The 116,339-nt window shown below is 30.9% G+C and overlaps 2 protein-coding genes across 4 annotated transcripts; one reads left to right on the top strand and one right to left on the bottom strand.

Annotated features, from left to right (window-relative positions):
* Window positions 1–2,133: 2,133 nt before the first annotated feature.
* Window positions 2,134–64,972, bottom strand: LOC107451748 (UDP-N-acetylglucosamine transporter). 2 transcript variants are annotated; one of them, XM_071185463.2, is made up of 8 exons: window positions 64,817–64,972; window positions 17,804–17,990; window positions 13,268–13,422; window positions 10,858–10,980; window positions 9,858–10,032; window positions 7,777–7,895; window positions 6,245–6,378; window positions 2,134–4,670 (listed from the first exon to the last, which is right to left on the bottom strand). In XM_071185463.2, the coding sequence occupies exons 1-8, from the start codon at window positions 64,880–64,882 to the stop codon at window positions 4,553–4,555; spliced, it is 1,077 nt and encodes a 358-aa protein (XP_071041564.1). In that variant the 5' UTR covers window positions 64,883–64,972; the 3' UTR covers window positions 2,134–4,552. The 2 variants fall into 2 exon arrangements, with proteins under 2 accessions (XP_071041564.1, XP_042900054.1); XM_043044120.3 differs by lacking the exon at window positions 64,817–64,972 and adding an exon at window positions 19,792–20,014.
* LOC107451747 (no mechanoreceptor potential A) lies at window positions 41,761–113,882 on the top strand. 2 transcript variants are annotated; one of them, XM_043044121.3, is made up of 19 exons: window positions 41,761–41,900; window positions 50,550–50,629; window positions 73,013–73,119; window positions 74,204–74,501; window positions 76,585–76,863; window positions 83,907–84,203; window positions 85,878–86,129; window positions 88,664–88,906; window positions 90,469–90,747; window positions 92,217–92,454; window positions 95,131–95,273; window positions 98,911–99,089; window positions 100,377–100,525; window positions 102,695–102,840; window positions 103,159–103,252; window positions 104,621–104,768; window positions 107,892–108,099; window positions 110,623–110,759; window positions 111,632–113,882. In XM_043044121.3, the coding sequence occupies exons 2-19, from the start codon at window positions 50,563–50,565 to the stop codon at window positions 111,824–111,826; spliced, it is 3,459 nt and encodes a 1,152-aa protein (XP_042900055.2). In that variant the 5' UTR covers window positions 41,761–41,900; window positions 50,550–50,562; the 3' UTR covers window positions 111,827–113,882. The 2 variants fall into 2 exon arrangements, with proteins under 2 accessions (XP_042900055.2, XP_042900056.2); XM_043044122.3 differs by lacking the exon at window positions 85,878–86,129.
* The last annotated feature ends 2,457 nt before the right edge of the window (window positions 113,883–116,339 follow it).

Genomic DNA, 116,339 nt, shown 5'->3' on the forward strand with positions numbered 1-116,339 from the left:
CATATGTATGGTATTTTGCGTATGCATGCCCTTATGCGTAGTATAATCTATTAAAGCCCTAGGTGAACATACTTTTCCTGTGCATGGTATAATCGATGCATGCCGTTTACCAGAAGCGAAGGCCAAAGCAGTGTGTTGGGGTACCAGGATACCCCTCAACTATCATCCCTTTATCCAGGAACATGGGTCTCCACGCACAGCGAACACATGGGTGGTCTCTTCCCATCAGGTTCCGATACAACAGGGTGGTAAACGAACACAGATGAAAAGCCCTCATCTTTAAATTAGGCAACCAAGACAAGGGGAAGAAAAAAGGGGAAAGTAGGAGTAAAGGGAGGGGAAAACAAAAGAAGGACAGATCACTAGGGTACCCTGGGTGAGTGATTCCCAGTGTTTACCTTAAGAAGGTAAACCCCCTGAGGGGTATTCAACATAATAAATGAACAGAATATTTCTGATTGTTTGTAATAAATAAAATATTTAAACAATAGACTGTTCTTTAATGTGAGAGAAAAAGAATGAAATAATTCGATTTTGTCACATCTAATACAAAAACGTTGGATGCTTCACTTTCTAAAGACGGAGGAAAAACACTATTGCCAAATTTAGTTCTTTTCCCTCTTCATCGCTAGGAAATGTTTTTTTCGACAGATCAATAATAGATGCATTTAAGTTTTATATTCAATATGTATTCAAAAAAGATGCTCTAACTTGTAAAAATTTCAAGATTTTTTTGAGCTCTAAGCTAATGAACAGTATCCATAAATCACAAATTTTTTTCCATTAAAAAATCAATGCATTTTTTATTTTTATCATTTTCTGGTTTATTCAACATGCAATGATCAAATTTGAAAAGTCATTAATAGATAAAAACATGTACGTACAACTAATGCACATAATACAATAAGTATACGTAAAAATATACACAATAAAACATTTATGCGTACATATTAAATCACAGCATATAACTATGCATATAATTTTAACGTAGATAAATCATGACAAAATTAGTAGTAGACTAGATTAAATGAAAAAATGTCTCAATTGGTATTGAAAGAACATAATCATACAAAAATAAGGTATAGAAAACAATTTCAGGCAGAACATAGTATACCTGAAAATTAAAATATAGAATACAATTCACATTATTAAACAACTATTTTTTTTATTGTAAAATCTTTTATAAGTCGCTAAGATATAAATATTTTTATTTAGATTAAAAAATTTCCTTGATGAAAGATTACTTTATGCAAATTATTATGGATTGTTTTTTTTATTTTTTATCAGACAACTACATATTAAATCAAACAGCATATAACTATGCATACAATTTTAAAGTTGATAAATCATAAAAAAAATGAGTAGTAATTTAAATGAAAAAAATGTCTCAACAATTAAAAGTGAAAGAGCATAATCATTCAAAAATAAGGTATTGAAAAAGATTTCAGGCAGAACATAGTATACCAGAAAATTAAAATTTAGAATACAATTTTGATTATTAAACAACTATTTCTTTTATTGTAAAATCTTTTATTTGTTGTTAAGATATAAATATCTTTATGTAGATTAAAAAATTTCCTTGATGAAAGATTACTTTATGCAAATTATTATGGATTGTTTTTTTATTTTTTTATCAGACAACTACATATTAAATCAAACAGCATATAACTATGCATACAATTTTAAAGTTAATAAATCATAACAAAATGAGTAGTAATCTAGATTAAATGAAAAAAATGTCTCAACAATTAAAAGTGAAAGAGCATAATCATTCAAAAATAAGGTATTGAAAAAGATTTCCGGCAGAACATAGTATACCTGAAAATTAAAATTTAGAATACAATTCACATTATTAAACAACTATTTTCTTTTACTGTAAAATCTTTTATTTGTGGTTGAGATACATATAGAATAGAAAATTTCTTTGATTAAAGATTACTTTATGTAAATTATTATGGATTGTTTTTATTTTATCAGTCATGCATTTATTTAATTTAATTATGATAGTTTGATGTTATCCTAAACAAAACAATTTGCTTCTTTCTAAATTGACCAGCTGAATATGATAGACACTTAAAAAAATAAATTTTAGCATTTAATTTTGTACACATTAACATTTAGTTTTGCAGCCTGTATTAATTTCAAAATTTTAGAGAAATTAATACAGAATAAATGGAAATTTAAACAAATTAAATATACATCATTTAATATAATTAATAAACATAATATTAAGAAACCAGAACCAACACTTAAAACTTTGATAAAACTGTAATAATTTCTTATTAACACAAGATTTTTAAGTTGATTATAGCCTCATTAAGTAATATACTTAAGTAACATAAAAATAATAAAATATTAAATTGTCATAAATAAAAACATATATTATTTATAAAATACCTTTTTGAAGAATTGGAAAGATTTTTCTCAGTTTATATATATGCATTAGAAGTGAAAAATTCAAAGTATTAGTATTATTATTTCATTAATCAACAACAATATAAAATGATATTATTTAATATCTTATAACTTTCATTGCCAATGTATTGATAGAATGTAATTTGCTTTAAAATGACAGAGAATTATGATCTGAAAATTATATATATTTATGTTTAAATAATGTAGGACAAACCTTTCACAGAAATCATAATAAATATTAGGAGAAACAGTTAGGATTCTAAATGTGATCAAATTACATTTTTCAATATTGCTTTTAATTTAAAATATATTATTTTTAAAGTTGCATGTTTAATTTCATTTATTTATTTTTTAAAAATTAAAGAAGTTTATTTGTTCCACTTTAACAACAATTCTATAAAAAAAAAAGCTCCACTAATTTACATTCAAGTAATATAGTTTTTTTTAGGAAATAATAGTTAAATAATATACTGAAGAAAAAAAACTGATTCGGGCTAAATTTTATAGATTATGAGGGAACAACACAGTAAATTTAAAAAAAAAAAAAAAAATGAAAAGCAATTTATATTGCATTTTTGGATAATTTATACTTTTGAGATTATTGCATTCATTTTTGTAAAACTGTAAAAGTTACAGCATAATATGTCGAGCATGGTGCAGGATGCACTGCAACATATATAAACAGAGGAACATGTGTGTATAAATTTATGCACTCCTATCAAAGAATTTTAGTAAAATACTATCTTTTTAACATTATTGAAATATTTTACGAAAATTTACGCAAGAAAAAAAAATTAATGATACTTTCATTATAAATAATTTAAATTGCAGCTTATTTAGATGTAATAATTTTTAATGAAGATTGCAAACGGTTATTGGCAGTTTTGGAACACCTTAGAAATAAATGTTGGCCCAGAACTCTGAGAATAGGCTCAAAATAAAAATGACTGCAAAATTTCAGCTGCTACTCTAAAAACATATGAGGTGTCACATCAGGGTAGATCAATAAGAAAAAGAGCAAGACTAGCACTTAGAACTGTTAAAAACAATGGTGAAGAAGTCAGTTATGGATTTGGTATTCATGCATTCATAGTTATTTTTTTAAAAATCCTATGCACAACAAAAACTACATTTATGTAGTTTAAAAAAGAAATCAAGTGTTGGTGTTTTATTTAAACTTATGAGTACAGAAAGTTATAGATAATATAGATGAGTTTTAAAAATTGTATTAAATACGCACTAATTTTTAAATTTTTTTTTGTATTAGTCACATTGTAAACTGAATACTAAAATATATACAATAAGATAATTAAAAAAAGTGTATTAAGTTTATCACAATCGTTTTAGATTCATTAAAAAATTGTTCTCTTTTTCAGGCTTCTACTGTGCTGCTCCCGTTTAATGTAAAATGTGTTCAAAATTTTAAAACAATAAAACTTTTTTTTTATTGCATTATTATAAATTTTCTTACATAAATCTCCAGAGCTAGAAATTGTAGCCGAAAAACTATTTACATTCTATAATTGTACGAAAATTAAAAAAAAAAATTATCGATTAATAACTTACTACATACATAGCTTAGGTTAAACTGTATCTTAAATGCAATATAAAATATATTTCATTTTAAAGGATAGTTAGTTAATTTTTATGATTATATCCCCTTTCTTTTAATTAACAGAAAATATACCACTATGAAATTAAACTTACATGTATATGATACATAATAAATGCTCTTAAAAACTATAGTTAAATTAAATAATAATACTTTAATCAAACATATTCCAACAAAATGTTTAGTAAAATTATGTGTTTAATCTTTGTTTTGCTAACTTATTAGCATGGAATTTTTTAAATTGCTACTTTAATCTTATTTTTAACAAATACAAGAAAAAAAATATAACTTTTATATTTATCAGAATAAAATAATATTATTCCTTACAACAACATTGAGTCTTCTTAAGATTGTGGAAATAAATTAAAAAAATTGTCTCCTTAATAAAATGACTTTTAAGAAATCAATAACAATAAATAACAACTCACAACAAAAATAAATAATATTAAGTATGGGGTCATGACTTATAAGAGTCGAGTTATCCGAATATTTAAAACTTTGGCCTTTAAAAATAAAGTAAGGGGATCATCTTCCAATTGTTTTTTCACGTGGTGTCAAAGTTGAGCATTTTTCTAACTTCTTTGCAGGGTATCCATACAATAATGTGGCAATTATAACAATTGTTGCTCCAACAAAAAACGTACTGAAATAAAAATGTAAAATCAACAAAAAGGAAATTGCAAAATAATTACACACTGAATATTTTATATATTTATTTTTATATTATTCAGAAGTTGTTTACTACGAATATTTACAAGCCTTTATACAACAAGACTAATAATTACAATCGCTTTTGATAATAATATTATTAAAATTTTTATACTGAAATAGTTTTAACTAAAAAAAAAAAAAACCTGATAAAATCTTGCAAACTACAACAGCCATCATTTTTTGCTTTTGCAATGACTATAGAAAATGTAAGAGAAAAGATTTAATGACAGTGACCTTTATCTTAAGTTTATTTCGAACATTTAAAAATAATTTAAAGATAAATTTACACATTAATTGTAAGTGTATTTTTTACGTTTTCTTTCACAGTTATGTGATGTTTAAGTTAAGCTATATTTTTTTTTCTTACTTAATAAAAGTTCTTTATAAGTTCAAAGATTAGTTTTTCTTTATGCTTGGTCAGCATTGACCACTATGCACTCAACTATCCCAGTAAAACGACAGATTGCGATTTCGCCGGATTATAAGTTTTTGACTTGCAGAAGTCCATGCACCAATGGTCTTGAAATATACAAAATTCGAGGAAAAATCACCTGCCTTACACTTGCAGGGTTGCAACAGAAAATATAGTTGCTTTTTGTAGCTTAAAGCATGAAAATAGTTGCCGAAAAGTATGAAAATAGTTGCTTTAATAAGAACAAAAATATGACTATAATTTTTTTTAAATTATCATATACCATGATCCATTTAGTCAAGTGGGTAGCAAAAATGAAAATTTTTATATAAACGTTAGTGTTTCTAGAACTAAATTTTTACATCAAAAAAATTAGTATATATGCAGAAAATTGAATATTTTCGATTATTAGAAATCATTCAAAAAAATATTGTTTCATTAAAAAAAAAAAAAACATACTTTTTCTAAAAAATTTTCAGTTTAACCAATAATTGATTTAGCAAATATATGTTGTGAAAAGTGATTATTCAAATTCGAAATTCACACATCTTAATACTGCATTAATTAGGTTTTTTAAAATCATGCAGGATTTCAATAACCGTTGAAAAGGCACCCGAGAAATAAAATAGATTTACAATGGAATCTGTGCAAATTGAGAGCATTAATAAATGATGACTCAAATTTGCAATTCAAAATTGTTTATTTTTTAAGAAAAAAAAAGTCATTGTGTTCAAAAGCTACCGCAGGGCGGAGGTTGTCAACCCGATTTATGCTAAAAAAAAAAAAAAAAAAAAAAAACATCGCTAGGAGCACAGAAAAGTCTCCCAATAGTCTCTTTTTCTAGAAAATAGTTGCTTTTTTTTTAGCCCTTTCAGGTCAAAAAAAAGTTGCCATAGTCGCCTCAGGTCGAAAAAAGTTGCAGTTCAGTCGCCAGTGTCAACCCTGCTCTTAATTTCCAGATTCGGATGGATGATACGAAAAGCCCGGAATGCAATCACTCGTTATCATTAATGTTTCAATAAAAACTTTTTTTTTAAATGAAATTTATTCAATCTAAGATCAAGGTAAATAAAAAGGCTTTCTGTAAAACTTACTGAGTAGGTTGAAAATCCCCCAATAAATAATATGAACATATAGTTGAAACTACAATTGAAACAGAAGTTGCAAATCCTTTTAAAATATTATCAGCATACTTAATCACAGTTGAAACAACTAATCCTCCAAAAGCCTACAAACAAAAGAAAAAAGTTACCTTAAAAAATAAATAAATATCTATAAAGCAACTATAATTTAGTTTCAGGTCATTATAATACAACACTAACATTTAAATTTTTCATATTTATACATTTTATGCAATATTATTTTGTAAAAATAAAAAACAAAACTAACTTTGCTAGAGAAATATCATAAAAATATATATTTGTTACAAAAAAAAAAAAAGATATTTGAGAATCTATAGCATGATTTTAAGTACAATTTTAACAAATTTAATTTGTACTTTGTCCGTAAATTATTCTAGGGAGTTGCTAGGAGGCAAATTCGGGCACCATTTTCATCCCTTCAAGTTATGCTTTGTTTATACATTATTTTTAGTTCAGAGTCACAAATTCAAAAAGATTTCTACCCTGATAATTTGTCCTGCAGTGGACTGATCGGAAAGACACGGTTCTCGGTAGAACACCTAAGTCAAGTATCACTGGCTGCGGTCAGTAAGCGGGTGGGTGACCACTTTGATCAGCCTGTGTAGGGCCTGAGGGTGCGCAGTATCGGTCCCTCAGGGATGTTTCCCAGACCGTCGCCAATAGCCCAGAGTGCACTCTAGTGTGACGTAAATATAGTACCTACCCTGATAATTTGAACTTAAAATATTCATACCACAAAATCTGAGACATACCGCTAAAGGCATCACTTTTCATTGTATGGCATAACACATAAGAGTCTATTACTGTTTTACGATATCCGGCCAAGTAAAATACATTGCTAAAGCATGCATGCTTTCTTATTCACTGATATAATAGCATTTATTTTAGGTCTAATACAGTTTTATCGTTCATAAAAATGACACGCGGGACAAGCACTCACACAATTTATCAAATCATACTGATAAATTTTTTCCCATTTGCTTTTTCACTTAATCTTCAATTTTTCTCAGAAAATTATTGCTGATAAGTTTTTATAATAGTAAATGATATTAAAAATATCACAAGTAAAATTTTTTATTTACCACTATAACTCCAACAGTTAATAACATTCTATAAACATAGATGGTTTTTATATATATTATATAACATAGATTAAAGAGTTTGTTTTAAAAAACTGTAATGAAAATCATTTTTAATTCTTTCATTTTTATAATTTTTTTAAAGTTTTATTTTTTATTCCTTTTTACAAGAAGCACAATTTATTACAATTGACGGAAATTTCCTTTCTTCTGGTTTAGTGTACAATATCAAGGAAGTAAAAACGTAACAATCTGGCAATGCTCCAATTATTCCCTTGTAATATTTTTCATTTTGTTCAGCGTGATGTTACTTAATGAAATACTGCTTTAAGCGCCGAGTAACTAAACTTAAACCAATTGACCAGTGTAGTTAATATGCTTTGTAAAAACAAAATCGTAACATACCTGCAAAAAAATGAGTATCCAAGTTGTTGTATAATATCCTTGAAAAATACCATTCTGAGAAACAGCTTCATAATCTTGAAAAATTACAGCTCCAATACCAAGGAAGACACTAAAGATAGCTGAAAAATGAGATAGAATTTATAATTAAAAAGTATGTCTCTCATTGTGGAAACTACATGGTCATTAGCCAGATTTTTCAACAAAAAATAAGCTCCTTTTAAGTACTTTTCAAGCACTCAAAAATTATTTGTAATCACTTTCCAAAAAAAATCATAATTAGGTTTTGTGCAGTAATAAAATTATTTTTTTTCTATCGTTTAAAGTTTAAACGATAAGTTATCAAAATCATAACATAGTCATGGTAAAACTAACTAGTTTCTGATAAATATCGCAGAGAAAATTGTGAAAATTATGAATTTTTTGTAACTTAGAACGACAATTGAAAAGGTAAAGAAAAAAATCTCTCTTTAAGTGATAGAAAAGCATTTTTAACTAACTTTGAATAAAAAAAGCATCTTTAAGGGCTTTTAAAAACGTAAATCAAAAATAACCACCTTGAAGCACTTTTTAAAAACACTATGCATCCTGCTTTCATTTTTTCCAAACCCCGTGATAGAATTCTGGCGACACAGCGACATTGCTGCAGAACGATACCGAGTTCTTGCAGAAAGATTTTCTGAAAGCCTTTCATCAGAATTATATTCAAAACATGCCTTTCTTACGCATCGGAGAGGCAAAAAATGCTTATAATTTATCTATTTTTATTTAAGAATAATGAAAAATAAAGAATAATGAAGTAATAACTATTGATTTCCACATAGTTTTTAAAATCTTATATTTTGAATACGATATTATTTACTATAACAACTGAATCTCAAAATGAAAACATGCATTTAGTTACCCCTTCTTGAAGCGTCCACTTTGCAAGATTTCGTCATTGATCTTTTTTTTCCCCGTAATTTCAGCTACGGATTTCACAATTTATTGTTATAACTTTTTTAATGTGTTAAAGATATACAAAATGGAAAAAAAGAAAATAATTAGTGTGTTTTCCCCCTACAAAATACGAGACCGTCGCCAATAATATAAGAACAAAAAAACATAACATATTCAATTAAAAAAATTATTTTATTTTATCTAAAAAGTGTTTATTATTTTTTTTTATGTTTCTGTCCTTTCTGTTACTTAAAATTAGTAACATATGTATTTGTTATTATTAAAAGTATCTAGCAGAAAGATATTAGTACTAAAGAAGTATGTCGCAGAAAGCCCAAAAAAATTCCGCCATAGGGTTTCCAATATTAAAAAAATTGAGTTGAAAATTTGAATTAATAACGCAATTTAAAATATATTGGAGATAAAACAGTAAACACTATATTCAGGTAGAAACAAGTCGACAATAACAACCGAAAAGTTTATTTTTAGAAAGTTAAGAATAGGTAAAATAAAAATCATATTTTATTTAAAAAATAACATTGGATTCTTAAAGCAGTGGCAAATATTAAGTTTGAAAATATTTCCACATTGAGAAATATATTTGCAGAAACATACAGAAATACGGCAATAAGGTCATCTATACAACTTTTTAAAACAGGGTTCCCACCCAATTTCAGACGGGGAAAAAATTAATTTTATCAAAATTAGTCTTTTAATATGGAAAAATTCAATTTCACAGACCATTCCTGATTCCATACAGATTTTTTTAGAGTGGAAATAAACCTTATTTTCCTATCTGGGATTTATACAGAAACCAAGAAACATATTTCTAGATACCTTGCAACAACCAATACCAAAATACAATATGTCAAGATTACAATATGACAAGGTTAAAGAGCATATTTTAAAAATTTTTAGTAGCACTATGATTTTCAAGAGCTTTAGTAGATTCATTGCATGGGAAATATGAAAGCTATTTTCTGATTATTTCTATATAGTTTGATGTTGGTCGCACAAACTGACTATAGTTTAGACATTTTTAGAACTATTACAAAACCTTTTTCTGAAAGATGACAGTCTTTCATTTAAGAGATTTATGGTTGAAATTGCTATTTGATAATGAGCATTTTCAAATATAAGCTTACCAAGTTGAATGTTTCTAATCCATAAAGACTGGGCTGAGCTTTTTAAAAGCTTTTCAAAATAAACCCCACTGAATCCACTTGAGAAACAGGCTATTAATACTACAAACAAACCCAGGAAATGTGATGACATACTTCTTTCAGAAGGAGAATTTACATTGGAATCTGATGAAGGCATCTAATGAAACAGAAATAGAACTTAAACTTTTTATTCTTTACAAGATTTTATCACATTAACAAATAATTAAGACAGAAATTAAATTCAAAATAAGGCATGAACTATACTTTAAAATAATTTGCAAGTAATATTTCTGGCACCTCAATTTCAACAAAATTATTTAGAAACAAATATAAGACATGAGCTGCATTATTTCGATAAAATTATTTTACTTTCAGTTTTTTTTAAAAATTTTACTATCATTAAAAACAATTAAAAAAATTGTTTTGTATTTAAAATTTATTTGCTAATTGAATATTGATACATAAACATTAATGCAAAAATAGTACAAAATTAAAGAAAAATAGTATTTATTTTTTTGAAAAAATTAATTATTAAAAATACTTCTAAAGCCAATTTATTATATAATAAAAAAATAACAATAAAAAAAAACATTAATGTAAAAACAATGAATAAAAATTAATTATAAGAAAATAAAATTGGAGGCAATGTATCACAAAATAAAAAACAATAAAAAAAATCGTTTCGTATTTAAAATTAATTTGCTATATTGAATATAGATAAGAAAACACTAATGCAAAGACAGTACAAAATTAAAGAAAAATAGTTTGTCTTTTTTAAAATTAATTATTAAAAAAATTAATCATTTATTATTAAAAAAATAGATAAAAAAAACATTAATGCAAAAACAGTACAAAATGTAAGGATTTTTTTTTTCTCCAGAGAAATAAACAATAAAAAAAAATACTTTTGATGAACCTTACAAAAGAATCCCCCTTACAAAAGATCCTAAACTTATTGATCTTATAAAATAAAGTTCCAAACCTGTACAAGAATGACACCAATCATAAGTAGAACAAGAGCCAACCATTGGGTAGGTACTAATCTTTTATGAAGTATCATAACAGAAAACATAGCTGTGGTTAAAATTTTAAGCTGATAAGTCACCTAATGAAAAGAAACATTTATATTATATTTATAACTATAAAATATATTATTCCCCGTAATAAACATACATTCAAAAACTATTTTTATGTAATTTGTATAAAAGAAAAGTACAGCAAGTAAAGTCAGAATGGTATTTCATCCAGATGGAACCTATTTTTCACACAGAAAAAAAAAAATTCAAAATGTAAGAAACTAAAAATTATCAATAAAACTAATTAAAACATAAGTATTATAGAAAATGTGTAAATTAAAGTGATATAGTACTGAAAAGTTAAAAGTTTTGCACATATAATTTTTTAAAATAATAACTATTTTTATATACAGTGGAGCATCGTTTATACGTTTATACTCAATTTTAAGGAATTTTTAAAAATGTACAAAAACTAGGACAATTTTAATTAACTCAGTTTAACAGGAGAAACAGACAAAATCCAGTAAAGTTTGCAGCAATGTTTTAGCTTTCACTTATTTAAAAAATAATGAACAAAATAACTCGGAAATTAATACTATTTCTTTATAAAATATGTTGCAAGGCGCACATTGTTAAAAAGAAAAAAATTATAACATTTGATACTTCTTTTAGAAAAATAGTATTTTCCATTTCTTTCACTTTGGTTTGAAAGAAAGTCTATTTATTCTAAAATAGTTTCTTCCATATTTTTTTTGCACTGTTGAAGAAACCCTGTATTAAGTAATTGAATCAAGCTTATACCTCCTTAATAAAACATATCTGACTAAATCTGTAAAATAAAGTTACTTCAAGTAAAGTAATAAAATTTATTATTTTACAAAATATATTATTTTACAAAATATATTATTTTTGTAAATAAACCTATTCTATTGATAAAGCTAAACAAAGTGAATAAAGCACAAATATTAAAAATTTTTAGAATAAGATAACAACTTAAAGTCATTATTATTTTTTAAATCAAAAAAAGGGTTGAATCAACTATGCATTAATTCACTTCCCATAATAAACTAAACTAAACTCAGCAGTGCGTTAGCCCACAGAGGGCCAAGGCCTACTGTGCCCATCTAAATTATCTTGACCTTTGGGCTCTGGGGTGCAGGAGCAGATGTTCCGGTTAGGTGGTCAGCCGAATGCGAAACCCCCAGTGTTTAGTTCCCAAGCATGCTTGGTACTCATTTATCGACCCACTGAAGGGATGAAAGGCTGAGTCGAACCAGGGACCTGTGGCACGACAGCGTGAAGCGCTACCGCTCAGCCACCGGGCGTCACTTTCCGTAACAGTATTTAATTTTATATTTCATTGTCGAACAGCTAATCTAATTTTAAGTTCACAACTAGAAAGAAATGTTCAACTTTGTAGCCTTTTAATTTTGATCCCAATACAGAAGACAAGGGAACACCAGGATCAAGAATTGCGAGAAATTCGCCTTAGTGGAGGACTTTTTGATGGAGCCAGCATTTGCATTATATGAAGAGGAAAACCATGAAAACCTTCCATAGTTATTCTAATTGCAAGACAACTCTATGATCGTCTATCACAGAGGATATTTTATGTCAATAATGCCAGCCATGTGTGGAAGAGTCACCTCATAGGAAGATGAGCCCTTTATCTCCTGAGCCACCAGAGCTCCAATAATAGTATTTTATTTTATAATCGTTGTATAATATAATTTATAATTTTCGGGTTTACAATACCATGTTCCACTCTGTAGCATTGTAATTTTGAACCTAATCCAGAAGACAAAGGAACACCTGAATCTAGTATTGGGAGAAAGTTTGCCTTTGTGGAAGGCTTTTTTTTATATAACTAATCCACATGTGCATCACGAGGAGAGAAAAACCTCCCACAGTTAGCCTGACAGCAAGGGGATTTTAACCCATGATCCATCTACCACTGAGGATATTTTATATCAGCACTGTGGTCGGTGCGGAAATTGTATCGACCAGCCATTGCTGGGATTCAAACTGGGTTCATATTATTGGGAGGCAAAAGGTCTAGCTCCTGAGCCACCACGGCTCCCTATAATAGTATTTGAAAATTCTTCTATGACATTACTAATGTATTCTAAATATTTTGCAGGATTTGCAATGATAAGTAAATGCCAGGACAATATTGTAGACTCATTCCAGGAAGCAATTTTTTTCCCTTCAAAATGTGATTAGGATTCCAAGGACTTGGTAACACAATAACATTATAAAAGCCTAAACAAGACTCTCAGTTTCATAATAAGGTGGGTTTAAAATAATTAATACATTAAAAAGTTCAATTTATCTCAGTTGAATTAAATATCAATATTAAATAATAAGGCATATTACTTGATAAGTAGCAGCATCTAAGACAGACAATGCAATAAATAATAAATTATTTTGCAATGTATATAAACTTGCTGGTATAAGTAGCTTCAAAGTTTCGACTGGTTTCTTAAAAATTTCTTGAAAAAGTAGTAATTTTAAATGAGACAAAGACCAACCTAGAAAAAACACAAAAGAAAAGTAAGTTTTATACTACTAATAATAAATTGTTAAAGCATGTGTTTTCTATAGATGTATATTTAAAACCTTTAAGTTCTAACTAGATAGCTCAATCTACAAAAAAGTGGACTACAAGGAAGAAAATTTTGAAGTCCTTAAATATGTTCGAAATTTTGTTTATTAACAGTACCAATTCATATTTTAAAATTTTAACTTAGTTAACCCTTTTTAAAGCCGTGGTAAGTATACTTATCACCAATTTTCAAAGTCCATGGTGAACATTTTTACCACTTTTGATTTAGGTTTTCATTTGTTAATAACTTTAGCTTTCTTGAAGTGTGTTTGAATAAAATTCGCAACTACAGTAAACCTTGTGTAAGTTGACCACTTGTGGTGCATTGTTTTAGTGGTCAACTTATAGAGGGGGTGGGCCATTGTTTACTTTTTCGTTTCCTATATTAAGTTGCTATATATATATTTTTTTTTTTTACTTGACTTAAAAATTTTATTCAGAAAATATGCAAATGAATATCGTAAGAAATGTGTTTAAACCTGAATGAACTTCAATTTGACACACATAATTCTAATATTTAACTAATTAAAAAAAAAAAAATTATTTCGTTAGTTATGCATGCGAAGTGTTTAATAAATATAATTTCTTAAAATATCAGAACACGAAAACATGTAATTTGAAAACTTTAACAAAATAAAATTATTTGAACACTTCAAAATTTATTTACTACACTTAAAGATCAAAGACCATAAATAAAGGATCAAAGCATATTTCAGAGCATTCATTTTTTCAAATGCTCACTATTGCAACTGGAAGAGCAACTTTTCAACTAACACACCTGTTTTCAATGAACGGATGAAAGAACTGGTCAAAAGCTGACGCCTTACAGTTTTCCCTGATGGTCAACTCACAAAAGGATTTAGATTAGCTTTTTACACTATTTCACAAAACAAGTGAAATTGTAACATACATTGCCAAAATGACAGAAAATTTTCTGAATTTTTTTTCCTGGTCAACTTATGAGGGTTTTAGAATAGAATTTCATAATACTCCTAGATAAAATTGACTTATTTCAGTGGTCAACATACAAGATGGACAGGTGGTCAAGTTACAAATGTTTTGCTTCTGTATATTATATAGGAAAAATTCCGTTCTTGATAGTTGAGGTCAACTTATGCAGGTGCCCAACTAACAAGGGTGGTCAACTTGGCAGGTTACACTGTATTTGTTAATTTAAGAAAACATATAAAAGTTATAAAATACACAATTCTTTTTGAAGATTGTAGCATTTATAAAATGTATTTTATAAATAAAGAAAAGTAAAAGTCAATAAGTTCCTAAAAAGTCGTGTTAAATATACTTACCACCAAAAAAATGTCATTTTTATAAACTAAATGAGTTTTTTTTGCTTATATTAATTACTATTTTTATAACAATTTTAATTCCATAAATAATAAAATTTATCTTCACTAGAAATAAATGGCCCATAAAAGGGTTAAATATGTTTGAAATTTTGAATGTTAACTGCAAAAGTGTAAACCAATTCATATTTCAATAAATAAGATTGAAAATTTTGTCATTAACTTGCTTATTCTAATTCATAAAGTGACACTATGTCTGAGTAAAAAGATTGCACCAAAAATCTTTGTTTCATGGTCTTGTATAACTGAACAAGTAATTCAGAAAATCTTTAAACATTTAAATATATATAATCGGAGGGGGTATTATTCAGTGTTTTTGCCCGCAGAAAAGTGTTTCTCAAATCTTTGTAACAAAAGGTAAGTATATTTAATTTTATCCTTAATTATTGTCACATCCACAAGAGAAAGTATAAAAAAAAATAATTCAAATTAAAGTTATCAAATGTTGCGGTTTCGACATGTTCTTATTCTAGGAGTAACATTTTTTTTAAGTCCCACCAGCAACATCATTTTAATTGAACACAAATGCAATTTAAACTAACTATAAAAAAAGTTAATGCAAAAAAAATATATGCTGAAAAATATATAAATGGCAACAGTACTATACCCTTTGATCTAGTTGTGTGAATCCCAGTTAATATATAATTATGAATATTATTTCAGCATGAGGCATTATGTACAATTGTTTATTAATTCAGTTTGGACTGAAAAGTTACAGCTTTTTCAGGAAAATCTTTTCGTAAATGATAATATGATTAAGAAAATGAATTAAAAGGTAAGAATTTTGTTGAAATTAAAAGAAAGAAAAAAAACATGATTTTAGAATTTTTTTTCCTCATATAAAGCATAATTTTGTTATTTTATAGCAATTTCTCTATTTTTTAAAATAAATATAATATTAAGAGCAGATTTCTGGTCTAATTTTACTTTAATCAAATAAAAAGAAGGGAATAAAAGAAAAAAAGAATAATTGAAATTGATATTTACATTTTTATAAAGTTAGTATAAAATGTAGATACTGAGTTTGAAATTAAGTAAAATTTAGCAATTAACTTTTTCTACAATAAAATTTTTTAAATCACATAAAAAAAATATATTTGTACTTTGTTAAAGATATATTTTTGGACTTCTAGTGCTAGGTTTAGTCAATTAATACAAAAATTTATTTTTCAGAATAGGGAATAATACAGAACAATCCTGAAATCCTCAGAAAAGAGATTATAGAAAACACCTTTAAATATGCAGAGAGGGGAAGAGACATAAACAATGAGGAAGAAAAAAAAAAAGCCAAGAAGGAAAAATAATTACAACGACAAAAGCAGAATGAGAAGCAAATATTATTACTATATCATTCATGATATTATTACTGTTCATTAATATACTAATTAAATAAAATCTGCTTTGTAAATATTTGTATACGTCATTATTTCATTGATCATACATACAAGTCACACCTACAACAAAAACTTTGAATATTTCTTACAGTAAGAATTAAAAAAGTAATTTAATTTTTTATAGAATACTTATTTAAACATTACTGTCTAACATGAAAAAATACAGTTTTTATAATTAATAGAATTTTGAGTTTTTGTAAACTAAACTCAGCGGCGCGACAGCTCAAGACCTACTGTGCCCATCCCAGTTTTCTTGACCTTGGGCTCTGGGGTGCAGGAGCAGATGTTTCGGTCAGGTGGTCAGCCGAACGCAGAACCCCCAGTGTTTAGTTCCCAAGCATGCTTGATACTCATTTATCGACCCACTGAAGGGATGAAAGGCTGAGTCAACCTTGCCCGTCCAAAGGATCGAACCAGGGACCTGTGGCACGACAGTGCTACCGCTCAGCCATCGTCTCAGTTTTTGTACTGAGAGATAAAAAATGTGTCTCTTTCATTTGCCAAAAATTATTTTTTAGAGAAACAAATAAAATACAGGGTAGATTGCAGATTTGTATTAAAATTTTTGTGAATGGTCAACGTTGAAATCCATAACAATTTGCACTAATGCTTTGATGTATAGTAATTAATTGCCAATTTAGTTTGTGTAAATGTTACATTCCCTATTTTAGATTAGGGGTAAAAAGCAAAGTAAGTTCAAGAAGTAAAAAATTAATTACTTATTCATATAAAAACGTGGAAGGACTGCAGAAATGCTGTTTTGTTTGTTAAAAATAGTCTGTGTATTAAAAGGAGTTTAATGGAACAAAATTGAAGAAAAAAGAAAACAAACAAACATATACACACATTATGTCAAAAACAAGTTTCAAAACTAATCAGAAAAAAGAGAAAAATATAAATAGTGTTAGACAAAATAAGACTTCTGACATGTCTGTCAAGACCATAGATGTCTCTTAATCTTCGATTTGCATACTATTTAAAACTAGAGTAAACTTAGACTTAAAAGTATTTTTGATCACATTTTACAGATAAACCTCAAAAGCTAATTAAATTTCAAGAATTAAAGCAAGTCTCAATACAAATTAAAAAACTACTGTACTTAAAAAGGACTAAAAAAAACAAAGAACTATAAAATTTAATAATAAAAAAAAGCTAATACAAAAAAAAAAAGTGTCAATGAAATTTATGAAGTAAAATTTTAAGACTTTTGCAGATTAATTAAAGAATTAATTTCATTTCCTGGAAACTTAAGGATGATTTATAATACCCTCTTTGCTAGTGCTTTACAATCTTTTGTCGACTGGTCCTAATGACTGCTTTCGGGGATTTAAATTTATGTTAAAGGGTCACAAAATAGCAGACCACAAATGATTTTGCATGCAAATACAGTATAAACATTTCTTCTTCTTCGTCAGCACTACAGCCTAGTGCAGGCCAAGGCTTTCTCAATTAGCTGGCCTCCAGGCAGGGCGACTTTGAGCTAGATTTAATTTAAACATTTAGAGTACATAAATATTAGAAAATTATATAAATAGATTGAAAAATACCATACCACATTCAATGCATAAAACAGCTAGGCAGGCAAGTATTTTTAAAATTTCAGATATAACAATCGTAGTTGAAGCAAGATATCTTGGTCCTGCTTGAGGAACTGTCCTTGAATATCTCAGAAGTAAAACAAGTGCAGTTGTTTGTAAAACTAGCACAGTTAGAGAAACATATTTTAAATGAGAAGACATCTAAAAATAAGAAATTCTATAAATAATAAGGGATAAAAATTATTCTATATTATAATTACCATAATAAGAAACTGTTATTATAAACAGCGTTCTGACTTTTAAAAAATTAATAAATGTAGGTAAACTTAAAATTGTGCTCAATAAAAATAAATTTAAAACTGTTTATTTTTTTTTTTTTTAAACTAGTAGTTTTATTCCATTATTTTTTTCATTAGGAAAAGTTTAAAAATAAATGTTTTAAGATCAGAACATTTTTAACAGATTTATTAAAACAAAGTACAGATTTGAGCTTATTTCATATAACTTAATACCGAAAAAACTGTACTTCCAAAGCTGTATTACACAATTCCGATTTCCAACTTGTGTTTAAAGCAGTAAATGTTTTAAATGTTATTTATTAATATTATTTTTTATTTATATTACTATTTTTATTTTGGCTTTTTATTTTTATAATGACTGGACCCTATAACTGATAAAAACCAAGGACATAAAAATACTAGTTCTAGAAAAATGCAATATTCTAACATAAAGTTTTTTTAAATTAAAAATTTAGGTACACTTTTATTCGAACCCTATTAATTTATAAGATTATGTGAAAATACAACAGATCACTGAATTTTTGTTATTAATACTGCAATCAACCTGTTTTGAAATGAATGAATTTTTTAAAAAAAATGGTGGAATTTTAACAAAAATGCTACTAATTATAACATTTAAATTGGTCCTCTACTGTTATGTTTTTTATTGTTTCTTACAGGTCACTGCCTGGAAATTGCTTAAACTTGCTTGGTGATTATTTTGGTATAGATTCTAATATGGAAATATTATACATGGTAGTTATAATTAGCAGGTCACTATTTACAAAGAAACTAAACAAGACAGGCTTTTTATACTATCTTCCTCAATTTAAAAATCATTAACTTATGAATCTTGAAAAATCATTGACTCTTGAACAAATCATTAACTTATTAAAACATCACCTTACTGAATACACTATTTTAATTAAGAAAAATGTAAACATCTGGAGGGATTTAAGCTTTTGTCGCACCAACTACAATCACTAAAGCTCGAAATAGATTTTAAATTAGAATTTTTTTTAAAAAAAAAGCAAGGTTTTCCGAGGGGTGGATTCGAGTTAGATCAAGACAGGCTTATTGTAAACCTCTAGAGTAAATCCTCCTTCTTTGATGTTTTTTTTTCTTTTCTTTTTAGTATCTCGCGGGCCACTGCGTGGAAGTTGTCAGTGTTAGGTGATAATTCAGCCGCAGATCACAATACAAAAATCTTCTCTAACACGATAGTGATGATCTTAATATGTTAAAAACAGTCCCAGCAAATGAAGATACAAAAGTATCACTAGTTATGAGGGGGAGATGAACATAAAATATCAATGCAATAAAGGAAAATCTTATACAAAATATCATGATAAAAAAAATTTACTTTTTTTATTCATTGCAAAGCGTTTGTTTTAAAACTATTAAATTTTCTATACTTTTTTCAAACAAAAAATTTCATGCCTGCCAACTTTTATTCTCATGATTTTTCCAACTGGTAGTAATGTGACAAGCAAATGACAATTTAAGGCAGGAATATTTTTATATTATTCTAGAGCTTAATCGCACCATGGTTTATTATTATTTATCACATTAAACCTAATAATTAAATAGAGAAAAATAAACTTTGCTACCGTTTTAAATGCAAAAATAAAATCTTCCGGATTAAGCGGAAGAGTTGACAACTATGAAATTTTTTAAAAATAATATCAAAACATAAAATATATGATAATTATATCAACCCGTACCGTTTGTTGTGGGAATTATTGTTTACCAGATATTAATGAGGAAGAAGGAAAATTCAAATCGAAAGCAACGAGCATTCTGATTGGATGCAGAACTTTTGTATTTGATTCAAATATTCAGCAATATAAAGTTAAACTTATCATTTAGAAGATGGTAATTTCCATATTTTTATTTAGCCTGACCCCTGTTTACTTCTTTTAACAATAGGTGACGGTTACCTACTTCAGTAATTAACTGCTGCAAGCAATAATGTAATTTCTGTGAGTTGGCATTTCGCAGCGGTGATCCACAGCTTATATCAGTTACATTCTTGCTTTATACATGATCAGCGCAGACTGAGACTTATTGAACCGCGCTGGAGGATCTTGTTACAATTTGACATTTTAAAGTTTTTTTTTAATACTATTATTTTTATAGTTTTATATCTTTTTAAAACAGCTTTCTAACAGCAGCTTTTACTCGTTTTCTAAAAAATTTTGTTTAAAATTTAATGTTGTAAGAAATACAAATTTAATACAAATACAGAATTGCTATAAAAATAAGGAAAAAATGGAATAAAAGAAAATTTGATGTAAAAAAAAAATTCTTAAAAAAATTATTTTTGTAATTGCAAATAATAATTGGATGTTTCCCAGACCGTCGCCAATAGCCCATTGTGCAGCTCTAGTGCGACGTAAATTAACAACAACAGCAAATAATAATTATCAATATTAAAAAAAATTTTTTTTAATAATTTAAGTGTAAGGAAAGATTAAAAAAAAGTCATAAATTAACCAAACTCAATCCAGGAAGATAAAATTAAGGAAAAGTTTAAAAGGATTTTAATCTCTATAAATAAAATGTTAAAAATTCATTATTGTAATTTTGAGTTGCAATTGCTAATGTAATGTTTGACTTGCTCTAAAGCCCGTATCCTGCTCTGCTTGTCAACAATAAAAATCTTAAGCAAAATCTTGGTGAATTTCTACACGAAAAAAAATAAGGATTCTTTCTTTAGCAGATTAAAAACAGACCATACATACTGACAAATTTTGCAAAGCCTGAGTTTTTCCGAGAGGATAATTGCTAAATAGACTTGACACTAAGAAAATTCAGGACAGCAAAATAATAGTTAACCATAGCTACCAGTTATAAACGGCTGCTACTTTTTAAGAAAAAAAAAATAAATAAATTAAAAAAATAAAAAGAAACGAATTTCGAATGGAAATTTAAGATAAGCAGAGGACATTTGTAAGTGGAACTATAAACAGTTCCTTCTCGCAGCCGTCTACTTTCTACGCCTTATAGGGAAAATTTTTCCAGTGGCAGCTAAGTTGACGTTTTAATGTATAATTCCTTATTCTGTAAATTTGATTATATGTTATTTTCCACACCACTACCTATAAATGATTCAAAAGTTCATATGAAAACGCCACTTTGTTCCAGTTTCTTAGTGGTGAGACTTTTAAAATGTTGGCAAAATTTCCATACATTCTGAAAAATTTAGTTGTCTATTATTCTATATAATATTTTGCAAAAAGCGTAGTTAGTAGTTGATAGCCAAACATTTTCACGGAGCATTTTGAGGCTGAATCAAATGACGTAGAGTTTAAAGTGCTTCAATGGGGTGATATAATCACAGTAACTTTTCATAACCATTCAATTATTAATTTTTCAAACTAAAGTTTAAGTCCATTTTTATTAATAGTAAGACTTACGTTTAAAAAATTTAAATTTCAAAGTATATAAAAATTTGTATGCCTTACAATTCTAAAATGTTTACTTCATTAACAAATTGAATTGAATTATTGAATTTATCCAAATTCCTCATTATATTTCTTTTTTGTTTTTGTGCCAAGGGCTTATAGTTTTTATGAAAGAATTATTAAAATGTAACGAATCAATCAAAACATACAAAGAAAAATGTGACAAATTGAAGTAGCATTAGAGTAACAAACATTTGAAGCATTATAGCAGTTAAACATTTGAAAGCCATCTTTTCAAAACTTCGTCTACCCCTTCCTTTAGTTTGGGCTGATAATGTACTGATAATGATCAGATGGCAAAAAACACGTTACTTCAGAAAAAGTGCGTCTTCTTAGTCAAAATAAGCAAACTCTTAGCTCGTATGACCCTTAGAAAAAGTTAAAAGTGGTTCTAATATTCCAATAAAGAAGTTACAAATTTGTTTTTATTAGCTTTCATTTTAAAATTAAAGTTTCGCTACTCGTAATTCCGTATTGATCTGGAAATATTAAACAAAGTGGTGAATACAAACGTACAAAAATAGTTATTATTTTTTTAATCTTGATGTCGCTTTTTAAATTTTCCAAGGACCGTTACAGTTAACTTTTACTTATAATTTAAGAGTTTTCTTTCTTTCTTTGAGAAATCACTATAACATTTTACAGAATGGAATAAAAATCTGACCAACCTTTCGAAAGTTATAAGGGTGATCCTTTGCTTTTTCCTTTTTTTTTCTTACTTCATATAATAAATTGTCTCTAAATCTCGAGTTTTTACATTGCAATGATTATGGATAGTAACGTTATAAAAGAAATGTTAGTTTATTTAGTTGACATTCGTATAAATTAAGTCAGCAGCCACTTAATTCTTAAATGTTTTTAGTTAACCGATTACAAATCTAAATTAGAAATATAGTGATGCCAGCAGCTCTGCTTAGAGCAAAAGTTTAAGTAAGTATAAAACTTGTAGAATAAGGGTTTACAGGGTTCCCACGACCTGGAAAAATAAATGATTGGTTGCTAGGATTTTCCAAGACCACCGAAATTTGCTTAGATTTATCTTTCATTTGTGAATTACGAAATTATTCTAGAATTATCTTTTGCCTCCACATATATTCCCTTTAAATTAAATTTTTATTGATAGTTTAAAACATCTAGACACTTTAAAAGAATTTACAGACAGTGTGAACCCTGGCTGGAAATTCGCCAATGATTTCGACAACTCGTTTAAACTCTCCTCACGATATAATTACAACAAAATTTGATTCTATATGAGGCTTCGAATTTGAATTTTTGATACGCAGTGGTGAAAAAATAAATTAAAATAAAATTTACTAAATTAAAACTTCCCTACCACTAGATAATGTCGATTTAGAAACGGAGCAAGTAGTCGTAGCTTTATCTAACTTACCTGTCCCGCACTCTTCATCGTTTTATAAGTTAAAGGATATCAGAAAATATTAGTGCTACCAGTTGTTATCTTTTTAATTATTGTATTCAACCCTAGATAGATACGGGATCAACCGTGCGAAGATTGATTTCTGTCTTTGAAAGCATATTTCTATCAAAGTAAAAAAAAAAGCGCTGAATGCTTAATTTTTTTTTATTTCAATACGTATAGGTGAAGAAGTGAACTTAAAAAAAAAAAAAAAAAAAAAAAAAAAAATATATATATATATATATATATATATATATATATACAATGGGATAAATTTTTCGCCACTTCAAATAATTGAAAATTTCTTTTTTCAGTTTTTATATTTATTTAGAAACTACATAATTAAATATAACAGATATAAAAAAAATACAACAGAAATCAAAATTGTAAGAAGTGGTATAAACCAGTGATTCTTAACCTTTTTAAGCCGCGACCCAAATTTGAGAAATATGTTCATGTCGCGACCCAAAAAAAAGTCAAAATTAGGCTGAGTAAGCCACAATGACTTCTTTTAGGAGGTGTTGGTATTACTTATTATTTGGTGTATAACTAACTTTTTTGGTTCGACTCAGCGCGACCCAAGAAATATGCTTCGCGACCCAATTTTGGATCGCGACCCATAGGTTAAGAACAGCTGGTATAAACCAACGCCTCTTATTACTTAAGACTCCACACTGTTACTTATATTAGTTTGTCTAAAGTAAGAACTCCACTAGCCATTCGTCTGGACCAGTGGCGGTGACTATGGTAACAATATATAACTATTTCAAGTAGGGGTGTGGGGTCATTGTTTAGGACAAGTTCTGGCTTGGGACGGTGAGTGAAAGGTAATATTTTTCTCCGGTCTATTATGTTAGCCCTAGAGTGAAAAGAAGCTACCTTCTCTAAAATGCGCTATTCTTGTTTCCATAGCAGCTGACGGCCTCGGACTTTGGGGAGGGGGTTCTTACCGTAGACAAACTATAGGCAGTCCAATCAGTACAAAGAAGGCAAACAACTTTACGAAAGAGCCATTTAAAAAAAATAGTAAAAAAAAAAGAAAGTGGTAGCAAATATATGCCTAAAAATTTGTTTAATTTATGAATATTACTGGTTTGTCTTATTTACTTGTCAACCACTACAGATTCAATTCTCAAATATATAAGATAAATTGCTCTCAATTACTTTTAAATAGAATTTCGGATCATGCGCACAACTGGTTCACTTTTTAAATAGTCTGCGCAGACTGTGTGGAGGCTTTCCGATGTAGTAGGTGATGTATAAACTCAATTCATTACTTATTTATTTAATTGTTCTATCGTAACTTTCATTATGACTAATGCATTGTAAATTATTCATAATTATAGTTTGCAAAAAACTTCAATAGTAAACTGAAAGAAATATGCTAGAAAAAGACGCTAATTTTAAATATCTTTTAATTGCTTTTGCTTTTGAATAATCACCCCTTTTTATATCTTTAGTTTTTTCTTTCAAGGAAAAAAAAATAATTAAAAAACCAGGAATGAGAGACAGCTTTGTTTCGGATATACTATATAGATTGATCCTTTTGTGTTGAGGTGAATTAGTTCGAAACGCTTTTTTAATAAAAGACACCATATGGAAATAAATTAATTTTTTTTATTTATTACATATAAAAAGAAATTGTAAGTAGTAATAGTAATGTTCATTCACTTGTCACAATGTCGGAAAGGAAAACATTTCCGTATTCCGGTCAGTTTTTGTTCTACCGAGACCGGAAATTCTAATGGAAAATAATGGAAGCTAAATGCTTTGAATGTTGGCCGGACATCGGCCTATGAACGATGTTTTGTAATATAAACACTAATTTTCATGCTTGTCCTGTATTTCAGCTATTCTCCACAGGCTATTTATCAAAACATTGTGTTTTAAAATATGTAATTTTTAGTATTCGATTTTTCATAACTATCAACTTTTAGCTCTCAAGGCACCATGAACTACCTTCCGCACTCTGAGTGTTAAAATTTTTGCGCTTTAATGCTTAATAACCACTTTATACAATGGTTTTCTGTGGTAAATGAGAAAACTGTAAAGTATTAATGACTTCGTCCATTTTTTTATTATAGAAGGAAACTCGAGTTCAAAAGTTTAAAATTTAACACGAAACCCAATTTAGATCGAACGAAAGGGTTTGGATAGCCTGGTTGATAGGCAGTTGGAACCATATACAAAAAGTTATGAGTTCGATCCCCGAAGGCCATAAAACTTCCCCTGTAATAAATGGTGACTGGTGCACGTTAAATCTATCGAGTCACAAAGTCCTCCTTGTTCCCATAACAAATCAATACCTTCGTGGATACTGAATTGGAGATTGGTCGTTCTTTGGTTGAGGTCAAATTACGATCCGCCCTTAACGAGTTGTGACGTGTGTGTGGTTGAAGTCGCATTCATGGCTATGGATGGCGAGGCTGAATAACAAAAAACGTACCCTCTGCCATAAATTCACTTGGATTCACCAAGCAGGCTTGATGGTATTGACAAGTGGCATTAGGAACAACAACAAAAAAGCAAGCGAAATATTAACTTTATACAGAGGAATTTCTCCAACCTGGCAATTTGCATGAAAGGGAACTCTGAAGTGATAAATCAGATATTAGTTAGCGTAGGAGATCTGCAGAAATTCTTGCATAATCTTGGCAGAAAAATAGAAATTTTGCTGAACACATTTGCTGAATAACATTGACAAAATGGTATGCATATTTTAGCAGTGCGATGCACAGTATGCACAAAGAAATAACAAAAAAAAAAAAAAAAAAAAAAAAATTAAAAAAAAAAAGAAAAAAAAGAAAAAAATCCCAATATTTTTGATCTAATAATGATCGGTTTTCAGCGGACTGGAACTAAATTTTAATGGTTCGAGGGAGAGACTTTAAATATGCTAATTAGTTAGCACGGACGATATTTTAAGTTACGAAATCAGATACAAAAACGCATTTTCTCTGATTTTTGATCTCCGGAATACAGCCGCGTTCTGGGAAATATGGCTCCCATAGTTTGGATAGGAGAGCTGTCCAAAGTTAGGACCCTTTAATGCTAATTTTGCTTTTTTGCGTATTTCGCCATATCTCGAAAATTTTACAAGCGAATTAAAAATTTTTACCCACAGATATAAAATTCGTTTATCCAAAGATAATTCCATGCAAAATATAACTTTTAATTAATTGTTTATTATTTTATTTAATAATCGCCATATCTCGAAAATTTTACAAGCGAATTAAAAATTTTTACCCACAGATATAAAATTCGTTTATCCAAAGATAATTCCATGCAAAATATAACTTTTAATTAATTGTTTATTATTTTATTTAATAATCGCCATATCTCGAAAATTTTACAAGCGAATTAAAAATTTTTTACCCACAGATATAAAATTCGTTTATCCAAAGATAATTCCATGCAAAACATAACTTTTAATTAATTGTTTATTATTTTATTTAATAATAGTCGAAAATATTTTGAATTGTTAGGAATATAAATTTTTACATCATTTTAAAGAATGTATTTTTCTAAGGCAAAATATAAAATTTGAAAGAAATCGCTCATAGCATTCTTGAGAAATCGAGTTTTAAACATACAATTTCTAATAATAGTAGATAAATAAATTTTCTGGAGCGATATAATTATACTGGAAGTATTTATTGAATTAAAAGTTTGAATTCAATCTGTATAATTTCTTTTGTTTAATTATTTATATGTGCTTTTTATATGGATTTAAGCCCTCTTCTTTTTTAAGTATAATTTTATATGTTTCAAATTTAATTTAACCAACATACATTTGTGTGCAAATGTTGCACACAGAAGTCTTAAATACAGGTGGTTATCAAAATAATGGAAACACCCCAGATTTTGAAGGAATCCTTTATTAATATGGCGTAGGACCGCCTTTTGCATGCCAAACAGCTTGGATTCGCCTAGGAATCGAATCATACAAATTCTGAATAGTGTTTAGAGGAATATTGTACCATTCTTCATGGAGATATTGTGAAAGTTCCGTGAGAGATGCCGGTGGAGGATATCGATTCCGGATTGAAAGCTCTAAAATAGACCACAACGGTTCGATTATATTGAGGTCTGGGGACTGTGCTGGCCAAGGTAGATGTTCCACTTCATCCTCATGTTCATCAAACCATGATTGGACAACTCTGGCTGCATGAATAGGGACATTATCATCCTGGAAAATTCCATCTCCTGCAGGAAACAAAATTTGCATCATAGGATGAACCTGGTCAGCTAAAATTTCTCTATACTTCTTCCCAGTGATCCTTCCTTTCAGGGTTACCATTGGGCCAGCAGAAAACCATGACACGGCTGCCCATACCATGACCGATCCACCTCCATGCTTGACAGTTGGATGGAGGCAATCAGGATCATACGCTTGTGCAGGTATTCTCCAGACATGTCCCCGTCCTGTTGTGGGGAAAAGTGTGAACGACGATTCGTCTGACCATATAACAGTCTTCCACTTATCAATCGACCAGGTTTTGTGGTTGTGGCACCACTCTACACGACGTTTTGCATTAGCATCAGTGACAAGAGGCTTGGGAATTGCTGTTCTGCCGTAAATGTTCTCTTTATGAAGGTATCTCCTAACTGTAATTGTTGACACTGGAGAATCCAGATGCTGATTGAGCTCTGCGGTCACTTTGGCTGCAGTTGTTTTCTTTTTAGACATTACAATCCGCTTCAATACCCGTCGGTCTCTTTCACTCAGCTTCTCCTTCCGTCCACTATTTTGCTTTGATGAGCTTGTCTTTCCGCGCTGTGTGTATGCTGTCATGACTTTAGACACCGTACCTCTAGAAACGCCTAAAAGCTGGGATGTTTCGGTCACTGTTGCTCCAACTAGTCGGGCTCCTACAATTTGGCCTCTCTGAAAATCTGTGAGGTCTGACATTTCACGCTTCTGACAAAAAAATTCAAAACGTAGACAACTCTGTTAAAGCTCTCTCATATTACCTAATATATGTACTTTTTATATTAAAAAATACTGGTAGCTAAGATTATATTTTAATGCTTATGAAGCGAATTCTTAAATGTCCCTTTTATTCACAAGTGTTTCCATTATTTTGATAATCACCTGTAGGTTGATAATAAAAAAGTAAAACTCAACTTCTTTTTTATATTTTTGGCTAATGTTGCATCATTGCATCCCTCTTGCATGGTTCTATGCCTTTTAGGAAAATTTTCTCAAGTGGTTTTTGTTTTACTATATTATTCTTGAGCCGTGATGGCTCAGGGGATAGAGCGTTTGCCTTCCAATGAGGTTAACTGGGTTCGAATCTCAGCGATGGCTGGTCGATACGAATTCCTCATGTGGCTTGCACCGACCAAAATGCTGACATAAAATATCCTTAATAGTAGACAGATTATGGGTTAGAGTCCCCTTGCCGTCAGACTAACCGAAGGAGATTTTCGTGGTTTTTCTTTTCTCTCCATGTAACGCAGATGCAGGTTAGTTCCATCAAAAAGTCCTCCACGAAGGCAAATTTCTCCCAAAACTTGATCCAGGAGTTCTCTTGCCTTCTGTATTGGGTTCAAAATTACAAGTCTACGGAGTTAAACATTGGTAGTCGTATACCCAAGAAATTGGGTGGACTGTTCAACGACGGTTATAAAATAAAATATGTTATTTTTCGTTTTACAAATTTAATTTAACGTTATTTATCACACCACTACATGTAAATTACAAGCCAACACGTACTGCATGTAGAAATTTAGGTGAAAACCACTTACTCAGTTCTCTCATGGTGAAGCTTTTAGAATATTTGCAAAACTTCCAAAACTTCTGAAAGCTTTAGGTTTAAATTGTCTACCACTCGAAAATAAATTGCTGTTGTACTACTGGTCAAACTATATATTATATGCATAATTGCCAGCTTTTACGACTTTTGTTATCGATTTTTAGCAGTGGTAATAAAAGAGCGAAGTCAAAGTATAACAGTAATTCAGAAAATTTTCAATTTTCGAAATAAGAACCATGGTGTTTGTGACTCAGGGAATAGAGCGCTCGCCTCCAAATGAGCTGCCCCGGGTTCGACTCCCATTCATGGCTGGTTGCACTCGGCTGCACCGAGACCATAGCGCTGAAGAAAAAATGTTCCCAGTGGTAGACGGATCATGGGTTTGAATCTCCCTACCATTAAACTAACCATGGGAATTTTTCGTGGTTTTCCACTCTATTTAAAGCAAATGGTGGGTTAGTTCCATCAAAAAGTATCCACGAAGGCATATTTCTCTCAATTCTTGATTTAGGAGTTCACTTGTCTTCTGGATTGGGTTCGAAAATGAAAGGAGGCTACGAAGTAGAACATTAGTAATATGTAAACTCTAACATGGGTCTATATGTGATAAGTCTCTCTCTCTGTATATATATATATATATATATATATATATATATATATATATATATATGCTCCATTCTCAAAAAAAAGTTTTAACAACTCTTCTCGAAAAATTCTATTATTATAAAGCATACAGCTTGCTACCTGTCGGACTTTCGTAAAATTCGTTAAAGTTCTCAATTCAATTGGCAATTTGTCAATTCAATATTATTTCTTAACAACCCCTAAAGACATTGTTTTACTGTGACCGTATGAATTCGTGCCCATGCGCTGAAAATTGAAGCAATTATGAATATATAAGACTCTTATTCAAGAGAAGGAAAGCAAAAAAAAAAAAAACCGAACGAACCCGTATTCAGAATTATGTGTCTAGGTTATGAGGTAATTTATACTAACAGTGATACGGGTTTGTTCTATATTTATTGCGTAACTATAGTGTTCTAATGGCAGATTGCTTCAGATGTAGAGGAGTTGATATCATTTTTTCTTCAGGGCAACGAAAACGTAAGTATGTTTCCTTTATCTGATTAGTATATAAATTCACGAAATATTAAATCTTTGTCATTAAATAGCATAAATCGAATTATAATCAACATCAGCTTAGACCATTCGCGGCATTAACTGATTCGTCGGAATTTTGAGATATATAATGGAGGAATGTGTGAAGTGGAAATAGAATTGGGGGAAGAGGGGTTTGCCTAGCACCAAATGGTAGAGTCAAGAGTGAGAAACCAGTCGGTTAAACACATGATGAAATTCAGTTTAGACAAAGGCTGAAAACCTCTATACAGTATAGCCCCGCTATAGGGAACACGGTTAATAGTGAACTCTCGGATATAGTAAACGAAATGTTCGCTCCCGTGCCTTGCTAAACACGTATAATGTTATTTTTCGTGGATATAAAACTCAGCGGTGCGACAGCCCGTAGAGTGCCAAGGCCTACTGTGCCCATCTCAGTTTTCTTAACCTTAGGCTCTGGGGTGCAGGAGCAGATGCTCCGGTCAGGTGGTCACCCGAACTCGGAACCCCCAGTGTTTAGTTCCCAAGCATGCTTGGTACTCATTTATCGACCCACTGAAGGGATGAAAGGTTGAGTCAACCTTGCCCGGCCCGAGGTTCGAACCTGGGACCTGTGGCACGACAGAGCGAAGCGTTTCGTGGGTATAGTGAACCGAAAAAAGATAGGAAGTTGGATATTATGAACTTTTTTCCTTCTTCGACTTCTTCATTTTTTGTAATAATTTTGAAATTTCTTCTTCAAAATAAATACATATACCGATTTTTAAAACCATCTACAGCATGGAATGTAGCAATAAGCATTTTTTTTCGTGTTTGTTTCATTATTGAATAGCATTATTGAATTGGTTCAGCATTCAAACAAGTCGCAATCTTCCAGTATCTGGACAAGTGCCTCAAGTCAAAGCCAATGAATTTGCTAAGCAATTTGGTGAAATTGCTTTCATGTGCACGAATGGCTGGTTAGACAGGTTTAAAAAAGCGGAGTAACATAAATTCAGGAAAAATTATCGGAGAGTCGGGAAGCGTTTCTATATCTGATGATGAGGATTGCTCATCAGTTAAAGATTACTAATTTTTTGGTACGCAAGAGAAGGGGCCTCCGTGGGCGGTTATATATGTATATATTGCTCATCTGCTGGGGGAGTTCTTCTTGTGACGATAAGTCAATACTTAATAGCAGTGACTTATTGATGGTAAGAAAATAAGTTAATACTGCTAAGTTATTTAGATGACGTTTTGTTGAGAGCACGTAGTTTTAAACATGTCTTTGTTTCATCCCGTACTGGCAAGTTCAGTGAAAAATAAAACTCAGATAAATATATTTTCAGTTTATTTATCGAAGCGTTGAATATCGTTGTTTAAAGTTGAAGGATAACTCAACCATTTGTTTTGGGTCAATCAACACGTGGTGCGTGGAAATGGTGTGATAGCTTTAGAATAACGGGATGTTGGAACAATTTCGGAGCAACAGAAATGTGAAAAGAATAACACGCTTTTTTTAACTAATATTATTTTTTTAAAAAGAGGATGATGGCGTAAGACTTTGTCAAGGTCTCAAGAGTTAGTAATAGCTAGTTAATCTCTTTGCCATCTCATGATGAAAGTGTACATGAAATCGAATTCCGGGAGGTTTTTTGGCAACTCTATTATGGTTTTTGGAGAAATAAATCAGAAGAGGCCGTGATCACGTATAAGTTTGAAGGTTATTTCTGATGGGGCAGTGTCTGCGTTGCATCCAGAATACAGATGCTAATGAAAATCGGGGTCAAATAAAGTATAAAAAATGCGCCACTATTCAGAAGTGTTAAAATTGTGTAATTTCGTCCATTTTGTGAGATTAAAAAGTTTTCAACAAAGTGCATTGATGTCTGATAATGTGTGTATAATTCGAAATAATGCATACATACAGGCCAGCCATCTACAACGTTTTTTTTTTTTTTTTGCTAAATATTTTATAGAGTGGTAGACATTAAAAAGCCAAAAACTTCATAATTTTTGGTAAAAATTCCGAATTTGGTCTTAAGTTTAAAAAAATCGGCAATTGGTTTGAGTATGAAATGTTGCTTAAATTCATATTAGTATATTAATAGTGGTTAAAAGTTTTTTTTTTCGATCTAGATAAAAGAAATTATAAGAAACTAAAAAAATACTTCTTTTAATTTAAAAATTATATTTATTTTTAAATTTCTTTGAGTTACAATATTTCAAAAATATCATATTTAAATGTCTATTGAAAGCTGTTTTAAGTGATTTATATTATATTTTTAACTTTTATCGTGCACGCAGGACGTCATAGTGTTTTTTTCCTTCAAATAGTATAGTATCTCTAATTCGGTACCCCCAGGGGTATAATTTGTTATGGGAACATGGAGAACTTCATGATTTGTCAGACTTAACGTGCACCAGTCACCATTTACTACAAGGGGAGTCTTTGACCGGCTGGATTCGAACTCCCATTCTCACGAACGTGAGTCTAGAGCCCTGCCAACTAGGCCATCCCGACCCTGGCTGGCATCTCCGAAACAGCGTTTTAACTCGGAATGCAAAAATTTAATCATTTGTTTAAGAATTAAAAAGAAAAACTCCCATATTTTAAAGAATACGCAAAACTTAATCAGGCACATTGTCCTCAATATATTTGACTTTCCCTTTTTTAAAACTATGCGTTTGATTTTTAAAATGTTTTTCTAATAACCTTCATTGCGTTTTTAGCAACAGATTTTTTAAAAAAAAATTTCTTACAACAGTGCAGCTATTTTCTTAATTTTACAGGATTCCGTTTTTTTTAAAAATTTTATTACTTGTAAAAAAAAAATTTTTTTTTTAACCAAGATTAGATAAAACTGTTATAAGTAGGATCAATTGTTTTTTTTCTTCTTAGTTAATTCATAATCAGTTATTGTTTTGAATTAAATGATAATAAAATATTCAAAGAAACCGGAATATAAAGTGTTAATGTTAGGAAGGGAAGTACTTTTCTTTTCTACGTAGTCCTCAACTGTCACTCTTTTTTCTAAAAGAAAATGTTTCTCATTCAAACCATTTGAGTTCTTTGATAATGAAGAATGTCAGGATAAAAATTAACAATAAAACATTAGTAATAGGAAAATTATGTAGTCATGTTCATGAATGATAGCAAAAATAAATAAATTTCTCCAGCATTGATGGAATTTAGTCATGAAACTGCCACAAAATTAATATTAAAAATTCAAAAATTGGCAATTTTTTCGTATAAAATATACAACTGTATCAAGCACAATACTCTATGTTTGTAAATATGGTCAAGAATTTCAATGGTGAATTAAATAGCAGCTGTCGCTGAAAAAATAATAATCCTCTGAGAAAGTACAATGCAAGTCAGAAAGTACAAAAATATAATAAGCCTCTTAGAAAGTACAGTGCAAGGGGTACTCATGAAGATGTCCTTTTAGCTTCAATGGTATATTAAATAGAGGCCGTTGCTAAAAATATAATAATCCCCATAGAAAGTACGATGCAAGGGATACTCACGAAGATGTCTTTTCAGCTTCAATGGTAAATTATATAGAGGCCGTTGCTAAAAATATAATAATCCCCATAGAAAGTACGATGCAAGGGATACTCACGAAGTTGTCTTTTCAGCTTCAATGGTAAATTATATAGAGGCCGTTTGCTAAAAATATAATAATCCTCTTAGAAAGTACAATGCAAGGGGTACTCACGAAGATGTCTTTTCAGCTTCAATGGTAAATTATATAGAGGCCGTTGCTAAAAATATAATAATCCCCATAGAAAGTACGATGCAAGGGATACTCACGAAGTTGTCTTTTCAGCTTCAATGGTAAATTATATAGAGGCCGTTTGCTAAAAATATAATAATCCCCATAGAAAGTACGATGCAAGGGATACTCACGAAGTTGTCTTTTCAGCTTCAATGGTAAATTATATAGAGGCCGTTTGCTAAAAATATAATAATCCCCATAGAAAGTACGATGCAAGGGATACTCACGAAGATGTCTTTTCAGCTTCAATGGTAAATTATATAGAGGCCGTTGCTAAAAATATAATAATCCTCTTAGAAAGTACAATGCAAGGGGTACTCACGAAGATGTCTTTTCAGCTTCAATGGCAAATTATACAGAGGCCGTTGCTAAAAATATAATAATCCTCTTAGAAAGTACAAAGCAAGGGGTACTCACGAAGATGTATTTTCATCTTCAATGGTAAATTATATAGAGGCCGTTGCTAAAAATATAATAATCCTCTTAGAAAGTACAATGCAAGGGGTACTCACGAAGATGTCTTTTCAGCTTCAATGGCAAATTATACAGAGGCCGTTGCTAAAAATATAATAATCCTCTTAGAAAGTACAAAGCAAGGGGTACTCACGAAGATGTATTTTCATCTTCAATGGTAAATTATATAGAGGCCGTTGCTAAAAATATAATAATCCTCTTAGAAAGTACAATGCAAGGGGTACTCACGAAGATGTCTTTTCAGCTTCAATGGCAAATTATACAGAGGCCGTTGCTAAAAATATAATAATCCTCTTAGAAAGTACAAAGCAAGGGGTACTCACGAAGATGTATTTTCATCTTCAATGGTAAATTATATAGAGGCCGTTGCTAAAAATATAATAATCCTCTTAGAAAGTACAATGCAAGGGGTACTCACGAAGATGTCTTTTCAGCTTCAATGGCAAATTATACAGAGGCCGTTGCTAAAAATATAATAATCCTCTTAGAAAGTACAAAGCAAGGGGTACTCACGAAGATGTATTTTCATCTTCAATGGTAAATTATATAGAGGCCGTTGCTAAAAATATAATAATCCTCTTAGAAAGTACATAGCAAGGGGTCTCATGAAGATTTTCTTTTAGCTTCAATGGTCGAAATCCCTTACACTGATACAAAATGGTTAGAGATCCCACTAATTGAAAATAGCGAAAGAACGGAAAAACATATTGATATATCTTAAGAATTTATCAAAAAACTATTTTAAGACCTATTCAGAATCTGATCTAAAACAAACTGTCAGACATTAAGTAAATTTTATATGTCTTAGATTCATCAGACTGTCATCAATATCTTTTCTTAAAGAATTGAACAAAGCGCTTGGTCTTTTAAATTACATTTATATTCATTTTCTTCTGACTACCATTTTGCTGTTTTAATTGTTTGTAGTGAGGCATTTAATAATTATCTTTTCGTCTCTTGTTATGAACAATTGCTAAACATGAAAATCAAATGTTATGCAAATTAGTTTTATCAAAAATTTTTATATTTTCTTACTTATTACCACTGATTTCACAAAGAGTTCAGCAAATTTTTCGAATTTAGAAAGGATAAATCAGATGAAAAGATCCTAAAATACTGGACCAAGATAAAAGCAAAAGTTTTTACATTTAACCATTTCAAAAAATTTGCACTGACGAGCAAGTAGCGTACAGTCCTGTCATTACGAGAACTGCTCCTGACTGAAAATTTTAGTATGCCATTTTTTGTTCTGTTTCAGCCAGATCAGTCGTATGCCTCCTATAATTAAAAGCATCCACACGGTTTCTAATAGATAGTACGATCAGACCACTATGAAGGTAAATCAGTTAACAAAAGAGTCATTTAATTAAAAATCAATTAAAAAAAAGAAAGTGGTAGCAAATATATGTCTAAAAATTTGTTCAATTTATGAATATTATTGGTTTATCTTATTTACTTGTCAGCCACTACAGATTCAACTCTCAAATATAGACGATACATTTTTCTCTCTTACTTTTAAAATAGAATTTGGGTTCATGCGCACAACTGGTTCTCTTTTTAAATAATCTGCGCAGACTTCTTATAAAATACTGAGTGGAGGTTTTCTGATGTAGGACGTGATGGTTAACCGCGGGTGTTTCAGATTTTTCTGCTCATAATAATATTAGAAACAAAAAACTATGCGGATTACATGCAGACTTGTGGGGATCTCAACTTTTTTTATTTAGAAGTTATATCAGTCCTACATATTGAATAGCCGTCCTTGAAATAACTGTATTTAACACAGTGATAAAACGAATCAGTTACAATACAATATGAATCACAATAGACCGAGGTTAAGCCTCACATATCAATAGAATTTAGAGGATTATTACATGGAAAAAAACATCATGGTGTCACATTCAGTGGAGATATGAAAACATTTGTCATTGACACGGTTCATGACAAAAAAAATAATAAATTTACTTTTTTTCGAATATCACTTTCGAATTTTAATAAAGAGCGGAAGATAGATAAGGAAAGTAGATAGAGCGTTTCGATTCAAATCCCTATTTTTACTTTCTTGATTTGAACTTTTATATTATGCAATGCTCAACATTATTGATGCATATTATCTTATTTATTTTGGCTTCCATGTAGAGTACATTATTTTATATCAATTACGAAACTTAAACAATCCTGTGAGTATGCTGTGCCCACTAAAAAATTAAAAAGCTGTGGAACATTGCATTTTCGTCAATTTTTAGGAAGAATGCAATGGACGCAGCACATCAAATTTACCTTAAATTTGTTCTGTTTTAGTCTCTAATTTATTTTCAAAAAAATATCACCGCTTCAGAATTAAATATAATGAATTAAAATATTAACTTACGAGGAGGCTTCGCCCCCTGCTCGCTGGCGCTCGCCAACCCCCGGAACTGCTTTCGCAGTTCATTCCAGATTGCTTCACAATCCGATGCTCGCTTTGCTCGCTCATTGGATACGTTCTTAACGTCTAGCTTTTGTATACTTTTTTGAACACTGAAGTTCCGAAAACTTTTCACTGTAGAAAATTCTAAGCCTGCGCATTTCAATATTAATTTGAAATTGCAAACAGTTCACATATTTTTCTTAATCACACTATTCTAAATTTCAGTCAATTGTTTTAAAATCTTTCCCACCAGAGGGCTAAAACCATGTGTTGTAAAACAATATGAAATAGTACTGAACGCCGGATGTAAAGCATCGGCTTCGATGAAGATAATTTTGTGAGAATTTTTTTGATAATTCGGTGAGAATTCACCCGATTAGACATATGATACTCACTACGTGCTCTTGCGCGCCGAAGCCATTATTTATTCTTATAAATTTGACCTGAAGTTATTTTTCGGACCACTATTTGAAAACGATTCGAAACCTTACATACTAAGTCACGTAGCTCCAACCCTTTCGTTGTGAAGCTTTGAAAATATTTGCAAAACTACGGAAAATTTTGCAAGCTTGAGTTTTTAATAGTCTACCACTCAAAAAGTATTTTGCAAAAAGCGTCGTAGTTAGCAACATGGCAACAATAAGGTGGCGCTTCACATAAGCATTTTAATTATTTCGAAGTGGAGGTGAGTAAAAAATTCTATAAATCGATTTAACTAACCAAGAATCATGCATTAAAGCACTACCACTCGAAAATATTTATTTGCAGTCCGGAGCAAGTTAGCATCTCTGTGATTCCGTCAAACAAAGGAAGAAAAATGTCCCAGTTTTCCAAGAATTTTTTATGCTTATTTTTCATAAGAAACAGCTATCACACTAATTTTAGCAACCAGTACGTGCTAAAATTAACTAATTCTATCTAGTTCTGTAACTTTTAAATGTGTAGTCTTTAAACCAGAGTGCTTAGAGACTAACTTGTACGGTCCTTGAAAAAAATCTTTCTTTCAGTGGTAGCAACATTTAAATCCAATTTTCGTTCGTTCGTTCGTTCGTGTAGTGGAACTGGGAGTCTGAGGTCATTACGGCCCTTTTCCCATTCATCCTGAAATTAGACTAAGAAACATACATGACAAAATAAAGTTTGGGGAGCAAAATGGAGTTCGTAAGAGGCAACAAAAAAATGGCACTTTGCCATTATTAGGTAATTACAAAATTACAAGTAATAAAAAAGTACCTGAAAAATGGTTAATCTTTTTTATTTTTATTTTTAATGGCGGGCACTTGGAGCTATTGTCCATTGGCCACAGAAAGTGTCAGAACTGCTAATTCTCTTTTCGTTACCCAGTGGGCACCTGTGGCGAAGTCACGGCGGTGGAACAGCGTCGCCCACGTCACACTACCACAACCCGTTTATAGGGCGGGTCACATTCACACATTCACACACAAAGGAGAAAGGACATAGAACACAGATAGAGGGAAAGAAACATCCATGCCTTGCCCGGGATTCGAACCCAGAACCTTTCTGATGCAAGGACAGTTCCCTGCCCCCTACACAGATTGGTCGGCAAGGTTAAATTAAAATTAATAATTAAGTACATTGAGAAAATAAACACTAATCAATATTTACAGTTTGGGAATAAAAAAAAGGGGGGGGGGACGAGTTAAAGAAATGTGAAGATGTGTGTATATGCGTAAGTAAGTGTGGCTTTCCCGGCCGTCTTGGTCATTACCACTCGAGCCGGGTAGCTCTCTACACTTAAGTTACAGGGATTAGCTCACCCCTGATCAGACCCCGAGATGTTGTATATCTAATTTTTGAAGCAAATTCCTTAATTGTTTTACATACTGTCACAATCAATATAAAAACTCGGACAAATATGTTTTAATCCTAAACTGAATCTTGGGAATCATGTATGTCCTAATTTTTTCTAAAAACAAATTAGAATGAAAGGATTTTGTTACCAGTTTTAGCTCTCTTTCGTTCTGATATATATTCTATCGTGAATGACCGAAATCAAGAAAAGAGGATCAATTACTAGAAGTCGAAAACTGGTGCAGGAAATGGAAAACAGCAGACAACGCAGAAAAATCACAAATCCTTATCATTCAAAAACGAAGAATAAAAATCCAGCCAAACTGCAAACTGAAACTATTCAATACCCCCATTCCAATTGTAAAGAAAGCTACATATCTTGGTTTAGTAATAAATAGCAAACTCTCCTGGGCAGACCACATTAAACATATAACAGATAAAGCAATAGCAGCAGCAAATATTATTCAACCACTTATACAAAATCCAAACATATCCTTGAATCTACGAAGACTCCTCTATACCAGTATGATCCAGCCTATTTTAACTTATGTTTCTCCTGCCTGGGCAACAATACCGGCACATCTAATGAAAAAACTAAATCAATGCCAAAACAAAATACTCAGAAAAATCACCCGCGCCCGTTGGTTCATTAGAAATAGAAATATCCATCAAGACCTCAAAATTCCTCTCCTCTCCGAATACATCAACAAATTAAATGCAGATTTCTACAAAAAAGCCGAAAAATGCCATACCGCCAACTTCAACCAGATCCTATCCTATGAAAACTATAAAAAAGATTGCCATCTCCGACCTATTGCAGCCTTCTATACATCTGATGCCTCATTTCATCATCAGCAACAGAAATAGAAGTAAACAGTCATAGCCGAATGGATAAAGCACCCGCATACAACCACAAAGATCCCAGGTTCGACCCCAACTGATATCACTTTTTCTAAATATCATCAGAATCATCCATCCTTTCAGCATATCGTCAAATCATTAGAAACAGCATAGTGCACAGCATCATCGATCGCAGTAAAAATAATCAACTTTCCAATGCATCCGGAGCTACATCAATCTCATGTGTCATCTTGCAGTCTATTCTGAGCAGCTGAAAATAAAAATCAAAAACACAAACTCTGAACATTTAACAGAACTTTAAAAAATCCATTATTATTAAAATCTAGAAACCTACTGTAAAAATTATTAAATAACATATTCCAATAGGACTGACAAATATGTAATCTACAAACAATGCCTGTAATTTCTGTTCTTTTTATATTTTCTTTTTTCTTATTTCCTGTCTTTTTAATCTTGCCACCACAATGTTGCATAACATAAAATGTTTTCAAACAATGTAAATTATTTCATGATGAATGGGTTAGGGGCTGCTGCGCGGCCCAGGCACCCACCTTGATTTAAATAAAGAAAGAAAAAGAAATTAAGAGAAGGGTCGTAAGGCCTCAGACGCCCAGTTCCATTACAACGAACGAACGAAATCAAGAGAATGTTGACTTTCACCGGCGATTCATCATTGAAATTTCTTTAAATTACAAAATCAATTATTTATAATATTTTGAATATGAATGAAATAAGAAATTTCAAACTGCTTTTTTAGATTTTATATTTCAGTACAAATATACTGTCCCATCTGAGTCAAATGGTTAAATTTGTAATTTTCTAACTAATCCCTCTAGCTATATAGATTACACGTTAGTTTGGGGAAATCCAATCAATAATTAAAAGTTACAGCACTGTGCAAACATTTTTACTTTTAAAACACATTGCACGCCACTGCATTTGCCATTAGTCCCGTTTATTTCTGGGTTAAAACCTTTCATTAACGGGTAAAAAGCCATAACTGATTGAAAAATTTATTTACTTAGATCGGAGGAATCCAAAAACAGAAACTCAAATGAAAGAAAAATGCTATAAAATATTTCCACTTGCATTTTGAACTATCATACAATTTTTAAACTATCTTACAATAGTATTTTCTCTTTCAATATAGTACAGTAATTTAAAATACAGCCGGACCTCTATTTAATGCAGTCGCTATATGGAAAATTCATTAAATCGAAATGACCTTTTGAAGAACTTACAACGCAAAACAGGTTTTAAATTCATAAACACTACACATAATTAAAATAGCAATTAATACACCTTTATCTTGTATATTAATATTTACTATTTATTTTAAAAATCTAAGTCATAAAAGAAATCTGCATGGGAAAGTTAAAATTGAGTAAGACATTATCCAATGTCATACTATCATGCTACATACTTTTTCAACTAAAAAAAGCTAAATTAATGTCTAAAATTAAAGCTGCATATATTATAAAAGTAATTTTAAACATACATTACCACATGCGTTATTAACCTTTTCGAGACGGGAGAGTCATATATGCATTCTCAGGGTGGCGATAATCAGGGTAAAAAAGATAAAACTGGTAGCACAACTATTTTATAGCAATTTATTTGTAATGATCGTTTGCTTTATTTAATTCACCACTTAGTTCGTATTAAAAATTGTATAGTTACACTTTCAACACAAGTGGATTGAATGTGTTAGATTTAAAGTGAAAGCAAAAAAATGTCTATCAAATTAGCCATGCCCAAACTTAAGCTACCACTTTTTTATTTTTTAACATCCTGATACTGATTCTTTACGAATACATTTATGACTCTCCCATCCCGAAAGGGTTAAGTTAAATTGCTACTGATAAAATTCGGTTAATTTTGTCTGAGTTTTTCGTTTGAAATGCAAACAAAAAGGGAAAGGGATTTTGCTGCTTTCTCTAAAAGTTAAGTGGTTTCGAATATCAATTCGAGGTCATTTCCCCCATAAAATGCGTTAACAAGTTTGAACTTGTGGACCTCAAAGAAAATTTCGTTAAATAGAAAATTCACTTCGCTATTTAGAAGATATTTAACGAAGAAATTTTCAAAATGTTCTTGGTTCCTCGGAAAAAATCGCAAAAAGAGAGAAGTTCGCAAAATGGAAGTTCGTTAAATAGATGTCCGACTGAATACTGAAAGAGAAAATAGTTTTCTATGGAAAATACAGGTTGAACATGCAGGTTGAGCAAAGAGTAAAACGCAGAGATCGTTGATTTAAGTCAAACGCTATATAGGTCATAGGAGGTTGGTAGAGAAATATTGTGTCATTCCTCAAAAATACAGACAGACTTATTTGTATCAGAATTCTTTTTATTCCATTTGAAAAAATTGTTCCAAAATTGAGTGAAACATTTCTCCCGAACAAAGAATTGCAAATTAGTCACGCTGACACGTTCACAAACTACGGAAACAGAATCCGTACTTTGTGTTAATGGACGTTGGGACAATAAAAGTTTGACCAGTGGTCAAAGCGTGTGTGATGACTTTCTGTTCCGAAGGACATCTGCTTTTTTGTTGAGGGTTGATGTTGACAGAGGGAAATGGGACGATCGTCCATCAGTGTTTGTCTTGGTCTGGAATTTCGGGATGTGCCACCGCCCGATTTGTACCTAACACAAAAACTACCGCGATTAGAAAAGGCAAGGACTAATACATTGATAGTAGAGGATATAGTAAACTACATGTTTTACTAGATCGTCGCGTGTCTCCTTTTGGTAAGTTCAATTTTTAAATGAGTCCTCTAAATTCGTGTGCATTAAAAAGTGATATTTCTATAAGTAAGAATACTGTTAAAGATAACTTACTAATAATATATAACTTACTATTAATATAACTTATTATTAATATAATTTACTATTTGAGATAACTTAAGTTATGTTGGGAATTTAATAATTATTACGCATTTTAAAAAATCCAACCGTTAATTTCTTAAGTTTAATTTATTTGCCCAATCAGACATACTGTTGTGAACATGCAATATGTTACAGTTATATTGAAAACTTTGTATTTATTCCGTATTTTTTAAAAAAAATCTATGTACAAAATTTTATAATTCCCGTATTTAATCCGTATTTTTAAAAAAAAATCTATATACAAAATTTTATAATTCCTGTTTTTAATCCGCATTTTTTAAAAAAAAATCTATGTACAAAATTTTATAATTCCTGTATTTGATCCGTATTTTAAAAACAATCTATATGCAAAATTTTATAATTCCGTTCTAATGAGGGAATACCAATATTTCAACAGAGTACGTTGCGAAAACGGAACATTTGCAAAAGTAAAAATTACATCGGTTACACAAAGTGAAATGTTATATTTTCGAGAATTGTATGCAACTTAAGTTTTAAAATAGTGGGCTCAACCCTCTAATTACAACCCCCAAAAGATTGATATGCAATATTTTTTGGCGTGCTTTGCAAACCAGTTAACTATGCAGTTTTGTAATTTTGATCCCAATCCAGAACACAAGGGAACTCCTGAACAATGTTTCGTGGGAAACTTACCTTCGTGGAGAACATTTTAATGGAACTAACCCGCATTTGTGTTACACGGAGAGGAAAACTACGAAATCCTCTCCCAGTTAGCCTAACGGCAAGAAAGACTCTTATTCATGATCCGTCTACCACTGAGGATATTTTACGTACTGTAAACCAGTACTAAGTTAAACCCATTTGAAATGATTTCCAGCGTAAGTTCTTAAAAATTTTAATAAATTATTAAAAATCTTTAAAAAAATTTAAAATTTTTAGTCAATAATAAGTAACAGGAATAAAAATTTTAAATTTTAAACAAAACAATATTCATACTTTAAAAAAAACGTGTATTTCAGCACGTCTCCTAGGCATTCTTTCAATGTTACGTCCTTCATAACTGTTATCAACGCTTTCTTCTGCTCTTCGAGCACGATTTGTTTAATTGTACATAAAAAGCAGAAAAGCATGACGCATTTATCGATAAATAACAATAACAATAAATAAAATTATATTATTGAACCCATATAAGTATAATTAAAAAATAAAGTGTATCATTTTGCTGGAGCTATTCGCTTTTAACATTTCTATTATTCCTAACTTATCGCTCAGTTTGTTGCAGTCCGCTTTTTTGCTGTCCTCTCGAGAAAGAAATTTTTATTCATAAATTTGTTAACATGTACGTTTACGCCTTCAAGCTAATGACAAGCTAATTACCCGTTTGATATCCAAATTCTTTGTTGCCAATTTGAAAAAGAAATAAGAACTAAATGTGTGACCGTGTAAAATATATATATATATGTACTGAAACCTGTGGCCAGTAGCGCGACAGCCCATAGACGGCCAAAGCCTACTGTGCCCATCTCAGTTTTCTTGACCTTGGGCTCTGGGGTGCAGGAGCAGACGTTCTGGTTAGGTGGTCAGCCGAACGCGGAACCCCCAGTGTTTAGTTCCCAAGCATGCTTGGTATACATATAATATATTTAGTGAGGTGACAACAAAAGTCACGACTAGTCAATTTAAAATTTTTGTAACTTAAATCTTCATCTCTATATTATTCTATGATTATTAGTTGTCATAGATTAATAGTGCATCATTCATTATAAATAAATTATTGCTTGCATTAACCGTTTACCATCCGAACTATTGTTTTGCTGTATGAAAAAAGTTGCAGCAGGTTCGTATATAAACTAGAGGGAGTATTTCCCCGAATAGTTACTAAATTGGTTGAAAAACATAACTGCATGATTTCAGAACAAGACATAATTTTTTACATTATCCCTTAGGACCAGAAGCAATTTGAAAGCACTTATTTTTTCTTGTATAAATAACTCAAAAGTGCTGAGAAAGTTATTTTGTTATGAACATTATTTTAAGAGATTAAGGATAATTTACTAGAAAACATAATTAAGTTTAGAGAGAGGCCCAAGGTGACTAAAAATATAAAAGGTGGTGGTTAATAAAAAGTAATAAACTATTTAAAGAGATGCAACTTTTTTAAAAATATTTTTTTTCAGTTTACTAATAAAATATTTGCAAAGAATTTTTTCGTTTTAAATATGAATAATTTGCAATGTATACCTTTGTGGCAGTAACGATTTAATAATTACGTAAGTTAAATAAATAAATTAATAAAATGGGAATTAAGTTTTTACCTCTTTATACATTTTTTGTCACCTGTGGCATCTATGAGTTAAGAAACAATTTTACGCTAGTATTGGACATTTTTTAAATATTAAAATAGTAGCTTTAAGAGAGAAAAATTTTACTCACATTAAAATTTTTAAAATATTTTTATTTGCATTTTCGCAAATGGTGTTTTACAAAAAAAATTTTTTTTTTGTTTTAAAATATTTTTCAAACCAAAAAATAAATTTTTTTGGTACTCCTATATTGTTATTTTTTCCGAAAAACGATAGAAATAAAAAATTCTTTTGACCATTTTTTTAAAAAAATTTCAGAATAAGTAGTAGACTATGCACACATTGGGTTAAGTACCTCGCTCAATCATGCAAGCTGGCTCTTAAGTGTTTATTAAAGATATTTTCATCAACTTTTATTAAACGTGTATCAAACACAAATGGAATTTTTTATTAACATATATTTCGTACTTTTTCATGATTTTGTATTAATTTAGGTCAAAATAAGTGAAAAATATAATATTTAGTATTTTATTAATTTATGGTTTCTAAATACAGAATAAATCAACGGAATTTTTTTTTCCTACGATAAAGTTAAAATCTTCCAAACAATAATTTTTCCAATATACACATATTTGAACCGCGATGGCTCAGGGGATAGAGCGTTCGCCTTCCAATGAGGCGAACCGGGTTCGAATCCCAGTCGATACGAATTCCGCTTCCAGCTTGCACCGATCACAGTGCTGATGTGAAATATCCTCAGTGTAGACGGATCATGGGTTAGAGTCCCCTTGCCGTCAGGCTAACCGTGGGATGTTCTCGTGGTCTTCCTCTCCATGTAACGCAAATGCGGATTAGATCCATCAAAAAGTCCTCCACGAAGGCATATTTCTCCCAATACTCTATCCAGGAGTTCCCTTGTCTTCTGGATTGGATTCAAAATTACAAGGCTACGGAGTTGAACATTAGTAGTCGTAAACCCATAAAATTGGGTCGGCTGTTCAACGACGGTTATAAAATAAAATGAAATAAAATATACACTTATTTGTAGTTATTTAGATCTAAGAGAAACAGTTATTTATCATTGAAATTTCTTTAATTTACAAAATCAATTATTGCTTAATTCTTCAATATGAAATTGAAAAAAAAAATTTGTACATTTTTCGGATTTTATGATTTAGTACAAACATAATTCCGATAATTCAAAAGATTTTTTAAGTAACTATTTGACTGTTTTTTATAATAGAAAAATTTAAAAATATATTTTTGCTTGCAACTAGAGCGTCAGGAAAAAAAAGTACTATATAGAAAAGGGATACCAGTGTCCCTTCTGAGTCAAATGGTCAAAGGATTAAAAACAGATTTTGGTTAATATCAATGTTTTGCTTTGCTATTTGAAAGTGCTAAGAACGAAAGACTTGAGTCACTAGTCCTTAATGTTTGGAAGAAAAAAAAAAGAACTGTTCCAAAAATAGAACATTGGCATATAAGCTGTTAATTTAAATAGCATTTTAAAATACTCAGAGTATAAAAAATTAATTCTTTAACGCTGAGCTTTGTCATGAATTAGTTTTATGTATGATTGTTTTGCTTTTATGGGTAGGTTTGCAATATATTAATTCATTTAATTTTAATCATCCATTTCTGTCTTCAAAAGCTTAAATGCGTCATAATCTTTTCGAAGGTGCCATTTCTAAATTTAAAGCAAAAATATAAAAAAAAGATTAAAAAAGCACTGGCGCTCACTTTGTTTCAACTGCGTGTTTAGTTGTATAATTGGGTACTTGAAACTCGAAAAGAAGTGAAGTGATTACGCCTGATCATGTGATTTAAAGCAGAATTAATTGGATACCTATAAGCGTCGTCAGCCTGTGTGTCGAACCTGATTGGCTCCTGAATCGACAAATGCAACGAATTATCTATCATGACGTCACTTGCAGGTATCCGACTAGTAGATTAAAAAATAACTAGGAGGCTCCGCCCCCTGCTCGCTAACGCTCGCCAACCCCCGAGAATTGCTACGCAATCCTATGTGGTTCACGCCGTGAACCATGGCTCGCTGCGCTCGCTCGCCAATGAACACAATGTTCTAGCACAAAGACATAATATATTATCATCAAAGACATAGTATTTTATCATCAAAGACATAGTATTGTACTTATGTAGATGAATTCTACCAATGTTCTTATTGGCTTTTAAAAAAGTTTATTAGCTATTTAGATTGTACATGGTGAAAAAATCAAAACATTAGCTAAGTAAGAAGCATATTAGCAAAACAAATTATCAAATATTGCTTCACTAATATTCTGCATTTTAAAGCGGGAAAATTCAATGCATAAATAAACGCGAAATATAAAAAAATTCAATGCATTCAATACAAACACTTAAACTTTTTTTAGACGTTTAGGTAGCTCCCAGTAGAAAAATATCAATTCAACAGCGGCCTTTTGAAGCATTCTCACTTCAATTAATTAATTAATTCCTAATTGAGTTTAAATTAAATATTGTCATGTTTTTAGTGCATGAATCTGAATTGAACAACCTGATAATGCTCACTCTGGTTATTGTTATCTGGTTGCTCACTACGTGCTCTTGCGCGCCGAATCCAATCAATTAAAAATGAAAACTGTTGCCAGCGCGAGAAAAGAAATATCATCGGTTTTATTGATACATACGTACGTATTAGCGTTTTATATAATATAGATAGATTATTTTATTTCCGTTTTCAGTGTGGTTTTGAATAGCTTCACACACCTAAATCAAATTGGACGAGATTTTTTTTTAATCTTATCCCTCTTTTTTAAAATTTTATTTGTGTTTTATTCTTTTTTTAAAAACAATTTAATTCGTATGTCTTGTATAACATAACAAAAAAAAATAATGTTTAGCGATTTCTTTTAGTTACTTCATGCTCAAATAAAAAGTATAATGACTGTATATAATCTGACAAAATGTGGAAAAAAAATTAAAACAAATAAAATATAAAATTTAAAAATTTTTTTAAATTGGCTTTGAAATTTTTTTTTTCTTTGCTCAATTTCTGAGAGAAAAATAATAAATCGATTTATTCGATGACTAAAAATAATCAAGATTAATTAAACGAACAAAAATCGAAAGACTAAATGAAAGCTAAAATAACAAAATCATGCATATTATGTTCTAAATGATTTTTTTATTCTAATAAAATCGGTTATTTTATATAATCTCCAACATAAGAAGAGTTTTGAATTTATAGAAAGGCAAAAAATATTAAAATATTGTACTTGATATTATTGTTTGTTTTGTCTCAAAAATCTCACTGTTGCTAATTTTGGCGGTAGAAGATAGTTTCCTGCGGTAGTTGCTGAATAAAGCTTCCTTAATTCAACAGAAGGTCATTTATTTTTGACATTTATTGTAAACACAAACACTTTAACTACTAGGAAATTTCCGTAGTTTCAGGAAATATTTTCTCAAATAGTAACAAACATGAAGTATTAATTTTTTAATAAATTAGAATTTTGTCCACCAATGCATGTGCATCAATAATTTAATCAGATATTTAAAGAGGCATTCCATCAATATGGCATATTGTATAGATATGAAAAAACCATGAAAGTGTTTTTCGCTTTAAAATTTCTGCTTTTGTACTGGAAAAATTATTTCGCTAGCTCAAATATTTAAGGGTATGTAAACATTTATACATTTTTATTTCTATGCATAGTTGATTTATTTATGAGCTCTAGTGGTCACAATCTTTTTCCATATCGCTTTCCTCAGCTATCGCATTATTCTTTACCAATAATTTTTTGTGTCGTGATGATAACCCTAAATTAAGAGTCATGGTGGCTCAGGTGATAAAGCGCTCTCTTTCCAATAACGTTACCCCGGTTTCGAATCTCAGCTATATGACTGGTCAATACGAATTCCGCACCCGGCTGGTACCGACCACAGTGCTGACGTAAAATATACTCAGTGGTAGACGGATCATGGTTTATTAGAGACTTCTTGCCGTCAGAATAATCATGGGAGGATTTCGTGGTTTTCCTCACCATGTTACGCGAATGCGGGTTGGTTCCCGCAAAAAGCCCTCCTCGAACGCAATTTTTTCCCAAAAACTTGATCCAGTATTTCCCTCGTCTTCTGGATCGGGTTCAAAACTGCAAGGCTACAAAGGTGAACATTGGTAGTCGTGAACTCAAAAATTGGACCGGCCGTTAAACGACGGTTATAAAAAAAAAAAAAAGTAAATTTTGAAAAGAATTAAAAATTCTCGGATTAAAAGATCTCAATATATATTTCATTGTATTTACACACATCTGTCGTACAGTTGAAAAAAATAAGTGCTTCAAAATAGATTTTCGAGAAAAGTAGTGTATATATAGTGTACTGTATATAATTTCATGTTAATTGAAGGTATAGTCGCACCTTGTGTATAATTTCATGTTGATAGAAGAAACAGTCTCGCATTGTATATAATGTTAATTGAAGGTATAACCTCACATTGTGAATAGTTTTATGTTAATAGAAGCATATTGGATCAGGTTACGGTGATTCGAAGCATATAAAACGGTTTTAAGTTTAGATCGGTTTTAAAAATTACTCGCCGCACCTTGCTTATAATATCATGTTAATTAAAGGTATAACCGCACCTTCCATATAATTTCATGTTAATAGAAGGCATAGCAGCACTTTGTGAATAATTTACGCTAAATAGAAGTATATTAGATCATATTAAGTTAATTAGAAACATGTTAAATAGGTATCTGATTATAAATATATTAAATGGGTATCTAATTCACATAATATTTTCAGGAGTTAATAGATCGGTTCTAAACATTAATAGCTTCACCTTGTATATGATTTCATGTTAATTGAAGGTATTAAGGAAGTTAATTGGAAACATGTTAAATAGGTATCTGATTATAAACATATTAAATGGATATATAATTCACATAATATTTTCAGGAGTTAATAGATCGGTTCTAAGCATTAATAGCTTCAACTTGTATATGATTTCATGTTAATTGAAGGTATTAAGGAAGTTAATTGGAAACATGTTAAATAGGTATCTGATTATAAATATATTAAATGGGTAGATATCTAATTCACATAATATTTTCAGGAGTTAATAGATCGGTTCTAAACATTAATAGCTTCACCTTGTATATGATTTCATGTTAATTGAAGGTATTAAGGAAGTTAATTGGAAACATGTTAAATAGGTATCTGATTATAAACATATTAAATGGATATATAATTCACATAATATTTTCAGGAGTTAATAGATCGGTTCTAAGCATTAATAGCTTCACCTTGTTTACGATTTCATGTTAATTGAAGGTATTAAGGAAGTTAATTGGAAACATGTTAAATAGGTATCTGATTATAAACATATTAAATGGATATATAATTCATATAATATTTTCTGGAGTTAATCGATCAGTTCGAAACATTATTAGCTTCACCTTGTATACGATGTCATGTTAATTGAAGGTATCAATGACTATGCATTTTAATGTGCACCAGCAAAGATTTTTTTTTTAAATTTGTATACTGATATTTAATTACAATCAATGCATTAGTCATGCATGAAGTTTTTAGATGGTCAATGTTGGCGACATTTTTTTTCTTCTTAAAACGTAGAGAAATTTGATTCATGAAAAACGATCTCCATCTTTTGTCCATCCAACGGATGCAGTGTAAGGGAACCAATTCGATTTTCCTTTCACAAGCAGCACTCCTACACCCTTTTGGACTAAGCTGTGTTTAAAATTCTGCCCCACTGACCTCAATGTATCGCTATTTTTTTTTCTGGCATTCTGTGTTTTTATTTCATTCGAAATCCATGAGAACTTCATCCCGATTGGTGGACAACTGTCCCCGTTATTTCCAACAACAAACAAACAAATCCATGTTTAAAAAAAAAAGAAAAAAATCAGCAACGTCATGAGTCCATCGACGAATACCGGTGTTGCTTTTGCTCAATCCTCTCTCAACATCCGGAAGTAGAAAACTATGAAATAAAAATACATTTAAAAAAAATCTAGTTCGTTCACCCATGGAACATCATCCGGGAAAACGATTTCGGAACTCAATTTGAATCGTCCCCACAATGAAATAATTGTTGAATTTAGCAAAAATCCAAACCCCTCAGACCAATGGTCAGGCATGCCCAAGCACCGTAACGACGTTGGTGGACAGTGGACATCGGGTTTCATGCATAGCAACCTTTGGCAAGCAATGAGCCAACATGTTTTTCTTCATGTAGGTGGGACCACAAGATGGTGATTAGCCGGAAGATGGTGCCACTGGTGTCATTTTTGGCTGCTCTTCGCATCCTTACTGAGGGTAAGTCAAACGTCTTGGCTATTTCTTTGCAGGATCTGTGCGCCAAATGGATTACTACCTGTTTGGATTCACTTGGATTAAATAATTTTAAAATAATCACTCAATTTCTTGGAGTCAAGGTCATGTAACCTTAGACCTCTAAGGCGCCCTTGATCATAACCCCAAGCCCCCTATTTCGTATCTCAGACATTTCAAGGATATTATGAAATGGAAGATATTTTTTTAAACAAAATGACAATTAGTTACATTTCATTCGATTAAGCAAACATTTTTTTTCTTCAAATATGACTTATAGAATTTAAAAGAAAATGGGACTTTTCAATTTTGACCTTAGATGACTTTTAAAGTTGCAGTTTAGTGTAAATTGCTACAAAGAAAACTCAGCAATGTTTAAGCGCAAACGTAGTTAAAGTAGTAAATTCGTATGAAATATTTGTTGGTGGAGTTGAGTTAGCTATTTCAGGAGGGAATTTTATGTACTTTAGTAAATAAATTTTACCTGGAATAATTTCAACACATGCAACGCATTTTATTTTAAAGTTGGTGATGTTAGTTACACAAAACATAATAAATTTACATCGAAATCGCTACACAAGGACTCTGCGAAGTTTCACTTTTTTCTAAGAATATTTTCTCAAGTAGCTCTAAAATAACATTTCAATTTCTATTGTAAGGAAAAAATTTTGCTATATTTTTTTCCTTGTGAGAGAGTTAATACAACATTGGAAAATCCGGCATTTACAAAAATGTTCAAATTATTTACAAGTAGTGGTGCCCAAAATCTTTATACATTAAATTTATAAATACAAGAATTAAAGAGAAAATGAAAACCTAAATTTTTCTACCACTTAAGATTTGACAATAAATTTTATGAAAAACTCCGCAAGAGTTGGCAACTACGCGGGAGTGTTACTCTTCCTTTTAAAAATTAGAATGAGCAGTTTAAACCAATAGCAGTAAAAGTTATGGAGTTTTAGGATTTCCTTTACTTTTTATAAAATCTCGTCAAAAGATAAATTTTTTTAATGAAAATACAAGTTTTCACATTAGTTTAGTTCAAATGGATAATCTGTTTATCCTGAAAACAAATCTGTAATTAAATAATTTCGTAACTATTTTTTGATATTTTTCTGGCTAAGTAGTATACAAAAGTTTAATCTTTTCATATTATTTATTTTCAGCTGAAGCCAAATTCATCATAAATCAAATTTATTAAACAACAAAAAAATAATAAATCAATAAAAATAAATAAATAAAGGCAGTAAACTTAGTTACCATTTCAGATATTTTAGAAAAATTGCCTTTCAAAGACGGAAAAAGTTGATAACTCATATAAATGTTCACTTAGATGAATTAAGTTTTTTGAAACACATAAATTATAAAGATCTTGGTCAAAGCAAAAACAGAGAAATGGTGAGCAGCGTTTCAGAGCCTGTTTAGATTTTTCTCCCCCCCCCTACACATTAAAACAACAAAACCAAGAAATTAGCATTTACCAAGTAATTTCTTGAAAATATTTTTGATTTTTCACCTTTTCTTTTCTTTTTTTTAATCCCTTGGGGACGGGTGATTCAGAAAAACATTCGTACAAAATCAGGATCAGGACGTAATTAAATAAAAAAACGGTAACTTAAATGTAGTCGTTTCTAATTTGACAGACTTACTTTGCTTTTACTTTAATTATTGTTAGTTTAATCATAGATATAATCAATGTTAATTCAAAGTATAACTAAATAGTTTTATTTTGAACAAAGTAATGGTGAATTAAATAAATCAAACAATTATAACTCCGCCCACAAATAAACTGCTAAAGAAATACTTTGATTACCAGTTTTATCTTTTTACCCTGGTTGATACGGTTTTATGCTGGCACGTATTTGTGACAGTCGGCGCGAAAGGGTTAAAGGAGAAAAAGATTACCTTTTCGTTAATTTAAAAAATAATTGTAGCGAATATAAAATTTCCTTTTCATCGATTTAAATTAAAGTAAAAATGCATTTGATTCAGGAGAATTTCAAAAATGCTAGTAAGCTCTGCTCTTTGGATATATCTTTACAAGTGGTAGTTTTATTAACAGTTGTGTTGCCCTCCACTACATTTAACTAATTCAAATATTTTTAAGAAACCTATTTAGAAGAGTAGTTTCAGAAAAGTTATTTATCTGCGCTCTTCGGAAATAAGTTTTCAAGTACAGTAGTTTTGTTAACAGCTGTGGTGCGCCCTCCACTACATTTAACTAATTTAAATATTCTTAAAAGAACTATTTAGAAGAGTGAAATGCTGCTTAGTTTAGCTCTATGGAAATAAGTTTTCAATTAGTATTTTTATTAACAGTTGTGTTGCCCTCCACTACATTTAACTAATTCATTCTTAAGAAAGCTATTCAGGAGAGTTTCAGAAATGCTATTTATCTGCGCTCTTTGGATATAGGTTTACAAGTGATAGTTTTGTTAACAGTTGTGTTGCTCTCCACTACATTTAACTAATTCATTCTTAATAGAGCTATTCAGGAGAGTTTCAGAAATACTGCTTATCTGCGCTCTTCGGAAATAAGTTTTCAAGTAGTAGTTTTGTTAACAGCTGTGCTGCTCTCCACTACATTTAACTAATTCATTCTTAAGAGAGCTATTCAGGAGAGTTTCAGAAATGTTAATTAGCTGCTCTATTTGGAAATAGGTTTTAATGTAGCAATTTGGGTTTTGAAAAGTCTACCATCCTAGAAAATATTCTGCAAAATGCGTAGTAGCTGGAAGGCCTGCTTATATAAGGATACACCATCTGATGGGAAGTAATTATTTCTGAATTACAATATGTGAAAAAGTCAAATAAGATAATTATCTTTAAATTTAAAAACATACTATCTGAAGGAAATGATCGTGTGTCAATATTTTTGGTCTGGTGACTTCTAAAATCATTCACTAAATTTTTGGTCTTTACCCTTCCAACCAGCGGAGATTACTTTGTTTTTTGTTACATCTTATAAATACAAAGTACTAAAAATGCTACACTGACCCAATTTATTTACCACAATTACCGAGAGAAATAATGAATTTATTAGATATTTCCGCAAAATGGTATATCTCACCATTCATTGCAAACAAATTTGGTTGCCATAAATTTACACAGTGATACAGTACAACAGCTTCGCCTTGTTCAATGACAAAAAAACAAGAATATTTACCATATCTTTTGTCACAGTAACATCTGATAGGATGTCGGATAAAATAATTTACATATAGGGACAATTCGATGCGTTAAGTATTTGTTTGGTTATTAAGCATTGTTTGTTTTTTAGATTAAATAGGAAGGAAGGAAATAATTATTAAAAATCGAAGGTCAAGTACGTGAATAGATTTTAAAGACAAAATAGTTTAGAGCTTATACTTTTTCATCAACAAATTTCAATCGAAGGAAGCAAAAATATCATTTGCACTCGAAAAATAGATATATTAAACATTCTGTCCTCCAGGAAGGCTCATAGTATTAAGAGATCTACAAAAATTAATTTTTTAGATGGTCTAATACATAACATAACAAATATACTTGTATAATCTTGTAATCTTAACTTAAATTAAAATTTATATGTATTATTTAATTATAATTTATATGTATATTATTCTCTTTTAAGTAAAAAATAGAGGTAGATTTAAAAAAGTAAATATTTTACTTTTGTCATTGTTGATTTGTCTATTTCAGTGTGAAATATAATTTTTACGCTTCTAGTATTTTTTTAAGTTTTGAAATGAGTCAGTTCAGATCGTGCAGACAAGCGAGAAGGTCAAAATCTACAGATTTATGATTTATTTAAATTTTATAACCGTGTTCTTAGATCTAAAATAATGCAAATAAGTGCACAATTTAAAAAATTTTGTTTGGAAATAAGCCGAGCTTGGAAGATTTTACCTTAACTCAGAAAAATATCGGTATTTCCTGCTGAGTTTTATAACCATAAATTATTAAAAGGCTAAATATAATATTTTTCACTTATTTTAACCTAAAATAATACAACTGCAGTTTACTCTCGATATCTCAAAATCGAAGGTACTCTGAAAAAAAAATTGAGATACCGAGTTTTCGAGATAACAAGTTCAGAGCTAAATATGGTCTTAAAAGTAGAAAAAATATTCTAAAATATGACTCTAAAAAGTAGAGTCATGATACATGGTTGGTGAACAGGGGTGGCCAAGCTGCTTGATAGTCGAGCCATATTTCAAAATTTGAAATTTTTCGCGAGCCGCAATTAAAAACGTATTTAAAAGGTATGCAAAAGAGGTATTAAAATTTTTTTTACAGACATTATATTTATTGAAAACATATAAATAAAAGTACAAAATATATGCATTGAATTTGAATATCAAAAATTAAACACATTTATTTTACTTCTCTTGATAATTCCTTAAAATTTGGTGAACAATTGGTGACAGCACTTCGCAGTAATTCTTTGAGATGCTGGTTAGTTAATACTGATCGGTGTTTGGATTTCACGAATTTTAAAGTGGAAAAAAATGATTCCCATAAGTACGTTGTTCCGAATATTGAAATAATTCGACAAGCAACCTTTTTTAATTCAGGATACTTCGATTCTGGTACAAATTTCCAAAATTCAGCAATCGACGCCGACTTATATTTTAATTGTAGAGCTTAATCTTTTTGCATCTCTATCAATTCTAATTCTCCAGATGCTTTTTTGGATCATAATTATATTGGAAATGGAAAACTCACCTTGAATTATGTTAATTTCAAATGGATTCAGAAAAAAATCAAGAGACGATTTAAAATATTTCAAGTCTTGAATTCTCTTTTGGAATTTCGTCAATATCCATCTAGCTTTTTTAAATACTAGTTGAGTTTTTCGTGTTTAATCTGGGAACAATTTTTTTTTATTCTAGGAAAATGACAAAATATTTTATTTTTAATGTCCTTTTGAAAAAGTTGTAATTTAGTTTGAAAACTAAATATACACTGTGAGAAGTCAGATATTATTTCATCTTTCCCCTGCAATTAAAAATTGGTTTGGAAACAAATTCAAAATCGGTCTGGAGTCAGTCGATTACACCACTGTTTATGTTCGATCGAGCAGTTTTCGATGAGTCATATCATTCTTAACTTGGACGGAAATGAAATTTGTTACAACTTTGCACTTATTCTTTCATATTTGTTGTCAGTAATTTAAAAGACATTTTGAAACACATACGGAACGATAATAATTTTTTAAAATATAATAGCCCAAAAATGAAAAGAGAACTCAGGTACATTTATCGAGAGCCACAAATAATCCTTCAAAGAGCCGCATGTGGCTAGCGAGCCGCAGGTTGCCCCCCCCCCCCTGATATATAAGAATACCTACTTATAAATATGCATGTAATGATAGCTGACTATAAATATGTAAATACAACAATCATAATTTAATTTTTAAAAGTAAGACGAAAATAATTATGCATTAAATAGAAGGGAATTAGCTTACAATAAACTTACATTGTGATTTTTCTGAAAAAATTCTTTTTCTATTAAAAGAAAAAAAAATTTAAGCATAGCAAAGTTTTAAGAAGAAACTTTTCGACGCAGGCATTCAAATTAACATTAGGTGGATTTATAATACTCAGGAGAAAAATATTTTTTGGACATAACAAGAATTTTGAGAACATACTATAATTAACCCTTTTTAAGGCCGTGGTAAGTATACTTACCACCACGTTTTACCACTTTTAACTTAGGTTTCCATTTTTCAATAACTTCAGCTTTCTTGAAGTGAGTTTGAATAAAATTGGTAACCATTTGTCACTTTTAAAAAACGTATAAAATTTTTAAAATACATAATTCCTTTTGAAGTTTGTAGCATTTAAGGAATTTATTTTATAAATAAAGAAAAATAAAAGTCAGTAAGTTCCTAATAGGTCATGTTAAATATATTCACCACCAAAAAAATGGCATTTCTATAAACTAAATGAATTTTTTTTATATCAATTACTGTTCTTAAAACAATTTCAATTCCAAAAATACTTTAATTTACCTTTACTAGAAATAAAGGGCCCGTAAAAGGGCTAAAAAGCGTGAAAAATATGTCGAAAAAAAGTGGTTTTAATAGTGTAAGGAAGTCGTTTTAAATATCTTTTCATTAGCTTCTTTAAAATGAAAAATTCTATTCATAATATTTCGCCACAATATATATTTATTTAGAAGTCTCAAGCAAAGTGGTGAATAATAACTTATTAAAATACATTTTATATTCATAATTTTGATGACACATTTTTTATTACGAATCGTGCTTTTAAAAACCGTAGTATTAAATCGTTGCCCTAACAAAGCATTAAAAGTCACCATTTCGAAAGTTGACAATTTTATATCTTAACTTCAATGTTGTTTTTTAAATCTAAAAATTTTGTTTCGAAATCATGCTGTTTTTTGAAAACGATTGAAAGATAAAACCTTAAGATTTTTATAGGTTAAAATCTAATTTAACCTACCAATTAATAAATCGCTGCTGTCACGACAACTTTTTCCCTTTCAACCCAAAAACATATTTCTATTGTAACATAACCTTCTGGGTTATTAATACTTTTATACCTTTGACGCAGAATTTTTATTAAACATATTTTCATACTTTTTCATTATTTTGTAGGTCAAAATAAGTGAAAAATATTATGTTTAGCATTTTAATAATTTAAAGTTAGGAAATACGGTATGAAACACCTGTGTCTTTTTCTGGGTTAAAGGTAAAATCTTCTAAACACAGCTCACTTCCGAACAATAATTCTTTATATTTGCACTTATTTTCAGTTATTTAGATGATCAAAGAGAAACTCTTATTCATTATTGAAATTTCTTTAATTTACACAATCAATTATTGATGAATTTTTGAATATGAATGAAAAACGAAATTTTTCAAACGACTTTTTTTTGGATATTGTATTTTAGTACAAATGTAATTCCGATTATCTAACAGAATTTTTTATTAACTATTAGACTTTTTTTTAATAATTGAAAATACCAAAATATATTTTTGCTTGTAGTTAAAGCGTCAAAAAATATGCATAAAAGGAATTGTGCCCCTTCTGCGTCGAAGGATTAGGAACTTCTAAAAAAGATGGAAACGCTTCTATACAAACAACACGTAGAAAGTTTTTCTATCGGCAACAACAGTTTTGGGAGATTTTACATGGAAAAATTACTGGCACAATTTGGAGAGATCATGCTTGAAGCTTTTGGCAATGGTATCATTTTTACCCATGTAAATTCGGATCCACCAAAATGAGGAGATGATTCTAGTTTCATTGCAACAATTTTGAAATCATTCTATATGATTGTACAACTTATAATAAAATGCTATATTTTTACTTATTGTAGAAAAGGAAAGAAACTTTAAACTTCATACGCTCATTTTGGGATGCAAATTTTGCATAACCACCACATTTCTAAAAGCTTCTAGCATGATATTTCCAACTGGGTATACAGTTTTGCCAAAACAAATGGAAAACAACCCTAGTATTGGTTTACAAGCATCGAATTCGAACGCTATTTATGAACAAAAATGTAATAAATGATTAAAATGTTACTGTCGAATTTAAAACATTATAGAGTAATAGTTTACGAAAAAGTAAAATATTGACATGATTAAATGAAAGTTAGGGTTCGAATAAAATTAAAGGAATTTTGTTACAAAGGTACGAAGCGAAAGTGAATATCACAAGGACTTTCTCAATAATGAAATAATAATAAAACCATAGCTTGCTCAATTGAAAACGATAGTCATAAGAATTTTTTTAATGACTTAATTAAATGAAATTAAATCATAAAATATGAAGGTTAGTATTAGAATAAAATTAAAGGAGTCGAATTACAGGCTTTCAGCGAAAGCGAATATTACAAGGACTTCCATAAAAATGAAATAAATAACAATAAAATTATCGCTTGCTTAATTAAGAACGATAATCATAAGACTTTTAACTAAAATTTGTAAAATAATTTAATGATTTAATAAGGTAAAATTAAATTATAAAATATTATATTAATATTGGAATAAAATTAACGAAATCGAAATACAGATGGGAAGCGAAAGCGAATATCACGAGAACTTCCGCAAAAATCAAGTAAATAATAATAAAATCATAGCGTGTTCAATTGAAAACGATATCATGAGATTAAAAAGAGAAATCGTTTTAAATAAGTTTTAGCGTGTTTGAAAACAAAAAAATATATCGTTTGCATTCCTGAAACATATCAAATATGAAGTATAAAGCTTTCAATGCAATCCACAACATTTCTGAATATAAAGCGCAGAATAGCGGATTGTTGTTTACGCGTGACAAATGATAAAAAAAGAGATGCGAGCGTTGAAAAGAAGACGGCTAGGTGCTCATTCATGCGTCTATAACGGATGCTAACGTGGGTATATGGAAGAGCAATGCCCGGTTTGTATCGGCACCAAATATAGATTTGGAAACTAATGGAAGAAAGGAAAAATAATAATAATGTTAGATTTCTCCTATTTTGGAGTTATTTTTTGTCACGTGAGAAAAGGAAAAAAATAATAAAATAAATAAAAAGGTTCGGTATTTGGTTTTATTCTCTTGCAAAAAGACTGATTTTAAAATCGCACTAATATAAAGAGAAGTATTGTAGAAACGAACAAGGTATGCTGTTAGGGGAACTCTTGGTTAGGTCAGTGCTCGGTAAATTTTGCTCCAAAACGTCGCTGGTAGGCCCTACAATCCAAATATAAACCTCCTTATCGAAACGCAACAATATCACATCTGGCTCGCTAGCTATAGTTTAACGCGTGAGTTAAGTAAAAGGTATGAAATACCCTGGTGATCGAAATCCGAGCTGTGCAGATTATCACAAAATTTGCATATTATTTTCAATTGTTTTTTTTTTTTTTTAAATGGAGAAAGAATTGCAAGCTTAAAAAACCGTGGGGACAATTTAAAATAATACGAAATGATTTCTCATCTTATATAATCTATCTTCTTTTCATCTTATAAAAATATATAATTTTGAAATTTCTAGAGTTCGATACCAGAAAACAATTGGGTATAATATAAAAAAAAAACACAACTACTTCCACTTAGTAGGAATAACATTTACCATGACGCAATGCTAAATTCTATGCCACTATCCACATAAATGCCACTGTCCACATAAATCAATTATTAATCAAAAATCGAATATCAATTACTTTTCCTTAAAATGCAATAAAATCTGGCGAGCAGATATTTAAACGATCAAACACTTCGCTTGTTTATTTGTGGCTTGAAGTTAGGCTCGCAGAAAATGCCGTTCATGGGTTAAATTTAGTAGGAATAACACAACCTGTGACGTAGACTATAGTATACCCAATTGATTTTGTTAAATTTTCATTTTCCTGGTTATCGTTTTATTTGTCTAAGTACCTGTGAGGTATGGTAATGAGTTTCATAAGAAGAAACTTTAAATAGCTGCAGATTAAAACACCATGTATTACTATTCCGTTCATTTCTTTCTGTATAAAGATAATATTTTATTTTAACATTATCACTGCAATTAAAATTCTCTTTCTGATTCAACTCAAAAGTTTTTAACTACGCGTGTTGCTAGTGATCTTTGCAAAGGGAATTTTACGAAGTGGAAGCATGATAATAATTGAGATATAAAACTTTTGCACTTTGAGTTCTTTAAAATACAGAAATGTCATCCTACTCCAAACAGCGGATAAATATTTCAAAGTGGTAATCTTTCCGCTTGCTTTAGTAATTTCGATTTAATGGATCACCACTACTTCTTAGTAATTAAAGGCTTGTATAATACACCACTACGCAATTAAGCCTTTTAGAAAGTTGCCAGTATTAACCAAAAATTGGCTAATTTTAGTTTGTTGTTCTCTAAAATTCTTTCAAATATTTTACATAAAAAATGACCCCCCTATAAAAAACGACAGCGAAAATAAGTCTTTATGAACATTTGAAAGTGAAATTTCCGAATTCATCATAATATAATAACAACTTAGCATACTTCGATTTGACGCATGAGATTTTAATAAGTCTTGAACTCCAAATTTGCGTAAAGTGATCACTTCTCCAAAATTAAAAACAGAGCTCATGCTGCAGTATTTATACCCCAGTTTAGATCTAATTTGGAGTTGAAAGTGAGAAAGCTTTATTTGTCCATGATAAAACTAATCCTTACCTATGCTTTGCCTGACTGGTCAATTTATCACCTGCTGAGCTCGAAAAATTGACACGATGCAAAAATAAGATTCTACCATAATTGCTTAAAGTCAGATGGACATTATAGCGATCTAAAAATTGTCTTCCCAAACATATAGCAAAATTAAACTTTTAACTTCTTTATCAGGGCCATCGTAATAGCATGCAGGGCTCCCTGGCCCAATGTTTTAGACCTCCATAACTAGCCATGATGTTTAAAAACGACCTAAATAACTTCACATACATAAAATAAATCATTTTTAATATATACAATAATTTTAACAAATGTAACCTTATTTTGATCACCGCAAAAATTCAAAAAAGATCCCAAAAATGGTTTTTATTTTTATATGGTTATGTTATATAAAAACATGCAGCACTGTTTTTTTAAGGTAAGCACAAAAGAATGAGAAGGAACGAGAAAGGTAATTATTAAAATCAACAAAAAATTTGTGATCACCTTTTTAGGATCACTGGTTACCCATTGGTCAAATGCTTTTTCTTTCTGGATTGACTCCGTTAAACGCCGCAACATTTAAATATCATGGGTTGCAAAAACTGTCCTCATTGATGTTTGTCGTCGGATTCATATCCAGCCTATGTACGTGTCTCAAGACTTCGCAAAATACATTTCCTTCTTCAGCATTCATATTTATATCAAAATCACCGTCAAGACAGTAATTATAGGTTAATAATAAAAAGAATATAAAAATACTTGAATTATTATTATGATGTAAATACATTAAAAATGCCTGCTAGTGAAAATAAAAACAGCAGCGGTCACCATAGTAACGCATGCAGTGACGCCGCATGCGCACTGTTTACTATTACTCTTGAGCACAGTTAAAAAGTGTGTGGACGCCATCAAATCCAAATCAAGACCCATTTTGCCAATGGCTGAAAAAAGCATTTTTAAACCATGGATAATTTTTTTTATAAAAAATTGAGCTGTTAACGAGTTGTAATCCTCAAATAATAAAATAATTTTAAAAACCATGGAAGCTAATTAAAATAATTAAATTGAATAAACACAAAGGTACAACAAATCAAAACAAAATTCACAATATATGAATTATTTTGTCATAATGAACAGTTTCAATGCCATGGTAGCTAAAACTTTCATTGGAACGTAGAAAAATAGATTTCAGTTGCCTTAAGTTTTCTTGGTGATAAACTATTCAAATTATTGTTGTTTGCATGCTAATCAATCACTACTTGTAGAAAAAAATTCGCACTTTATTCAATAGAATATATTTATTTAAAAAAATATGTAAGGTAATGTTGTTTATTATTGTCTTTTTTTAATGCAATTCATAAAAAATAAGATTCTCAGGGATCCCTTGAGTGCCTAGGGTCCCCAGGCACTGCCCGATTGTGCCCATGAGCAAAGAGAGTACCGTTCTTTAGGCAAGTCCAAACAAGCATGGAAGTTGAAGTTAATAACTTTCCTTTCGATATACTATTTTCATATGACCGACAGCAGCTTACTTTTGTTGAGATGGGCATCTACAAATAATATATATATTTTTTTAAAAGTAATATCTTCACTTTGAATATTGTGGTAAAATGCTCCATTTGCGTTTAATTACATTAATAATTCTCACTCCATAGTTAGAAGTCCATGATGAAGGGAAATAGCAGGGCTCGTAGTGTCCTTGAAAAATTATGAAATATTAGAAAATAAAATGTATTTTTTATAAATTCGTGTCCACACTACGATAATTCCCCCCCCCCCCAAATAAACATATCTGAGCCGCGATGGCTTAGGGGATAGAGCGTTCGCCTTCCAATGAGGTGAACCGGGTTCGCATCCCAGTCGATACGAATTCCGCATACGGCTTGCACCGACCACAGTGCTGACGAGAAATATCCTCAGTGGTAGACGGATCATGGGTTAGAGTCCCCTTGCCGCCAGGCAAATCGGGGAAGGTTCTCGTGGTCTTCCTCTCCATGCAACGCAAATGCGGGTTAGCTCCTTCAAAAAGTCCTCCCCGAAGACAAATTTCCCCCAATACTCGATCCAGGAGTTCCCTTGTCTTCTGGATTGGGTTCAAAATGACAAGGTTACGGAGTTGAACATTAGTAGTCGTAAACCCAAAAATTGGGTCGGCTGTTCAACAACGGTTATTTTTTTGAAATAAATAAATAAATATATAAAAAAAACATATCTAGTAACAAAATTGCAGTTTTCGTATTTTGAATATTAAATTGAGAGCTAATAAAATTAAATTTTTTACATTTTAATTTCTTTAAGGACAGTTTGAGCCCTGAAATGCGGTCCGCGTGTAATCGTAGGCACTCTGTTGAAGAATTAGGAATATTTATATAAAATTTATGTAATCTAAAGCAGTAAATAACTATTTAGTCAGAGGCAAATAAGCAAACATTTTTGCTGTGGCACCGCGTTTCCATTATGGAATAAGATTTAGTCGATAGATAGAGGGTTAACTCTGCAAACATTTATATCAATAGGACTTTTTTACATTTATTAAATTATTTAAGAATAGTAATTGTCAAAATCAATAAAAAACCATTTTGCAAAACTAGAATAAAAAAAAAATACTAATGTAATTTTTTTAAAACTCTTTCAAGTAAAAAGCAATCTGCTGAGGAAAATCAGAAGATTCCACTTCATTGCCTTTAGCTTTAGGCAATAACTTCAGATTCAAATGTCAAATTCAGATTCAAATGTCAAATTCAGATTCAAATGTCAAATTCAGATTCAAATGTCAAATTCAGATTCAAATGTCAAATTCAGATTCAAATGTCAAATTCAGATTCAAATTTATATGATTGATATATTATGGCACTGTCTTGTTTCAACAAAATAATAATAAATCATTTGTATTAAAAAAAAAATTTTGTTTTCAAAAAATGGAACTGTTTCTTTTCAAGAACGCTAAGCATAAATGGATTATTAAAATAAATTATTCAGATGCTAAATTGTAAAATTATTCTATTTAGACGTTAACGTAAAAAATTAATCAAATAGCAATAACGAAAAAATTCGATTCGACATAGTAACCCCAATATTAATGGTAATTTTATATTGCATTAAGTAGGATTGTAAAACGAGTGGTAGATAATTAATGCACAAATCAAGAGGGAATTTTCTTACGTTAGCTACAAATTAGTAGCTTACAACTATTTAGTAGCTTACAACAACAACTTATGTGTTACTTGCCAAGCAGATGTAATGGATTCATTAATGTTTGTAATTAATTAATGTTCAAATCAAGTGGGAATTTCCTTACGTTAGCTACTACTTGGTAACTTACAGCTACAATGTACGTTAACTACTTGACAAGTGGATCTAATAGGTTCGTAGTTCACTAATGTTTAAATCAAGCTGGAATTTTCTTATCTCATCTACAACTAGGTAACTTACAAATACTTAGTAACTTACAACTACAATTTACGTTAGCTACTTGACAAGCGGATGTAATGGGTTCATTGATGACTGTAATTCATTAATGTTTAAGTCAAGCGGGAATTATCTTATGTTAGCTGTAACTTATTAGCTAACAACTACTAAGTAACTTACAACTACAACTTACGTTAGCTACTTCCCAAGCGGATGTAATAAGTTCATTGATGTTTGTAGTTCATAAATGTTTAAATCTAGCGAGAATTATCTTACGTTAGTTGCAACTTAGCAACTTACTACTACGACTTACATTAGCTACTTGATAAAAGGATGTAATGGGTACATTAATTTTTGTAATTCATTCTAGTTTAAATTACGCAGGAATTATCTTACGTTAGCAGCAACTTAGTAACTTACAACTACAACTTACCTTAGCAACAACTTAGTAATTTACATCTACAGCTTATGTTAGCTACTTGACAAGCGGATGTAATAAGTTCATTGATGTTTGCAGTTCATAAATGTTTAAATCTAACGAGAATTGTTTTACGTTAGCTCCAACTTAGTAACTTACAACTGCAACTTACGTTAGTTACTTGCCAAGCTGATGTAATAAGTTAAAAAAGCAAGTTAATTTACCTTTTCTTCACTTTTAGAGGATTTCTCGACGATTTGCTTTACATTTATACGACGTGTGCACTCCATTATAAATGCACAGGAAAAACGTGATGAATATTTTTTTTTTTTTACACTGGAGAACAATGTAATTAAATTTCGCGAAACGAGTATACTCACGATCTGATTTTCGTAGAATAACTAAGGCTCTAGGAATGAAAGATGTTTTAATTGTTTATACAGCTGCCATCGAATCTTGCGCCAATCTGAGCTATTGAAAGACCGAGTCGTTAAATTACCTATCAAAAACTATCGATTTATTTATTTATTTGAGAGATATATTTTAATATTTTTTATCACTATTTTTACGAGTTGGGGTGAAGAAGTAATAAATGGTTGTTATGTTGTCATATTTGATACCCTAAAAGTAATAATACGTGAGCCTAAAAATGTAAAGAAGTGGTGAGCAATAGAAGCTGAAAATCTAGAAAAGATTAAATCAGTATTAATCTTTTACATACTTCTTTCAGTTTTATTTTTTATTAAAATTGAAAATAATTTTTGTCACTTGTTTTTTTCGAGTTGGGGTATAGAAGTAATGAAGAGTTATTATGTTGTCATATTTGATACACTAAAAGTATATGAGTGATAATACGTGCGCCTAAAAATGTAAAAAGTGGTGAGCAATGGCAGCCGAAATTTTTTAAAGATTAAATCAGTAATACTCTTTAACCTATTTCTTTCAGTTTCTTTATTTATTGGAAGTAAAAACAATTTCCGTCACTTTTTACTTTTTATGCGAGTTGTGGTGAAGAAGTAATAAAGGGTTATTATGTTGTCACATTTTGATACACTAAAAATGATAACACGTGAGCCTAAAAATGTAAAAAGTGGTGAGCAATAGAGGCTGAAAATCTATAAAAGATTAAATCAGTAATACATCTTAACCTACTTCTTTCAGTTTTATTTTTTATTAAAATTGAAGACAATTTTCGTCACTTCTGTTTTTTTCGAGTTGTGGTGAAGAAGTAATAAATGGTAATTATGTTATCATATTTGATGCACAAAAAAAATGATAATACGTGCGCCTAAGAATGTAAAAAGTGGTGAGTAATAGAAGCTGAAAATCTATAAAAAGATTAAATTAGATGTTTTGTGTCACCCCTTTAATTTTTGTCGATTAGTTTTGTAACATTATGTATATTAACTGTTACATTCAATAATTACTGTCGATTCCTTTAAATTATTATTATTATTGGTAGATCCGAATAATTTATCGACATTTTTGTTAAACCAAATCATCAAACCTGTTTCCGCACCAATTTTCTCATATTCGCATAAGGTTTTATGAGAGATTTTTTTCTTCTTGATTGTTCGATTTCAGAAATAAAACTCTCACTTTTAACGGTAGCAAAACTAGTAGGATTAAGTATAAAAATCCATCAAAATTATTAAAGTGATAGCAAAATTTATACTGTAAAATATATATTTTGTTTTTCAGAAATTGATCAATTAATATTCTTGATCACACTAAAGATTTGGAAACTTTTTATATTTGTATTTTTTTATTTATTGTTACAACATACTTTTACAGGTTTGTGTGCTTAATTAAGGCTTTTAAATCTTTGTTAATTAGAGGGATGGCCTGGGATGCCCCTCTTTTATACATATATATAAGTCAAATAGGTCCCACAGTGGATTGATCGTTAGGACACGGTTCCCAGCAGATCATCGAAGTCAAGCATTACTGGTTGCGGGCAGTGCGCGGGTGGGTGACTACTTGGATCAGTCTGCGAAGGGGTCCGAGTGTGTGCGGTATCGATCCTCGTTAAACTGTTCTACCGTAAAGCGCTCGATTTCGCGTGCAGGTCATCGGGCCACCAAAGCAGGGGTGTCATTCCCTTTGCAGAGGATCAAAATTGCGATGGCATGTCTTCGAATCATCCTCAGGGATGTTTCCTAGACTGTCGAATAGAGCATTGTGCAGCTCTAGTGCGACGTAAATAAAGTATCCCCTTACCACAGTGTACCCCTTCTAAATTGTTCGTAACGCTGTGTACCACTAATAAAAAAAATGAATGCATTTTTTTTTTAAAAATATGTTTATTTTTATTTTAAGGTACAAAGTTTTATTAATAAGTTTATTTGCATCAGTGAGAAGGATGATATTGTTTTTGCTGTGATAACAGTTCATCATAATTCGGTTCTCTTGTAGTCAGTTTCAGTGTGAGATGCGATTCCACGTCCAATGTCCAATAATCTATTTCTTTTTTTCGAATTAATGTCCACGTGACTTCACTCAAATCTGAAGTTGGAAAAGGCAAAATATATTTCGCAACTTTTTCTGTTAAAACTGGATACATATTTTGCACTTGCAGCCAGAATGATGTTAAAGTACACTCCTCAAGTGTATTTTTCAAGAAGGGTAAAAATTATATTTTATAAAAATAATCAAAATAAGTAGAATTTATTACAAACTTTTACTATAAAAAAATTGCACAAAATGTAAAAATCAGAAATGGCTGTTGACAGCAACTGTTAACTTTGCAAAAAATAGCCAATAGAAAAATACGTATTCGCAAATTTTTATGACTAGCTTTGTTTTTAAATAAAATTATTCGAAATTTTCGTTTGTGGCTAGATATTTCGCCTACCCCCGCTGAACTGTTCCCGTACCTCTGGGGGTACGCTTACCACACTTTGGGAAACACTGCATTACCAGAAGTCTAATACATGCCAGATGAATATTAGCTAAATTGAAGTTTTTTCGAACTTCAAACTGCTTTTATGGGTAGTTTGCGTACCACTTGATTATTTTTGGTGGTTCTTCTGGAGCCTTGTAAATGCGTATTATAATGCTTGTAAATATAATGATACCTGTCGTAATATTTAATTGACTTCAAGTTTTTATATCATATTTCAAAATCTCAAAATTAGTGCTAAAAGGAGTAAAAGAATTTCGCATGATTAGAACAGAGCCGCTATGGCTCAAGAGATTGCGCACTTGATTTACCAATGAAGTTACCCAGGTTCGAGTCCCGGCGATGTCTGGTCTATTCAAAGTCTGCTCCCAACCACGGTGGTATGACCAGTGTTCTCCCTAAGCGTTTTTCGTAGGGCGGCCTACCCCACCTGTGCTTTTAAAGTAGAACGATCAAAACACATTCAATGGGAGTGTACCCCATTGTTTTGAATTGTACTTTGTATTTTTTTGAAGATTTTGACTTTTTTATTGCAGCTTAATTTTCTGAAAGAAAAATTTTTAAAAATTTATAAAGAGTTATTATTAAATAAGAATTAAGAATTTCACGTGAAAATTATGAAATGAATTAATCGAAAAATTAACCGTTTACCAACCGTTAAACGATAAACTTCCAAAAAGTTGAAGAAATTTGGAGCGAGCCCCAAAAGCTGTCGTGGAACAGACACAATGCTGATATTAAAAGCATTTATAATATTTAAAAAAAAAGCCGATCGGCCTGAGTAGGGATCAGGGAACTGACCTTGCACCAAAAAGGTTCTGGGTTTGAATCCTGGGCAAGACATGGATGTTCTTTCATTCTATCTATCATCTTTCATACTATCTGTCCTTACTGTGGGAGCAACGTTGGCCCATCTAATATGGTGCCCCTGAAAGAGTGGCGAACAAATCTGACCTTCAGATGCCTGTCTGACGAAAGGTGGGCATTAGAAGAAAAAATATTTAAAAAAATATTTTAAAAGAAAATTCTAGGTACTTGGAACAATAGAGAGATTTTATGCTGATCAGTTAATTCGAAGGCGAATTTTCCATGTAAAAAAATTATTAGAATAAATTAATTAATAAAAATTATAAATATGTTTCAATAGACAAAAAGTATTTTTAAGATTTTAATTTAGAACAAAAAGGAACTTGTTTTTTTATTTATTTATGCTCTACTTTTTCCTTGTTTAAAATCCTCCTTTTAGGAAAGAAGATTTATCGCAAAATATATTATTCACAGAATTATTTTTAAAATTTCCACGTAAAGAATGAGCTTATAAAACTTGGTTTTAGGTACGTTGTTTTTAACTTCTAAATAATTTGAAATTATGAAATCTGAAGAACGATAGTTTCAAGTTTTTTGAGAATATTATAATAACAGACTTGATACGGCATCACAATTTTTTCTTAACATTTGTTTCCTTACTATTTTCAGTAACCTTTCTTTAGAAATCACGCGTGGTGTTCATTTCTGAAAAATTAAATACTTCAAAGATTAAAATTGCATGTAGATATTAAGTTTTTAACAGATTGCAATATCTAAAATAAAAAATAAAAAAAAACTACTGCTTTTTACAATGAAACTTAAATTATATAATATTAAAAAATTAACTCAATTTCGTGAACTTTTCCCGTACGTATTTCATAATCAGGTCTGCCAACCACTACAATTTTTGTAAAATTGATTGGATTGGTAGGCAAATATTAACAAAGCTTTCAGAATCTCTGGCAATTTGCCAAATTGTTTAAAAGCATCGCCACGAGAGAGCTGGCACAAAATGAACTTCTAATTCACTGATATGTTGTGGAATATTTAGTGGTGTGGAAAATAATGCATTGAAACATTGTATGTATATCTATAACAGTTTTCCTAGAAGCTTTATTTTGAGGAAATTCGTCTTCTAAAATGCTTTAAAACGGGGACATTCTAAATCATTTTTCAATAATAACGCAAGGCGCGATATGGAACCTTAATATTGACCTATAATATTTTAATTGCACCACGTATTATATTCACATGGAATAGTGTACCCTACCAAAGGAATTAATTCCGAGCAATTAATTAATTCCAGAACTTAGCTATCACTAGAACAATTTTTACAAAAAGAAAGTTGAAAGCCCAGCATTATATTTTAGGGAACAGGCTGAGTCATCTCAGTTTGACTCAGTTAACTGTTTTTTTTTCTTCCTTAGACTATTAAATAAACTTTTTGTTACTCTTGAACCATTTTAATAACCTTCCAAAAAATACACAACAAACAATAGAAATTTTCCAAAACATTGTTCACACACAGCTAGTATAGAAGTGTTTCCATATTTCTGCCCAATCTCTGCACGGGCACTGACGTTTTTTCTGTTCGTTATCAATACCCAAAATATTTTTGTTAAAAAAAGTACTTTATTTTTTTTCCAGTTACATATCTTCAATTAAATATCAAAAATCGTTTGTATATACAATAATGAATACAGTGTCATAGGTATCTATTGCTTTATTTGTCATATGCATGCATTATTAATTGTTTGCTAGCAATACTACTTTAATTTTTTGCACGTAAATGCTTTTGCATTTCTAGAAAAAGAAATTTAAACAGTTTTATTTTACAACCGTCGTTGAACAGCCGACCCAATTTTTGAGTTTACGACTGCTTAAGTTCAACTCCGTAACTTTGTAATTTTGAACCAATCCAGAAGGTAAGGAAACTCCTGGATTAGTACCCCCAAAGGTATGATTTGTTATGGGGACATGAAGGATTTTGTGACTCGACAAATTCAACGTGCCTCAGTTACCATTTACTACACGGGGAGTCTTCGGCCGTTGAAGATCGAACCCATTACCTCTTTGACATGCACCCAGTGTCCTACCAACCAGGCTATCCAACACCTCCTAGAAGTAGTAAGGCCTCAGCACGGATCAATTTAGTAGTCCGATGTGACGAAGTTAACTGCGCAGTAGACGAAAAATAAGAAAGATGTTATTACGTTAGGGGTAATAAGCTGCGCAGTGGTTGAAAATACAAAATATGTCATTACGTTTGGACTACTAAGGGATAGTTATGGTAACCCGTGCTGAGGCCTGTTCTTTCTAGGAGGTGATGGGCTATCCCGGCCCCTTTATCACAATTAGCAAAATTTCAGGATATTATAATTGAGCGGATTACTGTCCTCATATGCTGGTTTGGCTAATTTCGGCGCCATTTTGAAATCTTCACTGGGACTGAACTGTGGCGTTTTATAAGAATTTTTGTATCCAAAACTTTAAATCAAATGAACAAAAACTTTAGTTAAAATGAAAAAAAAAATGCATTAAAACATTAACTTATCTACCACTAGAGTAAATGTTTGCAAAAAGCGTAAAATGTATGCAGCCCTGTTAATTAATTGCTTCTCCTCCACTGTTGGAAAGAAATATTTTGATACGAATCTCAAATGTTTGCGAGCATGAAAATAGCATCGTCCTATTTGTTTACTTTGGTACAAAATTTTGCAATTCAAATGACGGGCACAGGTGAAGCTAGGGTCAACATGCGGCGGATGACATCACAATGCGGGTTCGCAATTAGAGAAAGTGTGTCAACCCTGATGATATCGATTGCAATTGGAAAATATATTTCATGCTGACAACGCAAATTGAAATCTCGACGCAGGATGCAGAATGCATTGAAATTCCTAACAGCAACTAAGTAGTAATTAAAATGCGCGGGGACATGACCTGTATGCTAAAAGGCTTTCACTTTAAAAAGCGCTTAGTTGCAAACTCTATGTTGGTCAACGCCCTTCATGTATTGTTTTTTTTAATTCTTTTTTTACACTCAAATTACTGGAGTAATATTGTTGGGGATCTGCTGTCCTTAGAAATAGTTGTTCTATTCTTTAATTTATTAATGTCTAGTCACTAATTTACGGTCCTTTAACGAATCGCTCTCTTTTTTTGGAGAGTATGGATGTATGGACGCTCTTGGATGTACAGTACAGGGCCCGTTATCCGGAAATCGGAAAACCAAAAATCCGGAACGAAAATCAATAAATTATCCCGCAATTTTTAAAAATTTTTTTTTTCCTCATAAGATTTTAGGATTTTTCTTTCTTTTTTGAAAGATGTTTACCTTACCATAATTTCGGAAATAATCATTAGCGTATATACTTCATCGTTTTTTCTTCTTTTTAAGATTATTTCCCAATAATTTTTTTTTATAGTTGGGTTTAACAATAAAAAAACGGCCTTTTGTAGCGATTCAGAAAACCGGAAAAATCAGTTATCCGGAATAGCGATGGTCCCGATCGTTCTGGATAATCGGTTTCTTACTGTATTTGGTCGCAATTATAATGCACCCTTTTATTTCTTTCAAATTATGTTACCTGAACTGCTTTTAACTTAAATAAAATTTTCATATAATTAACTTTCATCTATAAACTATCTTGTTTCTGCAAAATACATCATGATGACACCCTTGCATTACCAGAGTTTTCTTTTTTTCAAAAAGGAAACCTCCTTTTTAAAAAAAACGCTACATATAAATGACCTAGCTGATTCCTAACCCAAAAGTGTTTCTGATTTATACCTATTTACACATCTAGGTAAAAGTACCATTTTTGACTTATTTTTTCAAAACATCCTTATTTCTGAACTATTATATCTATGTATTTAGTTTTGACTTAATTTCATTCAGGGTAAAATAATAAATAACTAATAATAAATAATAAAGTTGTCTAGATAGCAGCTGGGTAGATTTCTCAGATACATAAATAAATAAAAATAAATGTTGGCTCTTATAAATAAGCACTTAAAACATATGAACTTTATATCCAAACGACAAGGCTTTTATTTAATTTTATTTAACGTGAAAAAATATAAACAAAAAACAATACCTTACGTGTCTGGATAGCAAAGTCTGATGCGTAAACAGGTGTACGTCAAAAATTTTTCCTTTAATATTTGAAATTTTTACAATTTCTAAGTTAGCTCTATCGATTTTTTTTTCGGTTTCTATTCGATTCCGATTTCTTATTTTTTGATTTCTTATAATTTTTGGACTTCTTAAATTCTTATAATTTCTAGGTTACCAGCTCTACCGACTTACTTTCGGTCCTATTCGATTCCAATTTCTAATAATTTTTTTAAATTCTTATAATTTCTAAGTTACTAGTTCTGTCGACTTTCTTTCAATCTTACTTAATTCCGATTTCTTATAATTTTCTGATTTCTTAAATTCTTATCATTTCTAAGTTTCCAGTTCCATCGACTTTCTTTCGGTCTTATTCAATTCCAATTTCTTATAATTATCTGATTTCTTAAATTCTTATCATTTCTAAGTTACCCGTTCCATCGACTTTCTCTCGGTCTTATTCAATTCCAATTTCTTATAATTTTCTGATTTCTTAAATTTAAAGAGAGAGAGTTACTGTATATTACAGTATTTAAACTGTTCACTTACTTGAAACATGTATTGTAACAATGTTTTTTTTCCTTTCTTGCGCAGCTCAAAGTTGTAACAATGGTGTTGGAAAACTCATGTTTGAAAGGGTTGCTGATTACAAACTATCCGGTACTGGAAATAGTTTCGGAGGAACTAGAAGAGCCGAAGTAGTAAGTACTATCGATATATATATATTTAGTATATCGATATTATATCGTATATCGATATTAGTATATCGATATTCTTCAAAGAAAATACTGAATACATTTATTAAGTATTTCCTTACAACAAGGCTGGTTAAAGACATTTAAGACTGGTAAAAGACCCGATAAAACTGTGGAAGCTATCCAATTATTAGACATTTATGTTTTGTAGCAGTTTTCTTGATTTAGAAGTTAGAAATATGGTCCAAAATCCCAAGAACATTGACTTAAGTGTCTGCTATTGTTTCAAAACTACTTTATTTTTGTTTGTTTGTTTGCTGTTGAGGCAAAAATCCCAAGAACATTGGCTTAAGGGGAAGTTATTTTTTCAAAACTATATTTTGATTAAAATGATAGGCTCAAATTCCAAGAACAGTGACTTAAGAGAACGTTATTGTTTCAAAACTATTTTTAGTTTTATTTTTGTTTGTTTGTTTGTTTTCTGTTAAGGCAAAAATCCCAAGAACATTGGTTTAAGGGGAAGTTATTTTTTCAAAACTATATTTTGGTTAAAATGACAGGCTCAAATTCCATGAACAGTGACTTAAGGGAAAGTTATTGCTTCAAAACTATTTTATTTTTATCTATTTGTTTGTTTGTTTTCTGTTAAACTGCTAAGGTAAAATTCCCAAAAACATTGGTTTAAGGGAATATTATTGTTTCAAAACTATATTTTAATTAAGATGATAGGCTCAAATTCCGAGAACAGTGACTTAAAGGAATGTTATTCTTTCAAAACTATGTTTTAGTTAAGCTGTTCAGCTCAAAATCAAAACTTAGAGAAAAGCTATTATTCAGAATGTTTTACTTTTTTTCAACATATATATATATATATATATATATATATATATATATATATATATATATATATATATATATATATATATATATATATATATATATATATATATATATATATATATATATATATATATATATATATATATATATATATTAAATTCTCGCAAAATTTTCCTCTTTTTTGAGACCGATATATTGTTTTCAAAAACATTTTTTTACAAGCTGTATATATATATTTTAATCTTTCTAGATCACAAGAAAAGATCTTCCTATTAGGGTTTTATCTGAATGCATAAGAAGGTGCGCAGAAGATCGCACCACAACTCAACATGTGCCACAATGTAGATCATTTGATTTCCTACCAGGTAAAAGGATATCACCAGTTCCAACCCATGAGGGAAATGATATAGGTCCTGGTAGGACAAACATAGTCGCTGAGTACGAAGACTCCAGTTGTTATCTTTATTATGACCAAGCATCACCAGATGGTACCGAAACATTAGTACGACAACAGGATGTCTGGCATTTTAATGAAATTTGCATTACATGTAAGTTAAATTTATTTCCCCGTACATTGTATCATTTTTCTTAAGTTGCATTTGTGCCATTCATTCCCTTTTGGCGTAATTCGTTTGAAAATCACGAATTTTTTTTATAAAATGTTTAATTTTTATAGAACTCTATATTGATTTATCCTACAAGGATGTGTTATGTAGAAAATCAAAAAAAGCTAAAAATATATATCCAAACTTTTTATGTACAAAAAAATACCTGAAATTTGAGCAAGAAAGAAAGTACAGGGTTATTCATAATTCCCTCCGCCTGTAAACGCCATTTTTCTTAACTGCAACTGGCTTCAGTGGTGCATGCTACTGCCATCTACCGGCAACTGCTTAAATCAAAGAATACTTTCGGAATAATTTCATATGTTCTTTTTTGCCATATTCGTCTTCGTTTTTTTACCTTTGACGCTTTGAAACACCGGAGGGAATTATGAATAAACCTGTATATGTAGGAAGCATTCATCCACAGAATGTTGACAACGTTTTAATAAAAATATCTATGACAGATTTCATTTATTTGTTTAAATTGTGTCAACATGAATCTCAATGTGTGATTTTCCAATCACGCGAATACGACCCTCGACATTTGATTTAAAAAATCGCGTGAATACGGATTTCGATGCATAAATTTTAAATCACTTGTACACGAATTATAACAGTGGCTTTTAAATCGCGTGAATACAAAATGCGATATTTGATATAAAATCGTAAAAATGCGAAACACCATCTTAAACCGCTTTAATAGTTATTAAATTATGTGTAGATAATTTTAAATCGAAATAGTAGGAAATTTTAAATTAGTAGGAAAAGGCTTAAAAATGAATCTTTTTTTCCCCTCCGTAAATCAAACATGACAAACTTTCATCAAAGAGGCAGATTTTTTTTTCTTTTTTAGTAATAGTAAAAATAATTTCCGCAAAGATGGCAAATTTTCCTCAAACGGAATACAATGTGTCCAACTTTTTTGCTGAATATTTTATACAGAGGTAGAGATTCAAAAACTAAGGTTTTAAAATCAGATTTTTTGATAACTTCGCCATAATACTTCAAAACATAAATATTGCTACCAGAGCCGCGATGGCTCAGGGATAGGGCGTTCGCTTTCCAATGAGGTGAACCAGGTTCGAAACCAACGATGGCTGGTCGATACGAATCCGCATCCGGCTTGCACCGACCACAGTGCTGACGTGAACTATCCTGAGTGGTAGACGGATCATGGGTTAGAGTCCCCTTCCCGTCTTGTTAACCGTGAGAGGATTTCGTGGTATTCCTCTCCATTTAATGTAAATGCGGGTCAGTTCCATCAAAAAGTCCTCCACGAAGTCAAATTCCTCCCAATACTTGATCCAGGAGTTCTCTTGTCTTCTGGATCGGATTCAAAGTTGCAAGGCTACGGAGCTGAACTTTAGTAGACAAAAACCCAAAAAGTTGGGTCAGCTGTCCAACGACTGTTATAAAATAAAATTAAAAAAACTAATTAAAATATGACTCTCTTCATATGGTGCAACTTTAATTTTGAAAGGAATTTCGTTAAAAGCCTAATAATTTTAACACACTGTATCCGATAATTAAAACAAAGCCTTTCGTCGCCAAACCGGCGACCTTTTTTTTAAAATTTGATTTCTCAGGAATTATATTATCTATTTCGCTTGCATTTTGTGGTCTGCCGTGTAGATTTGCCCTCTTTAAAATGATGTAAAAAATTGTCTACCTTGCAGTTCAATTCATTTACTATTATTAAATAAATTAATAAAAAATAGTAAGTAGTAAAATAAGAGTTCCCTTGCCTTTTGAATTGGGTTAAAAATTAAAAGTGTACGGAGATGAACATTAGTAGTCGTAACCCCCCCCCCCCAAATTGGGTCAGCTGTACAACGACGGTTATTAAAAAAAGAAAAAACATAGCATAGGTACTACTAGAAAAAGTTTTACAAAAAGCGTTCGAAAATTGGCAACCCTGGGAATATTATGCCGGTCATGCATCCATTGTATACTGCCAATATTTCTAACTCTAATTAAGAATTAGCTTTCACATTTAAATAAATAACAAGTATCGTGTTTTTCGCAGCTAGCAAAGTGAGCACAGAATGCAGTAATCGACTGTACGTAATGGAGCGAACCCCGGGCTTCCGGTTTGAAGGAGGTAATGGAGACAGAGAGATATTTGCAGTGAATAGAACAGACTGTGAGAGCAAATGCATCAACGAAGAGAGTTTCAAGTGCCGCTCATGCAGTTTTGATAGAGCAGGATCAATATGCAGATTGAGCAGAGAGACGAGAGCAATGAATCCTGGAGGATTTACCTCTGATGCCAACAGCGATTACATGGAGAATCTCTGTCTATCAGGTAAGTACACACCCTGCAATCAGGGACCGATCAACACAAAATCAGGCCCAAGGCCCACCAAATTCTCCGTGGCCCCTTACAAAATATTTTGAAATTAAATTACTGGAGTTCGCGTAATATTTTAAGTAATTAGTCCTAACAATAGAAAAGAATCTTTGAACTGCATGATTCAAGATAAACATTCTAAGAAATTTTGAAAGCAGGCAATTGAAGATTATTTTTCTAAGATAAAGTTTACGTATCTATAAATTAGAGCAGAATATAAAACAACGAAACAATGTTAGATCAAAATAAAAATAGTTTGGGGACCACAAACAATTGAAATCAGTGATTTTTGAAAAAAATCACTGATTAGCTGAATTACCTTTTTATTGTAGGCTGTAATTATTTTTTATTTAGTACTTAAACCAACACAAAGCTATCCCACCTTTCATTAGACTTTTTAAAATTTTTTGAAGCCCCTCAGAAATTGTGGGCCCTAGGCCCTTGCCTACTGGGCCTAGGCGATAATCAGGCCCGGCCTGTAATAGTTCCATACCCTGAAAGCGTGTAACCTTGCGGCAACCTTGCTTCGGTATTTTTTTTTATTGCCACGAAAATGTTAGTACTAAAAATCCTTTTTGCAATAAAGCAAAAATATTGTAGTTTCAAACCTTTCCTCCATTACATAAGCAATTAAATTTATTGTTTTAGTTTTATGTACATACTTACATTTAATAACTTTAATTTTTTGATTTAATTTTTTAACTTTGATTTTGAAATTTTATCCTCAAGCATTAAATATTTTTTTAATAATTAATGTTCGATTGTTTTCAATAATATTTGTTTTGCGTGGTTTGCATACTTAAAATTGTTTTGAAACTGAGATATAATAGGGCATTGCACTTAATAAAACTCATAAGAAATATTTTTTTTGAAATTTATTTCTTTTTTCGAAATAACTATTAAATCTATTCATCATTGCACATAAATAGACAATAATATAACAACATGCACGTTTGTTCTGACCTTAAGTGCAATTTAACATTTGAAATATTTATATTCTTTTACTTCGTTAAGACCTGAGATCCATGCATGTGTACCTAAAACTATTAACCACTCGCAGTCTATTGCAAATTTTGTTAATCTTTCTATGACTTATGATAGTAAGATAGGCATTCAGAACTGCTGAGGCGTAACTACCACTACAATTATTAAGCTTTAATTCCTTACTGTATAAAAGATGCTAATTTTACCCATTTGTGAGTTTCTTTTTAATGGATAAAAGTTGCCATTGTCTTCTGGTCAACACGATGTAATATTTTTTACTAAATTTCTTACCTCAGTAGTTATTAACAATTAAACGATACTTATTTTAATGCGATTTTTTATTAAAATGCATAAATTTATTTTATTACCTGCATTTAAATACATCTTCGATAAAAGTTAGAAGAATTTTGCAAAACATTACATTGTCTTAAGAGTTGGCCAACCAGTGCAAAACGTTCATTTGCGTCCTTTAAAATTTGAATGACATCAGCGAGTACAAGATTTTGATCAGCTGTTACGTCATTTTGAAAATCAGTTTAGAAACCTCTGATTATAATTAGATCTTATCTTTTATTAAATATATATAATTGTGGGGAGATTTGATATTGACAATGTCACCCTTTTTTTACAATAGCGTTGCCCACCTAAAATCCACTATAGTAATCAAATGTTTTAAATACTATTAAATTATAATTCTATTTTTGAAGTGGTAGACACACTACAATAATCTTTCGGTAATATAATGAACAGAGTTATGCGAAGAATAAGCATTTATAGAATAGTGCATTAATATTTCATATCGCGCTTTTCAAATCAAATAAAGTAACTAATTTCTTTGATAAAGAAATATATTTTCCATTTTTAACGTTTGTAGCAATTCTTTAAAGATGTTATTTCGAAGTAAACAATAATTCAGTTTACTCTATTCTTTTTCAGCTTATGAATAAACACCTAAAACAAATTCATAACTATAGAACTAAGACTGCAAATTTCACTGTCAAAACCTAATTTAAAATTATTAATGATAAAACGATGAAAAATCTTCATTCCTTTCTCTAGTTTAATATTTTTTTAATGCTTTATTTTGGTTATTTTATGTTCAAAATTACTTTAATAAACTAATATATTAAATCCGGTATCTGTATTGCCGATAAAACTCAGCACCATTGTTTAGAATAGAAACACATGCCGGTTGTTCCATAACACTGTCGTTATTCTAACAGTGACAATCGAATTGTCACTCCTTTGAAAACCAAAATTCCATGAATTGATCACGAATGTTGCAATAAATATATTATAATTTAAAATTTTTTATATTTAAAAGCGGTAGTTAATAAGATTTGTTTTAGTTATTTTTTCTAATAAGTCAGGGTTGCTACAACTGACAGAAGTTTAATAAGTGATGGAGAAAGATTTAACACGTTAAATGCCACGCTAATTTTACATGGCTTGTTCGTCTGGCCACATGGTAAATAAATGCAAACTAAATTTGTAAATATAGATAGATTTTGTTAATTTACGAGAAACTTAGCAAACATTAGATTTTGTTAATTTACGAAAAACTTAGCAAACATTGCTGAAAAAAAGTGATGAATTATATATACCTACGAATTGTTTAAAAATAGTGGTGAGTAAAAATCTGCTAAATTTAATTGATTAAACTAAGAATCACCATTAATAAACTACCACTTGAAAATATTTATTCGCTGTCCGGAGCAAGTTGGCACCTCTGTGTATATAAATAAAACCACTTTTGTGTGTTCTATATCGCATTAATTTCTTCAAACCATTTTAGTAACGATAATTATATTAAAAAAAATTAAAAATTTACTCGTATTATGTGTTTCTAATAATCTTGGCTTCGCCGATCACCGGTGACCCCCCATTGCAATGAACGTGTTAACTTGTGGTTATAAAATACAGCATTAGACACCGGTGTCCATTTTCGAATTAATGGTTAAATTTTGCAAACTTGGCTCACTTCCCAGCAATAATTTTTTTTTTAAATTTGCACCTATGTGCAGTTATTTAGATTTAATAAAATTTTGAATACGAAGGAAAAAATCAAATTACTTATTTCTGGATTTGATATTTTTAAATAAATATAATTTCGAGAATCTAAAAGAGTTTTTTAGTAACTATTAGATTGTTTTTCGTAATTAAGAAATTCCGAGTTATATATTTAACTGTCAGAAAAAAAGGTGTCCAAAGGGCTAAATGAAATGAAATTCTTAAGTTCTTTAAAAGAAAGTCCTTCCCGCTTAATCCACCCTGTATAACGTAATTTATATCTTGAAGAGAGGTGAGGAAATAAAACCTATTTCATACCATCCAATATTTGAAATAATTTATAAATTAATATTATAAATATTTTTTCTATTTATAATCATATATATAATTATATGAATAATATTTCATATCTGTAATATCTCTATATATATTTCTCTTACACAGCGACAAAAAAAGCCTCATTACAACTCCCCGAATGGCAACGCTAGAAAATCGACCAATGATTGCCGCTAAAAATGTCAAAAATGGCCAAATCTAGTTGAGGTGGCTCAATATATAGCGGTTTTAAAAACGAAAACGGAAATAACCAGAGTGTAAAATATTATGTGCTTATGTGCATGATATTTTTTGTTAAATAAACGAGAAGAGTTTTGTGGTTGCTATGGTGACTAATTAGAATATAAATTGATTTTTTGAGTGAATGTGAGATTTGTTTTTTGGAACTGCGATGCTGTAATTTTATGGTTTAGTTAATAAATCTTCCTTTTATACTAAACGTGATAGTAGTTTCCTCAATTATTTGATTCGAAGTCCTTTAAGCTTTATTTGAGGTCAGTTTATTTTGTATTTTTTGACAAGAGAGAACATTCTCACCAAATGAGATTTCTTCCGAAATTCAATGTTTTGTTTATGCAGATTTTTCCATTGCAATTCACTTATTTAAATTTTTAATAGATTTCATTATAGCCAAAATTTTAACCTTTTCAAAGAGATATCAGTTTTAGAAATTTTATCTTAAGATTTTATACTATAGCACATTTCTAATAGGTATTACAAATTACATGTCATTTATTTGAATTCAAATTTATTTTAACGACTTAGTATTTACTAAAAAGATGTAATTTAAAAAAAAATTGTCATATGGATTTGAATGATTGTTTTGAATTCTTAGAATTTTGCGCATTTGCAATGTACCTAAGTTTATAGCGAGCAAGGCAAGCTTGGTTTGCGAAGCAAACCATATAAGATTGCGCTGCAATTTTCGGGGGTTGGCGAGCGTTAGCGAGCAGGGGGCGCAGTCCACTAGTGTGTAATATTATGCTATAAATATTTCTTCAAATTAACATGAACTAAAGCAGAAAATTTTAAAGAAGAATGAAATTGTCTTGAAACTTTTGGCAGGGTTTGGAATTCGTTCGTTCGTTGTAGTGGAACTGGGCCCATTCATCATGAAATTTGACTAAGAAGCACACAGGAAAAAAATTAAGTTTGGGGAGCAAAATGGAGTTCGAGCAGACTTCGAAAGCATGACGGAATCTGATTTTTATTTTTGTTTTAATTATAAGTGGCGGGAAAAATTCTTATAATTCTGATTTATCAAAATGTTAGCATATATGACATTTGCTGCGGCTAGGGGAATATTTTCTAAGAGTGCAGACATTCTGTAAAAGTTGAAAAATATGCCATATCATAATGTTTTTCTGATATTCTAATAAATATTTTGAAATAAATAAAAAAAAATCTATTGTTGTAGGGCGAAATTAACAGTCAGCACCGGCCACCAGGCGACTAATTTGTCTTAAAGCAGCTACCAGGTCACCAATTTTCTCACAGGATTTCATTATTTATTTTTCAATAATCATGGTATGAGTCGGGATGGCTCAGGAGTAGAGCAGTAGCCTCCCAATGAGGAGATTCTGGTTCTGGTTCGACAGTTGGTACCAGGTTTGCTCCCGGCTCACACAATGCTGACATAAAATATCTTCAGTGGTGGACGGATCATTGGTTAGAATCCCTTTGCCATCAGGCTAATCAAGGACGGGCTTCGTGGTTTTCCTTTCCGAGTAACGCAAATGCAATATTAGTTCCATCAAAAAGTCCTCCACTTAAGCTATCTTGTTCTAAAGCTTTGACTGATTCGTTAGAGTTAAAATGTCGATAGGCTGAAGGCGATATAAAGCGAGAATTAAAATGAAGATAGAAAAGAAGAGGGATAGAAAAGGGAGGAGCGTACTCAAGCACGATCCTGGAGGTCATAGACCACACCAAAGGTGTCGTGTGTATTAGCACCCATAGTGTTAATGGCATTAAATAAAATAAATAAAAGTCTAAATTTTTTCCATTGACGATCTTGATGGTAACCATCAATAAGTTCAACATGAACCATTATATTTTTGATGGTAACCAGCATAAGTAACCATCATCCCAAAGAAGGAATTCGAACTGATTTATGATGGTCCAACATAAGAATAGCAACTTGTTTTGATGGTTTGTTCGTGTTGAACCATCAAAAATTTCCATCATAGTTTCTTAGAATTCAAATGTTGGAACGATCATGAACAACCATCTTCTAAATGTAGGAATTCTGGCTGATTTATGATGGTCCAACATAAGAATAGCAACTTGTTTTGATGGTTTGTTCGTGTTGAACCATCAAAAATTTCCATCATAGTTTCTTAGAATTCAAATGTTGGAACGATCATGAACAACCATCATCCCAATGTAGGAATTCTTGCTGATTTATGATGGTCCAACATAAAAAACAAACAAATTGTTTTTGTGTGGTATATTCCTGAGAACACACAATAATTCCCATTAAACCATCATGGATTGTTGTCCATGAGAATCCAACTTCCATTGATGGTTAACCATCATAGTATTAAAATAGCATTTTCCATCATTCCATGTTGGAAATTTGTTAGTATATCAAAAACCATGAACAGAAAATGTTTGATGATGGTGACCATCAAATGATGTCGGACCATCATGAATCGCACAGAAACCAACGTAAACCATCAAAACGTTTTGATGGGACTATCAAGGTACCTGGGTACTACTCAATATAATATTTAGCAAAAAGAGTAATAATTGGCAACCCTGCGCATGAGACAATACGCCAGACCCAAAACTGGTTTGCAAAATTTCGATTAAGACGCGGAAGATGCACTTAAGTTTATGTTGACAAAGACGCAATAAATGCATTAATTAGTGCAAGCTGGTGAATAACAACTCAGGAGATCGCTGAGATATTAAAGTTGTCGAATTCGATAGCTCACGCTGATTTGAAACGCCTAGGTTTATTCTTAAGGGTCGAAACATAGGTTCATCCTGTTCTTACGGAACGAATTTTTGTGCCGTCGCTTTAGACGTCTGTGATTTGCCCTCTCAAACGTCAAGAAATTAATAAAATTTTGAAGCGTATTATCACTGAGAACGAAAAAATTAGCTATCTACAAATTTTTTCGGGTATCCACAAATTTCTTTAGATGGTAATACCTTTGTTACCGTGAATAACCGAATTCAAGAGAATGTCCACTTTCACCGGTGAATGTCAACAATCACATAGTCGCTTTGATAAATGTCCAAAATATTTGTCATACCCGATTTTATATTAATTTATTCGTTGATATTATTGCATTTATTCGATATTTTAAGATCTGCTGAGGATAGATTAGGAGAAACATCAGTGTTCGGAGTACCAGTTAAATGCATACTGGGCAGTGGTACCTGATCTTAAAAAATCATCGATGTACGGCATGCCGGGCAAATGTATACCGGACAGTGGCACTTAAGGACCTAGTATATATTTCGGACATTTACCTAAGCGACTATGTGACATTCTCCGGAAGTCGAAATTTCGGTCATTCACAGTAGCACCTTCAAGTCAAATAAAGAGATCAAAAATCACGTGGAACAGTTTCTTGGCCAGTAACAAACAAAACTTTTATGAAATGACTTGCCGAGCAACTCAATAATAATTTCGTTAAAACCCTACTTTATTGCAGGATCAGATTTATGTTCAGCGACAGCGTTGATCCTTGAAGCGGGCAAGGAACTTGAAGGAGCTTATGAAAGAGATCTGTTTTCTGTCCGGGACTTCAAGGATTGTTCGGATAAATGCATTCATAGCTTAACAGAAAGGGGGTTCATGTGCAGGTCTTTCCTCTACTACGACAAGAGCAAAACATGCGTCCTTTATCCTGACGATCCTGTTGGAGATGCTGAAGGACCAGATGTCCAAAAACCTCTCAAATCAAGCAGTGGGGATCTGTATAGATTATTCTGTGGAACTTCTGACAGAGGTAATATCTTTTTTTTTAAAAATTATAATACTATTTATTTGGCTTACTTTATGTTGAACTAACCAAAATTAACACATAAAAATGCATGAGGTGTGACTGATATATTCTCAAATATTTTAAAGCTACTAAATCTTGTATATTAAATGTTAATATCACGCATAATTACCTCGTTAAGAGAGCTGACCCTTTGCTAGTTTATACCTTTGAAAAGCCTCTCTTTTTATTCAGTCAAACTCCTGATAAAAAGAAAACTCCTTATGAAAGTGGGGACCATGGCCGGCAAGCCATGCTTGAGGATAAACAGTTGATTCCAGATTTTCCTTGAAGAACAGCAGTGACACTTTTCCACCTTAAAACAGGCCACGACTGCTTGCCCGCGTATTTGTATCGGTTTGAGCTTTGTGATTCTCCTGTTTGTCCTTTGCATGGACAACATCAAATTTTTGATGCTGCTCATCTTGATTCGTGTTCTGCACTTGTGTTTTTAAATTGTAATGTTCAGAGATATTAGAAGGCCAGAGAACCAATGGCGTCATAGCCAAATCTTCTGGACATTTGTAATATTAAATAAAATTTCCTTTTTTAATTCATTAATAATTGGTTAGATCAGCTTTGCACTAACTTAGCTTTAGATACAACGATAACTTTAGATCAGCTTTGCGCAAACATAAAAATAATTAACTTTTGTCTATTTTAAACACAGCTCTAAAAAGATAAATTTTGTTTGTTGATTAAGAGTCACAGCAAGACGCTTCGAAAACATTACATTACTATGAAATACTTCTAAATGAGGTGGCTTCACTATTTGAATTCAATTATTTTTAATCTTTTAGTATTCTTTAACGCAACTCTACTCGTCATTCAATGCACGGAAATTTATATGAATTTTTGTTATTTTATGATAGCAGCAACAACAGTGGTTAAAATTCTTTATTACATTTTCATATATGTATTGAATAATAAGCTTTGAGTGATTCATTCGATATGGCAGCTGTTATCTTATGGACAGAAATTTAACAAAGAATATTAGCAACCACGACCTTAAACTGATTTGCATGATCGATTCAATTGGCTATCGAAATGGGCTACAGGTGGCTTAGAGCAGAACTCTCTACCTATGGCAACACTTCGCATTACCCATTAGCTTGGGGAGAGTCATAGAAGAAGGAAGAACGTTAGTTTCTGTCTTGATTTTTCGAGTAGATTAAAATATTTTATGTTAGGAAACTATATGGAACTCAAAACTACATTAAACATAGTTCTAAAAGAAAGCATAATGGAAATTTAAAAATTTTTTTTTAACAATTAACTACGAAAAATATTAAGAAAAGGAAGAATATCGTAGTACATTCCTATAAAACTGAAACGAGCAGGAGGAAAGGGGAAGGGTCAAAGCAGAGGGCGTATTCAAGCGTAGCGATCGCCTATATTTAGGATTAGTAGCTAATATTAAATTCCGATACTTAAAAAAATTCATACATTCGTATGGGACAGACATTTAACCGTTTCAAACCACTTCATAAATAAAATTTATTCTAATTTCTCTTTCGCACTCTGCTTGCTTTCTTATATTTCTTGAAGCACTTTATGAATCAGCCATATCGAAATTTGTGGTGTTCTTGTATTTTGGTGCTTATTCACCTTCTGAGGAACCTTCCGTTTTCTCTTGTCCAGATGCCCTGATCAACAACCTGACTTTTGAGTGCTATAGGCGGAAGCGCCTTGATGGACCACACCAGGCAGAAATCAAGTCCTATTCTTTCCAGGAGTGTCTGGACGAATGCATGCGTCGATATGGTCGCGACTGTCGGTCAGTGGAGTACAGTTCGAGATATCAGTCCTGTCGATTCAGCAGCTATGAAGGAAGCAACCGAGCACCGAGCCTCGTCGACGATGACTTCTATGATTATTATGAATTCAAGTGGTGTACGTAAGATTATAGTATCTAATTTCGTCGATTTATTTGATTTAAATGCGTCTTGCTGTGATATCGGGTCAAATTATTTTCGTTATTCAAGATTTATTATGAATTCAAGTGGAGTACGTAAGATTATAGTATCTAATTTCGTCGATTTGTTTGATTTAAATGCGTCTTGCTGTGATATCGAGTCAAATTATTTTCGTTATTCAAGATTTATTATGAATTCAAGTGGAGTATGTAAGATTATAGTATCTAATTTCTTCGATTTATTTGATTTAAATGCGTCTTGCTGTGATATCGGGTCAAATTATTTTCGTTATTCAAGATTTATTATGAATTCAAGTGGAGTACGTAAGATTATAGTATCTAATTTCGTCGATTTATTTGATTTAAATGCGTCTTGCTGTGATATCGAGTCAAATTATTTTCGTTATTCAAGATTTATTATGAATTCAAGTGGAGTACGTAAGATTATAGTATCTAATTTCGTCGATTTATTGGATATAAACGCGTCTTGCTGTGACATCAGGTCAAATTATGTTCGTTTCAGTTTTTTCAACGATGCCTTATTATGAATTCAAGTAGTGTACGTAAGATTATAGTATCTAATTTCGTCGATTTATTTGATATAAACGCGTCTTGCTGTTATATCGGACAAAATTATTTTCATTTCAGTTTTTTCAGCGATGACTTCTATGATTATTTTGAATTCAAGTGGTGCACGTTAAGTTATATTATCTAATTTCGCCGATTAATTTAATACAAATGCGTCTTGCTGTGATAACCGGCAAAATTATTTTCATTTCAATATAAAAATATTCACGTGTTGTACTTAAGATTAGGGTTTCATCGATTAATTTGATACAATAACATCTTATTGCAACTACAGGCAAAATTATTTTCGTCTTGTATTCTAAAGGTTATGAACTATCTCACTTAAAATCTGGTATTGCGAATTCAAGTGGTGGTACACGTTGGATTAAAGTATCAAATTTCGTCGATTAATTTGATACAATTAAGTCATGCTGTGATATGAAGGCAAATTATTTTCGTGTTTATTTCTGAAAGGAAGTGGTTAGAAACTGTTTCATTTAAAGTTTGTAACTAAAAGAACTTTTAAAAAAGTATTTCAAGTGATATCCATAAGATATTATAAGATTTTCGGCGATTAAATTGATTCAAACGATTTTTAATATGATATCAAGCATGATTTATTTCGTTCTAAATTCTAATGGGAAAGAAATATATTAGAATGCTAAAAAGGATAGAAGTAGTCTGATTTTTGTGCCTTACTGTTCTGAAAAATCTTAGATAACAAAATATTAGAAGTTGTGCTTGTGCGTCGTGGTATATAGTGGTCAATCGGACTACCTTTAAAGGCTACCTATGAAGCAGCCTTTAAAGGTAGTCCGATCTGAAAACAAGCTCAATTATAGGAGAGGTAGGGCTCTCAGTATTATTGTGCAAAGTAAAATGAATCCATTTAAATTCTGGAAAAAATTATTATAAATTGTCTAATTGTCTGTAACTACTCTAAATAATAAATAATATAAAGATAAATAATAATAATATACAGATAAATAATAAATAAATGTAAATACGTAACTACTGCACCTATGCATGTTTATATTCTACCAAATTATAAAATTATTTTTGCATTCTTTTCAATTTATATTTGTTTATCGTTTGGAAAAAGCATTTCTAAAACCACCAAAAGTTGGCACATATTTAACACCTTATTTGTGTTAAAGAACCACGTTGGAACATGGCCTATCTTCATGCTTATCCTAAATGCATTTGGTAAAAATTAAAAAGTATAATCCATTTCGTCCTAAAGATGTCAAAAGTTTCTTAGAATTAGATTTATTTTTAAAATTAAAAATCAAATTTTCATATATTTCTTCTCCAAGAATCAAATCTTTGAACTTCGGATACAGATATGCTTATTTAAATTTAATAAAATCCAAGTAAAGTACTGAGAAACGTAATGAAGAGTTACTTTTCATATTACTATTACTATCTCTACTTTAATTTTTTTCAGCTACGTCCTGGATCCTACGAGATCAGGTCTGAATTCCGCTCAACCGGGACGCTATTTTACAATCCAACGGCCTTTGACTACACGCTCTCTTTTTTTTTTGAGGTTTTCCTCTTAGCTGTAGTTGGTCGCAATTTAAGTTGGTAACATGAACTAAAACAAATATATATATATATATATATATATATATATATATATATATATATATATATATATATATATATATATATATATATATATATATATATATATATATATATATATATATATATATATATATATATATATATATATATATATATATATATATATATATATATATATATATATATATATATATATATATATATATATATATAAGAAAATGCCGAACAAGAGGGCGAGTTGTTAAAGGCCATTGGATTAGATAATCGCAAATGGGACTGTTCCTTAAGGTGTTAAAATATTATTTTCAATTTTTTCTCCTTTTTCTTTATTTACTTTATTATTTCTTCCTAACAGTTCGTGGAGTTGGAGGAAATTCTGCTAGTGGTAGTTTTGGTACAAGAGGAGGACCCTGGTCCGGAAATATGGGTGGCATGGCAGGAATGGGAGGAGGTGGCATGGCAGGAATGGGCGGAGGTGGCATGGCAGGAATGGGTGGAGGTGGAATGAATGGAGGTATGGGTGGAGGTGGAGCAAGCTGGCCAAGTAGTGGAGGAAGCGCAGGAGGATCTGGGATGCCCTGGAGTAGTGGAGGAAGTGGTAAGCAGTATTGATCTTGAAAATGTAACGAATTTACGACAATTGAGCCTATGTAAAAATTGTTGTAAAATTTTTCAAATTTATTCTAACATATTACGATTGATTCTAACATATTCCAAGTAAAAAAAATTCAAATTTAAGACTATTGATTTTAACATATTCTATGCGAAACATTTTCAATATCACTTCACATTAAGTGCGATTGATTAAAATATATTCTTTATAAAAATTCTTGAGAAACTCTCTTATGATGATTGATTTTAACATATTCTATGCAAAAATTCTTCACTATCTCTTCACGTTTAATGAGAGATTGAAATCTATTCTTCGTAAAAAATTCTTGAGAAAATATCTTATGATGATTGATTTTTACATATTCCGTGTTAAAAAAATTGTTCACATTTGATTCCATAGATTAAATCTATTCTTTGTAAAAATTCTTGGGAAACTCTCTTATGATGATTGATTTTAACATATTCTATGCATAAATTCTTCACTATCTTCTTCAAATTGATTTAAATATCGCTCATGGGCTGCAATAGTGGCACAACTCAAAAAACACGATTTTTGGACTAAGAACAGGTGTAAATATGAAAATACACATTCTTTCAGCTGCAATACTAGCACAACTCGTGATTCAACTTGAAGGTAATCTTCGTTCAAGCAAACGAAAGTATTTCTTATGCAGTTTCCTTAGGAATGAAAACTTCAAACCCACTTATCTCAAAACATGATTTTTTGAGTTGTGCCGCTACAGCATGCCCATGAGCGATACATTGTTTATTTTGATATAATTGATTTATATAAATTTCTTGAGAAAATTTTCAAATTTATGAAGATTGTTTTTAATAAATATTACATCAAAATTCTACATTGTATTTTGCATAGAATATAGAAAAGAAATCTTCAATGCGATAATTTTGCAAGTTAATTTTTGTCGGAAATCTTTCAAAAGAAGAAATTCTTTAACAAAATTAATTTGTGCAACAAAACTAATCAACGTATCTTATATTCGAACTGTTATATTTTGGCTGTTTGTTTGGATCAACTGAACAAAATCTGTATCAATAAAAAAGGGATTGTGGTTTTTAATGAGCATCACTTTTTCCAAATGTGGTGTGTCTACATGAAACTCTTCCTTAGTATTGTTTTTAAATAGATACTTAACAAGATTTTGGAAATGTAGGTGGGGTTTTTGGGATTTACCATTCTGCAAAAGATTTGCAAAATTTATGCATTGAAAATCATATTGTTGTGTTTTTATATTATATTATACTAGTAATATTATATTTGGCTTTAAAATTTTGTTTAATTTGCTCTAATTGAATAAGATGTGTGTGTAATCCATTGCTTTTTTATGTGTATGTAAGAATTATAAATACAGTAGTTATTGTATTTAAAAAAATTTTTTTGAAAATAATAAAACCATTTGCTGAACTTTAATAATTATATAAAGAACGAAATTAAACAAGACAAAAAAATATCCATTTTTAGTTAATTTTTCTGAAATATATGTCACTGTTAAGGGGTTAATAATTCTAAGTGAGCTTTAATTATTACAGCTATGGGTGGTTCTATGGGAGCATCAATGGGAGGTGGCTCAATGAGTGGACAGTGGCCCAGTTCAGGAGGCAGTTCTGGCTCAAATCCTTGGCCGTCTGCAGGCAGTGGAGGTAGTATGTCTGGTGGAGGATGGGCGAGTGGCCCGCCAGGAGGATGGACTAGTGGAGGATGGACAAGTAGTGGTCTTTTTCCAAGTGCTGGTCTTCCACCACCGGATCCGATTCTACCACCGTGGGCTGGAGCTCATTTTGGTTGGCCACCACTACCCCCTTTGATTGGTAAGAAATTTTTATTGCCATCAGTAAATTTTAAGAAATAAAAATAGTCAAATTCAAGATGGAAATCGTGTTTATTTTTAATCCAAAATAAAAATGAAAGACATACTTGTTACAATTCAAATGTAAATTCAATGTGAATATTGAAGAAGTTAAAAGCTAGGAGCAAAACTTCATCCTTGACTTTTATAAGTTTCTGGAAGAGGTGCAGACACATAGCATATTTGCCAAAACTTTTTAATTATTCAGTTTACCTTATTGTTTTACAATAACCCTCCAATGAATACATTGTATTCTTCTTCTTTGTCAGCGCAACAGCCCCTTGCAGGCCTTGGCTGCCTCAATAGCTGACAAATGCCGCTGACGCTGAATCATTTAGTAGGTCTGCCTTTAAGACGTGACCCCTCGGGGTTCTTAAAGGTGGCATTGTATTACAGATAATAAATCTACAATTATCACTCAATTGTATTTATTAAAATTAAGTTATGCCGCAAATGAATACTAAGAAGCAAGTGACAGATTTTTGTCACTTACCATTTAGCGTCTGTATATGTTCAGAATGGTGGCACATCACTAAAGAATTGGATAATTGACAAAAATGTTTTAGATACAACTTGATCTGATTCGGTGTTACAACCGTTCGTATAAACTTCACGATTTCGTTTCATGTTGATACAACATATTAATGCTAAGAATTTTTTTTAAATCGTGCATACAATGTAATGATAATTTAAAGTAATTTGATATAGGGAGTCGAACTTAAACATCTTCGAGACGGGCGAGTCATATATACATTCTCAGGGTGTCGATAATCAGGGTAAGAAAGTTTAAACTGGTAGCCAAATTATTGTTATAGTGGTTTATTTGTAGGCGGGATAGTAATAGTTTGCTTTATTTAATTCACCACTACTTAGTTCGAATTAAAATTTGTACAGTTACAGTTTTAATACACAAGGACTGGACACGTTAGATTTAAGGTGAAAGCAAAAATTGGCTATGTCAAGTCAAATTAGCAATGCCCAAACTTAAGCTACCACCTCTTGTTATTTAGTATCCTGATTCTGACTCCGTACAAATACATTTATGACTCGCCTGTCCCGAAAAAGTTAACACATTACAGTATTTAATGATTATTTATATTTACGGCAAGTTTCAATCGTGAAAGTCTTTAAAATAGTTCAATCCTAAATGCCTTTAAAGTAAGTTCAATCATAAAAGTCTTTAAAATAGCTCAATCATAAAAGTCTTTAAAATAATTCAATAATGAAAGTCTTTAAAATAGTTCAATCATAAAAGTCTTTAAAATAGCTCAATCATAAAAAGTCTTTAAAATAGTTCAACATAAAAGTCTTTAAAATAGTTCTATCATAAAAGTCTTTAAAATAATTCAATCATGAAAATTTTTAAAATAGTTCAATCATAAAAGTCTATTTTAATGTCTTTAGTTCATAATTTTTTCTTACCTTTCACAGGACCACATAGTGCCCATGGACCTCCATTTCCTCCGCCACCTCCTCCCCCCTATCCACCACTTCCACCCCCTGAATTGTGTGGGAAATCCGGTGGAATCGGCACTTTCAAGAAAGTAGGGTATGGAATGAGATTGCGGGAGCATTTCGTCATCCGTGTCATCCGGGCAGAAAGTTTACCCGAATGTGAAAAAGCTTGCATGGAGGCAAGAGATTTTGCCTGCCTATCATTCAATTTCAGGTATGAGCAACTATGTATATGATGCTTGTAAAATATATTAAAAAAATGACAATGATGCTATGGTGTTTAAGTCGATTTTGCTGAAGCTTCTTACTAATCATTGGGTTAGAACTTTAATTGATTTTGCCGCTGTAAGGGAATCGACTTTTTACAAATAATTGTGTCAGAATCTAAATCAATTTTGCTTGGTAAGAGAATCGACTTTTATCATTGCGTTAAGACTCGAGTCAATTTTGCTGTGGTAAAAAAATCGACCTCTGTTCCTGTATTAAAAGCTGAATCGATTTTGCTGTGATGAAAGAATCTACTTCTTTCATTGTTGAAAACTGAGTCAATTTTCGCTGTGGCAAACCTTTCTTTTTGCTAAAACTTCGGTTGATTTTTCTGTGGTAAGAAACTTCTATCATTGTGTTAAAACCTGAGTCAATTTTGCTGCGGTATGAATAGTTTTCTATACCGCGTTAAAACCTGATTCTGTTTTACTGTGATATGAAAGAACTTGAATCATCATGTTAAAACCCGAGTTAATTTTGTGGGGTAAAATAATCTACTTGTGATGAAACTTCAGTTGATTTTTCTGTGGTAAGAAACTTCTATCATTGTGTTAAAACCTGAGTCAATTTTGCTGCGGTATGAATAGACTTCTATACCGTGTTAAAACCTGATTCTGTTTTACTGTGATATGAAAGAACTTGAATCATCATGTTAAAACCCGAGTTAATTTTGTGGGGTAAAATAATCTACTTGTGATGAAACTTCAGTTGATTTTTCTGTGGTAAGAAACTTCTATCATTGTGTTAAAACCTGAGTCAATTTTGCTGCGGTATGAATAGACTTCTATACCGTGTTAAAACCTGATTCTGTTTTACTGTGATATGAAAGAACTTGAATCATCATGTTAAAACCCGAGTTAATTTTGTGGGGTAAAATAATCTACTTGTGATGAAACTTCAGTTGATTTTTCTGTGGTAAGAAACTTCTATCATTGTGTTAAAACCTGAGTCAATTTTGCTGCGGTATGAATAGACTTCTATACCGTGTTAAAACCTGATTCTGTTTTACTGTGATATGAAAGAACTTGAATCATCATGTTAAAACCCGAGTTAATTTTGTGGGGTAAAATAATCTACTTGTGATGAAACTTCAGTTGATTTTTCTGTGGTAAGAAACTTCTATCATTGTGTTAAAACCTGAGTCAATTTTGCTGCGGTATGAATAGACTTCTATACCGTGTTAAAACCTGATTCTGTTTTACTGTGATATGAAAGAACTTGAATCATCATGTTAAAACCCGAGTTAATTTTGTGGGGTAAAATAATCTACTTGTGATGAAACTTCAGTTGATTTTTCTGTGGTAAGAAACTTCTATCATTGTGTTAAAACCTGAGTCAATTTTGCTGCGGTATGAATAGACTTCTATACCGTGTTAAAACCTGATTCTGTTTTACTGTGATATGAAAGAACTTGAATCATCATGTTAAAACCCGAGTTAATTTTGTGGGGTAAAATAATCTACTTGTGATGAAACTTCAGTTGATTTTTCTGTGGTAAGAAACTTCTATCATTGTGTTAAAACCTGAGTCAATTTTGCTGCGGTATGAATAGACTTCTATACCGTGTTAAAACCTGATTCTGTTTTACTGTGATATGAAAGAACTTGAATCATCATGTTAAAACCCGAGTTAATTTTGTGGGGTAAAATAATCTACTTGTGATGAAACTTCAGTTGATTTTTCTGTGGTAAGAAACTTCTATCATTGTGTTAAAACCTGAGTCAATTTTGCTGCGGTATGAATAGACTTCTATACCGTGTTAAAACCTGATTCTGTTTTACTGTGATATGAAAGAACTTGAATCATCATGTTAAAACCCGAGTTAATTTTGTGGGGTAAAATAATCTACTTGTGATGAAACTTCAGTTGATTTTTCTGTGGTAAGAAACTTCTATCATTGTGTTAAAACCTGAGTCAATTTTGCTGCGGTATGAATAGACTTCTATACCGTGTTAAAACCTGATTCTGTTTTACTGTGATATGAAAGAACTTGAATCATCATGTTAAAACCCGAGTTAATTTTGTGGGGTAAAATAATCTACTTGTGATGAAACTTCAGTTGATTTTTCTGTGGTAAGAAACTTCTATCATTGTGTTAAAACCTGAGTCAATTTTGCTGCGGTATGAATAGACTTCTATACCGCGTTAAAACCTGATTCTGTTTTACTGTGGTATGAAAGAACTTCTATCATCATGTTAAAACCCGAGTTAATTTTGTGGGGTAAAATAATCTACTTGTGATGAAACTTGAGTCGATTTTGTATGGGGGTAAGAACGGACTTCTGTCATTGTGTTTAAACCTGAGTCAATTTTGTTGGGGTAAAAGAATCTACTTATTTTATTGTGTTAAAACCTGAATCGATTTTACTATAGAAAAAAATCGACTTCTTACTTATCATTATGTTAAAACTAAAGTCAATTTTACTGCTGTAAAAGAATAGACTTCCTGTACAGTTTTTTCGTTACAGTTAGAATTGATTTAGAAGTAAAAAAAAGTTGATTTACACAATTGTATTCTGTGAGATATTATAAGCAATTGAATAATTCTCTTTATTCTTTTGACTAATAATGAAACTGATGCTAAATTAAACAGTTTATGCAATCAATATTTTGTGTATTTTAGATCATTTTTTCCTGATAATTGTGAAATGAGTGACCAAGACAGCCACTTGATTCAAGTTGGTAGTCCTTTATATTTTGAACAGAATACTCAGTTTGATTATTTCGAACGAGAACCGACTGGAGTTACACCAGGTTGCCTTGACGGTGAGTATAATGAATTAATGTAGTTGAAATATAAAAGGGTTTTTACAGTTTAGATTTTTTATCGAGTTTCATTCATGTAGATAACCCATGCCCGACACAACTTTTTATATTGATCTAAAATATACTTTTATGAAGAAAACAGGTAGGGTATATTTATGCTTAGATTTATCCTATGTTCTCTAGTTTCGGTCACCATTTAAACATAAAAATATCGAAGAATGAAATAATTTTACATTAAAAATAAAAGTGTTTATATTAGAAATTTAGATAGGTGCCAATTTGTACCAGCGTTAAGCAAATTTTTTCTTTGTGGTAGCAATATTTATGTGCTACCTCAAAGTGATATAAATATTGCTACCACAACTAATAAAGTTTTTTTTAAGACGTCAAAAAACTGCATATATTCGGCAGAATGTATACCAATGGATTTTTGGATACATGTTTTTATGATTTAACCCTTTGACGGTCAGGGAAATGAGCAGTTTTCGTTTCATTAATTCGCGCAGTATTACGTGCAAACAGTAGTCGAAAGTGGCATCTGTTTTCCACCTCCGTTCTTCCGAAAATGTCACCCTTCTGTGGCGATGCCAACTGCTCCGTCTTCTGGAATTGGTAGCAAATTATGTAGTAAATTTCTTTGGAGAAGGACAGTTACGCTTACTTTTTAATAAAGTAGCCAGTAGAATGTTGCTTTAATGTTGCATTTTACATGTTACTTATAGTTTTTGATATTTAGTGGTGAGAAAATTACTTAAAAGGAAAAATACTAAACGGAAAATAACTTGACTTTCGCTATCACTAGGAAATACTATTTCACAAAGCGGAACAAGTTGGCATCTCTGGATGCGGTAGATAGCTCACCTCACGCGTTTTAAAAAATTTCTTAAAGTATTCGTAGTATATAAATAATAGTTTTTACGTACTTTTTCTTTTTAACATAGTCAATGCAGAATAATAATGGCGAACGAGTTCAGCTCGTCAGTGCGCATTGGGGAAAAATTTCACCACGCGAGTAGTGCTCGTTACTAACCATTACGGTCAAAATCTTGCTCCCGAGCGGAACTCGTCTGCGCGCATTATGAGGCACGATTCGATTGCGAGCTGAACTCGTTCATAACCGTCAAAGGGTTAATAAGGTTTTCATATATGGCTTTTTTTCGAAGGTTCCGTCGTAATATGAAATGAGGCTTTTTTGTTAATAATATGCCTTTTTCATAACTGCTGTGAGTTTGAAAATGTTACTCACGACTGTTAGATCAAGTTTAGCCTATCTAAAGATGGCGCTGTCTATGCTTTTATTGAAAAGGGCGCAAAACGTCAATATGGAGAAAAAACACAGTTTTGTGAAAATTAAAAGCGTTTGTGGTGTCATTTTTTAATATTAAAAAACTTACTCCAATGCTACATTAGATGGGCTTATAAAAATTTGCCGAAACTGAGAATACGGCAGTGATTTTGATCATTTGCATCTAGGTGGGAAAATGATGCCGAATTAGTGATTTTTAAAAAAAGTTTAATAACTTTTGAAATATTTAAGATGTTGGCCCGTTCTAAAGTTCAGATAATTCTTCATGGCAACTTTTTAAATTGCAGATTTGCTTCAAGTGTAAGTACTTTAACTTTGGCTTATTTTTTTACCTTGGAGACAGAGCTTCGAGAAACAGCGTTAAACATATAAATCTCGATTTTGAAAGTTAAATCTTAAATTATTTTACGAACCATGACAAATCATTGATTCAGACCCTTGTGTACTCAAGCTGTCTGATTAAGTCAATTACGCTTATAAATGTTGCCAGAATAGCTTAATTTTTAGGACATTTTAATACCTCAAGCATTATTGTACTACCATTTGATAAAAACTATACCAAAATAAAGTCTAAATTCGATTCCGCTTGAAATGACATGCACAAAAATATCAAAGACAAAATCAACAAATAAACTTCAAGCTCTCATCATGTCCAAATCAAAATTAGATATTCAACCAAAGCGGACTAATTGAGGTTTCAATGATAAAACCAATACTCACACACGTATCCCCAGCATGGTGCTTAACTTTCCAAAACTTGAGTAACTTTCCAAAATGAAGTTTAGAGAAATATTACTAGAGCAGGATACGAAACAAAGACCTCTATAAAGATCTTAAAATAGAAAGATAGAAAGCACATCACCAAATTAAATCAGAAATTTTTTGACAAAGCTCTAAAATGGAGCCGCGATGGCTCAGGTGACAGAGCGTTCGCCTTCTAGTGAGGTGAACCGGGTTCGAATCCCAGCGAGGCTGGTCGATACGAATCCACATCCGGCTTGCACCAACACAGTGTTGACGTGAAATATCTTTAGTGGTAGACGGATCATGGGTTAGAGTCCCTTTGCCGTCAGGCTAACCGTGGGAGGTTCCCGTGGTCTTCATCTCCATGAAACGCAAATGCGGGTTAGTTCTATCAAAAAAAGTCCTCCACCAAGGCAAAAATTTCTCCCATAATAGTTGATCCAGGAGTTCCCTTGTCTTCTGGATTGGGTTCAAAATTACAAGCCTGCGGGGTTGAACATTTAATGTTTCGTAAGTCGTAACCCAAGTAGTAGTCGTGAACCCAAAAATTGGGTCGGCAGTTCAACGACGGTTATAAAATAAAATAAAAATATCTAAAATGCAGTACAGCAAATTTTAATGATATGTTTCAGTATCTTGATAGAACTTAGAAGAAGACAAATACATCAAACCATTGCGGCACATTTTCTCTGTGATATGACATAATCAAGACTTCAAATCTGTATATTAAATTCCTCCATTATTAATTCCATCATTCAAGACTAAGCAAATCGCACAACAATATCTTATCTCCTATTTGAAATTTTTATATCTTTTTTCAAATAATTTATCTACTTCACTGGCTGATATGGCCACGATGAATGGGATGAGGCCATATTTGGCCAACGCCTCCACATGGTTTTTTATAAGTAGTTTGATCTGACCACTTAGAAGGTAAACAAGTTTCCCAAAGAACCATTTAATACAAAATCTATTAAAAATAAGAAAGTAGTAGCAAATATATGTCTAAAAATTTGCTTAATTTATGAATATGATTGGTTCGTCTTATTTACTTGTCAACCACCACAGACTCAATTCTTAAACATATATGATAAATTTTTATAAATTCTTTTTTTAAAAAATAGAATTTGTATTCATGCGCACAACTGGTTCACTTTTTAAATAGTCTACGCAGACTGCTTATAAGAAACCGTATGGAGGATATCTGATGTAGGAGGTGATGGTTTGGCTCAGGTACCCAGCTCCACTTGATAAGTGGAGTAATAGGGATCGTAAATTTAATTTTAAAACTATATAAAATAAATAATTCATATACATTATAAGTGAGCTAATTAGTAAATGATGGCTGATAAAGTTTAATATTTCTATATTTTATTTCACAACCATTAAAGAAAAAAAAATATTTCAAAAAAATACTGGCAGCTGTGTCACTTATTTGATTAAAAACACATTTGTTTATTTCAATCGCAAATTAGGAATGATTAGTCCTTTAGAATTCTTATGTTAAAAAAATAGAGTTAAGAAATAGGGTTAAGAAATGAGCTTATTATAACTTTACTCTTTCAATGTGTTTGCATTTCTTTAAAGTGGGCCAGTCATGCACATTGGACGGCATGGAGTTCACACTGAAAACTCCAGAAGGTTTCTTCGGCAGAATGTATACCTATGGATTTTATGATACGTGTTTTTATGATGGAAACGGTGGCAACGTCAATGTTTTGAGAATTTCAAGAGCCAATGGATTTCCACGCTGTGGAACGCAACAGGTATGATTTCTTTCCATGCTATATATTCATTAAAAATATCAGTTCAAGCACAACCTTATTGGAGAAATGAGTTAAGCATTCACATTAAAGGGAGAGAAAGTTTCAAAGGGAGAGAAAGCTCAATTAATGTTTGTCGTCGGATTGGTTTTCAAATACTGCCTATGTACTACATGTTTCAAGACGTCACAAAATACATTTCCTTCTTCAGCATTCATATTTATATCGAAATCACCGTCAAGCCAGTTATTATACGTTAATAATAAAAAGAAAATAAAAATACTTTAAATTGTTATGATGTAAATACATTAAAAATGCCTGCCAGTGAAAATAAAAAGAAAAACAGCAGCAGTTGCCATATCAACGCATGCGCACTGTTTACTATTACTTTTGAACACAGTCGAAAAGTGTGGACGCCATCAAATTCAAACCAAGACCCATTTTGCCAATGGGTAAAAATCGAAAGAGACAATCGAATGAATCAGGAAAAAAAATCTGGTGAATTACGACTGAGGAATATGAAACTAAAAGTATTAAGACCTGTTTGATTGCTAGAAGAAAAAAGTTAATTATTTCAAACACCTCTAATGAGCCGTGATGGCTCAGGGGATAAAGTGTTCGTAATCCAATGAGATGAACCGGGTTCGAATCCCAGCTATGGCTGGTCGATACGAATTCCGCTTCTGGCTTGTACCGACCACAGTGCTGATTCATTAAAATATCCTCAGTGGTGGACGGATCATGGGTTAGAGTCTCCTTGCGGTCAGGCTAACCGTCGGAGGTTTTCATGATTCTCTTCTCCATGTCACGCAAATGCGGGTTAGTTCCATCAAAAAATCCTCCACGAAGGCAAATTTCTCCCAATACTTGATCCAGGAGTTCCCTTGTCTTCAGGATTGGGCTCAAAATTGAAAATTGCAAGGCTACGGAGTTGAACATTAGCAGTCGTAAACCCAAAAAATTGGGTCGGCTGCTCAACGACAATTAAAAGCAAACAAACAAAAAAACACATATTATATTACTACGGTAATTAAACGGTTATTTTCTATGCCGCTCTCCTTAATAGTAATTCATTAGATCTAGATAATGTTTTTGTTCCTTCCTTACATAAATATTAATTTGTGGCAGTTAATGTATGTACTTCTTTAACTTCATTTTTGATTAAGATTCTAAGGAAATACGTATTAAAGGCTGCGATTACAGAACACCATGTGTATGATAAGATATCTACCTCAGAAATGAAATACATGCGTGTCTAATGTTGATTTCCTTCTTTTTTGTTTCTTTCAGTATGGTGATGTCATCACAAATATTGTAGTTGTACAATTTAATGATTACGTCCAGACATCTAGGGACAAGAAGTACAATTTGACATGTTATTTCTCTGGGCCAGGAGAAGCTGTTGTCACATCTAATTACTTAGACACAAGAACGGACGGGTATGCAAGCATTTGTTTTTAATCTTCCTATAATGAAAGTTAAGTAGTTCCATGAATGCCTGGTTTTGTATATTGCGTTGACGGAGAAAGTTCTTTTAAAAAAAATTGTTTGTTCATTTTTAAAATGAAAAAAAAAAATCCTGGCATAGGATTTTTAAATCCAAATAAATCCTGATACTCATCGACGCAGAGAAAATTATCCTATTATAAATTGTACGAAAAAATTACTATCAAGATTTTTTTTAAACAATTACAAGCGCAATTTTTTTTAAAATAATTGCATATACAATCGCTAGCCAAATTATTAGACGCATTATAAGATTCGATGCAAAATTATAATTGTTAGGTGATACTATACAGCTTTATTGTTTTCACGCGGATGAAACCGGTTTGCATTTGTGTACTTTCGTGTATCAATTGGTTAACATTGTAATGCAATTCCTTAAAAAATAAATACAAATAGGACGCATATAAAAAATGTCATGAATAAAACTCATCACATGTATGTTTAAATATAAAAGTATGCTATACAAACTCGTGCAAAACATGCATTTATAAAAACACTACAATGCGTCTAATAATTTGGACTAATTATTATAATATATCGATATAATAAATATTCTATATTCGTACAATATATCGTCTAAATTATCATACCGTCAAATTTATATTATATATCGTCTAATTTATCATACCGTCAAATTTATATTATATCGTCTAATTTATCATACCGTCAAATTTATATTATATATCGTCTAATTTATCATACCGTCAAATTTCTATTATATATCGTCTAATTTATCATACCGTCAAATTTATATTATATATCGTCTAATTTATCATACCGTCAAATTTATATTATATATCGTCTAATTTATCATACCGTCAAATTTCTATTATATATCTTCTAATTTATCTGATTGATACACTATAACGTGAACAAGTGCTAACCGGTTTCAGTCACGTAAAAGCAATAAAGCTGTATAATATCACCTGATAATTAAGATTTTTCATGGAATCTTAAATGCGTCTAATAATTTGGCCAGGGGCTGTATCTAGCACACCTTGTTAAGCTCACCTAGTTATCTATTAAAGCCACCTCTTGATCTGCAGCAAATTTCAATGAAATATTCCTATATGAAAATTTAGCTGAAGACAAGAGATCAATAGCAAGCATACTATAGCAGCGATATTCCCGAGATCTATAGCATACGGATAACCTCATGTTCACCATACCAGCTTAGCTCAAGTTATACTCATATTTTTACATTATGCTCTTATCACCCTACTGCACCGCAGTCAGAACTCATCAATGATCCACATGATGCATTCCACCATCTCATTGATAAACACCTCAAAGTTAAAGATTCATGAGAAAAGAGCCGAAAGCGGCTTCAGGTGCCCAGATGTTCAACTCAGTTCAGTTCAATCTATCTAATCTTCTCACCAATGTTAAAGCTTAATTTCACTCATAAACTTTCTTCAAAGATTAACGCAGCTCTGCTGAGATAACTGAACTCTTTTTCGAACTTTTCTCGGAGCTTTGCTCCAAATTTTCATCATTTTCATTCAGATAAAGCCCCATTTTGGAGCTGGTGCATAAGATAAATAATTCACGTAGGCATTAGCATGTAGTTTTTCCGAGGAAGCTTTTCCTCAATGTAATCGAATTACAATTACAGGTAGAGATATATTTTTCATTATGTAAAAACTTAGACGAGCTATCAATCATCATATATTTATCTGTCAGCCTTGCGTTCATTCCATCAAAAGCGATCAAAATAGAGCTTTTCGATCGAATGCATTTGACTTTTGTATTCAAATTCAAGAATATATATAGGACTCAAGAATATATATAGGAGCAAAGGGCCAGTATTGAACTTGCTAATTGATTGGACTACTCAACGCTCAATCCAAATCACATCCAAGTTATTAAATCTTCGAGTTTTGACAGTCAATGGTATTTTTTTTATTTTTCACGTCATACGCAATCGAGGTTTGGTCCGATGTGCATTAAAGTCAAACGCGAGCAACTGGCTAAGCTAAACAGATAAGCATCGATAAATCTATTTTGCCTTCATCGGTCAGCATTATTTGATGATATTCTTAAATAGCTATTGTTTTTAAATTTATGTTTTTTATTTTCTCATTCGTGTTATTTTTTAACAGGCGTTATCCAACACAAATAGAACATTTGCCTGCTCAGAATGTTCTAACATCCAGTGTGGTTTTAAAAGTTCTGTACCGAGGTGCACCGACAACAACTATTGCTGTTGGGGATCTCTTAACATTCCGGTTAGAGGCAAGAGGAAATTGTAAGTAATAAAATCTTTAAAACTTGAAATTTCAATAGAGAGTAGTCACAGTCATAGTCGATCATAAAAAACTTTTTGACAAAAAATTAATTCCATACATTACGTGCGGCACAAAATCGTGGAATCCAGCAATTAAACTGGTTTCAATGTTTCAATTTTCATATTTCTTATAAGTGATTCGTCAAATTTTTGCATCCCTTAATGCACAAACTTTCTTAACTGGAATTTTATTATAAAAATATGGATTAAGGATAGTGATAACGGTACACTTCAGACTTTACAAACGAACTTAAATTTTAAACTTCACTTTTTTTTCAGTTCATTGGGAATATTTTGCTGACATATTTGCTACTAATGTCATCGCTAAAGATCCTTATTCAGGAAGACAAGTGCATTTAATTGATGCCAGAGGGTAAGTTAAACAATCATAATGTATTGAACTATTTAATTGTGTTTAATTAATTTCTTTAAATTTCTAAATTTAAAAAGAAATGTTGCAAACATTTAAATTTGAACAAAGTTTTAATTACATGACTTCAGTGACTTCTTATCAGATTAGTTTGTTTTCTCTTCCAATGCCCTCCAGGGGAATGACCTTTCGTCAATACACGGCAGATTTATTGACCACTCTTTCAGGGGCACCATATTAGGTGGGCCAACGTTGCTCCCACAGTAAGGACAGATAGTACAAAGAATGCAAGAACATTCATGCCTTGCCCGGGATTCGAACCCAGAACCTTTTGATGCAGGGCCAGTTCCCGGACCTCTGCGCAGTCCGGTCGGTTTATCAGCATAGTTATTTGAATAAAACAGAAACTCTACTTGACAGGGGAATATCGTAATAGTTTTTAACCTTTCCAGAATCTCGGAAATACTTAAATATTTATGTAATATATTTAAAAGATAAAAAATGTAAAATATTTCATTCTAAGAAACATGCATAATTATATAAATATAGGCCAATATGAGACAATGGTTAAAAAAGAAAAGTTAAAAGAGAATCAAGGCAATTTTATTCTCTAAACTTTATAACAAGGTTGAACCACGTAGAGAAGGTATTTCAGCCCCCTCTGCCCCCCCCCCCAAAAAAAAAATTAGATTTTATTTTATAAGTTCATAAAGTTTATATATTCCCCTGACAATTCAAAGTTTCAGTTTTCTAAGTTTAAAAAAAACTGAACTAAAATTTTAATTAATTTTTCAGTAGTTTTAAGTTATATTTAAAAAGAAATCAAAAACGTATTTGTGTACATAAAATTGTCATTAACATAAAACTGTAACATCCGTGTTATTACAACATTAAACCCTAAATTTTCGATGATGTTCAATTCAGGTGATATTGTACGCTGAAATAAGGTGTGTGATTGTTCATAAAACCAGCAATTACATATTTTTTCAGTCAAGTGATCTTTGCTCTAAGGATATCAACAACCTACCCCTAATCATTTACAGGCAACACCAGACTATCCAGAATATTAAAATAAACATGATGGTTTGTATTAAAGGCCATTGATGAGCGAGTTCAAATACTAATAAGTAACCAACCCCAACCCTAGACCAAACTCCTCAGGCTTGAATATAATTTTCATAATTTCTGAAGGTAGGGGAGACTAAATTCTTGTTCTGAGAGATTATTTAGTTCATGATAAAATATATACTTTGGTATTAAATAAAATTTTAAAGAAAAAATGCATTATATTTTGTGCAAAACTATTCTGCTTCTGTTGGGACATGCTTACCCATATTATGATCAATACCATAATATCATAAAATTTTACAGATGCCCAGTCGATTTATACGTTTTCCCAGAGCTGCACAGAACACCAGATGGCGCTCTTGAGGCAGAATTCTATGCTTTCAAAATTCCAGATTCCAATTTATTGGTTTTCCAAGCAACGGTGCAAACTTGCCGAGGGCCATGTGAACCAGTAAGTATTGTATTTGATCACATAATACAACGAGAAACAAAAAGTTTTGTTACACCGCAGTTCAAATCTATGAAATTGTGGGGAGAGTAGTTACAGACCATGTCAACCTTCATCTATGAAAAGGTACCCCGACATAGAGTCGAGTTAACATGTCTTATATACTAGTGAATTGTAGTTGTAATTTTGTAGTGGTAGATACGCTACAGTACTCCCCCACCAGAATTATAGCTATGATAGAATTCGATGAATAGATGCCACTAGTTGATTCATTGCTGTTTTTTGTGCGAAGCCGGGAGAGCTGTATTAAGATCACCGTATTTTTTTGAGTGCTGAATGTGAGAGGTGTATTAACTTCACGGCTGTAGTCGCTCCTGGGTTGCCGTTAGCAGTCGAGTGTATGCAAGCCAACGTTGTGTGTGATCGAGATGAGACTGAGTAGCAACTGCGTGAGGAGGTGGATAATGATGCAGTCACAAGTAGCAAGTCAACTGTTCAATGTGGACCATCCAACGAAGTAGGCGTTACTGCCGATGTAGGCGTATCCAGATCAAAGTGGGCGTTTTTGCCAAGGTAGGCGTGTTCACATCACGTCCGAAGGTCACCAATGTGGGGAGAGTAGTTACAGACCATGTCAACCTTCATCTATGAAAAGGTACCCCGACATAGAGTCGAGTTAACATGTCTTATATACTAGTGAATTGTAGTTGTAATTTTGTAGTGGTAGATACGCTACAAAATAACTATTACAATAAACAATTACATAGCTGTATAGCTGCACTCCCATACTTCCGGTACGTTAATTTATTTCTCCAATCTCAACCGACCAAGTAACTGTGTTAATAAATATAATCGGGAATATAATGAAATATATATACATATATCAAATCACAAATATTTCGGACATTCACCAAAGCTATTCACCATATATATATATATATATATATATATATATATATATAATGGCCAGTAGTGTATATATATATATATATATATATATATATATATATATATAATGGCCAGTAGTGTATATATATATATATATATATATATATATATATATATATATATATATATATATATATATATATATATATATATATATATATATATATATATATATATATATATATATATATACACACACTACTGGCCATTAAAATTGCTACACCAGGAAGGCGACACACCACGAACATGAAATTCGTAGCACGGATAAAGCATGTTGTGGTATGCAAATGATTAGCTTATCAGCGCATTCTTGCTAAGCAGACGGCGGTAGCGACACCTACAATGTGTATAAAAGAAGAGATTTGACAGTAAGTTTCTCATACAAAAATTAAATTTGAGCCTTGTTCTTGGGTAAAAAAGTTTTTGTTATGCCTCGTGTAAGAAGGAAAAATGCCTACCAGCATATGTCTGAGTTTGATCGAGGTCGAATTGTGGCCTACCGGGATTGCGGTTTATCGTGACCCCATGATTTTTAGCAGAATATGGAATCGATGGGTTCATGACGGTCATATGGAATGCCATGCAGGATCTCAGTGCCCCCCCCCATCACTAACAGCCGAGAAGAGAGACATGTTATCCAAAGGGCCTTAAGGGATCGTACAGCTACGTCACGAACCCTGAGTTAACAAATGGGGTTAGGCAACAAGTGTCTGCACGAACAGTTCGACGACGTTTGCAGCAGCATGGACTGTCAGCACGGCGACCATGGCTTCGGCTACACTTGACGCTGCATCACAGGCAAGAGCGCCTCCAATCAACGACGAATCTGGACGCAGGAATGGCATGACGTCGTCTTTTCAGACGAATCCAGAACGCCCATTGGCAGCTTGCATTCGACATAGTCATACTGGCCCATCACCTGGAGTAATGGTATGGGGTACCTTTGGATACACGTCTCGATCACCTCTTGTTCGCATTACCGGCACTTTGAACAGCAGCCGTTACATTTCTGATGTGTTAGGGCCAGTTGCTCTGCCTTATCTTTGAGGTCTCCATGAAGCTAGGTTTCAGCAGGACAATGCACGACCGAGTGTTGCTCGCACTGTCCTGACCTTCCTTGACACAGAACATGTTCACCTGTTGCCCTTATCCGAACATTCTTCTGATGTCTCACCAACTTAAAACGTCTGGTCAGTGGTTGCCGAATGACTGCCACGCCACCACTTGTCAGTCACCACGGTTGATGGATTGTGGCATAATGTTGAAGCTACATGGAATGCTATACCCGTCCATGCTATCCAATCTCTGTTCGACTCAATGCCCAGGAGAATAACTGCTGTTATTGCTGCCAGGGGAGGCTGCTTTGAGTACTGATTCCTCAGGATCTATAGATCTAAATATCCTGAAAATTTAATCACTTGTTGTTCTTCCAACTATAACATATGTGCCCAATAAATATCATTCTGTTATTTGCATTCCTTCCTGGTGTAGCAAAAGAGTTTCGAAGCGTTTTCCCTTACTCACTGAGTCACGTCGATAAATACAATCCCGCCTCGTGACGGTAAGTATTAGCAATATAAAAACCTTAAGAGCTATTTATTTGTAATTGATGGAACGCTGAAATACGTCGTCTGCGGAGAAAACCAGCTTCATGTTTAAATCCTCCCTCTTCTCAGCTGCATGGGAATGTATTACATTTCTCTGCCATCATATTTTTCACATTTAGATTATCAAAAACTATCTTAAAATTTCCACGGTGCCTACTTTAAGCACCATAAAGCAGTTTTGAGTTCCATTCAATTTCCAAGCTTAAAATACTTTAATCGGTTTGTAAATTACGACAAAAACTGACGTATTTCAATGGCTATCCATTTGATAAGGTTGAAAATTTTGCTTTTACTGAAGTTCTGATATGCGCCACCTGTAGCCCTCCTACAACTGATATTTTCGAATTCAATTTGAAAACAACTTTTAAAAAAAAATATTCGTTTAATTTAAGCAGTAATGTATCACATGTTTTCGACAGCTTTTTTTAAACATCATTTCAGTATAAAAACTTGCAAATTAAATGGTTAAGCGAAGTATGATAGCACACTAAACTATGAAACATGCAAAATCACTCTAGTTAAAATTATTTTGCCAGTTATGGTTAATGGTATTTGTTTTTCAATTTTATAGGTAGTCTGCAGTGAAAAGGCAAGACCTGGAACCTTTCCCTCCTGGGGTCGAAAGAAGCGATCAGTTCCGAAAGATGAAGACAAAAAAGATGCGACAACACCAGTAAATGATACAGATGCTATTGAGGAAGAAGAACAGGAAGAAGTACACGAACTCTTGAAAGTTTACTTATCACGGTCAGACATTCCACCAGAGGATATTGCACCAGGTAAATAGCAGAAAAGATACTTAAATATAACAGAAAGTATACCTGAAATATACCAGGTAAAAACAGAAAGTATACTAGGAATATTTCAGGAATACAGCAAAGGTATATCTGAAATATACCAGGCATATAGCAGAAAGTATACTTTAAATGTAACAGAAAGTATACCTGAAATATACCTGGTAAAAACAGAAAGTATATTTGGAATATTTCAGGAACACAGCAGAAGGTATATCTGAAATATACCAGGTAAGTAGCAGAAAGTATATCTGGAATATATCAGGAATGAAGCATAAAATATACCCGAATTATCCCAGGCATATAACAGAACATATACCTGGAATATATCAGGAATAAAACAGAAAGTATATCTGAAATATACCTACATGTAGCATGAAGTATACCTGGAAGATATTAGAAAACCTAAAAGTATATATGAAATATGCCTAGTATATAACTGAAAGTATGCCTGAAATATTACAGGTAAAAACAGAAAGTATACTTGGAATATTTCAGGAACACAGCAGAAGGTATATCTGAAATATACCAGGTATATAGCAGAAAGTATATCTGGAATATATCAGGAGTAAAACATAAAATACAGCCAATCGCTGCTTTTATGGTTTAAGATCATTATTGAAATCTCACTTAATCAAAAGAAAGACTAAGATCTTACTTTATAAGGTATTAATCAAGTCAGTTTTGACTTATGCTTCAGAGACATGGACTTTAACAAAAAGGGAAGAGAAGTTATTGGCAACCTTCGAAAGGAAGGTCCTACGAACCATCTTTGGCCATATATTCGATAACGACAACTGGAGGAAAAGATATAATTTTGAAATATATAGAATCTTTGATGGCGATGATATCATTAAATCTATTAAATTAAGTAGAATGAGATGGGCCGGGCATGTAGTGAGAATGAGCCCAGAACGAACAGCATTGAGAGTCTCTAATGCAACCCCCTCCAGTAAAAGGCCAAGAGGAAGGCCCAAAAAGAGATGGAAGGACTGTGTGGATGAGGATTTTGCCATCCTAAAAGTAAAGAACTAGAAAACAATTGCTGGGAGAAGGGCAGAATGGGAAAAGCTTCTGAGGAAGGCCCAGGCTCACAAAGGGCTGTCGTGCCAATGCTGATGAAAGCATAAAATATACCCTAATTATACCAGGCATATAACAGAGCATAAACCTGGAATATATCGGGAATAAAACAGAATAATGTATATCTGAAATATACCTGGAACATATTAGAAAAGCAAAATTTATACATGAAATATGACTGGTATATAACAGAAAGTATACCAGAAATATTACAGGTTTATTACAAATTATACCTGGAATATAGCAAAGAGTATACCCGCAATATAGAATAAATAAAACAGAAAGTATACCAAAAATATGCAATCAACATAGCATAAAGTGTAATTGGAATATTGCAGAAAATATACAATGAACATAGCAGAAAGTATAATATATCAGAAGATATGCCTGGAATAAAGCAAAATGCATACCTAGAATATAGCAGGGATACAGTAGAAAATAATATGAATACTGAGATTTTTCCTAAATATTCAAAGGGATTACAAAATGTACGCTTTAACATTTGATTTATACAGGTTTGATAAATTTTATTTGAGATTATTTTAACCACTTGCTGTGAATGGTTTTGTTACATTAATTTTTGAAAAAATAGAGTTTCAACATTTACAATTTAAATCTTTTTTTTACTAATAGTTGCTAAAAAGATCACCTATATGCTAAGCATAATAAATTCTTATAAAATATTCAAAAAATGTGGAAATCAATTAGTGACCTAGATAGCAAAATAAGGTTTATTTTAACTCAGCAAAAACCTTTCAATGTAAACCTGAAAAGGTTTGTTATGAGGTTTACGTGTAAACCTTCTAACCTTAAAACGAGATCTGTGACAATCTACTCTATTCTACGCACATTACACTCATCCAAAACCTTGGAAAAAAACCTTCTATATAAAACCTTTAAATCGAGGTTGGCTGAGGGTTTTCAAGCGTGAAAAAATCCTTAAATAAAGCTAGTCTCAAGGTGAAAATAATCTTAAATCTAGGTAATTATAAGGTTTCTTTTCGCAAAGTCTTGCATGCTCAGCTAAAATCCACCTTGTCGTGAAATTTTAATGGACAATGCAATTTGATCCTATCGCTAGTGTGACGTCAACTCAAACGTCATTATGGACCCAAGTGACAATATCTTTAAAAAATAATTTTTAATCGTTTTAGGATGAAAGGTTTGAAACTACAATATTTTTGCATTATTGAAAAAAAGGTTTTTAGTACAAACATTTTCCTGACAATAAAAAGAAAATTCCGATACAAGGTTGTCGTAAGGTTACATGCTTTCTGGAGAGTTTTGCTAAATTGGATTTTCTTACGCCATGCAATTTTAGCAAGGGTTAACTTATTGCGAACCATTTTATTAAATTAACGAAAAACTGCATTGATATTGAGCGTTTATGGCATTTTGATATATATTTTCTTTTGTAATTCCTAGTGTCTGAAAAAGAATCAACCGTGTGCATTGCACAAGCTGGATATTATGGAATGATATCCACTGTTGTTATTTTGGTGTGTTTGCTGATTGGTGTAGTGGCCATGTCGTACTATTTCCTCAAACGATCTAGAAGAGTCGTAAGTATTGCAATGAATCTTATTACCCAAATAGCACCTAATATTAGATAACATCAGAAAATATAACGTTATTTTGCACAACTTTTTATTATTAGGAAGATTTATTTATTATGAATCACATATTGATTTATATTAAGAACCATTTATTGATTTATGTTTAAGAACCCCCATATATTGAGTAATATTTAAAAACCCTATATTGTTTCATATTTAAGAATCATTTATTGATTTATATTTAACTATATATTGATTTATATTTAAGAACCATTTATTGATTTATATTTAAGAACCATATATTGATTTATATTTAAGAACCATACATTCATTTATATTTAAGAACCATTTATTGATTTATATTTAAGAACCATTTATTGATTGATATTTAAGAACCACATATTGATTTATATGAAGAACCATTTATTGATTTATGCTTAAGAACCCCCATATATTGAGTTATATTTACCAACCCTATATTGTTTCATATTTAAGAATCATTTACATTCAACTATATATTGATTTATATTTAAGAATCATTTACTAATTTATATTTAAGAACCATATATTGATTTATATTTAACCATTTATTGATTTATATTTAAGAGCCATATATTGATTTATATTTAAGAACCATATATTGATTGATATTTAAGAACCATTTATTGATTTAAATTTAAGAACCACATATTGATTTATATTAAGAACCATTTATTGATTTATGTTTAAGAACCATATATTGATTTATATTAAGAACCATATATTGATTTATATTTAAGAACCATTTATTGATTGATATTTAAGAACCACATATTGATTTATATTAAGAACCATTTATAGATTTATATTTAAGAACCATTTATTAATTTTCATTCCAGGTAAGGAAAATGGCAGCATCAAGCATTTCATCCTCAGGTCCAGAAAATCCTTATGTTTCGCAGTTTCAAGTAAGAAACTTTGCTGATCCAAGCGAGCCCATATACACTGACCCGTCTTTATTTGAAAGACCGAGGAACACATTAAGAAACATGACCGCACGTACGTTAGGGAAATTAAGTAACGACCTTGAATGACACAGAGCATCTGAATTAGTAAGGTGATATAAACAAACACTGTTTACAAAAGTGAAATTGTGTGTCTTCATATTTTACCTCAAATGTATGGACAATTAGAAAGACACTGTGATCAACATTGAGAGAAAAAAAAATGTTTTTGTCAAGTTTGAATATTTCTATGTATTCCAAAGTTACTTTCACGAAATCACTAACTTGATGAGATCACACTTATAATATTATTACTGCAATGAATTTTTTCTTATACAATTGTATATAAGTATATCATAAATGAAGAAAAAAAAACATAACTTTAACGAAATAAATTAAACTTTATTTACAATTAAGAATATTCATGGAATAAATAAATATTTCTTACATTTAAAAAAAAAAAAAAATTTAGGAAAGTTTTCTCAAAACGAAACAAACAAAAAAAATTACACAACATAATAAATAAAGCATAACTTTAAAAATCATTTCAAGATTTTTCAAGATCTTAAACAATTATAAATTTCAATAAATTTAGAGTTTCATACATTATAATTACTTAATCCTCCCATTTATTTTGCCAATTTCAAAAATATGTAAGTTCATTTCGCCACAATTTATGTAGTTAAAAGATAAACTTAAAATTGTCTAAATATATAAATAAGGAATGTTAAATAGCTGAAGCATTTTAATTAATCATATTTATCAACGTAAATGTGGTATCACATAATTTCAATAAATTTAGAGTTTATTACATTATAATTAATTAATCCTCCCATTTATTTTACCAACTTCAAACATATATAAGTTTACTTCTTTTCAATTTATGTGGCTAAAACATAAACTTAAAATTGTTCAAATATATAAATAGGGAATGTTAAATAGATGAAGTATTTTAATCAATCATATTTATTAACGTAAATGTGGTGTCACATTATGTTAATGTGGTATCATTACATTACAAATGATAAAACATTTACATATTAGTTTAAATGTGGTATCATTTATAATGTAAATGTGATACCATAGGCTTGGATGAGAGCTATATTGAATAAAGCTAGTTCTTGTCCAAGACCCTAATAGAGTATAGCTTTACTTTGCTTTTATAGTATGAGTATGAGTCAATTTAATTTGAAAGTTGCACAATTTCAATAAAATAAATTATTCTAGAATAAAGTTCACTTTAGCATTTGAAAATAAACTTTAAAAAAAAAATTTCACAGTGAAATTTTACCTGCTGAGCTAAATATAAACTTAGATTCTTAAATTATATGAATGGAGTAAAGGTAAAAAAAAAGAAAAAAGAAATTTTAAAACTAAGTTTAGCAAAAAAAATTTAAAAAAAAAGCATAATTAATTCTTTAAAAATTATAAATAGACATCAGTATTTAAGTTGATGGGAAAATTACTAAAAAAAAAGGAAAATTGTGAGCAAACAGAAGGTCTATCAACAGACTGACCAAATTTTCAATGTAGACACCATAAATAATGGCTTAAAAATTAATAATTTCTTGAATAATTTAAAACAACAATTCCTAAAATTTGTATAGACCAAAACTAAGACAAAACACTTATATTAAAAAAACAGACAATTTATATGCTTATACTGTAATTTCAAATTATGTGTAAATCTTTAGACTTGTAAACATTTAATAAAAATCATTACAATAAATAAAAGTTAATTATGCAACTTTCAAAATGAATGGCATAAATATGTAATAATTAACATACTCAAGCTACGCTTAAGCAGCAAAATTTTCAAACAGATTTATATAAAAATCTGAATAATGTTAATACATAAACACAAAATCTTAATATTTTTTTTCTCGTCTATTTAAAGATTTTCTTTTGTACACAACAATTTCTATATTATTCATTATAAAACTAACATTAATTCATCATTGTATATATGTTAATTATTGTGCATGTATGGGATGAGCCATTATGATATATGACTGCTGCACCTTAATTTGCTTTATTGTACTTTTAAATACAATTTTAAATCTTAAGTATCACCATGTATAAAAATGCACATGTAAAATTTTTTACTAGAATTGATTTAAAGTCAATAAAATAGTTTAAAATATTGTGTTATTTTTCTTTCTTCAAAAGGTTATTTGATGAGCAGCTGAAAGCTCTGGTTTAATTACATGTCCTATTTACTGACATTTTTTTTCATTAATTAATTTTTATGAAGAATATGAGGGGATATATCAATAATTTTTATTAAAGGGATATATCAATAATTATTTTAGTCAATAAAATAGTTTAAAATATTGTGTTTTTTTTTTCCTTTCTTCAAAAGGTTATTTGATGAGCAGCTGAAAGCTCTGGTTTAATTACATTTCCTATTTACTGACATTTTTTTTTCATTACTTAATTTTTATGAAGAATATGAGGGGATATGTCAATAATTTTTATTAAACAAAAATATAAAGCAAAATTTAATATCTTTAATTTGAATCAAAATATTCACATTTAGAATATACACTGTGTTGCATATATCATTATTTTTCAAGCTCTGGTCTAAGGATTAATATTTGTATTAATGTAAATTTTATTTATATTTAAATAGTTTTAGGCTCAAACTAATTTTCATAGTAGAAAGCGTGTGACTATTAAAAACTGCTCAAAAAACTCGATCCACAATCTTGTATAAGTAAATATTATGTCACTAGTTCAAATTACCAACCTTAATAGTCTGCAATGAAATATTTAAATATTTTTCTGGCCCTTCAAGTTAATTGGATTGAAAACACATACCTGCCAACATTCAATAAATAAAATAATGGTGATTTCACTAGCGACATTTTTTAGACTATGAGTAAAGTTTTGATACATCATGCATAATCATGTAATCCAAAAAGAGGAACTCAAAATTAGAAATAATATAAGCACTTACATTTAGCGAAGTAAAATGTATGTATATAAATCTTAATTTAAAGAAGAGTTTTTTAAAACCATTATTTATAATTACTTAAACTATTTACACTCAACATATTGCAGTACTGGCAATAGCATTATCTTTTGAGGAATAAGAGAAGTATTTTGGCCATCATTGGATATTTTATCACCAAAGAAGTTTTTAAAAATTTCTTCAACAAATACAGAGAAATTTGAGAATATACCAGTAAACAGGAGATATTCGTAAAATACAGGACTCTTCGTTAAAAAAACGGAGACTTGGCAGGTATGGCAAACACTGGCACATACTACCAATGTCAATTTTCCTCATATTAACGGGTGGATAATTTTAAACAACTGATATCAATTTTACTACATTAAAGCCCAGCATAACATTAACGAAACCAAAATTCTCAAAATAATATAACAGAGATGTGATGAAGTGTACTACTTAGCACAGCAAAAGAATAATTTTCTTTGACAAAATTCAAGATCTGATATTTGTTTGCAGCATAAATTGCCCGACCCAATATAGTCCTAAATTATCTGATAATCCCACTATAGGTGAACCTTTTGTACTTATATTACCATATAGTATACACAGAAGGGTGCAATGCCAAAAACTTTTTTTGAAAATTAAAAATTGAAAGTCAATAATAAGTCTTCATTGCAGTCAATATTCACCAAAAATGTCTTTAGACAAATTAAAAAATAGTAAGGTCAACCGGGATGGGCCTAAAATGTCAAAAAAAATTTTATGTCAAAATTTAAATGTTAATTCCTTTTAAAGCATAAATATAAAACAAATTTAAAACTTCAAGTCCATAATTATGAAGATTAGGATGTAACGTAACAGAAAAAAATTTGTAAAAAACGTAACATAAAGCCTTCATATAAACCTTTAAACTCAGAACCGACATAGAAAATCTAACCTAAAGATTTAATTTAAAACTTAAAATATGCATATTTGTAAATGAAAGTTGAAGTTTTCACGTAGATTCTAGGGGATCTTTTATAAGAGTTTTTAACTGATACTTTATATTTTTGAACTTAAAAACTAAAATTTATTTTACATTTATGCCTTAAAAAATTTTTTATTTATGTTTTCGCCTCCAAAAAATGAAACTTTAGGTCCATTATGAAAGAACTAAATAACTTGCAATGCTACTAAAAAATTTTTTAATACATATGTGACTTCAAAACAACTCATCCGTTTAAAATCTTTAATTTCAAAAAAAAAAAAAAAAAAAAAAAAAAAATTCATGTCACAAGCTTAAAATAATAGAAAAACACAATTTTTTATGTTGAAAATGTAAATGTAAATTCTTTTTGAAGCATAAATATAAAACAAATTTCAAACTTCGAGTTCATAATTGTGAAGATTAAGATGTAAAGTAACAGAAAAAAATATATAAGATACATAACATTAATGTCACTTAAAGCCTACATGTAAACCTTTAAACTCAGAAGCAACATAAATAATCTAACCCAAAGATTAAGTTTAAAATTGAAAATATGCATATTTGTTAATGAAAGTTAAAGTCTTTATGTAGATTCCAAGAGATCTTTAATAAGAGTTTTTAACTGATACATTATATTTTTGAACGTGAAAACTAAAATTTATTTTATATTTATGCTTTAA

The sequence above is a fragment of the Parasteatoda tepidariorum genome, chromosome 5 (genome assembly GCF_982258835.1).
Source record: "Parasteatoda tepidariorum strain Cologne lab strain chromosome 5, Ptep-v5.0, whole genome shotgun sequence".
In the NCBI taxonomy this organism is placed as follows: Eukaryota; Metazoa; Arthropoda; class Arachnida; order Araneae; family Theridiidae; genus Parasteatoda; species Parasteatoda tepidariorum.

Coding starts and splice junctions, on each gene's coding strand:
- LOC107451747 (XM_043044121.3), top strand. CDS start 50,563: ATGGTGATTAGCCGGAAGATGGTGCCACTGGTGTCATTTTTGGCTGCT. Junction 88,907..90,468: donor CTGGAGTAGTGGAGGAAGTG/GTAAGCAGTATT, acceptor TAATTATTACAG/CTATGGGTGGTTCTATGGGA. Junction 104,769..107,891: donor GCCGAGGGCCATGTGAACCA/GTAAGTATTGTA, acceptor TCAATTTTATAG/GTAGTCTGCAGTGAAAAGGC.
- LOC107451748 (XM_071185463.2), bottom strand. CDS start 64,882: ATGGAGTGCACACGTCGTATAAATGTAAAGCAAATCGTCGAGAAATCC. Junction 17,991..64,816: donor CCTCTAAAAGTGAAGAAAAG/GTAAATTAACTT, acceptor TCTTATTTTTAG/ATGTCTTCTCATTTAAAATA. Junction 4,671..6,244: donor GGGGATTTTCAACCTACTCA/GTAAGTTTTACA, acceptor TTTTTATTTCAG/TACGTTTTTTGTTGGAGCAA.